Source organism: Kogia breviceps, chromosome 11 (assembly GCF_026419965.1).
Source record: "Kogia breviceps isolate mKogBre1 chromosome 11, mKogBre1 haplotype 1, whole genome shotgun sequence".
In the NCBI taxonomy this organism is placed as follows: Eukaryota; Metazoa; Chordata; class Mammalia; order Artiodactyla; family Physeteridae; genus Kogia; species Kogia breviceps.
In genome coordinates this window covers 10159289-10303467 of record NC_081320.1, presented here as the reverse complement: position 1 = coordinate 10303467, position 144179 = coordinate 10159289, and the positions used below count along the sequence as shown (strand labels likewise).

At 45.0% G+C, this 144179-nt stretch overlaps 3 protein-coding genes and 1 non-coding gene across 6 annotated transcripts in view; 1 reads left to right on the top strand and 3 right to left on the bottom strand.

The window, feature by feature from the left end:
- The window catches only part of LOC131765760 (acyl-coenzyme A oxidase-like protein), a 120647-nt gene extending 85155 nt beyond the window's left edge, over positions 1 to 35492 (bottom strand). Inside the window, exons 1-7 of the mRNA XM_067008285.1 lie at positions 35424 to 35492; positions 34498 to 34582; positions 33608 to 33695; positions 23358 to 23454; positions 10629 to 10712; positions 1285 to 1371; positions 854 to 952 (exon numbers count right to left, since the gene is read on the bottom strand). Of these exons, the coding sequence (XP_066864386.1) occupies positions 854 to 952; positions 1285 to 1371; positions 10629 to 10712; positions 23358 to 23454; positions 33608 to 33695; positions 34498 to 34582; positions 35424 to 35492 (609 nt within the window). The remainder of the gene's footprint in view (positions 1 to 853; positions 953 to 1284; positions 1372 to 10628; positions 10713 to 23357; positions 23455 to 33607; positions 33696 to 34497; positions 34583 to 35423) is intronic.
- Positions 35493 to 55422: 19930 nt separating this feature from the next.
- On the top strand, positions 55423 to 96950 carry BUB1 (BUB1 mitotic checkpoint serine/threonine kinase). Of its 2 annotated transcripts, none has more exons than XM_059079049.2 (25): positions 55423 to 55501; positions 58572 to 58631; positions 58717 to 58855; positions 59679 to 59875; positions 62304 to 62347; positions 63028 to 63128; positions 64617 to 64669; positions 64763 to 64947; positions 66172 to 66323; positions 68849 to 69105; positions 70848 to 70906; positions 72418 to 72546; positions 72646 to 72756; positions 73497 to 73596; positions 74508 to 74589; positions 75742 to 75916; positions 80278 to 80365; positions 83718 to 83953; positions 85335 to 85478; positions 93211 to 93326; positions 93648 to 93809; positions 93987 to 94144; positions 94244 to 94418; positions 94970 to 95076; positions 96629 to 96949. In XM_059079049.2, exons 1-25 carry the CDS (start codon positions 55476 to 55478, stop codon positions 96822 to 96824), a joined length of 3252 nt encoding a protein of 1083 aa, XP_058935032.1. In that variant the 5' UTR covers positions 55423 to 55475; the 3' UTR covers positions 96825 to 96949. The 2 variants fall into 2 exon arrangements, with proteins under 2 accessions (XP_058935032.1, XP_066862990.1); XM_067006889.1 differs by lacking the exon at positions 55423 to 55501 and adding an exon at positions 58106 to 58466 and having other exon boundaries at positions 96629 to 96950.
- A 4225-nt stretch (positions 96951 to 101175) lies between these two features.
- LOC131765953 (two pore channel protein 2-like) lies at positions 101176 to 143411 on the bottom strand. 2 transcript variants are annotated; one of them, XM_067007224.1, is made up of 19 exons: positions 143195 to 143411; positions 135725 to 135807; positions 134625 to 134739; positions 131956 to 132084; positions 127564 to 127680; positions 127111 to 127229; positions 126819 to 126920; positions 125224 to 125350; positions 121422 to 121623; positions 114469 to 114613; positions 112685 to 112870; positions 110876 to 110940; positions 110078 to 110165; positions 109030 to 109099; positions 106911 to 107130; positions 106719 to 106809; positions 104419 to 104532; positions 104060 to 104184; positions 101176 to 103099 (listed from the first exon to the last, which is right to left on the bottom strand). In XM_067007224.1, exons 1-19 carry the CDS (start codon positions 143267 to 143269, stop codon positions 102954 to 102956), a joined length of 2319 nt encoding a protein of 772 aa, XP_066863325.1. In that variant the 5' UTR covers positions 143270 to 143411; the 3' UTR covers positions 101176 to 102953. The 2 variants fall into 2 exon arrangements, with proteins under 2 accessions (XP_066863325.1, XP_066863324.1); XM_067007223.1 differs by having other exon boundaries at positions 135725 to 135813; positions 143195 to 143410.
- On the bottom strand, positions 104927 to 105029 carry LOC131766062 (U6 spliceosomal RNA). Its single transcript, XR_009338364.1, has one exon. It is a non-coding gene; the product is annotated as a U6 spliceosomal RNA (small nuclear RNA).
- Positions 143412 to 144179: the final 768 nt, after the last annotated feature.

The window sequence follows — 144179 nt, the reverse complement described above, 5'->3', positions numbered from 1 at the left end:
TTTATTAATTATTTGGGGCCGCATCAGGTGTTTGTTGCCACATGCGGGCTTTCTCTAGTTGTGGCGAGCGGGGGCTACTCTTCATTGTGGCGCACGGGCTTCTCACTGCAGTGGCTTCTCTTGTTGCGGAGCACAGGCTCTAGGCACGCGGGCTTCAGTAGCTGTGGCACGTGGGCTCGGTAGTTGTGGCTCGTGGGCTCTAGAGCGCAGGCTCAGTAGTCGTGGCGCACGGGCTGAGTTACTCCATGGCATGTGGGATCTTCCCTGACCAGGGCTCGGTCCCATGTCCCCTGCATTGGCAGGCGGGCTCTCAACCACTGCGCCACCAGGGACGTCCTGATGTTGTGAAATTTTATTTCGGTTGCCACGTGGATTTGTGTGCAGGTCACAGGTACAGACATGGCGTCATGCCAGCACCGAGGACCTGGCTCCCAGGAGGAGGGCCCAGCACACACAGTGCCCTCCTGCCACACACATCACACGCGGTGCGATGGAACACGCCAACAGAGACCGCTCCTCCACCCATTGACCTGCTACTGTTAGGAAGGACCACAAAATGGATTAGGTCCTGTTCTCACCGAGTTTGTCCAAAGCATTAAGTTAATGAGTGTACATCACGGGCTTGGAGCAGTGCTCGTCCCACAGTACGTGCTGTGTTAAGTGTTGCTTGGTGTTAGACTCAGGAAGGCTGAGCCTATGTCCATTAAAGCACTTAGACGTTTCTTCTGAATCTGAGCACCCTCCCGCCTGAGAGCACACACAGCAGGGGGGAAGGTGGACTCGGGAGAAAGGAGAGCCCGTCGTGTACAGGTCCGCTGCCCAGCATGGCCAGAACCCCGGGCAGAATCCTCACCTGCGCAGAGAGGTCAAAGGTGGCTCCCGTCGGGATTCCTCTCACGTTGCTCCTGTGGCCCTTCTCGGTCACTGCCAACATCCCCGTGTATTTCTGCTCCTGGAGTTTACCGGGTGTTAGAAGAGAATCAGCTAGTCAGACGGCTGCTCTAATTGCCTACCTCTCAGATCATTAAGAATGTTGGCGAGAAAGGGAGCGGTGAGTCGGAGATGATTATAAAAATTCAGTCTGGTGACAGCTAATGTGATAACCATATGACAGACTCGGTGCAACTTTAAAAAGTAGTCTTAAATTCTCATTTCAAACAAAGTTCTGGCTGACACTAATTCTCTGTTTGATTTTCTTTTTCTGCAAACACACACACACACACCTAACTACTGTGAATTTTTAAGGCTCTCCATAGACGATATCTATGGAGGTACGTGCCATACCTGGAGTGACTGAAGCCATTGAGTTACACGTGCTGGGCATCCGAGATTCCTGGTGGCACCACCAAATCGCCAATAAATTATTCCAAACTGGAAACAAGGAGATGACAGGCCATTGTTAGCAAGAGTCAACAATTTAATGACGACCAAACCCCCTGGGCAGACTCCATTCAAGGAACACCGATCAGCTCAGCAAGCTTTACACACGCCCCACTAAAGTGGCAAGGCATCCACGTCCTTCCCCTCGCTGCCTGTCCAGCCCCAGTGCCTCTGGGCAGACACAGCTCACGGTTTCCTCTCCTGGAGAGGTCACCCCTACAGCACGAAGCATCCGTCCTCCATCCTCGGGGCTGCCCGGGGTTCACCCCATCAAATGACTGCTCTGCCTTGTCTGCTCAGGGTCTAGCTTAGTGCCTGGTACACTGGAGATGTGCAACGGCGTTTGTGCACTGACCCCAGGCGCCCGCGGAGGTGAGCTGTACCAGGAGGAACCCTCCACACACAGGAGGGTCAACGGAAGAAGCCAGGCTGCAGAACGAGCGGGCACTTGGCTCGGGATGAGACTGGCTGGGCTCAAACCCCAGCTCAGCCGCTAGCTGGCTGTGGGGGCCTTGGACACAATGACATCGTTTTCCCATCGGACAAATGCAGTGAACGACGAGCCCCCGCTTCCCGAGCCCTCCCGCCCTCCAGACTCTGGGCTCCACACACTGACCCTCGTGGCCCCCCTGGGAAGAAAACACCGTCCCTCTCGTTTGACAGACGGGGACACTGAGGTTCAGGAGAGGAAAGTGACCCGCCCGTGGCTGCACCTGAGAAAGCGTGCAGGGCTGGGGTTCGCACCCAAGCCGCCTGACGCCTAACAGCCCTTCGTACGGTTGCCGCGAGGATTCAGAAGAGGAGGAAGGGTGGCTCGAGCTGGGCCGTTTGAAGGGAGCAGGGGACTGACTGCCGAGACAGAAAAGCTCAGGTGGACAGACAATTGCTGTGCCTGCCAGTCAGCATGCCCTCACTCCTAGAAACACAGCCCCAGTTTCCCTCTGGGGAGCCCTCTTCCCCCAGAATCAGTCCAAGTGCTTCATGGCTAATGTCAACCTCCAACCCAGCTTTAGGATGAGCCCGGGACCCAGGACCCAGGACCCGCCGATCTGCATGACATCATGGCCAAGGGGGATGCTTCGGGATGGACCCGTGATCTGGATGGGTCCGATCAGAGCTGCCACTGGGACACACGAGTCAGCTACTGGTGACGAGAAACTCCTTTTGGAAGCAACGGAACCTGGAAGAATGGAGGCCAGGGCTCCTCTTGCCACCACGAGAGCCGGTGAAGGAAGCCAACACGTGGGGCTGAAGGTGAGGTGAAACCGAGAGATGAGAGAGACCAGGTCCCACACACCCACCCCTGAAGCCAGCTACACCCTGGACTCTGCGAGTATAGCAGCCACTAGGTGCCTTTTTGCTGCGGTCACTGCAATGGCATGAGCCCCAGTGGACACAGTGACCCCCAAGAAAGACCTTGCGGGGAAGTGGCAGAAATAGCATCTTCACACGCTCCCGTCTGAGAACCGTCGTCAGCCTCTGGTGAGGACCCGTCCCTGCACCACACGTGTGGGATCTGCCTGACGCTAACTTCCAGAAAGGCCGCCCCATCAACTCAGACTGAGCCACTTGACCAAGGTGAAACGCTCTGACGTCACGACGGACACATTTCACTCATCACATCGCACACAGGAGGCGCTCTTCATTTGGAGAATCGTCAAGTATCCTCGGAAGATGCTTAACGCCCTGATTTCTCAGAGCCCTGCTCTTCGGAACCACTGCCGACCCTGCAAATTGCATTACTAATTCCAACCCAGGAAAATGGAATCCATCCAGATGGCAAATTTTTTTTTTCCCCTAAGCCCTCTTGGAAGTCAAGTTAAAGAAAAATATTTTTCTAAAACTAAAACAGGTTGAACTTTCCAGCCTTAAATCTCTTTGGCTGGTGGCTAAAACGTTCTTTACAGTATAGTTTTCCTAGGTTTTACATTTTTTCCTTCTCTTTGGAAAGGGGAAACCAACGAGTGTTCCAGCTACCTTTTGAAAGACTGCATTCACTAAATGCTATTAGTAGGAGCACCGGGCTGGGTGAGTGAAACCCACACGTTTGTGGAAAACTGCAGGAGTTAATTGAGGCAGTGCCTGCGGGTCCCTGATTGCCACAGTCTGTCGAAACGTGGGCCTCTTCCCCCACGTGCTGACCGGTGTCTCGCCAAAGCCACGTACTCCGAAGGGCAGGGAATCTGACCAAGTGGGGCAGCCCCTGGAGGGCTCTAAGCAGACGACTCCTTGGCCCAATGTACACTTCGAGCAGGTGCCTCCTGCAAGGGGGCATGGAGCCCAGCCTGGCAGGCAGACCCAAGGTGCCCAGCAAGTGGCCGCCACGGTGAGCCGGTGGGCGGCGGTCAGACTACAAGCCAGAAGGAGGGCCCTCACCAGGAACTGAATCAGCTGCCAGCTACATCTTGGACTTCCCAGCCTCCAGAACTGTGAGAAAACGCACTTCTGTTGTTTGCACCAGCAGATCTGTAGCACTTTATCATAGCAGCCCAAGCAAACTGAGACAGAGTGAGATGATTCATATAAGGCAAAAAGCTAGCCGTCGTGGGGAAGAAGGAAAGGAAGCAGGTCATGTTTCTTTGGGCTGTAGAATCCGTCCAGATTGCATCAGCCTGCTTGGCAGGAGACCTCGGGCTGGCTCCCAAGCTAGAGTGGGGATTCAAGGCCCTCAGGAGAGAAAGTCTCCCTGGCACCTCTGTCCTGTTCCCACCCCCTCACTGTGAGTCACTCTCCAAGCAGCCCCTGGCTCAGCCGGCACTTGGCTGTGTGAGTTCAAGAACTGTGTTTGTCCAGAGCGCTTAGGGATGCCAGGAGCCTCTGGATGACACGGACCCGGTGGGAAAGAGAAGGCGCTCAGGCCCGCGGGGTGAAGACGACACTGATGAACTGATGCTCGGGTTGACGGTCAGCTCAGGTGGCCAGGAAAGCCAGCAGGGGCCTTGGGCTGGCACCGAGATCTGGGGAAGTCGTGACCAACCCAGGGCTCCCCGACCTGCTCCCGATGCACTGCGTCCCCTCCCTGGAAGTCTCCCTCCAGCACCAACAGGAAAGGCAGCCACGGCCTCCTGGGCTGGACCAGAGGCACAACCTATACATTCGGGTGTCTAGGGTGTCCAAGCACAAGAAAAAAATTCCCCTGCAATGAATGATGTGCGGGAAAGCAAACAGGGTGAATCATCATTTTTGTTCAACACCCCAACAAACTGTGCCCATTAACCAATAACTGCCCCCACTCCCCTCTTCCTCCAGCCTCTGGGAACCTGTAATTCACTTTCTATCTCTATATATTTGCCTATTCTCAAAATTTCACATAGGTGGATTCATACAGTATTTGTCCTCATGGGTCTGGCTTATTTCACTTAGCATCATGTTTTCAAGACTCGGGTTGTAACATGTACCAGAACTTCATGCCTTTTTATGGCTGAATGATATTCCATGGTACCTCCAATATTTTGTTTATCCATTCATTTGTCGACGGACACTTATTTCTTTCCCCCTATCAGCTACTGTGAATAATGCTGCCGCGAACACTGGTGTACAGGTATCTATTTGAGTCCCTGTTTTAATTCTTTGGGGTATATACTTAGGAGTGGAACTCCTGGATCATATGGTAATTCTAAATTTAACCTTTTCAGTAACTGCCATACAGTTCTGATTCTATGCATTCATTTAACATTCATGTACTGACACTTCCTACATACCAAGACTGTAGACAGAGATAGTCTTCAAGGAGTTTGCCCTCTAGTGGTGCTAAGAGACAAAACAACAGACCTGTGAATAAATACATCAATCCAAAATGGGTACACTGTATATATGTACCATATCTTCTTCAGCCTTTCCTATGTTGATGGACATTTAGGTTGCTTCCATGACCTGGCTATTGTAAATAGTGCTGCTATGAACATTGGGGTGCATGTGTCTTTTTGAATTACGGCTTTCTCTGGGTATATGCCCAGTAGTGGGATTGCTGTATCATATGGTAGCTCTATTTTTAGTTTAAGGAACCTCCAAACTGTTTTCCATAGAGGCTGTATCAATTTACATTCCCACCTGCAGTGTAAGAAGGTTCCCTTTAACTCACACCCTCTCCAGCATTTATTGTTTGTAGATTTTTGATGATGGCCATTCTGACCCGTGTAAGGTGATACCTCATTGTAGTTTTAATTTGCATTTCTCTAATAATTAGTGATGTTGAGCATCTTTTCATGTGTTTGTTGGCCATCTGTATGTTTTCTCTGGAGAAATGTCTGTTTAGGTCTTCTGACCATTTTTTGATTTGGGTTTTTTTTTTTTTTTGATATTAAGCTGCTTGTATATTCTGGAGATTAATCTTTTGTCAGTTGCTTCATTTGCAAATATTTTCTCCCGTTCTGAGGGTGCTCTTTTCGTCTTGTTTATGATTTCCTTTCCTGTGCAAAAGCTTTTAAGTTTCATTAGGTCCCATTTGTTTATTTTTGTTTTTATTTTCATTAGGAGGTGGGTCAAAAAAGATCTTGCGGGCTTCTCTGGTGGTGCAGTGGTTAAGAATCCGCCTGCCAATGCAGGGGACATGGGTTCAAGCCCTGGTCCAGGAAGATCCCACATGCCACGGAGCAACTAAGCCTGTGCGCCACAACTACTGAGCCTGCGTTCCACAACTACTGAAGTCCACATGCCTAGAGCCCGTGCTCCACAACAAGAAAAGCCACTGCAATGAGAAGCCTGCACACAGGAACAAAGAGTAGCCCCTGCTCGCTGCAACTAAAGAAAGCTCACGCACAGCAACAAGGACCCAACACAGCCAAAAATAAATTAATTAACTTAAAAAAAAATGATCTTGCTACGATTAACATCAGAGTGTGTGCTGCCTATGTTCTCCTCTGAGAGTTTTACAGTGTCTGGCCTTACATTTAGGTATTCAATCCATTTTGAGTTTATTTTTGTGTATGGTGTTATGGAGTGTTCTAATTTCATTCTTTTACATGTACTTGTCCAGTTTTCCAGCACCACTTATTGAAGAGGGTGTCTTTGCTCCATTGTATATCCTGGGCTCCTCTGTCACAGATTAGGTGACCACAGGTGTGTGGGTTTATCTCTGGGCTTTCTATCCTGTTCCATTGATTTATATTTCTGGGTTTTGTGCCAGTACCATACTGTCTTGAACACTGTAGCTTTGTAGTATAGTCTGAAGTCAGGGAGGTTGATTGCTTTGGCTATTCGGGGTCTTTTGTGTTTCCATACAAATTGTAAAATTTTTTGTTCTAGTTCTGTGAAAAATGCCATTGGTAATTTGATAGGGATTGCACTGAATCTGTAGATTGCTTTGGGTAGTATAGTCGTTTTCACAATATTGATTCTTCCAATCCAAGAACATGGTATATCTCTCCATCTGTTTGTGTCGTCCTCGATTTCTTTCATCAGTGTCTTACAGTTTTCTGCATACAGGTCTTTTGCCTCCTTAGGTAGGTTTATTCCTATGTATTTCGTTCTTTTTGTTGCAATGGTAAATGGGATTGTTTCCTTAATTTCCCTTTCTGATCTTTCATTTTTAGTGTATAGGAGTGCAAGAGACTTGTTTATTAATTTTGTGCCCTGCAACTTTACTAAATTCATTGATTAGCTCTAACAGCTTTATGGTGGCATCTTTAAGATTATCTATATATAGTATCATGTCATCTGCAAACAGTGACAGTTTTACTTTTTCTTTTCCAATTCGGATTCCTTTTATTTTTATTTATTTTTTTGCGTTACACGGGCCTCTCTCTCACTGCTGTGGCCTCTCCCGTTGCAGAGCACAGGCTCCGGACACGCAGGCTCAGCGGCCATGGCTCATGGGCCCAGCCGCTCCACGGCATATGGGATCTTCCCAGACCGAGGCACGAACCCGTGTCCCCTGCATCAGCAGGCGGACTCTCAACCACTGCGCCACCAGGGAAGCCCTCCTTTTATTTCTTTTTCTTCTCTGACTGCCATGCCTATGACTTCCAAAACTATGTTAAATAATAGCAGCGAGAGTGGACACCCTTGTCTTGTTCCTGATCTTAAAGCAAATGCTTTCAGTTTTTCACCATTGAGAATAATGTTTGCTGTGGGTTTGTCATATATGTATGGCCTTTATTATGTTGAGGTAGGTTCCCTCTATGCCCACTTTCTGGAAAGTTTTTATCATAAATGGGTGTTGAATTTTGTTGAAAGCTTTTTCTGCCTCTATTGAAATGATCGTGTGGTTTTTATTCTTCAATTTGTTAATTGTGTATCACATGCATCACATTGATTGATTTGCATATATTGCAGAATCCCATTTTGCTGTGCAGTAGAAGCTAACACAACATTATAAAGCAACTATACGCCAATAAAAATTGATCTTAAACCTCCCCCCAAAAAACATGATCATAAAAAAAAAATGGGTACATGCCATGACAGAATACTATAAGGCACAAAGACAGATGACAACACGTAGGTGGGATTTCAACTGCAGGCTTGAGGGAGGTTTACCTGAAGGAAGGACACTTGAACTGGGACTTGAAGAATGAGCAGGTGTCAGGCAGGTGAAAGAGGGGAAAAGATCATTCTAGGATGATAGCATGAGTGGTCCAAATATGGAAACAAGGGACTGAAAGAAGGCCAAGACAGCAGACCTCCCGGGCAGGATTACGTGGCACAGAAGGTGTCTGGATATGTGAGTGTAGGGCCATACCACACGAGAACCTGTGAGACATGTCAAGGGTTGGAGGGTTTCTCTAAAGCATAACAGGAAGGGGTTTTCAGCTGAGACTGATGTGATCAGAGAAGCATTTTTAAAGATCCAGTCCTTTAAATCTATTCAAATTTCCTTCTAGGATACTCAGGAGTAAAACTTTCTTAAAAAGCTTTTTATTGTGGAAAATTTCAAACAAAATAGAAGAGTATCATGAACTCAGTGATGCCCAGCTCATGACACATTTTATTCATCTTTTCCCCCAATTCACTCTCCCATTCTATACCCCAGACGAGCTCCAAGTTTATCCCAGACATCCTGTCATTTCATCCGTAAGTAGTATTTCCTATGCATCTGTAAAAAATAAAGACTCTTTTTTAAAAAAATTATTTATTTAATTTATTTATTTTTGCCTGCTTTGGGTCTCTGTTGCTGTGCGCAGGCTTCCTCTGGTTGCGGAGAGCGGGGGCTACTCTTCATTGTGGTGCGTGGGCTTCTCATTGCAGTGGCTTCTCTTGTTGCAGAGCATGGGCTCTAGGCACGCAGGCTTCAGTAGTTGTGGCACCCAGGCTCATCAGTTGTGACTCACGGGCTTAGCTGCTCCGCGGCATGTGGGATCTTCCCGGACCAGGGCTTGAACCCGTGTCCCTTGCATTGGCAGGTGGATTCTTAATCACTGCACCACTAGAGAAGCCCTAAAGACTCTTTTAAAAGCATGACCCTACAACCATTATTCCACCTCAAATATAATAATAATTCTTTAATACTGCCAAATATCCAATTTCAAATTTCCCCAACTGACATCTAATTTTTCTTTACAGTCTGTCGTTTGAACCAGGATCTAAATAAGGTCCACATATTGCAATGGGTTGAAATGTTTCTTAATTCCTGCTTGAAACTACAAGCTGCCCCTCCCTCATTTGCTCAAACATTCGCTATGCAACTTTGTGCACCAGGCTCAGTGCAAGACCCTGGAGGTGCAGAGGAGAGGGCTCCCCACCCAGAGAGCTGCAACACCCTATGAAGACTTCCCCATGGTCACGGCCCACAGGAGGCTTGCTAAAGAGAAGGCAGGTGTGGGCATATGGTAAAAGCACCAACGGAGGATCATGGGTTTGAACCAGGACCCTCTAGGATTTCTGAGAGGAGGATCTATTTGCTGCATCTCAGCTGACTTTCTTCTCTCTGGAAGCCACAACCAACCCATCCCAGAGAGAAGAGACCCTGCCTGGATGAAATCATAGGGAAGCCAGTTTTCCCCAAAGGACCTAATGGTGGGTGCCCTCACCCCAGCTCGTGCTCACAGATTTCTTCGTTTTTAATTCCTTCCCATTTTTAAATGTCTACACTGCAGAACAGAAAGACTTTCCATCTTGGACTCATCAATGATTGACCTGGTTTCTTGTCTGATCATTCATTCATCATTTTCTAATTACAATTTCTCCCCTTTGGGGACATCAGGACTGGATATTTACATGTGGGGACTGATCTGGTGATGCAGTGGTGTCCAGGGAGGGAGAAGAGGGCACATGCAGGGCCGCATGCCTGCTAGGAGGCTCAGGGCACAGGGAGGGGCCATGGCAGTCACACCTTTCAAGCTATTCTGTTTACCATCCTTGGTGAGCTGGTACATGCAAAGCAAGCCCACAGTGCAATGCCATTTTATACCCATTTGATCAGCAAAAATGGAGAAGTCTAAGAATTCCAAGTGCTGTGGCACATTCACCCAAAGTAATATCTTTCTGTAGTCAAAAATTAATGAACTTCCATTTATACACCATTCTAGAAATGGCAAAACCATACAGAGGGAGAATAGATTAGTGGCTGCCGAAGGACAGGGATGGGGGAGGGGCTGGATGCAGTTGAAAATGGGCACGGCTGTAACTTCCTTTGTGAAACAGCTCTATATCTTGATTGTGGTAGTGGTTGCACGATATTATATATGGGACCAAACTGCATAGAGCTACACACGTGCACGCACACACAAACTCGCACACACAGCTGAGTGAGTGTAAAAACTAGTGAAATCTGAATAAGGTCTACAGTCAACAGTACTGTAGTAATGTTGATTTCCTGATTTATACTGCATTACAGCTACATAAGATATCACCACTGAAGGAAACTGGGTGAAGGGTTCACATGACTCTATGTACTACTTTTGTGACTTTCTGTGAGCATTATTATTTCAAAATAGGAAGATTTTTTTAAAAAATAAACAAAATGACTACAGTGGCATGCAACAATATAGATCAATCTTAGTGATAATGTTTAAGGGAAGAAAGTATGTCACAAATGACTACGATACTGTTTGTATAAAATGAGAAGAAAGGAAATAGACTGACATAAATGCAAAAAAGCCATACAAAAAGAAAAGCAATGAAAAACAAATACATATTGAGTATAATGGTTGAAGAGGAAGTCAGGGGGATGGGTTGAAAGGTGTACCATCTTATAAACATCTAGTGCAGGAATAGACTGATGCCTACGGAGTCTTTTTTTGTTGTTTTTTTTTTTACTCCTTGTCATTCAAAACCATCAGTTCATGAAGGGCAGGCTGCCCAGTGTCTCTCACCTTTACTCCTGTGGCCATGTCTGATATGGAGAGGACTTCTCCAATGACCAGGCGCCAACTGACAAAATTCTTTGTTTTCTCTGCCTGAAAACATGACAGACCCAATGTCAAGATTTCCTTACGGTTTTTTTCTGACCGTTTAAATTAACATTTTTAAAAATAATAAGCAGATGTTACTTTTACAATACAAAGATTCAACACAGCAAAAGAAATTTTTAAATTAAGAAATAATTCCATCACTCTACTGAACAGTAGCCAATGCTTTCATCCCTTTTTAAAAAACTTTTATTGAAGTATAGTTGATTTACAATATTGTGTTAGTTTCAGGTGTAGAGCAAAGTTATTCAGTTTTACATATATATATATATTTTTTCTTTTCAGATTCTTTTCCATTATAGTTTATTACAAGATATTGAATAAGTTCCCTGTGCCGTACAGTAGGACCTTGTTGTTTATCTCTTTTATATATGGTAGTGAGCATCTGTTCATCCTTTTTTAATGGGGTCGTCTGGGCTCTGACCACAGACGAAGTAGTTAAAGACTCTCACACGACAGGAAGCCGACTGCATATGCATGGAGGCCAGCCCCTGGCAGACTCCCCTTTGGCCTCACGCGGCCTTAACCAAGTTTGTCCCTGGGCCCCCTCCCCACTAACCACGGTTCTACATAGCAACTCAGACCTGCAGCATCTCTGCACCGACGCTCCCGCCAACAGCGAGCCGCTGCCACAAGTCCAGGTGACAATCTTGACGTCTTGGACGACCTTCCAAGACAGAGGATTTGGAAGATTGGGGAACATTCCGGACACAGGAAGAGCAGTTCTCTTCACTTTCCTTTCTAACCACAGAGCATCTCAGGGCTTTGATTACAAACCATGAGGTCCGGTCCCCCTTGGTTACCCTCTTCTCCCTTGCTGCGCACAGCAGCCTCGAATCCCAAAGCTACGCAAGCACGCTCTTCTCCACCAGCGAGAGGTGGGAGAGGGCAAGAACACTGGCGCTGTTTTATTTTAGAATTTCAAAGGCAGGTGGCATTTCTTCCAAAGGTAATGGGCCCCTGAGTGTGTAAATTCCACTTATTGGTTGTTGGGATGGACGCTAGCCTCTCTGATTCACTGTCTCTTCTGAGACACAGCCAACAAAGCTGGTGCTTGTTACCCATGTGCACAAGTGCGTATGTGTGTGGTGCGTGTAGGCCTGTGTGTACCTGTGCGCGTGCGCGTGTAAACCTCCCCACCAGCAGCAGGAGGAGCAAAGCTTCCTTGGAGGGCTCTCAGTTTCCACACTGGCTTAGACTCCCTTCCCAGACACACTCTGCTTTCCCTCCCTTAGGTTTTTACAATGTTTCTCTCAAGCATTATTAATTTTATCAAGCAGCAGACTGTCAAGATTTATGACTCTTATCGTGGCTCAAGCCCAGTGCATCTTGTATTGATTATTTCCTAAAATACTCCTCCAAGGCTGGAGCACGTACCACTGCCTGGCTCCAGTATCCGCTCACACGGGAGGGTTCGTTCCCAGCAAATAATAAAAAACAACTGTAGCAGATATTCGGGGGCTTTCATGGAGGGCCCCTGGGTCCTCTGTCCCGCAGATCCCCACAACAATCCTCCAGGAGGAGCTGAGCAGGGCAGGAAGTGCTGACCCCGTGTCACAGATGCAAAAGTCTGGGCTCAGGGAGGTCAAAAGACTTGTCCAACCAGGGTCACCTAGTAAAGTGGTAGAAAAAGGGCCAGAAACCAGATCTTTGTATTCTTCAAATGGACCTCTTGTCCCCAGCCCTCAATGCCCTTCATTGTTAAGCTGGAGGGAGCCCCGGGACCCTGGGTGGTCCAATCTTTATGGCCAGCCCACCCCTGTGGGTGGGCTGTGGTGGCCAGTACCACCAGCCTTGTCGCAAGAGAGCACCTGACACCAACACGCCCCAGTGTCCAGGTAACCTGGCCGACAGTCACCCCAGCCCACCTCATTCCAGCAACCCCCTCCTCCCCTCAAACCACCTGCTCTGCTGGAGCCAAACCTTAACCATCAGGACTAAGTAAATCCCTCAGAATCTCCAACCAGTTATGCTTTCTTTCATATTTCATTCTCTCCATTTACACTGTGGATGCAGGAGAATGACTCTGTCGTTGGTGGTATCCAACTGTGGTCATTTTTACTCACCAGTTTGAAATAAATTGCAGTCACATTTGCTAAAGAACCAAACCCAAATGTAGCCATCCTGGAGCATTATAAATTGTTCGTGACAGTTCTTTTCCTTCCCGAGTCTCTGCACAGGACCGCGATCTTTGCTATTAGATCCACTGGGCAAATGCCCATTAATGCTGTGATGTTGATTTAAGCATTCATTTGGGCTGGTCCATCTCAAGACGTCAAGCAAAAGTTCCAGAACTAAGATGAGGCTTGATTTGATGGATTTCCTTACTAGCATATATTTTTAAATATCTTTTCCACACGTAAATGCCCTCTTAAGTTCTTCTTTCTTTTCCGATTCACTAATTGTTCTTAAAGAATGTCTAGGGCTTCCCTGGTGGCGCAGTGGTTGAGAATCCGCCTGCCGATGCAGGGGTCACGGGTTCGTGCCCTGGTCCGGGAAGATCCCACATGCCGCGGAGCAACTAAGCCCGTGAGCCATGGCCACTGAGCCTGCGCGTCCGGAGCCTGTGCTCCGCAACGGGAGAGGCCACAGCAGTGAGAGGCCCGCATACAGCAAAAAAAAAAAAAAAAAAAAAAAGAATGTCTAATATTGACAAGGTTCCCCTCACATTCAACTGGCAGCATACTGAACTGCCCATACTGATAATGATCAACCAATAATTAATGCATTTTTCAGCCTACATTTTTGCAGTATTTCTACTGTATCAATAGCTGCCTTCATTTAGATTTAATATATTCAAGCCAAACTCAATTCCCATATCAGACTGTTAGTTTATAGTAATTTTTAATGATAATGATTCCATAAATACATGGAGAATATACTCAAACTTGTATTTTATCCTAAATTATACCCCATGCTATTTACATTTCTGCTTAATAAATTCAGTCTCAAACAGAAGGAAGGTGGTTTTCCCTACAATAAACCCCATTTCTTTGTGGAGCACTTGATGTGTCAGACCTTCATGATGTAATATGCTGTTACAAATCAAATTTTACAAGAATGTATATTTTTGGTTTTATAAGCCCAGAGAGTCTCTAAAAAACAAATCTTCTTCTTCAACTGAAAGCAACTGGATTCAACACTGCTTGGGTATCTATAATCTGAGCTGTCTTCCCTCTGGTATTAAAGACCCTTGCTGTCCCCTGTATAGCCCATCAGTGGGCCTCCATTAGGAGCCCTACCAAGAGGAACTGGGCAAAAACAGGTTCCCGATCTTCGTTTTCTAACGTCAGTCCCCAAACTGGCATATTTGCCTCTTCTGTCTTCTAGTTTCAATTTCCCTATTTTAGTTACATCATCTCAGTCTTACTGAATACATGTCCTTTTTTACAATGAGCCTTAAATTATTTTAGAAAGAGAAGGAAGCAGAGTAAAATATACAAATAGAATAAATAAATTTTCCAGGCTTCAAGGATTCAGTCCTCTGGGGCCTGCTCTAAACAAGACTGTTGCTTACCGGGCTGTCCAGTCCTGACCCTCCCTCCAAAAGAGACCCCAATTCTGGCCACTTCTAACACCTCCCACCATCATCTTGCACCTGGACTATAGTTAACCACCTCCCAGCTGGCCTCCTGTTCCACTCTGCCCCAAACATCAGGCATGGGGATCTAATATTTATTATTAAGGTAAAACTTATATACGGTGAAATACACAGAGCATAAATGCATGAGCTCTGGTCCATTATCTACCTATGTAACCATCACACCAATTAAGATCATGGAACGTTCCCATGCCCCCCAGAAAGTACCCTCTTGTTCCTTTTCAGAGTCCCTGCCCTCCACAGGCAACCACTCTTCTCTTTGCATCAACATTCACTAGCTTTGCCTGTTCCTGAACTTACACAAATGGAACCGTATGGTATGTACTCTTTCATGTCTGTCTTCTTCCAGGCAGATAAGGCATTCGTGTGGTTTTCTGTATCCATAGTTCATTCTTTTTTATGGCTGAGTGGTTTTCCATCTGTGAGCATTTCACAATTTGGCCATTCTCTGACGAGAGCCATTTGGGTTGTTTCCAGCTTGGGGTTATTATGAATCAAGTTGATACAAGCATTCATGCACAAGTCTTTTTGTGGATATGTGTTTCCATTTCTCTTCTGTAAACCCCCAGGAATGCAACCGCTGGTTGAAGGGTAGGTTTATGTTTAATACTGTAAGGAAGTGCCAAACACTTTTGCAAAATGACTGCACCATTTTCCATTCCGACCAACAATACATGAGAATTCTAGTTGCTCCACATCCTCATCAATATTGTCAGTCTTTCCCATCTTTAGCTATTCTCGAGGGATTGTAATATCACCTCATTACGGTTTAAATGTGCGTTTCTCCAATGACTAAAGATGCTGAGCACATGTTTACATGCTTATTGGCCATTTGGACTCTTTTACAAAGTGTCTTTCAAGGGTTTTGCCCTTTTTTTTTTTTTTTTTTTTTGCGGTACGCGGGCCTCTCACTGCCGTGGCCTCTCCCGTTGCGGAGCACAGGCTCCGGACGTGCAGACTCAGTGGCCATGGCTCACGGGCCCAGCCGCTCCGCGGCATGTGGGATCTTCCCGGACCGGGGCACGAACCCGCGTCCCCTGCATCGGCAGGCGGACTCTCAACCACTGCGCCACCAGGGAAGCCCGATTTTGCCCATTTTTTAACTTGGGTTGTGTGTCTTTTTTTTATCACTGAGCTCTAGGAATTCTTTATATGTTCCGAGTACAAATACTTCGTATCTGGACATAATTTTTTTTCAGATATATGCATTGCAGATATTCTTTCCTAGTTCGTAGATTGCCTTTTTTTTTTTTTTTTTGGCTGCATTGGGTCTTCGTTGCTGCGCGTAGGCTTTCTCTAGTTGCGGCAAGCAGGGGCTACTCTTTGTTGTGGTATGCGGGCTTCTTATTCCGGTGGCTTCTCTTGTTACAGAGCAGGGGCTCGAGGTGTGCCGGCTTCAGTAGTTGTGGCACATGGGCTCAGTAGTTGTGGCTCAAGGGCTCTAGAGCACAGGTTCATTAGTTGTCGCGTGTGGGCTTAGTTATCCTGCGGCATGTGGGATCTTCCCGGACCAGGGCTCAAACCCGTGTCCCCTGCATTGGCAGGCAGATTCTTAACCACTGCACCACCAGGCAAGTCCTGTAGAATTATCTTTTTATTCTCTTCATGATGTCTTTGGATGAACAATGGTTTTTAATTTTGATAAAGATTACCTTATCAGTTTTTTTTCTTTTACACTTTCAGCATTTTAAGGTCCTCTCTAAGAAACCTCTGCCTTCTCCTTTGTTCTTGTACAAACGTTGTAATTGTGGAATTTGTGTTCAGGTGTACAATACACCTCAAATTTTGTGTGTGTGTAGTGTGAGGTCAGGATCAAGGTTAAATTTTTTTCTATAGTTTTATCAGTAGTTCCAACGCCATTTATTGAAAAGACTTCCATTTTCCCACTGAATTGCCTTGGTAACACTGTCCAAAAATCAAGTGCACATATGGGTGTCGATTTACTTCAGGACTCTTCATTCTGTCCATTAATCTATGTGTCTGTCCTAATGCCAATACCACATACTCTGGAGTAGCTTTTTAATGTCTTGAAATCAAATTGGGAGAGTCCTCCAAATTTGTCCTTTTTTAGAATTGCTTTAATGATTCTAGGCCTTTTGCATTTCCATGTATGTTTTTTTAATCAACTTATAAATTTTGATCAAGGAACTATAACACTTTTAAAATAAGCATTACATTGTGCTTCCCTTCTTCCTCTTCCCCGTCCACCCTTGAGAAAACCCTCCAATGACTCCATTTACCTTGGCAAAAAATCCAAACTTCCCACTGTGGCCCCCACGTCTGACTCTTCTTGCTCTCTGCTGTTCCTTATCCTCTGCTGATTCTCTCCTGGGACCACAGGGTGGGATCCCTGAGCAGAGTGCTGGGAGGGTTCTGTGACAAAGGCTGTCTGTGGCCATTGTACTTCTGCCCTCCCCAGGGGCCTTGACTACTCCAGGAAAGCCCAAGAGAGGAAGGATGAAAGGTGACATTCCCACGGCTCTGCCCAAAGATATTTTTCATCTGTCACAACAGTACTGCAGTGTTTTGACAGTTTCGGATTTTCCAAATTCTTGCCTTAAATTTAATGCCTCTTGTCTGGCAGCATGTTTCATACCAAATTCCTAGCTGCCTTGAAAATTTTTCTGATTATTAGTGTAATCACATAATTTATCAATACTGACAACACATAATGATGAATGCATCGTATTGACATCACCAGCCTGATGCATGAGCTTACTTTGCTGTGGACGAAAAATGCATTATTTTACATTAATTTTAATTGAAGAGAGTGATGGATTATGTACCTTGCAACTTTACTGAATTTGTTTATCAGTTCTAACGGTTTTTTTGGTGGAGTCTTTATGGTTTTCTACATATAAGATCATGTCATCTTTGAACAGAGATGGGTTTACTTCTTCTTTCCCAATTTACCATGCTTGATTTTTATCCCCAGCATCGACAACCATCTGACATAAATGTACTTCATTAGTTTGTAGCCTGCCTCGTCCCTAAAATGTAAGCTCCATAATGCAGGTATTTTTTTACCTGCTTTGTTCACTGCCTCTTGAACTACCGCATAGTAGGTGTTCAATAAATAATTGTAAAATGAATGAATCGCCTAGCCTGGCACATAGAAAGGACTTAGCAAATGATAACAAGTAATCATTATTCTTATTTTTAACAGAATATTTCAACGCAAGAAAAATAATTATGCCTTAAAATGAGAAGTATCCATTATGCAGAATGGTTTCCAGTGCAGTAAATACATAGCACCAGGCTTCCAGCTGCACTGGAGTCCCCAGGCAGGTCCCAGCTCACTCCCTGGCACGCCCTTTCAAGTAATCCCTGTGGCTGTCATGGATGACAACTCAGTCCAGGTGCCAATCTACCCAGAGGAACTTCTATAAACAGGCCCTCCCCCTATCCTGTCATCTCCGCTCAGATCCTCCACAGCATCCCACAGGGCCAGGGCTGACCCGACCAGAGCTCTGGCCAAGTGGCCAAGGTCCAAGTCGTGGAGCCAGAGCTGGGACAGGGCCTCCTGCCAAAGGCAGCAGCACACAAGGCAGAGCCAGGGGCAGCCTGTCCAGCCCACTAGGAAAAGCCTGGGTCCCAGTACAAACAGAAGCCAGAGGACCAAGAGCAGAGCCAAGGCCAGGGTGTTGGAGCCAAGAGCTCAAAGTAGGTCAGGAACCAGTCCTGGGATGGGGCTTCAGTCTCTTGGTGAAACCCCTGCTCAGCTCCTTTTCTGCAACATGCCAATGGCTTCAGTGTAACTGCTTCCTGGGAAAGGCTGCTCCTTTTCTCAGGGGTTCATGAGGAAAGCAACAACGTTCCCCATTCCCTGATGCCTCCTAAGGGAAGCTGACTTTCAAATCTTTTTCCATTCCAGATCTGATCACCGTCCCCCACCCCAGTATTTCTCTAAATACAAAACCCCAAACCATCCCAAACTGACACTATCTTTTAAATTCTGATGGAAATTTAATAATTACAGTATAATAAATATAATATAAATATAAAGCTGCCAATCCCCCTCCAAGCTGATCTGAGATGGGTGGTTTGAGAAAACAGCAGATGATTTAGACCAGCAGTTCTCAAGCTTTAGACCCCTTTATACTCTTAAAAATTATCTCTGGTACTTCCCTGGTGGCGCAGTAGCTAAGAATCCACCTGCCAATGCAGGGGACATGGGTTTGATCCCTGGTCCAGGAAGATCCCACATGCCGCGGAGCAACTAAGCCCAAGCGCCACAACTACTGAGCCTGCGCTCTAGAGCCCGTGAGCCACATCTACTGAGCCCGTGTGCCACAACTACTGAAGTCCGCGTGCCTAGAGCCTGTGCTCCACAACAGGAGAAGCCACCGCAGTGAGAAGCCCACACACCACAACGAGGAGTAGCCCCCGCTCGCCACAACTAGAGAAAGCCAGTGCACAGCAACGAAGACCCAATGCAGACAAAAAGTAATTAATTAATTAATTACTTTAAAAAAATTTTTTTAATTATCTCGGATTCCAGACTTACCTGGTGGCACAGTGGTTAAGAATCCGCCTGCAAATGCAGGGGACACGGGTTAGAGCCCTGGTCCAGGAAGATCCCACGTGCCTCAGAGCAACTAAGCCCGTGCACCACAACTACTAAGCCTGCGCTCTAGAGCCCATGAGGCACAACTACTGAAGCCCACACACCTAGAGCCCGTGCTCCACAACGGAGAAGCCCACCGCAATGAGAAGCCCGTGCACCGCAAAGAAGAGTAGCCCCAGCTCGCTGCAACTAGAGAAAGCCCACACACAGTAACGAAAACCCAACGCAGACAAAAAATAAATAAATTGATTAATTATTTTTAAATGGCAAAAAAAATTATCTTTGATTCCAAAGAGCTTTAGTTTATGCAGGTTGTATCTATCAAGTTACTGTACTAGTAGTAATTAAAGCTGAGAATTTTTTAAATGTTTATTCATTTAAAAATAACACTAATAAACCTATTACATGTTAATGTAAATGACATAATTCTTATGAAAAATAGCCACAATTTTCAAGCCAAAAACTAAATCAATGAGAGGAACAGCATTGTTTTGCATTTTTACAAATTGTTTTAGCATCTGGCTTAATAAAAGACAGCTGGCCTCTCATGTCTGCTTCTGCACTCAGTCTGTAGCCATATGTTGTTTTGGTCGAAGCTGCTCATGAAAACCTGGCGTCGTGCACGCAGGGAGTTGGACATCTACTCTTCAGATAGTAACAGAAAGGATCGTGGGTGCCCCCACGGGTCCTCAGATCCTACTTTGAGAACCACTGGCTTCCGTAATGATGCTACCATGCCCACAGCCCATGTGGATCATGGGGGTGAGGACAAGAGGAGCTCAGGATGAGAGAGAAGATGGCTGGGGACAGGGTTGGGGCAGTAAGCAGTCATGGATGGAGTGGGGAACTTCATTATCCGTTGTCCATTGTCCCCACTGCTCACTACAGTTGGTCAGGAATAGCCTGAGTCCCACTGGCTCCCTCCTGAGAAAAGGAGATGTTGGGATGGAGCCTCCCTATGAGCCAGCCCTGCACCGTGATTGGGACAGACGAAGTGCTGAATGGGAACAATTCAGAAGAATGAGAAACAATTCGGGAGAAACAGTACAGGGTACCGGGAAAGAAGGACAGTGCATCAGTACTCAAGCCAGGATGCACACTGCATCACCTGCAAGGTTTAAATGCTGATCCGATGAGCCTGACCAAAAGCCTGGATGGCAAGAGTTTGGAAAGCTCTGCAGGCAGTTCTAATGTGCACCCTGGGGTGAGACCCACCAGATCTGAGTGGGCTCGGGAAGCAATCCACCTGGCTTTGAATCCGTGCTCCACTAGTTATACAGCTTACTAGTGGTATGACCTCTGACCAATTACTCAGCTTCAGTTTACTCATCTGTAAAAGAGGAATACCACTAGGGATGTCGGGGATATTAAATGAGATCATCCATTTAAAGTCCTCAGAGCTGTGACTGACACCAAATATGTATTTAGTTAAAGTGTAAGCTGTCACTGGTTATGGCGATTTTGGTACAGGCTGTCAGCCTCTGCTGGCTTCCAGGGTGTCTCTGAGGAGGGGACCAGGCACCCGAGGGAGGGGCTGGGGTCCAGTCCCAGCACTGCCACAGAGCAGATGTCTCCCGACTGGGCCCTCCATCTCCTCATCTGGAAATTCCAGGAGTCCGAGACCTCCCCCCATGCAGGACCCAGTCCCGAATCCTCAGGGAGAGAGGAGAGAGTGAGTTGGCTGAGGGGCACAAATGTGATGTCGCTGGAAACAGGTGCGGGAGGAGCTGAAAAGGTGCAATGAGATTGTTCACATGTGCATGTGTGTGTGTGTGTGTGTGTGAACACGCGCGCATCTGCGTGCACTCTGTAGGCAGGCTGAGATACTGTCTTCCTTTTAAGATTATTGAAACACCTCAAATCTACTGCACTTGACAGAGGGGAGAAGACAGAGTGGAAACATCTTAGTGGCTTTTTCTCAGCCTGTGGGCTGTCCACCGAGCCCGGGATGAATAAGGCTCGCTCCTCGTTTGTCCTCAAGGACGTCACCGTCACATGTTACACGCTGCACTCTGCCTGGGAGCTTATCCAATCATCCCCAAAAGTTAAGAGCGACACGAGGGCCAGGGAAAGATGGAAGGCCCTGGAATGCTCTCTGAACTGGCAGCCCATGACTCAATATTTTCATGAAGAGGTGGGGTGAATCATGCAACACTTCTAGAATTACTGGACGTGGACAGCTCCTCCAGCTGTTCACAGCGGGGAATTTGAGAGCCTTCACAAGCAGATGTTCGGCTGAGTCTTATGACACCCGCCCCATGAGATAAGCCTGCAGCCACAGTGACCGATGCCTGACTGGTTTAATCTCCTTCAAGTTTGTTGGCTTTTGCAAATTCACACAGAGAGAAGCGCCAAACAGGCTGAAATAACTAACAGAAATGAGCTGGAGGGATCGTCCAGGGCCAATCCTGTGCCTCCCAGAGGAATTACACCTCATCGTATGGGACAGAGCTGTCCAGGCTGCTGACGACCACGGAGGGAGCCGTGAAAACAGGGAGATAATTGGATCCAGGGCTTAACACACTTCATCAGTAGCGAGAGTATGCAGGCTAATCCTTCAGACGTGGGGGGCTCAGGCTGCAACTGGTAAACCTCATTAAAGGATCAACCCTCACATCCGGGTCTTGATTTTTGACACTAACTTAAGCCTTAGACATGTTGGGCTGATTAAGGGGGCAGGAGACTGGCCCCCATGTCAGAATCTCACCTTCCTGCCAGCCCCACGCCGGACACATTTGGAGGCCAGATTCTGATGGAGAAAGTGGCTGAAAGCAAAAAGGGATTGGAGGTTTTATGTTTGGTTGGTTGTTTGGTTGTTCATTTGTTTGTTTAGTTGGTTGTTTGGTTGTTTGGTTAGTTGGTTGGTTGGTTGGTTGGCTGTTTGGTTGGTGGGCTGTTTGGCTATTTGGTTGGTTGGTTGGTTGGTTGGTTGGCTGGTTGCTTGGTTGGTTGGATGGTTGGTTGTTTGGTTGGTTGGTTGGCTGGTTGGTTGGTTGGCTGTTTGGTTGGTTGGTCGGTTGGTTGGTTGGTTAGTTGGTTGGTTGGCTGGTTGGCTGTTTGGTTGGTTGGTTGGTTGTTTGTTTGGATGGATGCATTCACCTCTAAATGTATGTTTCACTGAGAGGCAATTTGCTAGCTTGAACATCTCCTTTGCCAGCATGTTCTACTCGGTATGAAATGATTATCCAGACTGTGCCAGCATGCTTCACCCTGTTCTGGGGGTATTTCCTTGCACATGCTCTCTGAGGTGACGCTGTGCCCTTGTCACCTTGGAGGGGCTGCTGGACCTCACCAGGAGGTGAGGTGCCAAAGCTCTGCCTGTAATTTCTTCCTCGGGAGAAGATGCTGAGTTCTGTCCCTGCCTCCTCAGGACAGACAGCCAACCGAAGGGGTAGGTAGGTGGGTGGTGATCTGGTCTCAAACACGGCCTCAGGCCCCCACCAGCTCTGATCCACACTCCCCAGAGAAACGAGCCCCCGTGGTCTCCTGAATGCAAAAGACCTCCACCCACTCACTCCTCAGCCTCTCCCTCCGCAGACCATGCCGGGCAGGAAGGGGGCCAGGCTCACGGCAGAATACATTCAGCTCCTCAGCATCTACTGAAGCTCACCCCCAGTTCAGGGCCCTCCCCCAGAGGTCTCACCAGGGGGCATTTTTTTCCTGTGTGAAGTGTTAGGTTTAAGGAAGCTATGAAGCTGCATGAATTGACTTAAATTTGCCTAAAATATAGAGCTTCTAATGCTAGCATCACAAAGGAATCCTCTCATCCCACATTCTTCCTTTCCTTCTTTCTTTTAATGAGGCTAAATTGACTAAAATAATTTAACTGCATTGAGAGTGGCAATTTTTAGGCAAACTTGTCCATTTTGGACAAGTCCAACATGCTTAAAAAGCCCATAAAATTAGTTCACTACGTTTCTCAGATATTTGAGTTTTACACCCCAAATTATATTTGTTTTGTGAACAAATATTTCATGACCTCTGCTCATTCCCCTACTCCCTGGCCTGTGGGCGCGGGAAAAGTCAATCAATGAGGTTATTAACACAGGGAGGGGACAGAAAGGGAGGGTGAAGGAGCCACTCCCCCATACCAACCACATTGTCTGTTTCCTCCAGGGCAAAAAATTTTTTTTTTTTTTTTTTTCCCGGTACGCTGGCCTCTCACTGTTGTGGCCTCTCCCGTTGCGGAGCACAGGCTCCGGACGTGCAGGCTCAGCGGCCACAGCTCACGGGCCCAGCCGCTCCGCGGCACGTGGGATCCTCCCGGACCGGGGCACGAACCCACGTCCCCTGCATCGGCAGGCGGACTCCCAACCACTGCGCCACCAGGGAAGCCCACCCAGGGCAAAATTAATTTGCTTCCTTCCACAAGTCACAACAGCAAACAAAACAAAATGAAATCTTTTTCCTTCTCTGTCTCTCTGTTCACTCACACACACGACACCAAGAGAACAATGAAACTTACCTGATCCTGAATTGTACGTTTTATCAGAGGTAGACCCACGGCAAACGCCACTCTCTGAAAGGTCAAAGCTCTCATTTCATCCAGACTCAAATCATACCTGTGACAAATGGATACAAAATGGATGTTAAGACGTTGGATTGATGGTGACCATGAGTGGAGCCTTTGGGCCCAAGGATCTGACAGAACAGACATCTTTGCTGGGTCTCTCTAGAGCTCTTGTTTGATGCTGTGCGTCAAAGGAGGCCACCATGTGTGTGACACAGACTGTGGGGGGCGGTCAAAATGGAAGGAAAGAAAGAAGGGTTCCCTGACAATGACCTTAAAACAAGACTCAAACATTTCCTCCTCTTCCCAAGTGTCCGGGATTGGAAGATGGGGGAGATAGGAGAGACGTGTGTGGTGGCCCCAGGACTGTCACCTAGAATTTCCTTCAAGAGAACCCACCGTGGAAGCAGCATCTCCCAGCAACCTGCAGCTGCCATTCCTTGGAATTAACCTTGGCGTTGGCCCCAGGCTGCTCTGCCCTCAGGCTGCTCCCGGCTGGTGATGAGCATGGCAAGGTTCTAGACTTGGGCCATTCCTGCCCAACAGGAGACTTTTGCCCAGGGACCCCCAGCAGCCCACTCAGACTGTCTCATGACGATGCCGGGCCCTTTCTTGGGTCCTCTAGTTTCATGACCAGATTGTGGAGGCAGTGTCCCCATGGATGCCCCCAAAGACATGCTTACTACACATACTGTCCTGATGTCAAGTTTATTTCATGCAGAATACAAACTGCATGAATTCAGAGTCCACATCTTAAACTCCTGCGTAGCCCCTACGGACCAGCAGAGCATCTCACATTTAAACATTTTCCCTAAATACCTGCTGGCCAATTGCCCCAGACCAAACAAGAACCATCTTGACTTTCTCTCTTCCATCCAGTCTGCAGGTAACTGAAAAATCCAAGAGGATCCGCTGTGCATTCTGGAATGTAAAAGATAACACCCCCACCAAAAAAAAAAAGCCAGATGGTCACAGAAACTCCCTAACAAAAAAATCTTGAGACAGGACAGGCCCATTCTTACTTTTTTCTTTTTCTGAGTCAGAACCACTGGTGGGGATTTCAGTAGAAACATTACTGCATGAAGTCAGTATTTTCCCTAAGGAGAACAGAAAATTAAAATGCCAATTTCAATAAAATGAGAGACTGGAAAAATCTCCAGATTTGAACATACAAGTAAGGCCTGCCCAAAGCATCTGAGTCATGCAGGCTTTGGGCAGGAGGAACTGAAAAGAACCACAGAAAAAGATCTCACAGCACAAGGGCCAAACGATGACTGATCTCAGGAAATGCTAGTGATAATTCACTTCCTAAGTGGAAGATGTGTACACCGAGACGTAAAACCTATAGCTCTTATCTGGAAAGCGGGATAGGAATGGCAGTGAGCTAGCAGATAGCAAGAGGCCTGCTGGTCTCTGAGCTATAGGTTTAGGGTCAGGGTGACATGAAGAACCACATGCACAGGTCACGTGTGAGAGAAGTGGTCTATCTCAGTGGCAGCGGGGAAGGAAAAAGTTTCTCTGTTATGAAAAGGACCCACCCTGGATCATTATCCAAGCTTTTCCCAGCTCCCCAACCCTGAAACCCCTTAGAAAATCCAGGCTAGAAATCACTCAGTTTCACTCACATCATTCAGTTATAAGTAATAAACAGAAATTAGCATAGAATTGAAACAATGACCCTACAAAGAGCAGCAAATCTATTTAAAAACTAAAAATGCTCATTAGGGGGAAAAAGTCATCCTGTAGCAAATAAAAATTGTGACCAAATATTATCTACATATTATATAAAACCAGTGGTGTGACTTCCCTGGTGGCACACTGGATAAGAATCCGCCTGCCAATGCAGGGAACACAGGTTCCAGCCCTGGTCCGGGAAGATCCCACATGCCGCAGAGCAATTAAGCCCGTGCGCCACAATTACTGAGCCTGCACTCTAGAGCCTGCATGCCACAACTACTGAAGCCCGCATGCCTAGAGCCCATGCTCCACAACAAGAGAAGCCACCACAGTGAGAAGCCCGCGCACCGCAAGGAAGAGTAGCCCCCACTCACCGCAACTATAGAAAGCCCGCGCGCAGCAACAAAGACCCAACACAGCCAAAACTAAATAAAATTAAACCTTTTTAAAAGATTAATTAATTAAATTAATAAATAAAACCAGTGGTGTGTTAGAGCCAGTTTAAATTAGCTCAAGAGATACAACTGTTAAATGTTAAAGAAGTTTTGTGAACTAGTTTGTTTTTGTTTTTGTTTTGCGGTACGTGGGCCTCTCACTGTTGTGGCCTCTCCCATTGCGGAGCACAGGCTCCGGACGCGCAGGCCCAGCGGCCATGGCTCACGGGCCCAGCCGCTCCACGGCATGTGGGATCCTCCCGGACCGGGGCACGAACCCGCGTCCCCTGCATCGGCAGGCGGGCTCTCAACCGCTGCGCCACCAGGGAAGCCCTACAAATATATTTTTAAATCTCTGCTCTCATATGCAGTAAGACAAGCACAAATTAAAACTACACTGAAATACTGATTTTTACCTATTACATGAACAAAATCCAGACAGTCTGATAACACCCTACATTGGCAACGTTATGAGGAGCTGATGCTCTCATACACTAGCCTGAGGGATGGAGGGTACAAATTGGTACAGTCCGCACGTGCAACAATTAAACAATATCTATCAAAATTACAAAGGAACCTACCTTTTGACCCAGCAATTCCACTTCTAGAAACTTAGCCTTTGGACATCCTCACACATGTGAGGAGCTAAGAATAATACGAGGTATGGGTCCTCTGTTTTAATATAAACTGTAGTATTTATCAATTTTGTAATCAAAAAAGAAAAATGTGGATCAAGAGAAACATCAAACTAAAAAGACCAGACAGCAAAGCCTATGGAAATGCCATTGGTGTGTTTCACAGACAAGATTCTAAAACCTAAGTAACTATTGATAGCTCTCTCTTTACACTTCCATTCCACTAACTTTTTGATAAAATGGTTGTTATTCATCTGTTTTAAAATCCCAAATTCAGAGCGAATTCCCTGGAGGTCCAGTGGTTAAGACTCTGAGCTTCCACCACAGAAGGCACCGATCCCTGGTCGGGGAACTAAGATCCTGCATGTCGCGCGGCGCGGCCCCAAAAATTTAAATTTAAATTTTTTTTAAAAAATTAATAAATAAATAGGGCTTCCCTGGTGGCGCAGTGGTTGAGAGTCCGCCTGCCGATGCAGGGGACGCGGGTTCGTGCCCCGGTCCGGGAGGATCCCACGTGCCGCGGAGCGGCTGGGCCCGTGAGCCATGGCCGCTGAGCCTGCGCGTCCGGAGCCTGTGCTCCGCAGCGGGAGAGGCCACGACAGTGAGAGGTCCACGTTCCGCAAAAATAAAATAAAATAAAATAATAAAAAAATAAAATAAAATCCCTAGTTCACATTAATTTCACATTATTTTCACATTAAACTAAGCTTCTTACTCATACGGATACCAAGCATCTCACTGGAGTCAAATTTTAGTAATGGTCTATGTCAGCCTACGTAGAAAAATAGGACACAGGACAAGATCAGATGAGGACTATTAATGCACAGATCATATATACACCGGCCAGAGGAACTGAGAAATTATTATAACCAATAAAATAAACATACCTCAAGAAAATTGGGTTACTACTAAACAGCTCTCAACTATTAATACCCAACTTCCTTACATTAAAGAAATTTCTCAACAGGGACAAGTTAGACATTTTAATTATAGGTCTTTCACGTTCCCCACCCCGACTCCCAAAATGCACTATTAGGGATAAGCATAATGTTCCATGAGCATATAGTGTTGTAACGGCGCAACACTGCAAACATCTAAAAGACCATCAGTAGAAAAGTGATTAAGATATGGTACAGCCATACAATGGGATATTACACAAAAAGAAAATTTTCTTTCTATGGCAATATGGAGAAATTGCCAAGATATGTTTTAAATGAAAAAAATCAAGGTGCAAACAAGTGAATATATTCCTTTTACTGCTGCTCTATATGTTTAAAAAAAAATGGGGTGGAGAAGACTATATATTTGCTTGGTAGATGTTGTTTTTTTAAAACCAGAAACTAATAACAGTATTTGGCTTTTATGTGAGTGGGGTGGAGGTGGGGGCAATTGGGCAGAGAGGGAACAGCACTGTACCTTTAAATGCTTTCTGACTTTTGAACCCTGTTAAAATAATACCTATTCCAAAAACAGATGTTTTAAAACATGTTAAATTGTACACTTAAACATAACCACTAGATGGCGCTTGTTCTTCATTCAACTGCCACCCCCAAGGAATTCATTCCTACTTAACAAAGAAATTAAAGCTGGATGAAGAAGTCTTAGAAACTGTCTCCCTGAAAGCTTGGACATCTGCTTATCATAATATGAATATTTAAATTCCTAACACTTTTCAAGCAAAATGGTAACCATCTCTGCGATGGAAAAGTCAGGGTTTCAGGAACATCTTCAAGCTCTCCCAACTCCTACGCAACATGCATATTTGTTTGTGCATTTTCTGTCTTTAAATATCAACCTCCACGTTTAGCAATCTTAATGGGACATCTTAAATACTATGTGTATAACGGTACGGTATAAATCATAAACAACGATGGTTTTGGGTATTTCATAATAACAGACATAATTTCTCTTTTCTGGTGTCTTGGGTCTGTAAGATATAAAGATTTGGCAAATATTATTATCTCTGTGCCTCAAATGGCAGAGAGAGGCCCTACAGAATTCAGAGACTTGGCAGGTCCTGGGTGGATGGTGTTAGTGTCTAGATTAAGAGACACATCTAAGGGGGTGTGTCCGTATGGGGTACAGAGAGGGCCCTGCTCTACCCTCAGCAGCTCCACCATCATTTGACTTATCGGTGGTCTGTGTAGGATTTAGCTTGAGAAAAAAATGGTTCCTTTACTAAGAACAAGGTTGAAAACCTCTGAACTAGGATATGCCACCGGCAAGAACTAAAGCAAAAGACACCCCCCTCAGAGAGGTGAAGGGTGTGGGCATCCAGCATGAGTAAGACGAAGCCTTACCGGGAAGTTTCACATGTGGAATTAGGACCAAACCACAAGATACTAAGTTTCAAAATCGAATCATAAATACCTAGTAGAGAGGCAAAAATAAAAAATACTGACAATATCAAGTGTTAAGAGTGTGCAGAGCAACTGGATCCCTCGTTCACTGCTGGTGGGAAATATTTTTAAAATGGTACCGGCACTCTGGAAGAGTTTGACAATGTCTTATGAAGCTAAATACACACTTACACGTTTATAACTCAGCAATTCCACTCCTGGGTATTTACCCAAGAGAAATGAAACCCTTTGTTTACACAAACACTTATACATGAATGTTTATAGCAACTTTATTTGCAATCACCAAAAACTAGAAACAACCCAAATGTCCCTTGAGTGGGGCATAGATTAAACTGTGGTACATCCATACAATAGGGTACTACTCAGCAATAAAAAGGAATGAATGAACCGCTGATACACATGACAACTGGGATGGATCTCCAAAGCATTGTGTTAAGTGGAAAAAAGCCAATCTCAAAAAGTTACATACAATAGGATTCCAATTTTATAACATTCTCAGCATGACTAACTTATAGTAATGAGGGGCTGCCAGCAGTTAGGGTTATGGGGGAGAATCTGACTCTAAAGAGGAAACACAGGAGGTTTCTCTGTGTTGATGGAATAGTTCTGTATTCTGATTGTGGCGGTTGGTTACACAAAACTATTCTTGTGAACTACACACACACACACACACACACACACACACACACACACGTAGATGTCCTCCAAAAGATTTGAAGAGACACTTCACAAAAGAATGACCAATATAAAAATGACCGATAAGCATGAGAGCAAACGCTCACCGTCATTAAGTCACCATGGAAATACAAATTAAAATCACAATGATATACCATTACACACCCACCTGAATGGCTAAAAAAAAGTTTCTAATGAGAAACCTAAATATTAACAAGGATGTGGAGCAACTAAAACTCTCAGGTTTTGTTGTGATCATGTCAAACAATACAGTCACCTTGGGGAAAGGTTCTGTCAATTTCTCATAACACTAAACATATACCTACTCTGTGACCTAACCATGACACTCCTAGTATTTACCCAAGAAAAGCAAACTGTTCATAAAAATTCTTGTAGGGCTTCCCTGGTGGCGCAGTGGTTGACAGTCTGCCTGCCAATGCAGGGGACACGGGTTCGAGCCCTGGTCTGGGAGGATCCCGCGTGCTGCGGAGCAACTAGGCCCGTGAGCCACAATTGCTGAGCCTGAGCGTCTGGAGCCTGTGCTCCGCAGCAAGAGAGGCCGCGATGGTGAGAGGCCCGCGCACCATGATGAAGAGTGGCCCCCGCTTGCTGCAACTGGAGAAAGCCCTCGCACAGAAACAAAGACCCAACACAGCCAAAAATAAATAAATAAATAAATAAATAAATAAATAAAAATTTATAAAAATTCTTGTAGAAGAATGTTCATACCAGCTTTATCAATAATAGCTCCAAACTGGAAACAGCCAAGGCATCCATCACTAACAGAACAGATAAATAAACTATGATCTGGTCGTAAAATGGAATACTACTTAGCAATAAAAAGGAATGTACTATTGATACACATAAATGGCATGTATTAATTTAGAAAACATTATACTGGGCTCTCTGGGAACACTTGCTCTGGAGGAAGCCAGCTGCCATGAAGTGAGGACACTCGAGCAGCTACATGGAGAGATCCGCATGGGAGAAACACTGAGGCTTCCTGCCAACAGCCGTGTGAGTACACCACCTTGGGGGTGGATCTGCCAGCCCCAGTCAAGCCTTTATATGACTTAAGCCCCAACCAACATCTTACATGCAACCTCATGAAAGACCCAGAGCCGCCCAGCTAAGATGCCGTGAAATTCATGACCCACAGAAACCGGTTGCTAAGTTTTGAGGTAATCTACTACACATCAATAGATAAGGAGTACACATGGCATTGTCATACACACAAACAACTGATGGGCATGAACTAGTATCTTAGTTTTCAACACTTTAATAATATGTAACACACTAAGAACAAAGCAAGAATCATAAAAGTATAAGCCTAATGAATTATCACGAAGATTACACACACCTGTATAATCTCTACCCAAGTGCAGGGAAATCACATTACATCACCAGACTCTCCCCTTGGTCTCCCTCTCAATCACTCCCTCCCTCCTGCCCATACTAGCTGCTGTCCTGACTTGTAACTCCATAAATTATTTTTGACTGCTTTTAAATATTAAAGAAATGGGATTAGACACTATGTATTCTTTTGAGCCTGGCTTCTCTCACTCACTGTGGCTAATAAGATTCATCTTAGTGTCTATTGTAGCTGTGTTTCATGCATTTTCATTGCTGTGTGGGATTGAATTGAATTAATATACCACTAAAAATATGCTGTGTGAACATATTGTGTAATTCTCCATTTGTGTTAAATTCTAAAACAGACAAAACTAAAACACAGTAGGAACAAAAACAGAACGGTGGTTACCTCTGGGAGGGGAAGGGAAGGGCCTGGGAAGGGCATGAGGGACCTTTCTGGGGTGATAGTAACGTTCTCTGTTTTGATAGGGGATTTGGGTTACATAGGTGAATGCATCTGCCAAAATTCTGAGAGTGTACACTTAATAGTTTTGTATTTCATTGTACTTTACAGCAAAAGAAAAAACTCTGAGCCATGCTGACAGGATGTACACCATGGAATGATATGACGTGATGTGACGTGACAGGACAGGATAGGATAGGATAGGATATATGATATGATATGATATGATGTGATGTGATAGGATAGGATAGGATAGATGGGATGGTATGATATGATATAATGTGATGTGATGTGATACGATGTGACAAGAAGGGCATCTCCCCTCATACGCTTCCCCAGAACCTAGAACCTCAGCCTAGACATGAGAAAAACATCAGACAGACCTGAATTGAGAGACATTCAACAAAACACCTGACCGATACTTTTCAAAAGTGTCAAGGTCATGCAAAACAGGGAAAGACTAAGGAATCGTCACAGCCCAGAGGAGGCCAAGGAGCTGTGACAATGAAACATGTGGTGTCCTGGATGGGGTCCTGGAAGAGAAAGAGGCCACCATGGGGAAAACTGAGGAAACCTAAGTGAAGTCTAGGGTTTAATTCATAGCAACGTACCGATGCCACTGTCTTCGTTTTGACAAATGTACCGTGGTTCTGTAAGATGTTAACAACAGGGGAAACTTGGTGAGAGGGAGATGAGAAAACTCTGTTATCTCTGCAACTTTTCTATAAATTGAAAATTATTCCAAAATAAAAAATCCATTTTAAAAAGAGACAACAAAGCAGAAACTAACACACCATTGTAAAGCAATTATACTCCAATAAAGATGTTAAAAATAAATAAAGTAAATAAAATTTAAAAGAGACAACAAGCAAGGTAACAACAAAATCAAAAAGGCCATTGCGTATTAAAACACACACACACACACACACACACACACCCCACTGGATAGGAATAAAGATGCAGATGTAGAGAATGGACTTGAGGACACGGGGAGTGGGAAGGGTGAGCTGGGACGAAGTTAAGAGAGTGGCATGGACATATATACGCTACCAAATGTGAAATAGACAGCTAGTGGGAAGCAGCCGCAGAGCACAGGGAGATCAGCTCCGTGCTTTGTGACCACCTAGAGGGGTGGGGATGGGGGGGGATAGGGAGGGAGGGAGGGAGACGCAAGAGGGAGGATATATGGGGATAGGTATATGTATAGCTGATTCACTTTGTTATAAAGCAGAAACTAATATACCATCGTAAAGCAATTATACTCCAATAAAGACGCTAAAAAATAAATAAATTAATTTTTTTTTTTTTTAAAAGCAGTTGTGTGTGGGACTTCCCTGGAGATCCAGTGGTTAAGACTTCGCCTTCCAGTGCTAGGGGTGCGGGTTCGATCCCTGGTCGGTAAGATCCCACATGCCTTGTGGCCAATAAACTAAAACGTAAGACAGAAGCAATACTGTAACAAATTCAATATAGACTTAAAAAAAAAAAAAGAAAAAGCGGTGTGTGTTTTTCTCTAAGTCAAAACGAGTTTTGGTCTAGGGGAAAACACATCTTCAGATACCAAATGCAAACGTCCTCATGACAAGCAACATTCTTGGCACCTAAGCTTTTGACCACCATGTGACTTCTGGCAGCACAGATGTTCTGGAATAAAATACCAACAAGAACTTGAAAACCAACCCTGGTTTCCCAGCAGGGCTCTGCTTCAATAACCCGCACCGTGGTCCTGGTCTCTTTGGTAACTTCCTTCTGGAGACACCTCCAGCTCAGCCCAAGATAAACTCCCTGTTCTCTTTGAAATCAGCAAGAATCAATAATGCTCCATCTCCATTAAAAACTGAGGTGCACCCCGCTACAAGCCCTCATGGCTCCCCAGAAGCAGTGAGCACAGGACCCATCTGCCTTCTAGCAAACACTGCGATCGCAACTCGACCTCCGAAGCCCCAGACCTTGACACCGACCGCCCTGAGAACACCACGCACAACCCAGAGAGTAGATGGTGAATGAAAGAGAAACTGCTGGATCATCTTGCGGTAACCGTCGAAGGCTGCAGGGCCCTGAGCCAGCAGGCGCCTGAGAAGATGCAAAGGGGGTCGATTCTAAGTGCTGAGGTTTAATTCTAGCTGTGACGTTCCCTCAGCTGGCAAGACGTACCTTGGCTGATGGGCAAAGTCTACAAAGTTCTCAGGAAGAAAGGCTCTGAAGACGGAGAGAAAAGGGAAGAAGGGGAAGGAAAGATCCCTCCCCAGAGACAAAAACCTCACAGGAATCCCGGAAGCAGGCAGTTCCAGACCCCACCCCTGAATCCTGGGCCTCCACTGAGTGACCATGCAGAAGGGAGTTGCCCTCTCCATCCTTTTTCTCCCCTTCCTTCCTTGAGCTTTCATTAAGCGCCTACACCAGCTAAACACTAGGAATTCAAAACAAGCCGGGCTGGCTCCTACCTTCAAAGGGCTTGGAGTCCAGCGTGGAAGACAGAGCAGGAGGAAGAGGGGTCCCGTACAAAGTGCACATGTCATCATTAGACCTCAAGTGGCTGGATGGGTGCCGCCTCCCAGAGATGGCCTGGCTGTTTTCTGGAATGGAGAGCCTTTGGTTTAGCAGTTACCTTTGCTTGGTTCCGTCAGGAGGAGCTGAGAGAAGGCAGGGCAGTGAGAACCTAGTTGCTCTGCAGGATCCGCTGAGGAGTGGGGTGTCTGTGGGCAGAGAGAGGAAGTCCCAGGAGGGAGGGAGGGAGGCAGTGGGGCGGAGAGGGCAGGAGGAAAGGGGTGGAAGGGTGAGCAGGAAGGAAGCGAAGGGGGAAATGGGGCCGAGTGAGCGGGGGACAGGAGCAGATACAATCTCCCAAGACAAAAACACGAACTGTCACCAGACTCAGGCATGTCTCCCACTAGGTAAAGGTACATGTGGCAGCTACTGCTGGGGCTCTTCCTCCCCTGCCCAGGATCCTGGGGAGGCTGCATCAGCTCAGCCCAAGGGGGCGGCTCCTGATTGGTCCAGGTCACCAAGGGGATCTCAACCTCCAGGATAGTGACTGGTTTAGAAAGGAGACTTGAAGCTTCAAACAAGGGGGATTACTTTTCAGGGTGCACGTGGGAGGTGCTGAGATAGGAGTGGCACCTGAGAGGTTAGCTAAGAAAGCAGCAATGGGTTTGCGGCTGACAGCTCAGGGTCTTGGAGGATGCCCAGCCCTGTAGTCTACAGGTACAACCAGGCCTTGACTGGATCCTAAGACCATGCTCTGACCATGGGATGGTGGAGTCTGCTGGCTTTGGGGGCTCCTTGTTTCCAATTGTAGTGGCACCTCTGGTAATCCAAAGGATGTCTTTGGTGGAACATTATGGTACACAAATTCTGCAGGAGAAGATCTGGAGGGGAAATCCATCATCTTCAACAACAAATCCTTTCACTGGGTGTGTAGGAGGCACCCTCGGTGAATCTAACATGCACAGGAGCCAGGGTTCCCTCCTAGACCTTGAGAGCTACCTGTCCACCTACCTGTCCATTTACAGGTAAATGGGAAGATGGCCATGGAGATTCCCTCAGGGGCCCATGATGACCTGGACTTCAAGGCCTGGGGTCCCTGAAGGGCAAAGAGGAGGTCAACACTCTCCCACGGCTGCCAGGAGGGCATGGGGAGAGACCCTGGGGGTCTGAGGGGTCTCCCGTGATGTCTGAGTTCCCACAATAAGTCCATAAATAATGTCAAAAGCAACAGAGGTTTGCACACGGGCCACAGAGCCATCGCTGTGAAGAGAAGGGCAAGTAATCAGGGGCCCTGCAGTCACTTTTTGTCACGGTCATAACCACTAAGAACCAATCTCAGCTCCTGGAATCAACCCACCTGCAAAGCCTTATTCACGAAGGGAGAACAGAGTATAAATGTTGTAGCCTGGATGTGATCGTAAGGTAGAGGGTGGACAGAAGGGAACTTAGAAAGAAGAAATGCTATCAAAGCTCAGTGCAACGAGGTAAATAAAAATAAAAACATATCCACACTAACAGGAGGTCACAGGAGAATCTCAGCTTCCTGGCAGGGAGAGAAGGGGGCAGGGGACTGCAGGACAGCACCCTGAAAACAGCACCGGTTCTGAGATCTCATGACACAGTCAGAATGGCTTCGGTTAGAAAACAGGCCTGATTTCCTCTGAAACTGCAGTCCTTCCTGAGGCGGAGAGGAGTGAGCGCCCATGACCCCTAGTCTCTCTACACAGACATTGGTGCCTCGCATGCATAATATTTCCTTTTGGAATCAATCAACAAGTCTCTGCCCAGAAAAGCCACGTTATTGCCCAGCTTCAGATCAAAGTCACGGCCAGAGGAAGGAGGAGGGAACTTAACAGGCAGTGTTTAAGTGCCCCCATTCAAGGCAGAAATGCCTGACCTGGCTTCCCAGGTGCTCTTCTGAGACATGCTTCACTCACTGCACTGACCCAGAGCCTCAGGAAGAAGCCAAGGATGGGTGCCCAGTGCTCTGTCAGTCTGGCACGCATTTCCCCTTTTCTGGGCCACATCACCTCCTTTTGTCTTCAGCAGCCTCCTACTCTCTCCCCCACCCACGCAGTTCTGGTTGGTGACCCACCCCAGGGGCCACTTCAAGGAAAGGCAATGGCAATGGCCAGCTGGGCCAATGAGGTTGACCTGGGCCAGGCTGGAAGCCAAGAAGAGTCTCTCTCTTCCAGCCTGGCCGCTGAGCTGTGAGACATGCACCCAAAGCTCCAAAGGCCACGAGGTGGCCAGGGTCTGTCTGGATGTGAGGAGAGCAGAGCTTGAGGACTCCTGGCTGTGTCACCCTAGCAACCTGAACTCCAGCCTCTGTGCCTGAAGCCAAGGTGAGCTGTGTTTCTGTCTCTGCAAGTGAAACAAAAGTGAAATAAAAGCAAACTAATTGGGGTGCTTCTGGTTGAAAACCAAAAGTTTGGTTGAAACCCAACTCACAGTGGCCTGAACAGTAAAGGGAACTTGCTACTTCACGGAACTGCAGAGACAGGACAAGGGGCAGGGTTCAGGGCACGTTTGACTCCCTGGCTCAATCATGCCCTGCCTCTGTGAGTCACTTCCTCCTAGGGCCGGCTTCCCTCTTGGTGACAAAATGGCTGCATATCTAGCCAGCCTCACATTCAGACTCCACCCAATCCAAAATGAGAGGGCATGCCCATCCGGCAGATCTCTCAGATAAGCAAGGAAGCATCTTTCCCAGGAGCCCTCAGAAACCTCCCTTCCTATTTCATTGGCCAAAATTGGATCACGGGACTATTCCTGTACCAACTGGAGTAGCACTGGCTTTCTCAGGGTTACGGGTCAATCCCTTTGTCAAGGTCGGGGGTCGATGAGGTGACTGGTCTACTTTCTCTGAATTATACAACCTACAGGAGAGGGTCACGTGCCCAAATGAAAACCTAGGAAGTGCTGGGAAGAGGTGTGATGTGAAGACAAACGCTTACTTCATTAACACTGTGGCAAACAAGGAAGAAAAGAAATTACTATTGGGTTGGCCAAAAACTTCGCTTGGGTTTTTCCGTAAGATGTTACAGAAAAACCCGAACAAACATTTTGGCCAGCCAATAAATGTTAGGTATTATTATTGTTGTTTTCATTGACCTGTAATTACCCAAACATTTTGCCTTAAGTAGTACTACTATATTAGGTTTGTATCTTCCTTATGGTTTCTTCCCCTTGCTCCAATTTTTTATTATTTATTTATTTCCCAATCATTTTTTAAAACTGACGTATAGTTGATTTACAATATTGTATTAGCTTCAGGTATACAACATAGTGAATCAAAAACTGTATAGATTATACTCCATTTAAAGTTATTATAAAATACTGGCTATATTCCCTGTGCTGTACATGGTAGTTCTATATTTAATTTTTGAGGAACTTCCATACTGCTCTCCACAGTGGCTACACCATTCTGTGCTCCCACCACAGCGTACAAGGGTTCCGGTTTGTCCACATCCTTCCCAACGCATGTTGTCTTTTTGTATTGGTCTCTTAAAGCAGGTAGTAAACAAAAAGTGGAGTTACAAACCAATGTTACAATAAAGCTAGCATTTATAATCACCCAGGTATTTATTGATACGATCTTCTCTAAGGGAATTTCTCACATTAAATTAGTAAAGAGAATTTATAATGATCAAATCCTGCAGATCCCACCTCTTCACTGTCTCTGTCCTCTCCTCTCTACGTTTTTCACCAAAACTATTCCCTTTTCACATTTCATCATTATCCCCCCTTTGAGAGTCAAATGAGAGATTAAATATAAAAAGTGTGCAACCAACTGCACAGGCAGCCCTGTGAAGCGGAAGTGGGACCACTGAGTCTCCTGGCCTTTTACCAGCAGGGGTTTTAGTTCCTTTCTCTAGATCTCTCTTTCTCTCAGTCTCTTCCTGTCTCTCTCTCTCTGCCAGTATCCTGTGCAGGGACCCTTGGTTAGTTTACTATTTTCTTTCCTTCCAACTGGTGGTCCAACCAGGAAACAATTCTGCCTTTTTACAACCGTAACTGGGAGGCAACACGGGCTAAGTCATCATTTCAAATCCATGATAAAGACCCTCACCCAGTTGGAGAACTAGCGCAAGGACGGTAACTTCTAACCACACCCACGTGACCCCCTCCCATCTCTGCCCGCCCCCTCCAATCCTCTAGAATCTTGGTTTAGCATTCCTTTACTTTCATTTTATACAGTTTCTCACATATCCAGGTATGTCTAAAGAGTAATATTGTTGGTTTAATTTATGCTAACTTTGTAAAAAAAAAAAGGAATCAGCACACCAATGTTCATAACAGCACTATTCACAATAGCTAGAGACATAGAAGCGACCTAAGCATCAATTGACAGAGGCATGGATAAAGACATGGTACATATATACAAAGGACTACTACTCAGCCATAAAAACAAATGAAATAATGCCATTTGCAGGAACATGGATGGACCTAGAGATTATCATGCCAAGTGAAGTAAATCAGACAGAGAAAGACAAATATTAGATATCACTTACATGTGGAATCTAAAAAAATAATACAAATGAACTGATTTATGAAACAGAAACAGGCTCACAGACATACAAAACAAACTTATGGTTACCAAAGTTTAAAAGGGGTGGGGGAGGGATAAATTAGGAGTTTGGGATTAGCAGATATAAAATACTATATATCAAATAGATATACAACAAGGACTTACTGTATAGCACAGGGAACTTAATGTCTTGTAATAAACCGTAACAGAAAAGAATATGAAAAAGAATATATATATTCATATATATATGTGTGTGTACGTATATATATATATACATGAATCACTGTTGTACATCAGCAACTAACACAACGTTGTAAATCGACAATACTTTAATTTTAAAAAAAGCTTTGTCTTTAGCAAGTTTGATGTTTATAATACAATATTATTTTCTATATTCACTATACTATGCCTTAGCTCTCCAGGCCTTTTTCGTCTACTGGTTGCAAGTTTGTACCTTTAAACAACATCTCTCTTATTCCTCCTACCACCCAGCCCCTGGTAACCGCGATTCCACTCTGTTTTTATGAGTTCACAGCTTTTTTAGACTTCACGCATAAGAGGAGCATCATTTTCTAATGAGCCTAATGTCACATATGGAGGATCCCTGCCCACCATCCTTTCAGGCACCTGGGCTTATGACCTGTCATTCATTCTCCACGCACCCATCCCTCAGGGACTAAAAGATTCATCTCTGGAGAAATTAACCCTGACCAAAACAAAACACTAATACTGGTCTGCCACTGAAAGGAAGGTTCCCTCTGATCAAGAAAGCCTGTGGCCAAGGACCCTGCCTGACTACAATCAGCATTTTGCTCATATTACTCACTTCACTCCTATTTCGAACAAACACCGAAGATCAACTAGACATTTAACAAAAGCCTCAGACACAAAAGCCAGAGGTCAAAAGTACAAACGGGAAAAGAAAAAGGAACTCAAAGGAAATAGAGACAAAGCAGCGAATAGAAAGAAACATCTCAAAAATTACCATCAACTATTCCCAAGAAATAAGAGACTCTGCAACCAGAAAACAAGAACAGATGCTATTAAAAAGGAATAAAGAACTTAAAGAACTTTTGAAAATTAAAAATACAATAGTAGATATTTTAAATGACTCAAGAACAGTTGGAAGATAAAGTTGAGAAAATCTCCCAGGAATTAGAATGAAATGGTAAAGAGATGAAAAGGATTAGGAAACTAGAAGACAAGCCCAGGAGATCCAACATGTGAACAAAAGGAGTCCAGATAAGAGAGCAGTGCAAATAGTTGAAGAACATAAGTTTCCAAATTAAAAGAGCCCATCACATGCCCCCCATAATGAAAGAAATGAAAGAAAAAGAGGCCCACATCAAACCACAACATAGTGAAATTCCATAAAACCAGTGCTAAAAAGAAAGTCCTAGAAACTTCCAGGAGGGAGGAAGAAAAACAAGTCATATATTTATATATTAAAATGCCAGGGTGCAGAAGCGATCAGATTCATTAATAACAATGTTGGGGGGAGTTCCCTGGTGGCGCAGTGGTTGAGAGTCCGCCTGCCAATGCAGGGGACACGGGTTCGTGCCCCGGTCCGGGAAGATCCCACATGCCGCGGAGCGGCTGGGCCCGTGAGCCATGGCCACTGAGCCTGCGCATCCGGAGCCTGTGCTCCTCAACGGAAGAGGCCACGACAGTGAGAGGCCCGCGTACCGCAAAAATAAAAATAATAATAACAATGTTAGATACTTGAAAGCAATGGCATAATATCTTTAAAATTCTGGGGGAAATTTTACTTCCAGCCTAGAATTCTACACCTGTACAAATATTCAGCCGATTTTGATAGTAAATATTTTCAGACATGAAGATCTCAAAAATCTCAAAAAGTTAACTCTCTGGTATCTTTTCTCAAGAAGCTATTAGATGAGAGACTGTCCTGGTTATCTATGGCTATGGTAACAATGTACCCCAAAACTTAGTGGCTTAAAACAACAATTCATTACCATTATATCTCACTACTCTTTCTAACAGGAATTTGGACACACAGGATCAAGTAGAGATGGTGTGTCTCTGCTTCTCAGTGTCTGGGGCCCCAGCTTAGATGACTTAGACGGCTGGAGGCTGGAGCAGTCGGGAATGGTCAGCATCTCTCTGTGGGGCATCTCGACATGGACCAGCTCGGGCTTCCTCACAGCATGGCAACCATAGGCTGGTAGAACTTTTCACATGGAAGCTTGGGGCCTCAAGAGACAGGAAGTGGAAAGTACCAGTCACTTTAGGCCTGAGCCTGGACACTGGCACACTGTCACTTCAGCCAAATCCTGTGGGTCAAAGCAGTCATAAGCCACCCAGATTCAAGGGGAAGGGTTCACAAACCACACCTCTCAACGGGAGCAGTGTTAAAGAACTTGTGGCCATCTCTAATCCTCCACAAAGGGTAACCAAAAAAGAGAAGGCCTGGGGAAACAGTGACTTGACTATACAGGAGATGCAAAGGAAATTCCCAAGTTAATGGTAAAGACCATGGTAAAGCCAGTCCAGACTAAAGCCCCAGAAGGAGGCCTCCTGGATGGATTTGTCCGTGGGGGGGCCAGGAGGAAGAGAACTGACAGGTTTGACCAAATTGAGAGGAGTGCAACTGTTCTATCCAAGTGTGGAGGCCAGTGAGTGATGAGTTTACACAAAACTAAGCAAATGAATAAAAGGGGCAACTGTTAGCCCCAGAGAACACCAAAAGTTGCGAAAGAAAGGAAATGAAATATGGTACACTAAGGGGCATGGCTGAGAATAATACTTATGTAGTCACAGCGATATGAACACTGGATACTGATTTAAGTACAAATGGGGATGCAAGGATTTGCGGGAATAAGGAAAGAAAGTGGGCATTGGTGGGAATCTTCATTTTCTATACAAGTAAGTCATTATATAATCAAGAAGTAGCAGCTTACGCATGCTTTTAAGGTAAATAGCGGTAAATAACATAAGAATCCAATGAAAGACTTGGAAGAGTTTGCCAGTGAGGAAAGGAGATGAGGGATGAAGGGGGGTGGAACAGGGGTGGATGCTTTTCACTCCAAAACTCATAGTATTTTGTGTATTAAGTAGGTTCATACATTATATCATGAAAATAAAAATTAAATGGTAAAAGAGCAAGCTGTAGGACAAAACACATAGTATGATCCTGTTTATATAAGAAAATGTTCGCATGGATACGTGAACTCACAGGAAAATAGAAAAAGTAGGAAAAAACCCTACAGCGCACTGAAGTATTCAAAGTGGTCGGAGGACCAAAAGTCCATCAACAAATGAATGGGTAAACAAAACGGGGTCTATCCATGCAGTGGACTGTTATCCAGCCTTAAAAAGGAAGGAGATTCTGTCACGTGTCACAACATGGACGAAACTTCAGGACGCTCTAAGTGCGTAAGCCAGATTCCAAAGGACAAATATTGTACGATTCCATTTATGTGAAGTAACTACAGTGGTCAAATTCATAGAGACAGAAAGCAGAATGGTGGTTGCCAGGGGCTGTGGGGTGGAAGCAAGCGGGAGTCAGTGTTTAATGAGTAGAGTGTCAAATTGTGAGGGTGCCCACGTTCTGGAGATGGACGGTGGTGACGGTCGCACAACACTGTGACTGTACTTAACGCCAATGCACACTTAAAAATGGTTAAAATGGTAAATTTTATTTTCTGTGTATTTCCCCACAGTCAAAAAAGAAAAAGTGGTTGGGGGAGGGGACAGTTTAAGAAACTTTCACGTTTTCCATATTATTTGACTCTCTGCAATGAGAAGTTTTTCACGAAATACTTGCATGTATATAGAAGACTGAGGGGAAAAACTAAACCTTTGCAAAAGTTAAGGAAGAGAAATGTGCGGTTGCTCCAGGGAAGGAAAGAAAAGGCAGTGAAGAGGAAGAAGGGGGAGGGGGAAACAGGCAGGCCCAGCACAGCCAGGTCAGGGAGGGGAGCCCTGAGGAAGGGTGATGAGGGGGTCTTGGGGGCCCAGAAACATCTAGTGGGGCCTGTAAGCCTCGCACTGTGCACGACTGGCCCAGAATCCTCTGGGGTCCCAGTCAAGGGCATGCTGTCCTTTGCACCACAGGGCAGGTGTTACCCTCAGCAGCCGGGGCATTCCCGGAGCCTGAGGGACCCTCCACCAGAGTAGGGACAGGGAGGACTCGGCCTGGCAAGCTGGTCTTGGGGAGAGATGGGGGACCTTGGCTGTGCCCACACCACACCTGGGGAGGCGGACTAGTGAATGAATCCCTGCACTGAGAGCAGCTATGATGTGCACAGAAAACTGCACAACCAGGTTTTTGTTTTTTTGGAAGCAAACTGTTTCCTGGGCTCTTGTGTCCTGGGAGTGCCGGACCCGGTACAAACTTCCCACTATACACACCGCACTCACACTAATGAACCCCATCCCCTCCCATACCTACTTGAACTTCAAAGGCCTGGGGAGGGGAGATGGGCCACAGAAGGCCTCACCTTGCCTCAGTGAATCTGTGGCTAGAGAAGCTTTATTTCTGGCCTCCCATGGAGCGTTTTACTGCAGCAGAATGTTTTAAAAAAAAAAAAAAAAAAAAAACACCGAGAAATCAGGATCACTGTCTTCTAACCCCCGGTAAGATCAAATCTGATACCATGTGAACTTTCAAGCAGATAGCACAATCTTTAATCACTGGGGAAAAACAATATGAAATTTAGGCTCTTATTTCAACTCTGAAATTATGAAGTCAATAAGCAAGAACTGGAGAGAATGGAAAAGGGTTTGTTAGGGTAATTTGTACCTTTTCCTTTTTCTCCTTTTTTTTTTTTTTTTTTTCTTTTTGGTGTCACACCACAGCCAGCAATACTAAATAGCTACTCAACAGTTTATAAGTGTCCCAACAATCCAGCAGCACAGATATTATCCCCATTCTTCTGAATCAGCAAATGTAAGCTCAGGAAAGTAAAATCACACTTAATGACAATCACACAGGCAATAAGCTGCCGGCTGGCTTTCCAGCCCCCTCCTGCCTTTCCCTCTGTCCCTAAGCAGACCCTGCAATACACAGCAAAGAACCTTCTACAAGGCCCAAATCAGTAGTTTGGATATTAGCATTCTTTCCCATCATTTAAACTGCAGTTATCTAAATTGAAAAGACAAAGAGATGACAGCCCATGAACTAAACTGAAAAGATGGAGGAAGATAGGAAAAGGGATGTGACAGAACTAAATATGACTTAAAGCAGTAGGACCTCCTTGCCCTCTGGAAAATTATTGAGGCCCCCACACAAAAACCTGCACATAGATGTTTTATGGCAGTTTTATTCGTAATTGTCAAAACTTGGAATCAACCGAGATGGCCTTCAGTAGATGAATGGATAAATAAACTGTGGTTCATCCAGACAATGGAATACTATTCAGCAAGAAAAAGAAATGAGCTATCAGGCCATGAAAAGACATGGATGAAGCTTGAATACATATCACTAAGTGAAATAAGCCAATCTGAAAAGGCTACATACTATATGATTCCAACTGTATGATCGTGGGAAAGGCAAAACTATGGAAACAGTGAAAAGATCAGTGGTTGCCAGGGGTGGGTGGTAGGGAGAGAAAAAGAGAGCACAGAGAATTTTTAAGGCAGTGAAAATACTCTGTATGATACCAAATGATGGGTACATGTCATTATACTTTTGTCCAAACCCGCAGAATGTACAACACCAAGAGTGAACTGTAATGTAAACTGTGGACTCAGTGATTATGATAAATCAATAGATTCATTTTTGGTTAAAAAAAATGCACACACACAAACAAAAAAAACAACAAAAAAAACAAGTACCATTCTGTGAGTGATGTTAATAATGGCGGGGGCTATGTCTGTGTGGGGACAGGGGGTATATGGGAAATCTCTGTACCTCCCTCTCAATTTTGTTGTAAACCTAAAACTGCTCTTTAAAATTGTCTTTAAAAAAATTACTGGGGGCCCCAAATATCTATTGGTATTTATCATCTTAGAAACTATAACAGAAAAATTGCTCAAGTATTTATTAAATCATTTGAAAATAACAATATTAAAATGTAATTAGAAAAGTGGCATTGTTCTGCATTTTTACAAATCCCTTTCATATCTGCCTTAAAACTGCTGGATTTTCATATCTGCTTCTGCAGACATGTTGGAAAATTACACATCATGTAGTCTCTGGGAACTACCACTGTACATTTGTGAGAAAATGAGAATGAAAAAGCCAATAACTGCTTCATATTATTACTAAAATAATTTCTAACTTGTGAAGCTCCTGGGACAGTCTTGGGGACCGCCCGTTGTCCCTGGACCATGCTTTGAGAATCGTGACATAAAGAACTAGATGTGAGAAAGAAGGAAAAAGAAGGTGGGGAGACACTCAAGGGCACACCCACCATCTCACACCTGTCAGCTTTCACCTTCCCTAAGCTCCCCTCTCCCCACTGGGTACCACCAGGGCAGAAACGGCAGCTTCCTGGCCAAGGACAGGCTGCTTTTACTCCAAGCATCTCCTTCCCTCTCAGCCCAGCTCAACCTTGAGACATAAACTAAACGTGGGCTAAGTAGTTAATCTTCCTTCGGAACATACTGGTGTTCTTAACTGGAGCTTTCTTAAACTAAAACTCCAAAGCCTGATTCTAAAAGTGGGCTTATCAGACGGCCTGAGATGGGGTCAGCCGCCCAGCAGAGCACAGGAGAAACCGTCCCCATTGAGACACAAGGGTTAAGTTCTGGTACTGACTGGCCGGTCCCTGGGTTATTTTCTCCTTCTGCAAACTTAGGCTGCACCAAGCCCTCTGCCCACTTCTCAGGGCTGTCCTGGCATCAAATGACTTCGTGGACCTGAGTCCACCTTACAACCCAAGTACCCCAGCTGCTGTTAGGCTGCCCCTCTGCACACCTGGACTCCGCGGGGCCCCTGGGAGCCTGCCCCACGCCGACGACCAGATACAGCCTGGGCAGAGCCAGTCCACCCCTGTGCCGGGAAAATGCCCTCACTTCCCGGCAGGCACGACCCGAGGTGACGCTGTTCTGCCCCCGTTTCCGCGCTCCTGGTCCGGACAGGGCTGCACGGTGGCCCTGGGCGCGCTCCACTCCCGCCTCATCCTGGGTCTTCTGCCCCTTCTTCTTTGCAGGGGTGGGACACGCGGAGGCGGGGAGTCAAGAAACAGGTTTACAAGCAAGGCCGATCCTTCCAACCACCACTCTCGGCCGAGCACCCCGCCCGCCGCTGCGGGGGCCCACCCGTGCACCCCGACTCCCGGTGGAGGAGGGAGCTCGGCGGGCAGAGGACACCTCCAGGGGCAGATGAAGTCGCCGGCTATGCTGCGCCCACAGGACTGGGGAGGGCAGTCCATCATCTGCCAGGTCGGGAGGGACCTGCTTCTCGGGCACAGAACCCACACCCGCAGCTCGCCCTCGCCCGGGGCGCACCAGGAGGGCGCTGCCCGCAGGGACGCGCGGGGACCGAGGGGACGCGGCCGGCTGCGGGACGCACGGGGAGGGGTGGCGAGGAGGCCGGTACCTGTGCCGGAAGAGCGGGCAGCCGCCCAGAAGCCACCACAGCTCGTTCTTGAGGCTCCAGAACTCGCAGTCCAGCTAGCGGTGCAAGGACGAGTCCCCGAGCCCCAGGTCCGGCGCTGGTTCCGTCGCGCGGCCCGTCCTCTGGCGCGTCGGCGGGGCCGCTTCGCTGCGCGCCTCCTCCAGCGGCGCACTCGGGTCCGACGAGCGCACGCCCTCTTATCCGCACGCCGCCGCCGCCAGCCAGTCTCCTCTCTCTTCAACTGCTCGTCCCCTCCCTCTCCGGCGCTGGCCCCGCCCCGACCGGCTCCCTGGGCACCAAGGGAAGAAAGAACGGTCCAGGGAGTCTGGGCTCTTACAATGGTCTCCCCTGGAACAAACTCTACTGCCTGGCCCTGGGGCTTTAGTTTCTGCCGCCCGTGCCCACGGCTCAATTGTCCCTCCAGTCGGTGGCCCACAAGAAGTATTAGAACCCTAGAGGGGGAGTTGGTGAGGTAGACACAGGGTACTCTGTGGGCACGGGGGTCCTGGTTGCTCAGAGCTGTAACATCTTACTCAGAGGACCTCCCGTGCCAGCCTCTCTGCCACCGAGATCCGAGATGCCCCAGGCCATGCTCTGGTCTCCTTACAGAGTCCAAGCTCGCTCTGCCCTCCGGGGTCAGGCCAATGAATGGAAGATGAGGTGCTGAGGCAAGGAATATGACTTTATTATGAAAGCCAGCAGGCCGAAAAGATGGCAAAGTCTCAAATCAACCATCTTATGGGGTTTGGATGCCAGTTTCTTTTATAGCACAGAGATGGGGAGGAGACAAGGAAGTAAAAAGGCATAAATTTTGCAAATATCACCTGGAATGGCCAGCCTCGGGGGAGGGGGTGTGTTATTTCTTGTAGCCATCCACAGGTGCACTGGGTCGGGATGTTTCCCAGAACAAAGGCACTTTGGTTTAACATTCAGGCAGAAGGGCAGGGTTCCCCGAGGCAGGCCATTATGTATAGACAGTATCCTTTTAGCGAACAAAAGCAGCAGAAAGCAAAGGTTAAAGTAAAAGAAACAGGTCCACCATGTCGTCGGATTTGGCTCTTCTCTGTTACAGTCCCAACGCAGCTGCAGCTCAGCTCAAATCCTTACCACCCCCAAACTGGGCATTCCCATGAACTTTAACATTCTGTAATCTGGGGGTGGCCTGGGCCTGCAGAGTAGCTGGGAGATGCAAACAGAACAAGGCAATGAACAAACACTAACTCATCTCCCAGCACCCTCCTTCTGTTGTTTTAACAAGTGACAAATGTTCATGCCTTTCCTCTAAGTCTCATATACTTTATTGATTCTCCTTTTAAGTATAAAGGAAATGTTAGCTTCCAAAGACCACCGTGCTGGGGAGATGACTCTTGGGGGTGTAGTGTAGCTGGCAGTTGGGTCGCTGTCTGCTGTCATTAGGTTACTGGACATCACTTGTATCAGTTTCCTATGGCTTGTGTAACAAACATTTATTGTTAAAGTCCTGGGGGTCAGAAGTCTAAAATGGATCTTATAGGACTAAAAATCAAGGTGTTGGCAGAGCTGGACCACTCCCGGAGGCTCCAGGAGAAAAACCCCTTTCCTCATCTTTTCCAGCTTCTAGAAGTTTCCTGCATTCGTAGGGTCCCAGCCCCTTCCTCCACCTTCAAAGTGCATCCCAACAACATCTGCTTCCTTGCTGGTCTCCTGACTCTGACCTTCTTGCTTCCCTCTTAGAAGGTCTCTGGTGATTACATTGGGCCCACCCAGATAATTCAGGATAATCTCCTTCTTTCCCTACCTGTAATTTAATCACACCAGCAACATCCCCTTCCCCAGGTGAGATAACATGCAGGTTCTGGGGATTAGGCTATGAACGTGTTTGGTGGGCCACCGTTCTGTCTACCACACCACCTGTGCAGCTGCAAGTAACAATACCTACCAGATGCCATGAATAAGGACTTTGTCTTCTCTTATAACAGGGAGGCTGGAGGTAGGAAAGCCCGAGGGCTAATTCCGTGGCTCTACCCCAGGGACCCAGGTTCCCTTTCCATCTTTCTTCTCCAGCATCCTCTCAGTGTGTTATCTTTATCTCTCAGTCATCAGAGGGAAGCTGCAGCTCCAAGCACCACCTGGTGCCAAGCAGAAGAGGGGCATTTCCTTCTATACCAGTCAGTAGTAAGAAACAACCTCAAAACAACACACACTGGTCACAAATACCCCAAACCTTAGGGTTTAAAAAGATAAGACTTTAATTCTCACCACGCCACCTGGCGGCTCTGCCCCATGTCCTCTTTCTCCAGGTCCCAGCTGAGAGAACAGCCACTGTGTGGCCACACAGGCTCTTCAAGCTTCCAGCTGGAAAGGACCTGTGTAACTTCCACACACAATCCATTGGCCAAAGCAGTTCACTCCTGACTCTATGGGGGAAGGGAAGTACCATCCAGCACACGCCCAGAAGGCCAACACCCCCAAATAATCTGGGAGCAGCACCTGTGGCTACTAAATCTCGCCAAACATTTGGCTCACTGTCTGTCCCATAGGCAATACGCACTCTCCACTCCCCAAAGGAGACAACCACACAAAGTCCCAGACTATCACAATATCAAGTCCAAGGCCCCTGGGGGAGGCACAGGAGTCTCTGCATCAAGTCACGATGTGGTACCTTTCGATTCAGAGACCTAAAAGCTAAAAAGATAAGTTACTCAGTAAGCTTCCAAGTCTACGTAACTTGAGCGAGAAAAAAAAAATCCTTTGTAGTTATAAGTCACTAAGATTTTGTTGGAGCTTTGTTTGCTACCCAACCATAACCTAACCTATCCTAGAAGATCCTGGAAGAATTCTGATGCTGAAATAAAAAGCCGAAGTATGAGCAACTGGCTTAGGGACGGTGAAGGGAGAGGGCAGTGAAGATGATATTAAACAAAGCTGGATGGAAGGAGGCTCATGTTATGAAGTGGCAAACATGTGACAGCACTGTCAGCAACAGATGACACAGCCTAATGAACTCATCACTTCAGAAGAAGATGCTAAAAACAATGTTAGCACTGCATGTCGGCTGCTACTGGTTGTGTTGGACAAGTTATTATAAGAGATGAACTCAGAAGAGAAGTGGTTTCTACATTGGCTGCATATTAGATTGAGGGTGGTTTGTTGGTTTGTTTTTTACTGCTCAGGGGCCCACTCAGCGGTCTCACGTGCCGACACAGAGCCTTAGCCCTTGGATAAGCCCCGTCCTTCGCATCTTGCCACCATTGCTAGGCGCCCTGAGAAGTTTCTCCCATGTGATCACGAGCAGCTCCGCTGCCTCTCCCACTGGACACAGTCTGACTCCATGTGCAGCCCTGGGCTGCGGCCAGAAGGTGCATGTGGGGAGGGGAGCCTGGAGACACAGTTCCCTTTATTATCGTGTCACTTTGTGAACGGGGCCCTCCAGCAGAGTTTGCAATGAGAAAGCTCAGCAGCCTTTGCTGACTGCCTCTCGTATCCCAGGAGCTAGACAGGTGTCCAGGGATAGGGAAGGGGAAGATTCCAGAAACAGCCACCACGCTGTCCTCAGGAATACCCACCCCTCCAAACAGCCACAGCCTCATTACAGGATCACCCCCGATATGCCTGCCTCCTTTCCTCCCCAGGATGGAGTCTCTGACAAATGGACTCCAGCGGGCACACTCCAGCCTCACCAGGCACAAGTGGCACATGCTGCGAATGCCCAGCGGGAACACGGACCAACGACACACTAAGGGTTATTTCTGTATGTTGCATGCAGGGATCTCCACGACGAACTGTTTACAAAGAAAGGGAAGAATGGTGTGTAAAATCTCCTACCTCTTGTGTAACAGGAGGAGTATGTGTATGTGCACGTTCACTTATATTTTCAAAAAGAAACAAGGATAAACCAAAAAAAAGCTAATGAACTGTATGAGCTGTTTGTATATTCTGGAGATTAATCCTTTGCCAGCTGCTTCATTTGCAAATATTTTCTCCCATTCTGAGGGTTATCTTTTCCTTCTGTCTATGGTTTCCTTTGCTGTGCAAAAGCTTTTAAGTTTAATTATGTCCCATTTGTTTATTTGTGTTTTTATCTTCATTACTCCAGACGGTGGAATTGAAAAAGATCTTGCTGCAATTTATGTCAAAGTGTTTTGCCTACGTTTTCCTCTGAGAGTTTTATAGTATCCGGCCTTACATTTAGGTCTTTAGTCCATTTGAGTTTATTTTCGTGTGTGGTGTTAGGGAGTGTTCCAATTTCATTCTTTTACGTGTAGCTGTCCATGCTGAACAGCAGAAACTAACGCAACAATGTAAAGCAACTATACTCCAATAAAAATTAATTTTTAAAAAAGCCAATGAAAATTATTACCTACAAGAGGAGAGAGGGGGGCTTCCCTGGTGGTGCAGTGGTTGAGAGTCCACCTGCCGACGCAGGGGACATGGGTTTGTGCCCCAGTCCGGGAAGATCCCACATGCTGCAGAGCGGATAGGTCCGTGAGCCATGGCCGCTGAGCCCGCGCGTCCGGAGCCTGTGCTCCGCAACGGGAGAGGCCACAACAGTGAGAGGCCCGCGTACCGCAAAAAAAAAAAAAAAAAAAAAAGAGGAGAGAGGGAATGAGGATGGAAGGTAAACTCTCTGACTATAACTTGTTTTATAATTTTTACTTTGGAGCTAGGTAAATGTTTTATGTAACTTTAAAAAATTAAACCTAATGGGAAAATAAAGTGGCCCCTAAAAAAGCAAACTGAAACAAATTTACTCAATTCTATTTCAACTAGGTGGCATGATCACAAGAGAAAAACTATTCAACTAACTTTAAATTCATTACTTTGAACAGCCCACTAGGAATATAGCCCAAGAAGGCTAAAAAGAAATATAGAGAAATTTTATACTACATTTAATAGTCCTAGTAGTAGTAGTAATATTGGTGTTATTTTGGAACTGTTTTGTGTATGCTGTAATATAAAACAAATAATTAACTAGATAAATGGCATTAGAATCCAAGATGATTAACATTAAAAAAGTGACAAAAACAAAATCAAAGAAATTAAGGCAAAATCCTTAAGTTAAATTCTTACCTTAAATTTGAATTGGAGGGACTTCCCTGGTGGCGCAGTGGTTAAGAATCCACCTGCCAATGCAGGGGACGTGGGTTCGAGCCCTGGTCTGGCAAGATCCCACATGCCGCAGAGCAACTAAGCCCATGTGCCACAACTACTAAGGCTGCACTCTAGAGCCCACAAGCCACAACTACTGAGCCCATGTGCCACAACTACTGAAGCCCGTGCACCTAGAGCCCATGCTCCGCAACAAGAGAAGCCACTGCAATGAGAAGTAAGCACACCGCAATGAAGAGTAGCCCCCCCCCGCCACAACTAGAGAAAAGCCCACACGCAGCAACGAAGACACAACGCAGACAAAAATTAATAAATTAATAAATTTTTAAAAAGAACGATCTCAACAACAAAAATTTGAACTAGAAATAGTATGACTTTACAATTTGTTTAACTTCTATTTCTGGGGTGTTTTGTCCTATATGGAGTGGAAGCCAGTCTGTATATGAATGCATGAAGGTTGAACCCCCAATCCCAACCTGGGGACACTGATACATGAAAGCTAAGAACTTAACCAAACAAAAAGTGGGCAAGAGAATGTTCCCAGCAGTGGGACAGCAGAATTAAAGACCAGAAGGAAAGAGGGCAAGGCTACCATATACAGTTGCTTAGGCTGTACACTGTACAAGGGCACCATATCCAGTAATTACACATACTGAAGCAATTTATGAGGAAGTACATAGGTGGATTATGAGACCTTATTCCTCCCACCTAACATCCCGCAAACATAAATCCAAACTGTCAAATATGGCATGCACACACTAGGAGAGCACACACATACACATACATGATCAATGAGACACACAGGCACTCAGCTGCAGCCTGTCCTGACTGGGCTTGGGCTTCCTGAGCTCACCTTTCTCCCTTACTTGCCACAGTTAGAGACCAATTTTCACACCTTGTTATACAAACCTGACACAGTACAGGGGCAAATAGCAAATGTCACTGTGTCACATAACAGGGTTTGGCACAGTGCCTAGTGCATGGCACTCACTCAACCAATGGCCATTGCCGTTCTAGCCAGAGCAATTAAACAATAAAAAGAAATAAAAGGCATCCAAATTGGAAAGAGAAAAATAAAACTATCACTTTTTGCAGTCTGCACTTTTCAAGACATTATCTTACGTATAGGAAATATAAAAGAATCCACCACAAAACCATTAGAACTAATAAAATAATTTAGCAAATTTGCAAGATACAAGATCAATATACAAAAAGCAGTGGTATTTCTACACAGTAGCAATAACCAATCAACAAATGAAATAAGGGCTTCCCTGGTGGTGCAGTGGTTAAGAATCCACTTGCCAATGCAGGGGACATGGATTTGAGCCCTGGTCCGGGAAGATCCCACATGCTGCAGAACACCTAAGCCTTTCTGCCACAACTACTAAACCTGTGCTCTAGAGCCTGCGAGCCACACTACTGAACCTACGTGCCACAAGTACTGAAGCCCACGCACCTAGAGCCCGTGCTCCGCAACAAGAGAAGCCACCTCAATGAGAAGCGCAGGCACCGCAACGAAGAGTAGCCCCCGCTCGCTGCAACTAGAGAAAAGCCTGTGCACAGCAATGAAGACCCAACACAGCCAAAAATAAATAAATAAAATAAATAAATTTTTTCAAAAAGAAATGAAATTAAGACACTATTTTTCATTTACAATAGCATCAAAAATAATAAAACACCGGAATAAATTTAATCAAGGTGGCGCAAGACTTCTATACTGAAAACTATAAAACATAGTTGAAAGAAATTAAAGACCTAAAGAAATGAAAAGAGAACCAACGTTGCTGAGTGGAAGGTTATCACCACTGTGCCTCTAGTTGCCTAGGGTTAGTTAGAAATTTTTGTCATTTCCCTGGGGAAAAGAAATCATCTACACATGAAGCATGCCCATGTAATATATATGATAATTAACTATTGTTGAAATCTTTATTTAACCTAACAATGACCTTTCCTCAGCAAACCAATTAATATTGATTCACGATCACATCAGCAAGCCAAAACCTAAAATTTAAAGTTTCATGTTCTTGTAAGGATTCCATCTGCCCAGAAGTTACACCATCCATGAGACTAATCCCTGATCACCAAGTAACTCGAATGTTTTCCTTGTCTTTTGTTCATTTTTTATTGTTCTCTACCCTGTTCATTTTCTACAAAAATTTGCCACTTTCTCCCCTGCTTCACAATTCTCTGGACTCTTGAGAACAGAGACCACCTGCTTCATGAAGTATTAAATAAAGTTTGTTTGTATCACCTCAATTGTCTTTTTTTTTTTTAACACCAGACATATGCCTAGACTAAGCATCTGGTAAACTAGGCTCCAGGTAACTCATGGTACCCTCACATCACTCCTTTGTTTCCTAAAAGACAAACAAAAGGACCTCATTCAGACTCTGATACACAGACAAGAATTATATTAGTGCTCAGCTATACAAACAACTATCAGGACTATCCCGGAAGTTGATGTTTTTAAATAAACAAGTTTGAAACTTGATTTTACACAATACTTTACCCTACTCTACAAACAAGCCTGGTGGGAAAGAAGGTCCTAGCAGTAGAAAGGAAGGAAGGCAGACCATCTCTGCAGCTTTTAGAAAACAGGGTAGAGGTAAATATAATTACCGTAAGGTCCTATAACCACAGTGCTATTTGTTCCCAAAAGGCCCAGTTTACTATCAAGATCAAGTACAAACTCCTTAACCTAACATTTAAGATTAGACAGCAAACTATTAAACCAGTCTTTCAAAAAGAATCTCCACTGCTCATTAACAGGAGTCCTCAAGGGTGAGTTTCTTCAGTAACCCTGATTTATATCAGGAATATCCTCCCCAGGCTCTCCCCAATCCAGATCCACCACCACCCCCTGCACCCCGTTAAGGCCCAAGTCAAAAGTTAAGCCCCCCTTGCCCCATGAAGCTTTCTCTGACAGACAGCAGACAGGCCCCATGTCCCCTCCCTCCTATGGACTCCCCTCCCTCCTATGGACTCCCCTAGCAGATAGGCTAAATCATATGTGTATTAATTTAGCACTTAATACACATTAATTTAGCAATTAATATTTTCTATGTCTGTATCTCCATCTCCCAGATAATACCGCTACTGTCTTAAGGACAGGATCTGTTTCAGTAAGGTAAGGTTGTAACTAGGTATAAATCCAATAGCAGTGGATGCCCAATCAATGTTTCCTGATTGTTGACTGAGGTGCTATCAGACACAAGTTGAAGACTTGAGTTAGTGAGACCTAAAAATGTGTTAATTCCTATAATGGTTAGCAGAACCTAACCTTGTCTAAAGACCCCAGAGTGAGCACCCTCTGAGTTAACAACCCCACAAATTGGATACTTGCGTAGATCCAAATTAATTAATCAATGCCCTGAAAGAAATTCTGGACTCTGAGAGCATCAGGATTTCCAAAAGCAGCTAATTTTTTTTTTAGAAGGTATTTAACTTAAGGGCCCTAAGAGAGCAAAATATCCTCACAGCTTCTCTAAAAGGAAGGTAATCACATGAATAGCTCTTTATATTTTACTTGCATTGTCAAGTGGCTCTTGAAAGATCCTTGAGAAGTAGACTGGGAAGTTACTAAAAGACCAAGGGGAAGAGAAGGTTAGGCTGTTTTCCAACTCACTCTCAGGTAGGAAGCATCAGCGTATTACATATGTCTTCTTAGACACCTGGACTCCGTGACAAAGAGGTCTCTTCATTTTTGGTTTTCGAATCCTTCATTTTTGGTTTTCGAATCCATAAATCCTCGGTCTCCAGAGCTTCTAGTTCCATGGAAGATGATGAAAACTTTCCGGCCGCCTTTCTACACTCTATCCAAACTTCTGTTCTTTAACTACCAGTTGGATGCAGGAACAACTCCCAGTCCCTTGAGCCCTCATTTACTCTCTCCGCGCAGCCTTTCGGATCAGTTAAATCAAGTCAAGGAGGTCTCCAAGGGTACCAACCCATCGCTTTCATCTGCCATGGATCAATATCATTTACGTAACTAACCCTGAAGTGCCTACCGACGTGCCCTCCCGTTATAGCCACTAAGCTAAAACCCACTTAGGTTCTTCCCTGGGCTTTTGATGACTCACTCCCTAGCTCTCTGCAACAGCATTTTAGGGTCTGACACCAAAATTTCACGGGTTTCAGCATCTAGGTTCTTTCCTTACAGCAAGGACGCGGAACAGAAAACTGCAGGAAACCGGGAAGTGTGCCACTGGCAGGGTTCCGTTTTCACCCCACCTGCCTACCTCTTAAGCCAGAGGCAGGCATCTCCCCCAGGACTCTGCCACCTCAAACAAGTCTCGACTCTACAAACGGGATTAATTTTCTTTTCTCCATAAACCAGATATAACGATTCTGGTTTATTTATTTAAGTAAAGGATGGAAGAGGCACGAATCTCCGGACCCAAGGGCCGAGGCACAATTTTTTCCACCTCAGGAACCTCAAGTTAGTTTTTTTCTCCTACGATACCTTCCCTGGGATGATGCTTTAACCGTGTAACCATGTAAGCCAGTTGCAGCTTGGACAGCTAAGGAAACAAAACCCATTCCCTACTCCTGAGCCAACCTAGGGCGCCCTCACCACGCCGCACCCCGAATCCCAAGACCCCGCGAGTTTTCAGTTCAACATGGCTGCGGGAAGTGAAAGGAGAGGCCCGCGCGCGGGATGGAGGCGGGGCTTGGTCTCCCGGCAACGGCCCCGGCGATTGGTCAGCCTATCTGCAGCCGAGGCCAATGGGCAGGCGCCTTGCAAACGCTCGGCGCGGCGACTGCGGCTGCGCGGGAGATTCGAATCGTTGGCTGCTCCTTGCTGGCAGCGCAGGTGGGGCTGCTGCTGGCTCGCGTCCTCTAGCCATGGATAGCCCGGAAAATGTTTTTCAGTAAGTGTGGGTCTGTGGGAGGGGACGGGCGGGGGCGTGATGCCCAGCTGCCGGCAGCCAGGGGGCTGGGGTACCTGGGTAGGGGCCTGGGGGTCTGCAGGTCCCCGGCCCGCCCCGCCCCAGACCTGCCTCCTTTTGCCCTTCCCAACCCCTTTCCTTGGCTCCGGAGTTTGTCCCCCCCACCACCGTCACGCCACCCACCCCCACCCCATACCAGCTGGGCTGTGGGCCACTAGGGAGCCGTGGAAAGGACCGCGCACCGTGTAGCCGGGACTCTCCGCTGAGACCCCGGCCCTGAGGCCGAGCTGCGGCCGGAGTGGCAGTTTGGGGGGATTTGGACGGTTCCTGAGGCCCTCAGCGCTCTTTGATTCTTTGTAAGGCATCTGCTCTGGGCAGATCGCCGCTGTGGAAGTAAAACGTCTAACCCAACAAAAAACTAAAACTTACATGTAGGTTTCATGAGAAACTTTCAAAGCCACTCATTTTAAAATTCTGCGAAAGAGAGAGAATTTAAAATTGCTTCAACCCCTAATCCCACAGTCCGTTTTTAAAAGTCTTTGAATAGGGGCTTCCCTGGTGGCGCAGTGGTTGAGAGTCCGCCTGCCGATGCAGGGGACGCCGGTTCGTGCCCCGGTCCGGGAAGATCCCACATGCCGCGGAGCGGCTGGGCCCGTGAGCCATGGCCGCTGGGCCTGCGCGACCGGAGCCTGTGCTCCGCAACGGGAGAGGCCACGACAGTGAGAGGCCCGCGTACCGCAAAAAAAAAAAAAAAAAAAAGTCTTTGAATAATGTGCACTTTAAGGGGAAAAATATTCCCTTATGTTTATCATCATTTATGTCGACCTGCTAACAATTTTTAAATTCCTACGCCTTTGCTTTTTATTTGTATGACTTAGGTGATTTATCCAGACTGTTTCAAAAGCATTTAAAACACTTAAACCATATGCGACAGGAAGTAAAACTGGTTAGTTTTATCAGCACCGAGGTAATCTTAACTCTCTGGGGATCCGAAGACTCAGGTGGTTAAGTGCTGTCAAAACAAAAGTTTGTTTGCCTTAAGACTTTTTCTTTAGCCCAGCCTGAAAAGGATTTCGATATTAGAGGCTCGTTTTCCCCCATTTTAAAAAGAAATCAGGTATTTCTGACCTTATTTTGACTTTTTAACTTTTAAAAATAAGTACTACATTTACATGGTTAAAAAAAGATTTAGAAAACTGTTCACTGTGCTCTATACTTGACTGCTCTCCCACTCCCTCATATGTAACCATTTTTCTAGTTTACTTTTATATTTATTTTGCAAATATAAATACTTATATTATAATAACATGAACACATCTAAATACATATATGTATGTGTGTGTACAATTCCTGCCTTTATTGCACATAATATATAGCAGGGTGTACACACTGCTTTTTTTGCTTAACACTATCCTTGGAGATTTCACTCTATCAATCCATAGATTCTTTTCTCATTCTTTTTTACAACTACGTGATATTTCATGTACCACAATTGATCTAAAAAGTCCCCCATTGATGGATACTTGGGTTGTGGACAATATTTTGCCATTACAAATAGTGCCGCAGTGAAAAATCTTGTACACGTGACATTTTGCATATATCTGTCCTCTAGATTCCCAGAAGTGGGTTTGCTAGATCAAAAGTAAATCCATCTAGAATTTTGGTAGATCTTATTACCAATTGCTGTGGCAGGGACTGTGTACACTCCCAGCTGCCAGCAAGTTGTGAGAGTGCCTGTTTCCTTTGCTTCTGCTGGACACTTGCCACATTGTTGCAATCTGGTGGGTGAGAAGTTGTATCTCAGTGAGGTGAATTTCTCTCATGAGAGAGGTTGAGTATTTTTTTGTGGAATACCTTTTGTTCATTTCTTAAATTGGGTTGTGTTTGGTCCCCACCCCCAACTTCTAGAAGCTCTGTTTGGTTATCCCAGTTTCTCAGTTTCTCATTTCTCTTTTGACTCTGCTTCGTGGTTTGTTTTATTTGACATACAGAAGCTTTTAATTTATATATAGTTGACTTCCACCATGGTCCACCCTGTCACTGGGGCTCTGCAGTAGCTTCCTAACTGGTTTCCGGCTTCTATTCTCACCCCCCACCCGCTTCTGCACTTGGAGAGACGGTGTGCACATTTTAAAATGCAATTAGATCTTGTCGTCCCCACCCTTCTCCTAGCTCAGCTACTTACTTAGCTGCTTGGATCCCTGGCACCGATCAAATGTCACCCCCTCAGAGAGGCAGGCTTTATTTCCCTGACCACTCTACCTAAAAATAGTAAGCCCTGTCACATTCTTACCCCTTCTCCCATCTTTTGAGGTTTATTTCCTATGTGCTTGATGTCACCTGACAATATTTTACAGTTTTCTTTTTGTTTACTGCACTAGCACCTGGGGGCCCCTGGAGAACTTGGCTTTGCTTGGTTGTTTTTTTTTTTAAGCTGTGGCTGGGTACACGGAGGCCGGGCCAAGCAGAGTTCTCAGGGAGCTATAGCCACTGACTTCTGAGCATTGCCGTTGTTGTGTGTTCTTCCTCAGGGACGTTGTGTTCCACTGAGGCCCAGAAAGCAGACTGTATCTGGAAGCCCTGACTGCTGGGACCCTGGGCTGTCGCGCACCCTTCACAAGCCCGCTTCAAGTCTTCCAGCCAAGCTCCTGAGCAGCAAGGGGAGGGCTCTGAGTCAGTGCCATGCCTGGGTCCCGGCGTTACGAGCAGGCGCAGCAGACTTCTGGGTGCTGCCCCGCATCATGGTGGTAGTGACATCGGGAATCAGTGAGAGGAGGAGGAGACCCTTGGGGATAGACCTGGGGCCCTTCCTTCAGCTGCTTCTTTATCGGGCTACTGCAGGGGTCTTGCGTCTTACTTTCTTCTGAAGAAACACTGACTGCTTCAGAGTTTTCTGACTTCTGAGGGAATGCTGTTTTCGTTTTTATTATAGCATTTGAATGGATATGTAAGATTTCTATTTTAAGGTGTATAAATGATAAATATAAAATATATGTTTTGCTTCTAGGAAGTATTCCTAATAATCCCATGTACATATTTTTCTCTGCTCTAGAATGTTTGAAGCCCATATGCAGAGCTACAAGGGCGATGACCCACTTGGTGAATGGGAAAGGTTAGCATTTCGTTTGTCTGTTTTTTCTGTAAACAAGCTATATGTGCTGCCCTGAAAAATTAATATTATCCGTATTTTTTTCTAGTTACTTGCGATGGGTAGAAGAGAATTTTCCTGAGAATAAAGAATATTTGACAACTTTATTAGAGCATCTAATGAAGGAATTTTTAGATAAGAAGAGATACCACAATGACCCAAGGTTCATCAATTATTGTTTAAAATTTGTAAGTATACTTTCAGATGTATAATCACATCTCTAGTCGTGTTGTCCTTTTGTTTTTTACCCCAGATTTGAAGATCATTTTAGACTGTCTTTTATTCTGATACCTTATGTTTCATAATTTTTTTTTAAGTTGTATGGCCAGAGACACATATTTTACAAACTTTTGGCTTCTGTACTGTGGAATCAGTGATTTAATTTTAAAATCCTTCTTCTCTGCGTATCAAGCCTGAAATGTGACAACACAAGATAGAAACCATTAGATTAAAAGAAGGTTCGTTGGATGAGAAGCATGCTTGGAGAAGGGGAGATAAGCAGGCACTCCCAGTGGGTTCCTGGGAGTAAATTAAACTCATTGTGAATAATTAAGAAAATATTAACTCTCAGAAATGAAATTTAGTACTAAAAGGAGAAGGCCACCTCAGGTTAGGCTGGGTCTCTTCAATCTTGAAATAAAGGCTTGGGGGCGTGATTTCTAGTAATAAAATCATGAATGGAATAGATAAAGTAAACAGGGATTTGTTCACTAAGTTTCAAAATATGAGGATTAGAGGAAGCCTGTGGAGCTTAAGCAAGTATAACTTTGTATACCACGTTACCGAACCTGCCGTCTTGGGAAATAATGTGGGTTATCTGGGGACATTGAATGTCAAGGAAAGGAACGAGCTTAACTTTGAGGCTTGCCATCAGAGGACCACACAGGCCTTCCCCTCCCCGGTACATCCTGAAGCCTCCAGGAGGATGGACGCTGAGGGCGGGCTGGACTCGGCCACACTGAGACTGGCAGTGCCTTCGTTCTCGTGACTGTCTGCTTTGGATTTCTGCAGGCTGAGTGCAACAGTGACCTTCATCAGTTTTTTGAGTTTCTGTACAACCATGGGATTGGGACCCTGTCAGCTCCTCTGTACGTAGCCTGGGCTGGGCATCTGGAAGGCCAAGGGGAGCGGCAGCACGCCAGTGCCATTTTTCGGAGAGGAATTCAGAATGAGGCCGAACCTAGAGAGCTGCTGCAGCAACAGTACAGGTAGTTTGAAAGTAAAACTCCACTCAGTGTCTCCTACCTTGAAATGCAATGTTTGCTCTTAAAAGATTTTTATTATTATCTGTTTGTACAGGGAAATTCTTCTCACTGGTGAAAATGTGGATATATAGAATAGTAGAAAAGTCTGCCCAGAAATATTACTGTTAACATTTTTGTGCACTTCCTTCCAATATCTTTTCTGATGCCTATTGTGTGTGCCTTAGTGTCTGTGTATTTTTATAGTAGACCATACTGTATGTCTGGTCGTATGTACTGAGCTTTATACTGTTCTCAAGAAATTAAGCACTTTTATACTACTTACAAAGTGGATGTGAAGTCTGTCACAGAGCTATGTCATAATTTAATTGTTCTTCAATGTAACATTAAAGTTGTTTCCAACATTTTGATTTTTATAAATAACAACATAATGAATGTTTTAATGAATAACTTTGTTTTTCACAATTTTTAACTTTTTCAGTGATTAAATACCTCATTTAGGGTGTTATTTATATATACCCTAATACAGAAAACTAAAGAAGCAGAAGAAACCCGTCAATTTTAGTTTGCATTTTTTTCTCCGCTTGTAATAGGATTGCAGGCGTGTTTTATGTACATATGCAGCCCTGTGTCAAGGTCTTTTTTCTTCATCATAAAAGTATTTCCTAATGTATTTCCTATTATTATCTAGTTCCTTCTGATAGATCCTCAGAATTGAAACTATGGAGTCAAAGGGTGTATGAAGAGTGTTCAGGCTTGTGGTACATGTAACCAAATTCCCTTCTCAAAAGGTGGTACAGGTTTCTGCTGTCTCTGTCTAGCAGCATAGAGACAGCTTGTCTCAGTGCACCCCTTGCCGGCTCTTAATACACACATTGTTTTCAACTTTGCTCCATTGTGCATGCTCTTTTTAAACTTTATTATGAGAATTTTGAAGTATGTGTTAAAAAAAGAAAAGTTAATATAATGAACCTGCATTTACATTTCACTTGCTTTTAATAATTATTAATATTTGATCACGCTGTGCTGAAGGATTTTTTTAAATTAATTAATTAATTTATTTATGTACTTTTGGCTGCGTTGGGTCTTTGTTGCTGCACGCCGGCTTTCTATTTGTTGCGGTGCACAGGCTTCTCATTGCGGTGGCTTCTCTTGTTGCGGAACACGGGCTCTAGGCACTCAGTCTCTAGAGTGCAGGCTCAGTAGTTGTGGCGCATGGGCTCAGTTGTTCCGCGGCATGTGGGATCTTCCCGGACCAGGGCTCGAACCTGCATCACCTGCTAACCACTGCGCCACCAGGGAAGTCCCTGTGCTGAAGGATTTAAAGCAGATTCAAAACAGCAAAATATTTTACCCTAAACACTTCCATAAACATCTCAAAAAGGTGATTTCTTACAGAACCTTACATCATTTTCACACCTAACAAAATGAATAGTAATTCTTTAATATCTAATTTTCAGCTTTTCTTCATTATGTAAAATGTTTTTGTTTTTTGCGCTTTTTTTAAACTGTTGGTTTATTTGAATTGAATCAAACAACATTGGCATTTGTCTGCATTCGGTTGTACATCTCTCAGTCTCTTCATACTATGCACCCCTCTCATATCACCCAAAAATGTCGGGCTTGGAGGTTACATATTACTTGATATGTTGATTTACATGCAAAGATGCATGAAATGACATGTTTAAGAAGTCCTCACAGCATGAACAGTAATATATCTGCTTTTTAAAATAGTTTTGTATTTTAACATCTTTCTTCAAACCATTATACTTTTCATATGTTCCAGATGTAGAGAATGCCTAAAATAGAGAGTTCAAACACCGCACATTGTAACATGTACATACTTGATACCCTCAGAAGGAGGGTATGTTTGTTACATGAATTTAAGAAATACTAACATAAACGAGGCAAAAGGAGGAATTTTTCGAATGAGTATATTGGGTATGAAGACAATCCCAGAATTTTTTTTTTTTAATTTTGAAGCAACTCTAAAATTCAGCTTTACATTCTCTCTTAACCTCAGTCTTTACTAGCTTATAGTAAGCTGTCTATCATGTTTAGTTTTCACCTTTTTAAAATAATTAATTATTTATTTTTGGGTGCTTTGGGCCTTCATTGCTGTGCACAGGCTTTCTCTAGTTGCGGCGAGCAGGGGCTACTCTTCGTTGTGGTGGCTTCTCTTGTCGTAGAGCACAGGCTCTAGGCGCACAAGCTTCAGTAGTTGTGGCACATGGGCTCAGTAGTTGTGGCACATGGGCTGAGTTGCTCCATGGCACATGGGATCTTCCCGGACCAGGGCTCGAACCCGTGTCCCCTGCATTGGTAGGCAGATTCTTAACCACTGTACCGCCAGGGAAGTCCCTAGTTTTCACTTATAATATATATTGAACTGTAAATTTTAATCTATATTGATGCCTTTATTGCTGTCTTTTAGGTTGTTTCAGACACGCCTCACCGAAACCCATTTGCCAACTCAAGGTAAGTAATGCTTTCTAAAATCTCTAAGACGTTGGTAATTTCGTCTGACTTTCACTACCATTTTTTTGTTTTCCTTAAAAAACCAATCCATCCACTATTTCTTGATTATATTGTCTTAAATAACAGGGGTGGTTCTATGATAATAATAATGCCTGATAAATAGCAGAGCAGGGGCTCTGTCATAGCACTTTAAAAGAAACCCCCCTCCAACACACACACACACACACACACAGAAACTTGGTGATTTCATTGTATTTTTAGGATTTTTAAAAAATAAAAATAAAAGTTGCCCCACATAGAGGACAATACCTACTGTGAAGTGAATCTGTTCTGAATTGAATCAGGTGTGTTTAATGCAGCTTTTAAAGAAATGTAGTTTTTTGTTTTTTAGAAATAATAGATTACATTCTAGCATTAAGCATTGACTATCCTGTTGTTTAAAATAACTAGAGTTTACATGGCTTTCAGGGACTTTCTTGGGCATTTTGAATTGATTAGAAAGCTCTCTCTACCATATTTCTCTTATTTATAAAGTATTTTAGTTGCATTTTCTGAGACACTGTAAATGAGTTTATTTTTTAATGCTACTTATTGAAAGATCAAGGGAATGTATTTGTAATAATTTTATTTAATATGGTTTTACCCTTATTTCTTTTTATTTCATCTTTTTCCCCTCATAGCAAGAACCTCAGAACCTCTGCATAATGCTCAGATTTTAAACCAACTGGTAACATCAAATTCCAATCTAGGAAATAACTCAGCCTGCATTTCTAAGAATCAGGTAATAATAATGATTGTAGTTTGTGTGGGACCTGGGAAGGGTATGGAACGGTCATCCAGCCGCCTTCCACAGCTACTTGGGCATCTCATTTCTTTAACCTTGTCTCCCAAGACTCTAACCTCCATGTCAGCCACCTCTGCCTGTGGCACCTTTCCGGGCCTGTCATCATCCACCACTGCTCACCTCAAATACTAAATTTAAAATAACTCACTGATCATAACTTCCTGCATTGTCTGACCTGGGGACCCCTGCTCCATGACCTCCTGTCTTCGCCTCCGCCCAACAGCCTCTCTCCTTTGTTCTGCGGGGCTCCCTTGCACAGGCCCAGGGTTCCCTACCGTGGGTCACACCCACGTGGAGGCACCTGAGCCCAGCTAAAACACTCCTGGCTTCGAACTGTAACCTCAGCCAGGGCTTTACTACTCCCCGGCAATTATGCTTCCGATTTCCCAGTTCACTTTTTATGTTTTACGTATCACTTATGTTTCCCATTTTGCTCTCTAATGCCAAATTGTAATGATTTTACACTTCTTTTTACTCTCCTCCAACTTGGGACCTCACTACCCCTAACCTCTTCCTCAGGAACTGGCAAAAATACTATTTCATAGAAACAGCAGAAGCCATCAGATGGTGTCTGTCCACATCTGCCGCCAACCAATAAATAACTTCACCTTTCCCTGCCATTGCAGTGGGGCAAGGTGGCTCTAATGCCCTGATGGCTTATTAGCATGTGAAAATGCTCTTTCCTTGCTTCCCGGCATCTTTCCTCTTCATCGTACTGTTGCTCTTTCAAAGTTTGCTAAGGACCTCGTTTAAGCTAAATCCTATGGAAATGCCTCTGCTTGTGGTACACAAGTGCAGGTTTTATTAATGTAGCGCATTCCTGATGTAGAATATGAATTTCCAACTTTGACAGATACTCAGATGATCCCAATTTACATCCAACTCATGTTTGCCAGTTTCATTGCTTCCTGTAGTCCCGACTGTAAGTTTCTAGCAGAGTTGGGTCTCGTTTACAGTCACTTCCCAGGACCTAGCTCAGGACATGACATGTATGAGATGTTCAGTAAACACTTGTCTAGTGAATGAATGCTAGCATTGGAGCCTCCTCAACATAGAATAGTACCAGAAGAAAATTTTAATGATTTTTTTTTTTAATGTAGCTATTTGGAATGTTAAACTCATTACACATAGGTGCTGTGGCTCAGCTCCTGGACTATGTATCAAAGGGAAGTAAGTGCCCTTCCCGACTACCAAGCAGATATTTTAAAATCGCTTTCTTATCGGACTCTAGTTGCAAAAGTTATCATAAAAGTAATAATGTAAACCTAGGCTTCAGATATTAATTGTAACTTGAAAGAATATATACAAATCTACTCGATGATTCAGAGACCCCCTCAAGTGTTTTCATGTTGTTTTGTGAAGTAATTTGGATGATAGATTCTTTCCAGATAAGTGAGTGCTTGTGTTTCTTTTCTGTCTTTCTAGGGTTCAGAACTTTCTGGAGTAACATCTTCAGCTTGTGATAAAGAGTCGAATATGCAAGTACAATCAGTGCATTCATCTATTACTTAGTTTCCTTCAAGAGCTGCCTTCAGTACACTGTTGTAAATAATGTATTTTCCCCATTTTAGGGAACAAAGGGTGATCATGATTTCTAAATCAGGATATTCTGCACACCCACCTGTGGCAGCCAAAGCTGATGTTCAGCAGGTTGTCATGTATTGCAAGGAGAAGCTTATTCGTGGAGAGTCAGAGTTTTCCTTTGAAGAGCTGAGAGCCCAGAAATACAATCAACGGAGAAAGCATGAACAATGGGGTACTTGCAGTCTTACAGTCTGAGCTATCCTAGGTCACTTAACATAATCCTCATCTCTGAGTAATTACATTTTTAGCAGATAATTGACTATACTGAAAGAATCTGCAAGAAAAATGTCTCTAGCTCATCCTGTCAGGAGCCTAAAAATCTTTAATACTAGTGTAGCAGCCACATTTGTCCAAAGACTAAATTGGTGTCTTTTGACAGCAAAACTCAGGGTTGAAACAGCACTAAAGGAGATAGATATCCACACCAGTGTTGCCTTAGCTTTTAGTGAAGTAGATATTTTTAACCTTTCAAATAGTATCTGTATGGATTTGAACTTCTTTATCTAGCAATACTAAACCTCTGGGTCCGTTATTTGGACTGTGAAAGGATTAGGTTAGGAACTGGAGTTGAGATTTTTCGAGATCTGCAACTACTGTAAATAAGACATTCAGGAGTCCTCTGATGAAAATGCCATGTTATTCATGGCTGTGCTGTACAGTGGATCAAGCTTTGTTCCCCAGGGAAAACGGAATGTTAACACCAGTGTTGGCACTTGCCTTTGCTGTAACAATGTGGACCTCAGAGGAAAATGAACCTCTGTCCTACTCAGGGCTTTTACACCATCTAAGTATATGTGCTGTGTCCACTCTGTAGGCCACTTTTTGTTCATTCATTATTTCTCTTTTGGTTGACAACTGAGAGGACAGTCGATTGACGCTCATGGAGGACCCTTTTGTGCCTTGCACAGATGCTAAAGTCTGGATGATTTGTTTTGTATGTGATGTGGTTATGTTAACCAGTTATTGGAAATGGGACCAAGAACAGTGTACTTGAAACACTGACCATTCGGTGCACTTTACTCTTAGTCCTTCTTAGAAAGCACCTAGAGATTTAAATCTTGTAAAAACTGTTCCATGTTCAAATGATTTGCACAGTCGTGATTGTTCTACAAGCGGTGCTTAGTATCATACCGTGCTATTACCAAATATTTTTGTTGCTCATCATGTAAATTTTTATAACTTACATGCCCTGAACTTAAAAGTAACTGTGCTAGGGGAAGGTAAAAATTATAATTGAAAAGTAATACATATTTCAGTTCTCATAACCTAATACACATGGAAAAGACTAGTAAAAACTTTGCCATCTTAAAAATAACCTTTTACTGATTTTGCATAGGTTCCTCTGATGACCTGAATTTAAATTTCACATACAAACCATATTTTCTCTTTCCTAAAGTTAATGAAGACAGGCATTATATGAAACGGAAAGAAGCAAATGCTTTTGAAGAACAACTATTAAAGCAGAAAATGGATGAGCTTCATAAGAAGTTGCACCAAGTGGTGGAGACATCACATGAGAACCTGCCCTCTTCCCAGGAGAGGTCTGAGGTGTGTGTGCTCCTTGCCGATGCTTCCCATGCCTGGTACAGGGACTTCTGTTTCTATTTGTCCTCTGTGTGCTCTATTTTTAGAGTTAATTCTGATGTTAATTTAGTTACTAGCTTTCTGAATTATTTTCCCCCCAGCAATGGGGGAAAAGACAATCCAACACAATTCCAGCGACAATAGAGGTCACACTTAAAGAGCCAAGAATCAGAATAACGCTGGTCTTCTCAACACCAACCCAGAAAGATGTTCAAAATGTAGAATGAGAAAGGAAGTTACAGAACAGAATGTGTAGTGTGTTTGTGTGTGTGCGTGTGTGTGTGTGTGTGTGTGTGTGTGTGTGTGTGTGTGTGTGTGTGTGTGTAGGCACATACTTATATGCTTAAGTATTAGCGTATATATTCCTTTTTCTGATTTGGGGGGGGTGTACAATGACTGTATTATTTAATGAAAATTCAAATATAATGATTTCTTTAGTTTGTGTTGAGAAGCCAGCACGCATCTGCAAGAATGGGTCTCAGGACCTGTTTTTTCTACAGACTTACTGTGGCCACGTTCCTGTTTTCAGCTCCACCTTCATGTCCATCCTGAGATGTGTTCAAATTTCTGAACTTCTCTGGAGATCAGCCTCCTCCAGCTGCTGTTTTAGGTGTTAGGATTCCTTTACTGTCATTTTGGTGAGGTTTCGGGAGGACGTGGATGATAAAGCCCGTGTTGAAGCCACTGTCTTTAACCAGAAGCCTCTGTTTATGAACTTATTTCTTTCTGTATATGAACGGTATAAGGATATATTTGCCAAATGGATCTCCATTTGTCCCTAAATCATTTATTTACCAGCTCAGCCTTTCCCTATTGGTTTAAAATATCTTATCACATAATAAATTTTTAAGGTATAAGATCCATTTCTAAAATAGCTGTCTCTTTGTTTTAGTCAATAGGTTTCTTCTTGATCATTCCATATTGTGTGTTTACTATAGCATTGTTGTATGTTTTGATATCTAGTGGAGAAAGTCTGATTATTATTTTTTAATGTATTTCTTCAGAAATGAATATTATGTTTATTTTTAATCTTTACTAATTTGGTATGTGAGAAAATGGTATAGGTCATTTTTAATTATCTTTTTTGATGACTAGTGAGAATAAACTTTTCATATTTTGTCCATTTGTCTGTGAAATAACTATTCTTGCCCTAGATATTTGGTGCTTTTCTTAACAATTTGTGAGAATACTTTTCTATGGTGAGAAATTAACTCTTTGTCTTCTTTTTTTTAAGATTTATTTATTATTTATTTGGGGCTGTGTTGGGTCTTAGTCGCGGCACGCGGGATCTTTCCTTGTGGTGCTTGGGCTTTTCCCTAGTTGTGGTGTGCTGGTTTTTCTCTTCTCTAGTTGTGGCTCGCAAGCTCCAGGGCGCGTGGGCTCTGTAGTTTGTGGCATGCGGGCTCTAGTTGAGGTGTGCAAGCTCAGTAGCTGTGGCGCACGGGCTTAGTTGCCCTGCAGCATGTGGGATCTTAGTTCCCTGCCCTGGGATCGAACCCACATCCCCTGCATTGCAAGGTAGATTCTTTACCACTGGACCACCAGGGAAATCCCACTCTTGGTCTTTTAACTTGGTAACATAGGAGTGTACATGTACAGTCTGAGTACATGTGAGTAGAAAAGCAAAGATTTCAAGTGAAGGGCCCGTGTCCTTCCCACTGTGAGCCATGCTTTTGTGGCTGTTAGTGCAGTTTATATTCATGTTTCCTACTCATTAAAGAGAAAATGGTTACTAAGGGTATTTTAATAGAAGGAACACCATTCTGAGCATTTGGTAACATTGACTGTTAATCTTTTCCCAAAATTAAGTAAAGAGAAATGTGCCAGTTCTTAAATACTAATGAATGGTCATGGCTGGTATTTTATTTTATTTTTTAAATTTTTTTAAAAATTTATTTTATTAATTATTTTTGGCTGCACTGGGTCTTCAGTGCTGCGCCCATGCTTTCTCTAGTTGCGGCGAGCGGGGGCTACTCTTTGCTGCAGTGCGCGGGCTTCACGGGCTTCTCATTGCAGTGGCTTCTCTTGTTGCAGAGCACAGGCTCCAGGTACACAGGCTTCAGTAGTTGTGGCTTGTGGGCTCTAGGTGCGCAGTCTTCAGTAGTTGTGGCAGACGGGCTTAGTTGCTCCGCGGCATGTGGGATCCTCCCGGACCACGGCTCGAACCCGCGTTCCCTGCACTGGCAGGCAGATTCTTAACCACTGCGCCACCAGGGAAGCCCCGGGGCTGGTATGTTAGTGGTTAGAAGTATGAGCTGCCGGTTGGGTGTGTGGTTAAGAAGCTACAGAAGCATCCACCGTGTAGAGTGGCCTTTGTTGTTGACTGTTCATTTCAGAATAACTGGAGGGGTAAGGAGCTGGCTCGGGAGGAAAGGAATCTACTGAAGAAGACAGGTGCCATTCTTTGAAAAGCTGTAATACCTAATTAGCAGCAGTCTGGACCTCATGGCTTTGTGTTTGTTTGTTTGTTTGTTTGCTTACCGTGAAAGGTCAATCCAGCATGTATGGGGCCACACACAGGCTCCCCGCAGGAAGTGAGAGCTCCGAGTCTTACAGCTGTCCACCAGCAGACCTCAAAGAATGCAGGAGAGGCACCCGGAGAGACATCTGTTGTCCCTCTTATGGCAAATGATGTCACCGCTGCTTCGGTGTCCCCAGCCGTTACCCAGAGTGCAGCTCCCCAGGTCCCTTTGGCAGCCCAGCCAGTGACAGATGCCATGTTTACGGTGGCCAGCAAAGATGCCAGGTAAGCCAAAGGTAGCCCGAGCGATGATAGTGATGTGAATGTTGCCTGACGGCTTCTTTACATCACCTGCAATATCAAGAGCAATGTGTAAATGATGGATGAGTCTTGTTTTTCAAAATAATTTTTAGATGGGCATGTAGTGGAAAAAACAAGTCACCAAAACATTAGCCCCAAATCTTTCAGCCTCACTTCTTGTTTCTTTTAGAGTATTTGTTTTCCTTCATTCGTCCCTCTTGAATTACAATCTTTCGATACACTGAAACTTAACAATCTTTTTGTAACTGAAGAATATACAGCTGTTAAACTGAAATTGCCTTTGCTTACTGGCTTTGACTGAACATATGTAGGGGTTCATTACGATCCAGATAGTTCCTTGACATATATTCTTCTCATATTCCTTCTGTCTTTCCACCGGGAGCAGTTTGGGATTAATATCTGTTACACAATATGCCAAAATATGTCTATACACTGCTGTGGAGGTTTTTTTCTCCAATTTTGAGGGATTTTCCTAGATTGCAGAAATTACAGTTATTGTCGCATCGCTTGTTTGTATCTTCCTCTTCAGTCACTTTGGTGCTCTCTCTTTTTTAAACATAAAAATTTTATTGCTCTATTAGAAAAAATAAAAGCTACAATGTAACTCACACCTTCCCCTTGGGCTAAACCTCTTGGCACAGATTATGGTTCTTAAGTGTTGGTTCTCCTCAACGTCCAGGGTTAACTTTTACCAATGATTTCTCCTGGAAATAAGATTTAAAATGATCATGCTTTTTCAGCCACATTAGGACAATAATTCAGACCTGTGTCCTGTATCAAACCATGTATGTAAAAAGAGGACTGTATGCGCGGTTGTGGCTTCAGTAGTTCTTTGTAGTTAATTTACTCAACAATAAAGTGTTCACAACAGCAGCAATGACAGGCCCCCGGAGACATCATGCGTGTCCGGCTGAACCTTATAAAATTATGAAACTCTTTAACCTAATGAACATTCAGAAACCTTTCAGACTGACCTGACCTTGGCCTAGGCAAGGGACTGAAAGTACCCCCCTCACGCGCTCAGTGGCCCAGATGGCTGACCACGACAGAGAAAGGGCACCTTTCTCTGGTATCTCATATACAACTCACATTTTTATGACAGTTTAATGGGGATTTGTAAGATTAAAAGTGCTTTGCACTTTTTACTTTATACCCTCACAGGGTCCAGTAAGGGAAGCAGTGGTAAATAGATGAGATCCACTATCACGACTGTGCTTAAAATAAACTGTGATGTAAGTGTCCCACGTACCATTCTTTCCCTTCTTGATAACTGCTGAAGTCTAGAGGACAATGCACTGTGGCGACCTGCCCATCACGGGAGAGGTGGCCCCTGCGGCGCAGGCGCCAGCGCCGGAGAGTGATGCTGGGCGGCAGGCCCGGGGCTGGGGGTGAGCCCTTTGGCCTGTCTCACAAATGGGATCGTTCGAACCAGGGAAGCCCTGATCCTGCCCTGCCTCATGTATGAATGATCATCGGGTGTTAAAGTACAGAATCACTGTGTCAAGCAAACGTGAATACCTGGCCTTTATCTGTAAGAATTATTGTCCTCGAAAGGAAATGAAAGAAAACATAAAACATCTTATTCACTTACACTGTAGACCTAGGCAGTGCCATCTGTGTTTTAACAACAGGCTCGTAACTGCTGACATTTTTTACGGTTCTTTCTTGAGAGTTAGTGTGTGTGTCTCAAGAGTTTTCTCTTCCAGGTGTATGAATAAAAGTACCCATGAATTCAAGCCACAGAGTGGAGCAGAGATAAAGGAAGGTAATGTTTAACTATTGATGTAATACATTGCTGTCTAAGCTGTTTGCCCAGACTCGTCCAGATCGCCCAGGGGTCTGTTTGGTGGCTGCAGTTCATGAAGGCTTCAGGCCTTAATGAACCTGGGTGTCAGCGTTCTTAGAAGGCAGGGGTTAGTTAAACCCCAGACTATTTCAAATAAGGGTAGAAATTCACTTGACAGTCACATTTTCTTAGTTGGAATCCTTCGGAAACTTGATTTGTGAAAACTTTCCTATTAAATTTCTCAGCAGATTTTAATCTAAAACCAGTCATCTTTATTTAATATATTGTGAAGACGGAAAGGTGATTAAAAGTTTAATTAGGAGTGTTATACTTCTGTTCGGTACTACTTTGTTAGAGGTATTTGCAAAAAAGTAAGTTTTATAAATAAGACACATGGGGGCTTCCCTGGTGGCGCAGCGGTGGAGAGTCCGCCTGCCGATGCAGGGGACACGGGTTCGTGCCCCGGTCCGGGAGGATCCCACATGCCGCGGAGCGGCTGGGCCCGTGGGCCGTGGCCGCTGAGCCTGCGCGTCTGCATCCTGTGCTCCGTTACGGGAGAGGCCACAGCGGTGAGAGGCCTGTGTCCCGCCAAAAAAAAAAAAAAGACACATGGATTGGGTCTTCATTCCCCCCACTCCTTCATGTACTGTGCCATCCTTTCCAATGACAGTTTAGTGGGAGCAGAGCTACTTGAAAAAGCAGTGACACCTACCTTTACCCAGGACCTAACAGCAGTAGGAGGAGCCAGGCACTGTTCTAGGTAGTGAGAGATGCAGTCACGGGCAGAAAGGACAGAAATTCCCACCCGCGAGGAGGGGGAGAGGAAGTGGGGCCGTTACGGGGGCAGGGGTTGAAATTTCAGGGGCAACTGGGAAGGACCCTCAGAAAGAAGGTGATACCTGGGTAGAGACGTGACGGGGGAAGCTGCCCTTGCAGCCTTTGGAGGCCTGGTTCAGGTGGAGGGAACAGCAAGGGCGGAGCCCTCGGGCAGGAATATCCCTGAACTGTTTGGAGCACAGCAGAGCGGCCGTGGCTGCAGGGAGCAGGGGAGGAGGAGGAAGGTGAGGTGGGAGCCGCCGAGAGGCTCAGGCTGTGCAGAGCCCTGTACGCCACGGTTTGGACCCGGCTGAGGGAGATGGAAAGCCAATCCTAAGATATACAACGTCACTATTAACTATTTCTTGGGTATAGTGGAGCAAAGAGGGCTATTTATGACCAGTCTGCTAATTTGATATGATCTTAGATCAAGCCACGTAATCTCTTTGAGCTTTTATTTCCTTTTCTGTAAACGGATACTTCTTGCCTTACCTACCTCGTGGGACTATTATAAAGAGAAAAATGAAAGATATGAAAGCATTATAGTAATGGAAGTCCTTAGGATTATCAAGAATAATAAAAATGTATAAGTATACTAAGTTTCTTAAATTGTGCCTTCTAAACTATTCTGATTTCTCTACTGATGCTGCATTTTGTCCCCATTTCTGTAATAGGGTGTGAAACACAGAAGGTTGCTAGCACAAGTTCTTTTCACACAACTCCTAACACATCACTGGGACTGGTTCAGGCAACGCCATCCAAAGTGCAGCCGTCACCCACCGTGCACACAAAAGAAGCATTAGGTATGTAAGGCCTCTTGTTTGAATGTGTAGCATCTGACAACAAATTAATGAAAGCTCTTTTGCAGCCATGTTTACCATTATTCTTTCTATTCTTCTAAGGTTTCATCATGAATATGTTTCAGGCTCCTACACTTCCTGATGTTTCTGATGACAAAGATGAATGGCCATCTCTAGGTCAAAATGAAGATGCATTTGAAGCCCAGTTTCAAAGTAATAACAGATTGTTTAATAGCTACTAAGTGGATAGCGTTGTGTGTGGTTGCCCACAGAAATAGCAAGGATTATACAAGAAGTGGTCCTACCCTTGGTTAGCTTGTCACATAAGGGCATGGAGTTTGTGAAATAAAAAAATACAATGTTGTTTGGCAAGGTACTCAATGTGTGCCGTAGACTTGGTTTGTTTCTTACAAAATAGTAAATAGTAAGTGCTAAAGAAGGACAAAATCCGCATGGGTAGGAGTGGCCAGGAAGGACTGAGTAGTTGAGGGATACTTGAGCCATGCCCAGCAGAGGAATGTTCGGGCTGGAATGTTGGGAGCCAGGACGAGCCCCCCTTTGTCTAGAGCCAGAGGATTTGTGCTGGACGCCAGAGAGAGATCACGATGAAGATAAATGTAGAGCTAAGAGCTTCGTTCCTCCTTGTAGGAAAGCAAAGACATGGAGAGCTTTATTCAGTGTCAGTGACCATAGCAGTGTGTTAGGAGAACGGCGAACGCTGCTTTATGTGTGGCAGGAACTCGAGACCGGAGGCTCGCATGCTAACCCTTGTGACCATAGTCCCTTCACGTCACTGCAGAGTGACTTACCTCATTGCCTAGTATTGCTAAAACTGACATCAGTTGTTTTCTGTAAGCTCTTATTCCATTTTCTTATTTGTAGTTGAAGTTACACCTAAAGGATAGTGTTTTTGTCCTACTGTAATAATTAACTGCAATTTTTTACCCTTGCAGAAAATGCAACGTCTTCTGGGGCTTGGGGAGTCAATAAGATTATCTCTTCTCTGTCCTCTGCTTTTCCTGTGTTCGAAGATGGAAACAAAGAAAATTATGGGTAAAGAAATACCTGGTTAAGATAACACTGGGGGAGATGCATGTTGCCATAGTGACAGGGACAGTGCGGAGATCCCTCCAGGAGTCCAGGTGGTGAGCTGGTGAGAGAACAGGACCTGCCGATCAAATGGCCTGGGCCCCCTCCCTGCCACAGATGAGCCTTTTGACCACATGACTGGGAGATTGTTGCTGAAGTTCTTTTCCAGATCTGCAGAGTTCTGGGGGGTTAAAAGAAAGTAGTCCTTCCATAACAAAAGTATTTGTAACAAAAGGAAACCATATGGTCATAAATCATCAGAGAACCAAGGGATCCTATAGATTTGAAATTGTATTAGCTGTAAATGAATTCACCAGTACAGGTATCCATACATGCTCTGTATATATTTGCAGGATTGATAAAGTAGAAAAGGAAGTGGCTTATATTGGGTCACACTGCAGAGAACATTTGTTTTAAGGCTGAGCCCCATCGGGGTAGAGTAGGGTAGCACCAGGAAGTTACACCATTAATAATTTAAACCGTGAAAGAGAGGTGTGAACTAAGGTGTCATGGTGTAGAAGAGATTCATGTTCTGTAGCTAGACCAAGCACTGGGAATAAGAAATAAAACGTATGGCATCCATGCCATTCTGTTGACCACGGCCCTAACTATTTTTTTGTCCTTAAAACTTAAAACTCAGTGCAATAGAGAGTTCTGTATTTTCCACCCTCGCTTAAATAACTGTAGATCTACTTTTATATACATAGTCAAGTTAATTCAACCTGCACTCAGTTTTGTTGTAAAAGTAAGAAATATGTGTATAAATACTAACTAAATAGGATAAGGGGAGAATGTTTTTAACACTCTAACTTAAGTGGTAGAATTTATTTCCTTAGCATATTTTGCTGTTTGTAATTTTGCAAATCTTTCCTTAGATTACCACAGCCTAAAAATAAGCCCACAGGAGCCAGGACCTTTGGAGAACGCTCGATGTGGAGGTTCCCTTCAAAGCCAAATGTAAGTAAATCTCAGCTTCATCCATGAAATGGGTCCCACAACCCTTTTCTTGTCATTTTACCAAATGCTTATGCCAGTCAAATGAGATGGTGTATTTAAAAAACTGTGCTGAAAAAATAAAATATTATTTGAAAATTAAGTTTTATAGAACATTATTCTATAATTATTTGCAAATCTATTATGCACCACACATTAAGATAGATATAGAAACTGAAGAATGAGTATGATATGATCCTTGCCCTCTAAGAGCCTTCCCTTTATTTGGCTGCACTGGGGCTCTTACTTGCAGTATGCAGGATCTAATTCCCTGACTAGGGATTCAAACACCTGGCTGCCTGCATTGGGAGCACAGAGTCTTAACCACTGGACCACCAGGGAAATCCTAAGAGCCTTCCCTTTAGACAGGAGGAACCACTGGGGGCATATATATTTTTCCTAGACCTAAGAAGTTTGTTACAGGCTATATGGGAACTCTGTATTATCTTTGTAATTTCTCTGTAAATCTAGACTTTTCAAATTTAAAAAAAAAAAAGAAAAAAAGTAGGGACTTGCCTGGTGGTCCAGTGGTCCAGAATCCACCTTACAATGCGGGGGACACAGGTTCGATCCCTGGTCAGGGAACTAAAATCCCACATGCCGCGCGGCAACTAAGCCCACATGCCACAACTGCTGAGCTCGCACGCCGCAACTAGACAGCCTGCATGCCGCAAACTACAGAGTGCACGCGCCCTGGAGCCTGCGCGCCACAACTAGAGAAGAGAAAACCTTCATACCACAACTAGAGAGAAGCCTACGTGCCGCAGTGAAGATCCCGTGTGCCGCAACTAAGACCTGATGCAACCAAAAATAAATAATAAAATAAATGAATGATAAATCTTTATAAAAAAAAGTAAAAATTGGTTTAAAAAAAAAAACATGACTCTTGCATGTGATATAACTCCACTGGAGTGTGTTAAAGATGAAGTGTCCCAGTTCTGGGGAAAAGAACAGACCCACGGTGTCCTTGGCTCTGCGTTAGCCAGGGGTTACATCCATTTCTTCGAAAAAATTAAAATTCCTCATTTTTTTGAATCTTAAAATGTATTAATGTGTTAAATTTCATCTATGAAACAAGGAGATTGCTGCTTTTTTACCGTTCATCTTTCGTTGTAGGAAGTACGTCACACTGACGAGTTTTTGGATGATTCAACCGTGTGGGGTGTCCGCTACGACAAAACCCTGGCTCCCAGTCCCAAGAGCCCGGGAGACTTTACGTCTGCTGCACAGCTGGCATCTACGCCCTTCCACAGACTTCCGGTGGATTCAGTGCACCTTCTAGAAGATAAAGGTGTGCCTTACACTATCTTAGTGTCTTCTGCCAACTTCAGTTCTTTTATAGATTTCTTCTGGAAGATTTGAAAATCATAAAGAGGAAACTTAAAATCCATTCACTGTATTATTACATATATGGTTTTTGGTTTTGGCATAATGTCTTTCTAAAGTCTATGTGCATTTTAAAAGTTTAATAACTTAGATTATAGGTAGAACGGGAGAAAAATCTATAGAAGCATTTAAAGGCAAAGATACAAAGTCCAACCCATTTGTATGGGATTATAGCTTTATTTCATGTTTTACAACAAACAAAATAGCCACTACAGATAGACTTGAATGTTAAAAATATGAAGTTTATTTTCTAATTTGATAAGAGTAACAAACAGCAAATTTTAATCCTTGATATGTATCTACACATTTTATTACTTTAGAGATGTAGCCAAGTACTATACTCAGAAAATCATATTTTTAAATTTTTTAGTGATCTGATAAAGCTCACAGATGGTCCTTATTTTCCCCAAACAACATTCTCATATCAAAGATCTTTATACATATGAACTGAAGCTTAATGAGTGACACAGTTATTGAATACAGATAATTATTACCTATTAAATACCATCCTGCAAAATAAATACAGGCATACCTTGTTTTATTGCACTTTATTGCACTTCACAGATACTGGATTTTTTTTTTTACAAATTGAAGGTGTGTGGCAGCCCTGTGTCAAGCAGCCTACTGGCGCCATTTTTCCGGCCACATTTACGCACTTTGTGTCTGAGTCACATTTTGGTAATTCTCGCGATATTTCAAACTTTTCCTTATTGTTATATTTGTTATGGTGATCTGTTGTCAGTGGACTTTGATGTTACTACTGTAACTGTTTTGGGGTGCCACGAACCTCACCCACAGAAGATGGTGAACTTGATCAATGGTTGTGTGTGTGTTCCTTGACTGCTCCACCCGCTGGTCGTTCCCTGTCTTCCTCACTCTCCTCGGGCCTCTCTCTTCCCTGAGACACAACAATAGTGAAATTTAGGCCAGTTAATAACCCTACAGTGGCCTCCAAGTGTTCAAGTGAAAGGAAGAGGTGCACGTCTCTCACTTCAAATCCAAAGCTAGAAATGATTAAGCTTAGTGAGGATGGTGTGTCGAAAATCCAGTTATCCCTAAAGGTAGGCCTCTTTCACCATGTGGATGCAAAGGAAAAGTTCTTGAAGGAAATTAAACGTGCTACTTCAGTGAACATATAAATGCTAAGAAAGCAAAACAGCCTTATTGCTGATATGGAGAAAGTTTGAGTGACCTGAATAGAAGATCAAACCAGCCACAACATCCCCTGAAGCCAGAGCCTAATCAGAGCAAGGCCCTAACTCTCTTCAATTCTATGAAGGCTGAGAGGTGAGGAAGCTGCAGAAGAAAAGTGTGAAGGTAGCACAGGTTGGTTTGTGAGGTTTAAGGAAAGAAGGCATCTCCTTATCAAAAGTGCAAGGTGAAGCAGCAAGTGCTGATGCAGAAACTGCAGCAAGTTATCCAGAAGATCTAGCTCAGATCATTAATGAAGGTGGTTATACTAAACAGCAGGTTTTCAATGCAGATGAAACAGCCTTATATTGGAAGAAGATGTCATCTAGGACTTCCATAGCCAGAGAGAAGTCAAGGTCTGACTTTAAAGCTTCAAAGGACAGGCTGACTCTTATTAGGGCTAATGCAGCTGATGGTTTTAAGTTGAAGCCAATGCTTGTTTACCATTCCCAAAATCCTAGGGCCTTCAAGAATTATGCTTAATCTATTCTGGCTATTCTCTATAAATGGAACAGCAAAACCAGATGACAGCAAATCTGTTTACAACATGGTTTACTGAATATTTTAAGTCCACTGTTAAGACATACTGCTTAGAAGATTCCTTCCAAAATAGTACTGCTCATTGACAATGGACCTGGTCATCCAAGAGCTCCGATGGTGATGTACAATGTTGCTAACACAACATCCATTCTGCAGCCCGTGGATCAAGGAGTAATTTAGACTTTCAAGTCTTATTATTTAAGAAATACATTTCAGGAACTTTCCTGGTGGTCCAGTGGTAAAGAATCCGCCTTCCAATGCAGGGGACGCGGGTTCGATCCCTGGTCAGGGAACTCAGATCCCACGTGCTGTGGGGCAACCAAGCCCGCGCGCCTCAACTAGAGAGATGTGCATACGCCACGACAAAGATCCTGCCTGCCACAACGAAGACCTGATGCAGCCTAAATAAATAACATTTTTTTTAAAAAGAAATACATTTCATAAGGCTATAGCTGCCATAGGCAGTAATTCCTCTGATGAATCTGGGCAGTCGATTGAAAACCTTCTGGAAAGGATTCAGCATTCTAGATGCCATTAAAAACATTTCTGATTCATAGGAAGAGGTCGAAATCTCAACATTATCAGGAATTTGGAAGAAGTTGATCCCAACACTCATGGATGACTTTGAGGGGCTCAAGACTTCAGTGGAGGAAGTAACTGCAGATGTGATGGAAGTAGCAAGAGAACTAGAATTAGAAATGGAGCCAGAAGGTGTGACTGAATTGCTGCGATTTCCTGATTAAAAAGTTAATGGACGAGGAGCTGCTTCTCATGGATGAGCAAAGAAAGTGTTTTCCTGAGATGGAATCTACTCCTGGTGCAGATGCTGTGAAGATTATTTTTTTGTTTTGTTTTAGTTTTTATTGGAGTATAGTTGCTTTATGTGAAGATTGTCGAAATGACAACAAAGGATGTAAAATACTACATACACTGAGTTGATAAAGCAGCAGCAGAGTTTGAGAGGATTGACTCCAATTTTGAAAGAAGTTCTCCCGTGGGTAAAATGCTGTCAAACAGCATTGCATGCTACAGGGAAATCGTTCATGAAAGGAAGAGTCAATCGTGGCAAACTTCACTGTTGTCTTATTTTAAGAAACTGCCGCGCGGCAACCCCAGCCTTCAGCAGCCACCAGCCTGATCAGTCAGCAGCCACCAGCATCGAGGCGGGACCCTCCACCAGTCGTAAAAGATTACGACTCCCTAAAGGCTCAGATGATGGTTCGCATTTTTTAGCAATTAACTGTTTTTTAATTGAGGTGTGCACACTTTTCTTAGACATAATGGTATTGCACTTCAGTACAGTGTAAACATAACTTCTGTATGCACTGGGAAACCACAAAATTTGCGTGACTCGCTTTATTGTGATATTGGCTTTATTGCAGTGGTCTGGATACAAACCCGCAATATCTCTGAAATGTGCCTGTGCTATGAGATCTGGGACCACTTTACCTTTTTCTGCTAATTTACTAGCCAAACACTATCACTGCTGGCATTTTTTTTTTTTTTTAATAGCCGTTGTTCACTGAAGGACTAGTGAAAGAACTGCCAAAGAATTTCATTCCCCTGGATGAAAGCTTATTGTAATGTGAAGTCTGAGCCTATAAGGCCTAAAAGTTTTTAACTTAAGGAGTAAACATTTTTTCTTACTGTACTAACCAAATATATTTCTTTCTTGAATTTTAAAGGAGGATTTAGTTGAAACTTGGACAATTGCCAAGCGCTATCACAGACTTGCTACTTTAATTCTGAAAATTTAAAGCTGTTTCAATTTGGAAAACCTAATCTGTTTAACAGTCAAGGGTCTTTCATAAAGTCAATATTGACCTTTCTTAGTGTATTTGCCACTTTGATTGCATAAATAGAAGCTAATCTTCTAGGACTAAAACGTGTTAGCACCTGTTCAGTGAAGCAGTATCTGATAAAATGTAATCTAGTGTAATAGTTGGCTCTATATTGTATTAGTATCACTTGGTAGATGCATGCTCTGTATTTCTGCCCTATCTAGTTTGTCTCGCCATAGATAGATTTCTTTTTTTAATTAAAGGGAGTGATAGTAAGTGTTGCCAGGTTGCTTTCTGGTGTAAACACTCTGAGTCAGTTCAGTCCACTGAACGCTGACTAAATAAGGCAAGTTACACTGAAAGACACTGAAATCTCCACCCTCCACAAGCGTTTCAGCCTTTTATCCTCCATGGCCTTGGCATCGGCTTCTCCTCGAACAGGGTGTGCGCACTGCCACCCGTAACTTCCCGTGGTCTGGTCATCCTCCCACGGTGGACCTGCTGCTCTCTGGACTCCTTCCTCTTGAAGGATTGTATGGATTAGATGTATACGGTTGAGATGCTCACATATAATGGTAGAATTTTTTTAAGTGATTTTTTTTCCCCATTTTTTTTAAACATAGTACATCTTACCACGGAATACTATTTTGAAATTATAATGAAAGTCAGTGTAAAAAGAAATCCTGGACTTTATAACCATATAAAATCATATGTGTATGTATAATGTCCATCTCTACTTTTCTGTATATTTCAGAAAATGTGGTAGCAGAACAGTACACCCACGTGACTTTGGATTCTTGTGAAAGAAACAAGATGGAACCCTTGAAAGAGAGAAAGTTCAGGTATTGTGTGGGTGCATGTGGTCCTGTCTCTCTCCCTTTTCATTCTCGCTTGCTTTTTAAGCTGTAATGGAATACCTCATTCCAGCCCTTCTTTAAGGGCTGCCAGAGTTTTTATCAACTCAGAGCTTTAGGTTAGAAGGTGCTCTCTGTACATGTAAATACAGTGACACTTGGTACATCAGGGCAGTGAGAGAAGCAGCTGGGGTAGCAGAGAATCCCTGGGGAAACTTCCTGTGACTGACTTCCACTGATTTGGGGAGCAGATGCTCTTGCCAGCCAAAGACCGTGACATATAAAGACTATTGCAGAACTGAGCAAACACCTAATTGCTTCTGTATACCCATTATAATTGAGAAAATTAATAACTTTCTTTTTTTTCTTTCTTCTTTTTGGCTGTGTTGGGTCTTCGTTGCTGCACGCGGGCTTTCTCTAGTTGTGATGAGCAGGGGCTACTCTTCGCTGTGGTGCGCGGGCTTCTCATCGCGGCGGCTTCTCTTGTCGCAGAGCACAGGCTCTAGGTGCGTGGGCTTCAGCAGTTGGAGCACGCGGGCTCCAGTAGTTGCAGCACGTGGGCTCAGTAGTTGTGATGCGCGGGCTCGAGGGCAAGGGGGCTTCAGTAGTTGTGGCGCACGGCCTTAGTTGCTCCGCAGCATGTGAGATCTTCCCAGACCAGGGATCAAACGTGTGTCCCCTGCATTGGCAGGCAGATTCTTAACCACTGCGCCACCAGGGAAGTCCTAATAACTTTCTTTTAAGAGGAGGAAGATAGGATGTTTAAGCCTCTTAGGTTCTGATGCAAAATGCAGACTTAACCATACATACACTAATGCTTTGCAGAAGTAAAATTCTGCCATATTTGAATAGTCTGGTGAATGTCATAGACACTAAAAGTAGCTACAGTCTTTTGAGTATTTATCATATTCCTGCACAGCACTTAACACTTTTCATGTACTGCACCCTTTAACTAACCCTTATAATAACTTTAGTTGTAGGAACTATTCTTTTCCAGCATTATAGATGAGGAAACCAGATCCAGAGGGCTAAATAAAGGACCTGAAGCCGTACGGCTTCTACTTTGCAGCCCTGGGATTTATCTGATTTCAGAATCCTCTCTCTCACCACTCTGCTGTACTGCTTCTTATTATCAAAAACCTCTTCTTGAACTAAGACCCCAGTAAATAAATGATTGGATTAAAGGACCCGAGCAGAACTTAGAAAAGAAAAATTAATGAGTAAACATGTAGAAAAGGGTTAACTCACTAGAAATAAAATTAATGCAAATTAAATAGGTCTTGCCTTTTAATTTAAAATTTTACTCAGTGGGCATAGTCTATTACTGCCCACCAGGAATCTTCCCTTGTGCAGCTAAACTTTTGACTCATAAGACTACCATAAACCACACTTGGCATAGGATTAATTTAGATGTATATAGGACACAAATCACTGTTGCCAGCAGGGTAATACTGTCCAAGAAACTATTGTCTTTGACTGCATGTGACAGTTAAGCTGCAAGGAAACAAGACTCATGTGGGGAGACACCCAGGGACAGAGGCTTCCTTAGCTTCAAAACCTTATTCCCAGGGAGTCAGTGGCTCTTGCAACACTCCATAGATTTAGTTTCCAGAGTCCCCCGCCAGGGACAGGCCCATTACGAGTATCATTACACCTGAAACTTGAATCTATAGATTCCCAGCACATGTTCATAATTCTCCCAGTCTAGATACAGCTATTTTTTATCATAAGCATTGATGACAGTGATACCTTACCTTTTCAGTTTTCAGTGGAGAAGGGGAAGAACTAGAAGGTTAACCAAAATTCACATTTTTGTGGAGAAGGGAAAAGGATTTTATTCATCGTTTATGCACCCACAGTAATTTGGGCACTCATGTTGCTAGTAGCAATGTACATGGGTTTGGAAACACATCTGTTTTGTTGTAATATAAAATATTGGAGATATGTTCAATATCTAAGAACAAGGGAATTGTTACAGTTCATCACACATCCACTGGATTAAATGGTGTACAGCATTAAAATCCACAGTAGAACTGTGGAGAAACCCAGCAGACACCACCTTTCCCAAATAATCAGGCTAACGTCAGCTGTGATGACACATGGTGATGTCATGGGAGGAGAAGGGCACGTCACCTCTGTGATAGTCTCCGCAAACCAATACTCACAGTCTAGCCAGGAGGAAAACAAGAGAAAGCCAAATTGAGGGACAGTCTACAAAATAGCTGGCCAGTATTCCTCAAAACCGACAAGGTCTTAGGAAACTAGGAAAGACTAAGAAAGTGTCACAAAGGAGAAGAGAGTAAGGAGGCTCACAACTAATGCAGCATGGTGTCCACGATTGGATCCTGGAGCAAACACCGGGCCTTGTGGAAAACCTGGCGAAATCCAAACGAGGTCTGGAGGTTAGTCAATAGTAATATGACAAAGGTTGGTTTATTGGTTTTGACAAGAGAGGCACTTTAATGTGAGGTGGTAACACTAGAGGAAATTGGTGAGGAGCATATGGGAATTCTCTTTTATCTCTGTGACATTTCTTTAAATCTAAATTCCAAAATTAGTTTATTTTTTTAAAAATTCATGGTAGGAAGAATGCCTGTGTCAAGAAATAGAAAATGCAACGTGAAGTTGCATGAATTCATTTGTATAAAAATATATACTCGTGCATCTGTTTGTAGATATGTGGATCTAAAGGTGCGGAGAGAATATGTGTGTGGAGACGTATGTACAGTCCAAACTTGTTATTTGCATTGGTTCTTTTCTATAAAATCACTGCAAACACTGAATTAGCAAATACTGACCCATTGCTTCTAGGGGAAGTATACAGTTAGGATCCTACAGGCCTCTGGTCACAGCACTTTGTTTAAAGACACTTATTTAGGGCTTCCCTGGTGGCTCAGTGGTTAAGAATCTGCCTGCCAATGCAGGGGACACAGGTTCGTGCCCCGGTCTGGGAAGATCCCACAAGCCGCGGAGCGGCTGGGCCCGTGAGCCATGGCCGCTGAGCCTGTGCGTCGGAGCCTGTGCTCTGCAGCGGGAGAGGCCACAACAGTGAGAGGCCCACGTACCACAAAAAAAAAAAAAAAAAAAGAATATCCAATGTGTCACCTCACCTATTTAACATATTACCACGTTTTTTATTTTATTTCTATTCATATTGTACAAGCTGTGTATCTGCATATTTTGTTTGTATGAAGAAAATGCTTTAATAAACTCTTTGTGAAGCAGTTTTGAAATCTCATTCCTAGAATGAAAAGGAAACTGTTTTGTGGGATTTTTATGTGTTCAAACCCAGTAAAGCTTGTAATCATGTGTGTGTATCTTGTCCCTTTAACGCATCCAGTCCGATTGAAGAGAAAAGCCCAGAACCAGCGTTCCCCACAGATGTCTCTTCGGCATCCTTGCTCTGTCTGAGCCAACCTGCTGCAGCCGTGCCGACCAGCAAGGCGGAGCGGGGCCTCAAGGCCTGTAAACTCACAGACCCTGACTTTGCCCCTGCAGAGGATCCAGCAGATGCCAATGCCAGGTTCCAGGCAGAACCAATGCAGACCAGCTTGCTTGGGAATATCGACGCTCCAGGTGTGAAAAGATGCTCATTCTTAATGGTTCCCTGAATAAGGACAATAACCTGTTAAAAGCTGTTCCATGAGAGAAGCTCAAAGAGCAGAGCCTTGAATGCCGTTGAGTAGAACGCAAGTTCAGACACACTTGCATGCTGTTACCACTGTGCGTACACAGTAACATACTTGAAGGACTAATGAACTTGTTTTAATTTTAAAAGGTATCAAAATAACTCCTGTTGGAAAAGAGAACTGGAATTGGAGGGCCCATGATGCCAGGCGTTTAATCTAATACTGTTATCCCCATTTTACAGAAAAGTAAACAGGCTCGGGGTGAAAGGACTCCACCCCCACCCCAAGGTTACACAGAAACAGTCTTAACAGTGGACAAGAGCACAGACTCTGGAGATAGACCGGCTAGACTCTAATCCTAGCTTCCCCTCTTAGGCTGTCTTGTGATCTTGGCCAAGATTATTTCAATTCTCTGTGGCCCTGTTTTCTATAAAGTGGGGGGGTTGGCAGTACCTACTTTAGGGTCTTACCCTTAGGACCAAGTGAGTTACTAAACATCGAGGGCTCAGAAAAGTGTCCTGCATCTGCTTAGCACTAGTAAATATCAGTCATGTTGGATTAGTCTTTGATAACTGCCATTAATAGAATTTTTTATAGCATTCTAAATTGGGCAGAAACTTTTTTCTTCCCTTTAGAAACGGTTTCTCTTTGTGTCTTTGTGGACCCAAAGTATATCTCATGCAGACAAATTGCACGTAGGTAGTATGTGTTAAAAGGCAGCGTGTTTTATAAATAGAAGTGGAAAGCAATTTAAAAAATACATATATGATCGTGTTAGAAGTAACTAATCTCCAAGTTTACCTTTAAGACATGCACCCATGGGCTTCCCTGGTGGCACAGTGGTTGAGAGTCCTCCTGCCGATGCAGGGGACGCGGGTTCGAGCCCCGGTCCAGGAAGATCCCACATGCCGCGGAGCGGCTGGGCCCGTGAGCCATGGCCGCTGGGCCTGCGCGTCCGGAGCCTGTGCTCCTCAATGGGAGAGGCCACAACAGTGAGAGGTTCGCGTACCGGGGGAAAAAAAAAAAAAAAGACATGTACCCATAATTTTGTTAAAGGCAAAATCTAGAATAGATGCCCTTGTTGTTAATTTCCTTTGTCCCAACTGAATATTGATTTAAATTTGTAGATCTAAAATGACAGATCATGAACTGCAGAAGTACCCATTTTGACTTTTGAAAATGGTGCTTTATTATTTTAATCAATGCTCTTTAAAGATAAGGTTTTTAAAGCTTATTTAATGAATGTCTCCACTTGCCTTGCCTATGATTTATTTGGTAAAAGTCTTGGATACTGAATTCCTTTTCTTTTTTGTTCCTGTTCCTTTAAGACTTCACTGTTGAGAATCCCTGGGATGATGAGTTGATTGTCAAACTTTTATCCGGGCTTTCTAAACCCGTGAGTTCCTATCCAAATACTTATGAATGGCAATGTAAACTTCCAGCCATCAAGCCCAAGACTGAATTTCAACTGGGTAAGAACCATATGGGTAATAAAACTTTAAACTCTTTTTTTCTCTGTGGGAAGTTGATGTTTATTCCTCCTGGCACCACCCTCACCCCTACCCCTCCATCCCCTCTCCCACTTCCAGTAAGAAGTTTTATCTGTAGTATTAAGATGAGAACGTTTTGTTAAGCCATGACTGTAGGATTTTGATTGCTGTTGGGACTGTGACTTATAAAGGGCAATTTGGCAATATCTATCAAAATTTAAAATGCATATACTTTTAGACCCAGGCATCCACTTTTAAGAATTTCCTGCAGGTACACCTGGATATAGTCAAAGTGAGGTGTGTGTAAAAGCAACAGATTGGAAACAACATAGTCATCTAAGGGGACTGCTTAAATAAATTATGGGGCATCTCTACAGTAAACTACAGCTCACTCTGTGCAGCTAGGGAATGATCTCCAAAACACGCTGCTAAGTGAAAGGGCAGACTAGTGTTATATGCTGCTTTTTATTTCTTAAAAAGGGGCAAGATAATATATATTCATATTGGATAGTATTTCCAGAGAACACTTGAAGGGTACTCAAAACTAATAAAAATGGTTAATTGTTAGTGGGAGGGGAAACAGGGTAGATGTGGATAACAATGGGAGCAAGACTTCTCATAATGTACTTTCCGCACGCACGTGCACGCACACACACACACACGCACACACACAGATTCCCCTATTATTAACATCTTGCATCGGTGTGGCACATTTGTTAAAGTTCACAGTTTACATTAGGACTCATTCTTTGTGTTGTACATTCTGTGGGGTTTGACAGATGTGTAATGACATGCATCTGTCATTACAGTATCATACAGAACAGTTTCAGTGCCCTAAACCCCTGTGCTTCATCTATGCATCCCTTCCTCCCTCTACCTGAAACCCTAGCAACCACTGATCTCTTACTGCCCTCTCCACCTAGTTGTAATCATTACAGTATATAGACTTTTCAGATTGGCTTCTTTGGCTTAGCAATATGCATTTAAGTTTCCTCCATGTCTTTTCATGACTTGATAGCTCTTTCTCTTTCATCTCTGAGGAGTATTCCATTGTGGGAAGGTACTATAGTTTATTTATCCATTCACCTACTGAAGGATATCTTGGTTGCTTCCAAGTTTGGGCAATGATGAGTAAAGCTGCTGTAAACATTCCTGTACAGTTTTTGTGTGGACGTAAGTTTTCAGTTCATTTGGGTGAGTGCTAAGGAGTGCGATTGCTGGACCACATAGTTAAGGCTGTGTTTACTTTTGTAAGGAACTGCCGAACTGTCTTCCAGCGGGGGTCGTACTGTTTTGAATTCCCACAGCAGTGAATGAGAATTCTGTGGCTCCACATTCTGGTCAGCATGTGGTATTGTCAGTGTTTGGGGTTTTAGCCATTCTAGTAGATGATCAGTGGTATTTCACTATTGTCTTTAATTTGCAATTCTTTAATTATGTATGATGTTGAACATTTTTTCATACGTTTATTTGCCATCCGAACATCTTCTTTCCTGAGATATATGTTCGTTCGTTTGCCCATTTTTCAATCAGGTTGTTAGTTTTCTAATTAAGAGTTCATTGTATATTTTGGCTATTCGGTGGTCCTTTATCAGTTGTTTTACAAAGATTTTCCCCCAGCCTCTGGCTTGTCTTTTCATTCTGTTAGCTGTGTTTTTTGTGGAGTAGAAGTTTTCAATTTTAATGAAGTCCAGTTTATCACTCTTTTTCTTTCACGGATCATGCTTTTGGTGTTGTATCCAAGAGGTCATCAGCAAACCCAAGGTCACCTAGATATTCTTCTATGTTATCTGCTAGGAATTTTGTAGTTTCGTGTTATATATTCAGATCTGTGAAACTTTTTGTTTTTTTTTTACGGTACGTGGGCCTCTCCTGTTGTGGCCTCTCCCGTTGCGGAGCACAGGCTCCAGATGCGCAGGCTCAGCGGCCATGGCTCACAGGCCCAGCCGCTCTGCGGCATGTGGGATCTTCCCGGACCGGGGCACGAACCCGTGTCCCCTGCATCAGCAGGCTGACTGTCAACCACTGCGCCACCAGGGAAGCCCCTATGAACCATTTTGAATTAACTTCTGTCAAACGTATAAGATCTGTGTCTAGATTCATTTTGCATGTTGATGTTCGGTTGTTCCATCACCATTTATTGAAAAGACTATCTTTCCTGCATTGAATAGCCTTTACTCTTTTGTCAGTGATCAATTGACTATATTTGTTAGGGTCTATTGCTGGGCTCTCTGCTCTGTTTCATTAATCTATTTGCTTATTCACCAATACCACACTGTCCTCATTTTGGTAGCTTTTATAGTAAGTCTTGATGTTGGGTAGTGTCGGTCCTCCAATTTGTTCTCCTTCAATACTGTGTTGGCTATCTGATTCTTTTGCCTTTCCATATAAACTTTAGAATTAGTTTGTCATTATCCACAAAATGACTTGGTGGGATTTTGCTAGGTATTGCATTGAATCTGTAGATCAAGTTTGGAAGAACTTCACAATGCTGTGTCTTCCTATCTGTGTATATAGAATATCTCTCCATATATTTAGATTTTTTAATTTGTTTCATCAGAGTTTTGTAGTTTTCCTCATGTAGACCTTGTACATATTTTGTTACATTTATACTTAAATATTTCATTGGGGAGGGGGGTTGCTAATGTAAATTGTATTGTGTTTTTAATTTCAAATTCCATTTATTCATTTTTGGTACATGTGGCATAGAACTGTTCATAGTATTCCTTTATTATCCTTTTAATGTCCATAGGATCTGTAGTGATGCCCCCTCTTTCATTTCTGATATTAGTAATATGTGTCCTCCCTAATTTTTCTTAGTTAGCCTGTCAGAAGGCTATCAATTTCATTGATATTTTCAAAGAAACAACTTTTTTTTCCCACAGAACCAACTTTTGTTTTCATTGATTTCCTCTATTGATTTTCAGTTTTAAATTTTGTTGATTTCTACTCTGATTCTTATTTTTTATTTTCTTCTGCTTACTTTGGATTTAATTTGCTCTTCTTTTTCCAGTTTTCTAAGGTGGAAACTAAGATTATTGATTTTAGATCTTCTTTTCTAACATATGCATTCAATGCTATAAATTTCTAATACTGCATTTTCCACATCTCACAATTTCAATAAATTATGTTTTCAAAGTGTGTTATTTAATCTCCAAGTTTTGGGGGACTTTCCACCTATCCTTCTGTTATTGATTACCAGCTTAATTCCATGGTGATCTGAGTGCATACTTTGTATGATTTCTTACCTTTTTTTTTTTTAATTTGGTGAAGTTGTGTTTTATGGCCTAGAATGTGGTCTCTCTTGGTGACTGTTCCACGTAAGCTTGAAAAGAATGTATATTCCACTGTTGTTAAATTAAGTATTTCATGAATGTCTATTAGATCCAGTTGATTGGTGGTGGTGCTGTTCGGTTCAACCATGCACTTAAGGATTTTCTGCCTGTTGGATCTGTCAGTTGTTGATAGAGGGATGTAGAAATCTCCAACTGTAATAGTGAATTGATTTATTCTCCTTGCAAGTCTGTCAATTTTTGCATATTTTGATGCTCTGTTCTTAGGCTCACACACATTAAGGATTGTTATGTCTTGGAGAACTGAGCCCTATATCATTATGTAATGCCTTTCTTTATCCTTGATAACTTTCCTTACTTTTAAGTCTGTTCTGTGTAAAATTACTATAGCTACACCAGCTTTCTGTTGATTAATGTTAGCATGACATATCTTTCTCCATGCCTTTACTTTTATTTTTTCCATGTCTTTATATTTAGGGTGTATTTCTTGTAGACAACATAGAGTTGGGTCTTGTATTTTTATCTATTGTGATATAGTTTGATTAATATCTACTATATTTGTTACTGTTTTCTATTTATTGCCCTTGTTCTTCATTTCCTTTTTTGTCTTTCACTCTCTTTCTGCCTTCTCTGGTTTTAATTATTTATGTGATTCTATTTTCTCTCTTCTCTTAGCATATCAATTATACTTCTTTCTTTACTTTTTTTAGTGGTTGCCCTAGAGTTTGCAGTGTACATTTACAAGTAATCCATGTCCACCTTCCAATTACACTATACTGCTTCACAAATAACACAAGTCCCTTATAACAGAATGTCACCAATTCTTCCCTCCTCCCCCTCATGGCATTACTCTCATTCATTTCACTTACCCACAGGCTGTGCTTACTGAACACATTGTTGCTATTGTTATTTTGAACAACTATCTGTTAGATCAATTAGGAATAAAAAATAAATAAATAAAAGATTTTATTTTGGGCTTCCCTGGTGGCGCAGTGGTTGAGAATCCGCCTGCTGATGCAGGAGACACGGGTTCGTGCCCCGGTCCGGGAAGGTCCCACATGCCGCGGAGCAACTAAGCCCGTGAGCCATGGCCGCTAGGCCTGCGCGCCCGGAGCCTGTGCTCCGCAACGGGAGAGGCCACAACAGTGAGAGGCCCGCAAAAAAAAAAAAAAAGATTTTATTTTATCTTCATTTATTCCTTTTCCTATACTTTTCTGATCTGAGTTTCTGACCTGCATCATCTTCCTTCCCTCTGAAGAACTTCTTTTTTTCTCTTTTAACTTTTTTTAACTTTTATTATTAATTAATTTTTATTAAAGTATATTAATTTTTATTGAAGTATAATTGCTTTACAATGTTGTGTTAGTTTCTGCTGTACAGCAAAGTGAATCAACTATACGTATACATATTGGGCTGGCCAAAAAGTTCATTTGGGTTTTTCTGTACGATGTTACGGAATGAATGAACTTTTGGGCCAACCCAATATATCCCCTCTCTTTTGGATTTCCTTCCCATTTAGGTCACCACAGAGCATTGAGTAGAATTCCCTGTGCTATATGTTAGGTTCTCATTAGTTATCTATTTTATGCAGAGTATCAATAGTGTATATATGTCAATCCCAATCTCCCAATTCATCCCACCCCCCAGAACTTCTTTTAACATTTCTTGCAAGGCAGGTTTACTGGTGACAGATTGCCTTAATTTTTGTTTTTCTAATGAAGTCTTTATTTCTTCTTCACTTTTGAAAGGGAAGGATTCTTGGTTTGTGGTTTTTTGGCTTTTTTTCTTCTTTCTTTCAACACTTACTCCACTCTCTTCTTGCTTGTATGGTTTCTGAAGAGAAGTCAGTGTGATTCTTATGCTTGCTCCTCTATAGGTAAGGTGGTTTTATTCTTCTGGTTTCTTTTAATATTTTCTCCTTGTCTGATTTTCTGCAGTTTGAACATGACATGCCTAGCTGTAGCTTTTTGGTATTCTTCCTGCTTGGCATTCTCTGAAATTCCTGGATCTGTGATTTAGTTTCTGTCATTGATTTTGGAAATTTCTCAGCCATTATTACCCCAGCTGTGTCTTCTGTTCTCTTTTTCTTCTTCACCCTAGTGTCCCATTACACATTTGTTACCCCTCTTGGAGTTGTCCCATAGTTCTTAAACATTCTATCTTTTTCATTTTATTTTTCTCTTTGCATTTCAGTGTTGGAAGTTTCTGTTGGCGTATTTGTCAAGCTCACAGTTTCTTTTTCCAGACACATACAGCCTATTGATGAGCCCCTCAAAGATATTCTTCATTTTGTCACAGTCCTTTTTTATTTCTAGTATTTCCTTTTGATTCTTTCTCGGAGTTTGTATTTCTCTTCTTACATTACTCATGTATTCTTGCATGTCGTTTACCTTTTTCACTACAGCTCTTAGCATATTAATCATAATTTTTTTTATTCCTGGTCTTATCATTCCAAAAGCTTTTCTATATCTGTATCTGGTTCTGAAACTTGCTCTGTCTTTTCAAGCTGTGTTTTTTGTCTTTTATTATGCCTTGTAATTTTTGTTAGAAGCCAGTCCTGATATCCTGCTGAAAGCAACTGAGATAAATAGCCCTTTAGTGTAAGGTTTATGCTTATCTGGCTTGGGCTTAGGCTGTGTTTACTATTTTCTGTGGCTGTAGGTATCAAAGGCTGAAATTCCCCTTGTGTGTCCTTATTTGTCTCCCCTGTTGTCTTTGGGCTTCCCTAGAGACTTGTTCTTAAATAAGGTCTAAGACATCAGTTCTTTCTGTGGTGACTCCTCTCCCCACCCCGCCTTCGGTACTGGCTTCAGTGGTAGTTTCTGATTCTGTGCTCTGCTATTCTCTGTATTCACCTGTCTGTCTCCTCAGTTTGGGGGGTAGCAGTTTTCCCTGTGAGCTCAGTTCTCTAACAGATCTAAGAGTCGTTGATTTTCAGTTTGTTCAGCTTTTTCTTACTGTGAGGGTAGACTGACAACTTCCAAACTCCTTACATGCCAGCGAGAAACCAGAAAGCTACTCTTTTATATTTGATTTTAAACACATGAATTCTTTTTTTAAAAAATTAAAAATCTCTGGGCTTCCCTGGTGGCGCAGTGGTTGAGAGTCCGCCTGCCGATGCAGGGGACACGGGTTCGTGCCCCGGTCCGGGAGGATCCCACGTGCCGCGGAGCGGCTGGGCCCGTGAGCCATGGCCGCTGAGCCTGTGCGTCCGGAGCCTATGCTCCGCAACGGGAGAGGCCACGACAGTGAGAGGCCCGCGTAACGCAAAAAAAAAAAAAAAAAAAAAAATTAAAAATCTGTTACAACTTTACCTCTGTCATCTTTCTACCAAAACCAATAACCCCAGTGTAACTGAAAAATATCAAGACAAATCCAGCTGAGGGGCATTCTACAACTTACCAGAACAGTGCTTCTTGGAACTGTAATGGTCATCAGAACAAAAAGTTAGAAACTGTCGCAGCCTAGCAGAGTCTGAGGAGACTTGATGAATGTGTCCTAGAACATTAGGGGAAAACTAGTGAAATCTGAATAATAAAGTGTGGAGTTTAGTTAACAGTAACATACCAGTTTTGGTTCTTGTTTGTTACCAGTGTAACTTGGTTATGTAAAAGTTAGCAGTAGGGGAAACAGGATGCAGGACATACAGAAACTACTGTCTTCTCAACTTTTCTATAAATCAAAAACTGTTCTAAGACAGAAAGTTTACTGCAATAAAAATTTTTTAATTATCTGTTAGGAATATCGGTACAACTATACTCTGCCCGTTTTATTCTGATGTAAAACACTTGCATTTTTCAAAGGCATGTTAGAGCTTTGTTTAGCACTTTGTAGAGGATGTCCACTTGTTCTCTCTGTCATCACAGAAGTCTTGCCAAGTAGGCAGCACACGTACTCCCACTTTAAATATGACAGCACTGGTAAAGAGAGGATGGCTGCCCGAGGCCCTGCTGCTCAGTGGCAGGCCTGGGTCCTCCATCACTTCGTCATAAAGGGGGTATTTTGTGGCAGGTATTTGTTTAACTTTCATGTAAGACTGGAAAAACACTTCCTAAGGGAGCTATATCCATTTTTATTTATTAAAGCAATTCAAGCACCAAGAAGAATTTACAAATACTTCTTTTTTTTTTTTTTTTTTTTTTTTTTTTTTTTTTTTTTTTCTGTACACGGGCCTCTCACCGCTGCGGCCTCTCCCATTGCGGAGCACAGGCTCGGGACGCGCAGGCTCAGCGGCCATGGCTCACGGGCCCAGCCGCTCCGTGGCATGTGGGATCCTCCCAGACCGGGGCACGAACTCGTGTCCCCTGCATCAGCAGGCGGACTCCCAACCACTGCGCCACCAGGGAAGCCCCAAATACTTCATTTTGATAGCCTTTAATGTTTTGAGCCTTTTTTTCATTTTGACTTATCTATCTCCTCAGGTTCTTTGCTGGTCTATGTTGATCATCTTCTTGGAGAAGGGGCTTTTGCCCACGTCTATGAAGTTACCCACGGACATGTGAACGATAGCAAAAATAAGCAGAAATTTGTTTTGAAGGTAAATGATCTGTACAATATAGGAAATGAATTTTAGGGCTAGAGTTTGCCAGTCTCCTTTTTAAAAAAAAAAAAAAAAAAAAAAAAGATAGTGGTGGTTTCACTTAGGTCTGTTGTCAGCACTTAAGAAACAAAACTATCCCACAAGGATTCAGAATTGCCTCGCCACTAAAATTACCTTGCAGCAGTTCCCATGCTGCAGCAACAATTCATAGCTTGTCATCACTTTCTACCCCACGTCCTATATTTGGATAAAGTGGCTTTCTTGCTATCATTTTCCAGAATGTGAGCTGGATATGAATGTCACATACCTGATTTGCAGGTCCAGAAGCCCGCCAACCCCTGGGAATTCTACATCGGGACCCAGCTGATGGAGAGACTAAAGCCAAGCATGCGACACATGTTTATCAAATTCTATTCTGCCCACCTGTTCCAGAATGGCAGTGTGTTAGTAGGAGACCTCTACAGCTATGGGACATTACTAGTAAGTGTATTGCTTTTATGACAAACAGGAACTGAAGTACATTTTTGGCTTATGCCTTGCACATACCTTTTGCACTTGGAGCTTTTATTGGAGCGATGGGTGGGGGCAAAGCTCTTGACTTGAAATTTCATTAATCCTGTGCAACCAACTCAGGACTCCACTTTCCATTGTTTCTAGAATGCCATTAACCTCTACAAAAATACCCCTGAAAAAGTGATGCCTCAAGCTCTAGTCCTCGCTTTTGCTATCAGAGTGCTGTGCATGATTGAACAAGTCCATGGCTGCGAAATCATCCATGGAGACATCAAGCCAGACAATTTCATACTCGGAAACAGGCAAGTTGCCCTTTTAACAGGTCCTTCTCTTACCGTTTCCCCAGCAGGCTTTTATTATCTGTGCTCACGCAGCCTGGCCCTTGTTTGTGTTTAATATAGATTTTTGGAACAGGACAGTGAAGATGATGATTCATCTGCTGGCTTGGCACTCATCGACCTGGGTCAGAGTATAGACATGAAACTTTTTCCAAAAGGAACCGCATTTACGGCAAAGTGTGAAACATCTGGTTTCCAGTGTATTGAGATGCTCAGTAACAAGCCCTGGAACTACCAGGTAGAGAACTAGCATGAGAGATTTGAAAACATTTCCCTGTATGACACTCACTATAATTTCAAAATGAATTTGGGCATCTAGATAGTTTGAGCTGATCTAGTCTTCTCCTAGCCCTGGATTCAGACGACGCTCCAGGGTTGTTTCCAGTTGTGGACACGTCACACCTCGGGAGGTTTGGAGCACGGTTCGAAGACCACAGCCAATCCTGGGGGGAGGAGCTGGGAGGACTTGCAAGCAGCTTAGCGTTGTGTTTCCCTCTGTGTGACAAAACGAAGGACGCGGTAGCTCAGGAAGAGCAGAGCTTCCCAAGACGCTGCCTAGGGAGGTGGCGGGTGATCTGCCATCCGTGGAAGCCTCCAGCAAAGGCTAGACGGGCATTCATAGGACGTGTCAGCGTGGGGTTAACGCACACTTCCAGAATTCTTTCAAAGTGAAATCCTGTGACTATTTATTTCCTGGGATTTATCATATTTGCTGTATAACTTAGACATGGGAATATACTCAAGTGTAAAATACTGTATTAGTCATATATACCCATATTTTCTTTATAGGTTGATTACTTTGGAGTTGCTGCAACAGTGTACTGCATGCTTTTTGGCACTTACATGAAAGTGAAAAATGAAGGGGGAGTCTGGAAGCCTGAAGGTCTTTTTAGAAGGTGGGTATTAGCATTGGTGCTACAGTGAAAAGAATAAATTCAGTAGAATGTTGGGTTCCATCTGGTGGAACATGGACCTTTGTCACAGAAGACCATGCCTTGGGAAGTAGGGTGAAATAGCATAACCCTGGGCCCTGGGTGCAGTGAGCAAATTATTTAAGTGCTTCTGTTTCTCCATTTGTCGTTTTTGTGGAACAAGTTGCGTGTAGGCATTTCATTGGATCTTCAGTTTCTCCTATGTATAATAGATTCAACATAGACATTCTTTTTTTTTTGAATTTTTTAAAATATTATTATTTTTTTAAATAGATCTTCACTGGAGTATAATTGCTTCACAATACCATGTTAGCTTCTGTCGTACAGCAAAGTGAATCGGCCATATGCATACATATACCCCCATATCCCCTCCCTCTTGAGCCTCCCTCCCACCCTCCCTATCCTACCTCTCTAGGTCATCGCAAAGCATGGAGCTGATCTCCCTGTGCTATGCGGCTGCTTCCCACTAGCTAGCTGTTTTACATCCGGTAGTATATATATGTTGATGCTACTGTCACTTTGCCCCAGCTTCCCCCTCCCACCTCATGTCCTCAAGTCCATTCTCTATGTCTATATCTTTATTCCTGCCCTGCAACTAGGTTCATCAGTAACTTTTTTTTTTTTTTTTTTTTTTTAGATTCCATATATAGGTGTTAGCATACAGTATTTGTTTTTCAAACTCTAGGTCCATCCACCTCACTACAAATAACTCAATTTCGTTTCTTTTTATGGCTGAGTAATATTCCATTGTATATATGTGCCACATCTTCTTTACCCTTTCATCTGTCGATGGACACTTAGGTTGGTTCCATGTCCTGGCTATTGTAAATAGAGCTGCAGTGAACACTGTGGTTCATGACTCTTTTTGAATTATGGTTTTCTTAGGGTATATGCCTAGTAGTGGGATTGCTGGGTCGTATGGTAGTTCTATTTTTAGTTTTTTAAGGAACCTCCATACTGTTTTCCATAGTGGTTGTATCAGTTTACATTCCCACCAACATATCCATTCTTGATGCATTAGGTTGGGTTGAGGTTAGAGTTAAGTCAGATGCAACAGTGGGAGTGCCCTGCACACTGAAGGCTACTTTTTTTTTTTTTTAATAAATTTATTTATTTATTTACTTATTTATAATTTTATTTATTTATTTATTGGCTGCATCGGGTCTTTGTTGCCACGCACGGGCTTTCTCTAGCTTCGGCAAGCAGGGGCTACTCTTCATTGCGGTGCGCGGGCTTCTTATTGAGATGGCTTCTCTTTTTGCGGGGCACGGGCTCTAGGCCCACAGGCTTCAGTAGTTGTGGCACGCGGGCTCAGTAGTTGTGGCTCGCGGGCTCTAGAGCGCAGGCTCAGTAGTTGTGGCGTACGGGCTGAGTTGCTCTGCGGCATGTGGGATCTACCCGGACCGGGGCTCGAACCCGTGTCCCCTGCATTGGCAGGCGGATTCTTCACCACTGAGCCACCAGGGAAGCCCTGAAGGCTCCATTTGTATCCTTCATCTCTGCTTTGTCTCTCCAGGCTGCCTCATCTCGATGTGTGGAATGAATTTTTTCACATAATGTTGAATATACCAGATTGTCATCATCTTCCATCTTTGGATTTGTTAAGGCAGAAGCTGAAGAAAGTATTTCAAGAACACTATACAAACAAGATTAAGACCCTTCGTAATAGGCTAATTGTACTGCTCTTAGAATATAAGCGTTCTCGAAAATAAAATACGGACACTCCCTAAAAATCGCTTTGTAATTGCTGGCCTGCTCACTTTGAACCTTGACGTTTCCACATGTATTGTTTGTGTAAATGTTTCTTAAAAATAAAGCCCACAAAGTATATCCCTGGGACATAGTTGTTACAAATACTTCAACAAAATACACAACACGGTAACATCGGTAACATCCCCGCGTAGCAGGCTGACTGGGCAGCTCTTGGGACGTGAGCATTCATGAGAGTAACCGGCAAGTGAACATTCTCTAAAAGCACTTTTTAAGCACTGACTGACCTGTTCACTTTAAGCCAAAAAAGAGCCAAGTCAGGTTTGTTTGTTTTTTTCTAAATTTGGGGGTTTGTATTTGTGTAAAATAAACAAAAAATCCCCAAATATATCTAGCAGACTTAATGTTTTTATGAACTGAATGTGCCTGTCCTTTATCGTACTTGTTCTTCATTGCTATCCATGGGAAATACTGCAGGTATAAATGTTAAGCTTTGTTTTTTAAAAGCATGATTCAAAAGAATATCTCAGATCTTGACAATAGTCATGTAAGCTCCATGCATCATTAATTAGCTCTGAAATTATAGCATCCAACTTAGCATTTATTGACTTAAAGCTGGAAGGGTCCTATAACCTGAATTGACCTTCCCTCCTCTGTCCCTCCCTCTTCCCTTAGCACACGATGAAGACAATGTGAGGGGACACCCAGTTCAAGAAGACACAGTGACTGGCTTCCGCCTCCACCCTCTCTCCCGGCCGCCAGGTTCCCCATTCCAGAGACAACCTCAGCCCACGTTTTCTGACCTTTCCAAAAATTATTCCATGCATATATATATATATATATATATATATATATATATATATATATATATAATGTTTTTTGACAAAGCTAGCATAATTCTGCTTTTTTTCACCTAATGTATGGTGGAGAATGTAAGTACATATAGAATGGTCTCATTCTTGTGATGGCTGTGTAATATTTGGTTGTATGATAGAGAGCCATAATTTGTAGTGTAAAATCCTAGAAGCGAAATTGCTGGATCAAAGGTAAGGGCATTTAAAATTTTGTCTCAATATTGCAAATAATCCCCCTGTAGGGCTGTGCCAACAGGGATCAAAGTCTGTTCCCCACACCTCCACTAACAGGACACGTCAGGCTCTCTGACCCTTGCCACTCTGACAGGTGACAAAATAGTATTTTCTTGTGGTCTTCATTTGCATTCTCTTCTGAATTAGGCCAAATATATTCATATATTCAAGAGCTATGTGTTTTTTTCTTTTTCTGTGAACTCTATCCTTTGTCAATTTTTCACTTGGGATTGCTTTTTTTCAGTTTAAGTTGTAGGACCCCTTTGCATTTCTCCCAATTTGTCATCTGTCTCTTGACTTAACATTTCTGTTGCCATGAAGATTTTTAATTTTGTTTCATACTCTGATTTATAAAGTTTTTTAAAGGTTTTGGCTTTTGCATCTTAAAATGCCATCTTCGATTGAGAGAATAAGAAGAGAGTCAGTCTTCTAGTGTTTTTATATTAGTACTAATTTAAATACTTAAGACTAAACTTTTAGTTGTTTTAAATCAGATGTCACTTTTTCTTGTTTTTTCTAGCTGGTACTTTGACTATATGAAGACTATTGATTTCTATAAAAAACTTTTCAGTTGATTCTTTTGAAGTTTCCAAGTAAATAAACATCACCATGAAAATGCCGCTTATTTTACACCTTTGCCAGTTTTTCGCTGGTGATTTTTCTCTTGCCCTCGCCATTGCCCAGGACCATGAGAAGAGGGCTAAACAGGGATGGTGCTGGACTTCTCTGTCTCCTGCTTTAGAAGGAGCTCCTCCCATGTTTATCCAGTAAGCTCATGAGGCTGGCCTGAGGTAGCCTTTTTTAATCACGTTGAAGAAGTATCCATCCATTTCTTTTTACAAGTGTGAATCATAACATCATTTCACAGTTTTCTTGCCCCTCTTTTCATCTGTATTGGACCAGCTATATGCCATTCCCCTATATGAATGTACCATATTTTAGTTAAACAATTCTCTATTTAGAGACAATCAGTTTCACAGTTTTATTGCTACAAAAAAGTGAGTGCAGGTGCAAATGTGGCTGCAGGATAAACTAATAGAATGGGATTCCAAATATGTTTTATTTTGAAAATAAAGAATGTAACCTACGCGATTGATTACACATACACTGAAATTGGAAGGAAGTTGATCCAGGGACAAGACCTCATCAGACAAACCAACGTTAAATTTACTCTTAAGGTGTCAAAAGTGAGCATTGATAAAGCCAGACTTGTGGGATTTTTAAATTTTTCCTCTTGAAAATGTCTGTTTTCAAAGGAAACAGGACTAAAGTAGATAAGGGTGCTCTTTTACTAAACTAAGAACTAAATGTGTCCATCCATGAAAGGCAGCTGTGGGTGCCTTCAGTCTTGGGCAGAGAGGACACTTGGCCTCGGCTTCCAGCCCCTGTCAACATATCCTGCATCCCCGCCAGCCTGTTTGCTGTTACTGGATCTTCAGCTCCTGTCACACCCAAGATACCTTCCATGCCAGTCACCCCAACAACCTCAACCTGACCAGCGTCATCTCAGCACTGCTGCTGCCCATCTGGTGTCCAGTCTATGCCAAGGGCTCCGCTTACATAAACTTCACAGTCAGGTTTCCTAAGCAACAGCCTTGTCCCCAGGGAGGAAGGCTCCATCCAAATGAAAGAAGTTGCTTGAAGCACTTCAGGAAAGTAGGTGGGTTTTTTGGTCCATTTCCTGGTACAAACTACATCGATCATTTCATTATAAATTTTACACACAAACACACAGAGTTCATCTGCACAAGGAAATAAGCTCTGCATCTAAAGGGCCACTGAGACGGATGCCACAGACATCAAAGTTGGAAGGCAAAGAAACCTCCAGCTCACCCACTAAGGAGACTGGAGTTTCCTCAGGGACAGAGCTGAGCAAAGGCCCAGCTCATCCTAAGTGCCCAAATACCAGCTAGATTCAGCCTAGGTTCTGATTTAATACCTACTCAGGCCAAGGCCTTTCCCGTTCATTCTCGGCAGCCCCGCTCCACGTTCTAAGGCCCAGCTGAGAACAAGGCTGGTTACTCCGGAGACTCAGAGACTCCTGTTACCAGTGCCTTTTCACCCTGGATTATATCTGCGTCTAAGGCAATGCTTCTAAAATGTATTTTTGCATAAGACGCACCTGAGACACCAAAAGTGTGGTCCGAGCCTATCAGAAATAATGCTCCAAGATGCGAGGGCATCAGCACGATATGCAAATACACCTGCAAAGCTGCTTCTCTGCCACTGGTCCCAGGAGCCAGTGTCCTTGGTCCTCCTTTTACCTCATCCCTCCACTGAGTCCGTCTGTCCCGTTGGTTCCATTCCGAATGGCTCAGATGAACCCATTGCTGGATTGGTCCTCCGGTAACAGAACTCACACAGGGCTTAGAGAAGACACAAGTGATTTCGATCTCGCGTTACAGTCTGGGATGGACGATCCTTTACTGGCCCCGACCCTGCCGTCCTCAACAGAAGGCTTCCAGGATGTTTTGATTGCCGTCACATCGCAGCAGAGGTGGACATCGTTCCCACGGGCACGACCTGCGAGGTGTGGACCCCAGTTGGGCTCACAGCCCACGGGGCAGACACAGTCATGTTGCCCCATCCCCCTGCCAGGGAGACTGAGGAATGAAGTGTCCAGCTGGGAGCCCATGGGCCACAATGTCGGGGTGACTAGTCCCCTAAAAGGCAGAAGAAAGACCTGGAGAAAAGTGGCAATGCTGCCACAACTCCTGCCCCTTGTCCCCCACCTTGGACTGTGTGCAGCGGCTGAGGTGGTGGCGCCCCCTGGTGGCCACGGGGGCTGCTGCAGGACAGTGGTAACCGAATCCCAAGAGTCTGACCCCGAGACTTTCCTACTGAAGGGCTCACACTTGAGAAAAAATTACACAACAGAGTTTCCTCCACTATCGTTTTAACACTGAACACGTGGAACAACATACAGGTCCATGAATATGTGAAGTCTTCCATATCAAGAAACATCAATGGTATGGAACACTTGACAGCAGTGTGTGTGTGTGTCTATATCTACCTCTATATCTATATCTCAACATGAAACAATTACTAGTAAGTGAAAGAAGCAAATTCTTGAGCTATATATGATAAATGTCATGACATCCCACTTATGATAAAAAAAAAGATTATATATTAATACGCATGATATCCATTTAGTTCCAGAAGGAAAAACAACAAACTCAGCAGTTCCCACCAGAAAGGGGGTGTCAGATTGTGAGTGAAAGAATGAGAGGGGAAGGGGTGAGGAGAAGGAAGAACAAAGAGCAACTTTTGACTTTTGACTATATTTCTGTATTGAATGTTTTACAGTGACCGCATGGTTTCTAATTTTAAAATATATGCCCATCATATTTTCAAATTAAAAACATTAAGCTGTCACTCCGCATATTTAGCCTAATCCTTTATATAATGATAAATGTTAAATACACAAAGAAATAAGAGAGGTCTGGATGGATGGCAGGACTCCACAAATCCCATCAGATGGGTCAGCAAGGCTCCCACCTCCTGGGAATCGTGGTGGTAAAGGAATCCCAAACCCTGACGCCAAACACCAGCCTTCCAGGTTTCAAACCAGGAAGCGCCATCTGGAACAGCGTGCTCAGCATCTCACCCACCCCCTCCTCCTCCCCAGTCCACACGATCTTGGGAGGGAGGTGCCATCTGCCCCGAGTTTACAGGTGAGGAAGTAGGGCCCAGAGAGGTTAGGTGGCAGGGTCAGTGGGGGGTCAGGCATGAAACCAGAGTCCCAGCCCTGAAGCTTTCGCTTTGCTCCGACACCAGAGGTCACCCTCAGACCAAGGAAAGGGCCCTCCCAGGCCAGGTTCGGTTGCCACGTTGACATGTGACACATGACAGGACACGTGACTCAGACTCACTGCACTCAGAGCCCTCAGGTCAGGAAGACTTGGCTCCCACCCCTGATTCCCCTGCTCAGGATAGGACCTGCGACCAGGTGTAGAAGGAGGGGTCCTACCTACCCTGACAACGCTGGAAAAGGATTCACTTGCTCACGATGCAGTTGTGATCAGGGGGAGCCTTATTCATAGAGACAGAAGGTAGAATGGAGGCTGCCAGGAGCTGGAAGGAGGAGGGGTGAGGGAATTACTGTTTAATGGTACAGAGCTTCATTTGGGGTGATGAAAAGCCCTGGAGGTCTGTTGAGTGTACCTAAAATGTGACTATACATAAAACTACTGTACACTTAGAAATCGTTACAATGGTAAATTTTATGTTGTATATTTTACCACAATTAAACGTTTTAAATAAAATAGAATAAAATAAAATGAAATAAATCCCTTTAATTTCCCAGGAATAGGGGAGAGAGATTTCCAGCTGGGGAAAGTGACCTCCGGGAGCAACTTACTCAAAATCTTGCTATACTTGTAATTTAATTAAAGAAACTTTGAGGGACTTCCCAGGTGGTCCAGTGGTTAAGACTTCGCCTTCCAATGCGGGGGGTGTGGGTTCGATCCCTGGTCGGGGAGCTAAGATCCCACATGCCTCACGGCCAAAAAAGCAAAACATAAAACAGAAGAAACTTTGAGACCCTCCCCCAAAAGAGAAGCAATTGTGACAGAATTTGATCTTCACATTCATAGTTTTCTTCATTTTGAATAAACACTGCGTCAAAAGCTACTGTACTAGAACGTGTTCCTTTAGCATATCAAGATACGTTAAATTCATTTATGTAACACTGTAGCACAGTATTCATCTAATAAAGTAGCAAAATATCATATAAAAATCAATGAAAGCTCTTATATACCTACTGAGAGGATTTACACACATCCAAGCACTTGTATGACAAGTGCTCTCCACAGTCTCGTTGTAGATTTTCCTTTCCTCACTTCTATGATCAGCCCTGAGCACGACCTCAGGAGAGCACACAAAGCCGACCACTCAGGACCGGGGAAGCTGACTCACAGTCTTATCAGAACACAGGAGAGAACCTGGGCTGGGAAAGCAACCGCTAGGTAGCCTCTGCAAACAGTGACGACAGCTTATCTTGGTTTCCAGTTGTGGATGCCTGTGGCCCTTACAGGCCCAGGGTCAGGCACTGTTTTCAAAACTGGGATTCTTGGGATGTATGTCACTGGGTGAGAAGTTCAGAATCTCCTCCAAGGAAGGGCCTTCATCCTCTGGAGCTATTTCAGACTCAAACATCTGCTGCAGCAAAGCATCCACGGTCTTGTACTCTGGGAGGAAGGAGAGGGGCACGTGGGACCTGCCCGTGTGGGTCGGAGGGGAGTGCCCAGCCCCGCAGAGCTCGGCTTTCCTGAAGGAGGGTCTCTGAGCCCACGCCACTGAGCTCCCCAGACCCCGCAGGCTCTGGAGACCAAGGAGGAAGTCCTCCTTGAAGGATGGGGGAGGATGGCCAGCTCTGGGGTGGCATGCCCCCCCGCCCCCCCACACACACCTGCCATCTATGCTGTGCTGTGTCTAAGTGTACCATACGGTGTCCCCACCAAAGGCACAGCTGAGATTCAGACAGGTTTGGGTTTACTCAGTCAATCGTTAATTCATTGAGAATTAATAAAGTACTTAAACAGTTATTAAGGCCCGCATGTCCCGGGCACGTGGTGAGGCCCTAGGGATACAATGAAGAACAAAAAAGACATGGCCCTGCACATGTGGAGCTTCGAGTCTGCAGGTAAGACAGATGGTGACCAGACAGTTACTCAGTGATCAATGTACAGCTGACAGGTGCTGAAAGGCAGGGAAGGAGAGCTGGGGGGTAGGGGCAGGGGGGGTAGGGGGGGGCACAGGAGCACCTGACTTCTCGGGGAGCCCAGAGGGCTTCCCTGAGGAAGTGCTGCCTGAGCAGAGACCTGCAGGAGAAAGAGCCTTGATTTTACAAGGTGAGGTAAGAGCAAGGGGAGAAAGCAGCATGTGCAAAGGCCCTGTGGCAGGATGCAGCAGGGGAGCCGAAGAAATAAAGGGACAGCAGGGCTAAAGGGCAGAGGCATGGGGGGTCCTGGGGGAAGGAAGACGGGCTGAGGTATTGAGGGAACCACGCATGTGGCCCCTAGAAGCCATGGCAGGCGCCCTTGAGACACAGGAAGCCCCTGAAGGTCGGATTTGCATCCTGGAAACATCTCACTGACTGCTGTGAGGAGGATGGATTGGAGGAAGTTTCGAGTTGGGTTACAACTTACTTTTTGATGCAATTCTAAAGTACAGTCCTTTCAAGGCCTTCCTTTTGTTGTCTCCATCGTCCCCACTGAAGCCACTGTCCTTGGCGTCCACATTGTCAATGAGCTTCCCATCCTGAACTTCTTCCCTTCGGGGAGGAAGAGATGGTGTGAACACAGCCGGGTCCCTCAGCTGAGTTCCCCTCTGTCCTCCCAGCCATGGCCCCATGTCACCCATGTAGCCAGCGAGGGTCCCTGAGAACTGGCACCCAGGACCAGGCTGGCTGCCATGGGGTCTCAGGGATGAAATGTGATCAGGAGCCACCCCGCCATGAACATTCTGCTTCCAAAGTCCATGAGCCACGTCAGGAAATGCTACTCACTCTTGGACCCCAACTCCAAGCTCTTGAATCTTCTTCTCAATGGCAGTTTCCACTTCACTTTTTTCTAATGAATATGCCACAAAAAACGCTTCCAAGATGAACGCTATGAAAATACTGAGAAAAAGTAAAAGGCAGAGAGGGTTTTACATCGAGTCAGCCATGGTCTAGGTGCTGGGAAATCATGGCTCCAAAGAGTGTTCAAGCCCAAATAAAAAGGCCGCCCATCTTTGCAAAGAAAACACAACACGGGGAAGAAACGACAAAATGTCTCTCAAGCATCAGGCACAACTTTCTTTCATTCAGAAAATCATTCTTCCTTTACATCGTATTTAAACAGTGACTATTAAGAAGAAAACGGGGGGGGGGGTTGATTCACAATTTTTAAAGGTTTACTCCATTTATAGTTATTGTAAAATATTGGTTATATTCCCGGTGCTGTACAATATATCCTTGCAGCTTATTTTATACCTAACAGTTTGTACCTCTTAATCCCCTCCCCCTATATTGCAAAAATATGGAATGCCTCACCAATTTGCATGTCATATCCTTGTACAGGGGCCACATTAATCTTCTCCGTACGGTTTTAGTGTACGTGCTGCCAAAGTGAGCTCGAAAACACAATTTATTTTAAGGGGAAGCTTAGGCCACATAACTGTTGGTAGACAATTCTCCATGACTATCTCGTGTTATTGCACAGTCTAGGTCCTCTGAGCAAAGGCACTGAGAGCCAATTTAGGGATATATTGGGCTGGCCAAAAAGTTCGTTCGGGTGGTCTGTGACATGGAAAAACCCAAACGAACTTTTCGGTCCACACAATATGTGTGTCTCCAGATATGCTCCACAATAGTAAAGCTTACTGTTACTTACTGTCTCGTCCCCAGCGACCACTAGGGTAGCAAAGACTTCATTTTGCCCTCCCCGGAGACTTGCTTACATTCGAGAGTAAAAATAAGGTCTTTCTCTTCCTCTCTCTCTTTCCAGAGGGGAGGATGGGCTGGTCTCCCCAAGCTACACAGACTGGGGTTTCCTCATTGTGGAGCTCCCCCTCCTGCAACGCAGCCCATCCAATTGGCCCTCACCTCATTGTGCAGCGGGGATTAGGGCTCAGGGAGCTGCCCCCAAGTTTTGCTCTGGCTGCAGCTTCTGCCATGAGGAATAAACTGTCTTGGTCTCGGACCCAAGGCATCACACTTTGTCAGTATATACACATGACGTACACGCACACTGACCTGCAACTTGTGAGTAGGGAATCCCAATTCCTTCACCACTTCGGACTTAACGTGATGCTGATGGAGCCCAGCCAGGGCTGTCACCACACTCGCATGCTTTTGGGGGAATAGCTGAAAAAACCCCTACAGCTTTTCACATTGCCTCGGCCTATCCCGGCATTCTGGAAACCTCTCTAAGAATCACTCAGAAGCATTCCTCTCTCGTTCCCACTACATATTCCATTCACTCGGTGCAGGACAAGCAGCCCTAAGCAGTTCTTCCCCTCCCCCTCCCTCTGCTGGGACGTTCTTGAGCCAAAATCAGCAGGATGGTGGCCAAAGCAGCCCTGATGTGACAAGGAAGGCCCAGGGCTGGGCTGTCACCCCAAGAATTGTGGGCCCCAGGCTCTAAGAGGGATACAACAACCAGAAAACATCTCTGGGGGGAAAAAAAAAACAGGGATCAAGGGGACTCAAATTCAGGTCCCACAAGGAACAGGGGAGCTAGAATCCGAGAATGATAAGCAGGAAGGAAAGCCCTCTGGAGTGGTGAGATGTCATAGCAGCTTTCAAACGGTGACTGAGTTCTCCCCGGAGGAGAAGTCAGGACAGAACTGGAACCAATGAAGAAAATTAGCCAGTAAGCACATTTCCATTCTACCTGCGCAAGGACAGGTGAGGACCAGAGCCGGACGACAAGGAAATCGACTCGTATAGGTTCTAATGAGTCCCAGGAGTTGCGCAGATTTCAGCAAAGGGTGGACACAATTCACAAGGATGTTCTAAAGGTGATTTATCCAACCCGGGAAGGGTAGGGAGACCGGCCAGGACCCCAGAGCCCTTCTGACCCAAACAATTGGCGAGGCTATGAGATGTATACTACATACCGCCGTGCACGGCTGGTTGACGCTGAAGAACACAGATGTGAACCAAAGTAAGATGCCTCCCTTCTGGTGCCTTAGCGTCTAGCGGGGGAGATGGGACCCGCCCACAATGTACTCAAGGGTGGAGCCAGGGAGGAGGGAGGTGTGAGCAGCTGCAGATCTGAGAGGGGGGATCTGGAACGGCCCGCCCAGCAGGAGCAAACTCACTTAACGATGAGGATGACGACCACGACGTGAAAGCCCACGAAATACAGCTTTGCCGCCTGGTGCGTCACGAGGGCAAAGCCGTCTGCGAGGAGTGCAAAGCTAAGGAACCAAGCCTTCGAGGAGCCAAGACCTAATCCGCCCGGGAGGTGCTCTCAGCATCCCCTGCCACACCCGCCTCCTGGGAAAGGATATTGTGCCACTGATTAACCACAGTGAGCTCCGTCAGCAGGACGAGAGAGGCTGCCAAGTCATTGAAGTTGTTCCTGCAGTATCTGCCTCGGGCAAACGCTGAGTCTTTTAAGGCTGGGTTCCCACACACCAGGGCATCAGGACTGGTGGAACTGGGGTCAAAGAAGCGGACTTTGCCATGGAACACTTCCATCCCGATGATGGCAAACACGTAGTAGACCACCTAGGGTGGGCGGCACCGGTCAGGAGTGGGCAGGTGGGATGAGGGGAGGCAGGAGGACGTGGACACGGGTCGGCCTGCGACAGTGGCCAGCAGAAAGGGCTGCTGCCCTCATTCTGGGGATGGCTTCCCCCACGGCCACAAGTTCCAGCGGCATCGGGCACAGGGTGGGATGGGTCAGCCCGCCGGCCACTGGGCTGTTCAGGGACAGGGGGCACAGCCAGCTGGACCACACCTTGACCTCTGCTGTGGTCTCCGTTTACAAAGACAAAATGATGCTGTTAGCAAGTCAGTGGGTTAAATACTCAATAAACAATATCAATAGTTAGGCCTCTAGGGAAAAAAATAATAAATTTGGATCTTTACCTCATTTGTTTTGTTGTTTTTTGGGTTTTTTTGGATTTTTTTGGCTGTGCCACGCAGCATATAGGATCTCAGTGCCCCGACCAGGGATCAAACCCGTGCCCCTCACAGTGGAACCGTGGAGCCTTAACCACTGGACTGCCAGGGAAGTCTCGTTTACCTGGTTTCTTATATCAAAATAAATTCCAAAGGTATCAAAGAGTTAAATGTAGAAACCAAACTATAAAGGAGCTAGGAAAAAAATCAAATAGATGGGCTTCCCTGGTGGCACAGTGGTTGAGAGTCCTCCTGCCGATGCAGGGGACACGGGTTCGTGCCCCGGTCCGGGAAGATCCCACATGCCGCGGAGCGGCTGGGACCTTGAGCCATGGCCGCTGAGCCTGCGCGTCCGGAGCCTGTGCTCCGCAACGGGAGAGGCCACAGCAGTGAGAGGCCCGCGTACCAAAAAAAAAAAAAAAAAAATCAAGTAGAGAAAAGCCTTATAAGCATGATATAAAACTAGAAACTGTAAAATAAAACATCAACAAGTATGACTACGTAATTAATTTAAACTTTCAGACAGCCGAAAAAATACAACAGAAAGCCTTTATTTAGCAAAAACAAAAACAAACAAGTGATGGATGAGGAAAAATAACTACTCTGTATACAACATACCAAGGGCTTATTTCCTTGATCGGCAAAATGCTCTTTCAAATCATATAAAAAATACAACTAATAGAAAAATGGACCAAGGATATGAATTAAGCTGCTTATAAAAAAATAATAAGCATAAGTGGCCCAAAGAACATGGAAAACACACTCAGCCTCTGGAATAACTAAAGAAATGCATGTCAAAAGGACACAGTGCCATTTTCTCAGCCGTCAGATTGGAGAGTATGGAAATGTTTAATAAACCCAGCTGTGAGGGGTGCAGAGAAACAGATGCCACACACAGTGGCATTTGGAATACACAGGGAACACATCTTCTGGAAGGCAATTCGCCACCACTGATCCAAACTGTGAACACATTTACCTCGTAACCTAGCAGTTCCACTGCCAGGAATGTACCCAACAGAAACACTCATGAAAGCAAAGACACACACAAGATGGGCTTCACCCCATCATCTGTGATGGCAAAGAAGTGAAATCTCTAGTGGCCGGCCAGTGGAGGGGCTGATCAGCCATGTTCTGGAATCTTCCCTCAGTGGGACACTTTTCATCAGAGCAGAACTCACGTGGGTGCATGTGTCCTCCAGGACGTGTGACAAAGACATTGGAAAGACATTGGACAGAAAAAAGTTGTGCAATGTTTGGTACAGATGATCCCATTGCACACAACAATAAACTGGATACACACACATCTGTGTGTGTGTACCTGGACGGCTATACGCCCCATGTTTCTACACACTCGATATTTCTAAAAATAGCTCCCAGAAACCCCTTGAATCTCATTGCCTTCATCTCCCTTTCTTTCCCTCACTTAAAATAAGGCTCACAGAGACCTGCTAAGAATGAACATCTTCTCGCTTGCTTCACGTAGAATAGGAACAGAACACTCACCAAGACGAGGCCGCCAAACGTCAGCATCGTGGGGCCGACGTTAATTAAGGTGGTCACGATCACCCGGAATCTGGGATAAAACAAAGTTTCGGACACAAGGCAAAGGGAAGGTGTAAGTAAAACTGACACCACGCTAGCATGTTTGGTTTAATGCCCCTCCCCCCAGTCCCGGATCTGTGCTGTAAACGCTGTCAGGAATCTGCCTTTACAATTTTGTCAGCTTCAGTCCATCTACTGAACTGAGGGGGGGAGTTAACTTGAGTTTCCCCTGAAGCAAAACAAAGCAAGGCCGTTTTTAAAAACATAAGAAGGTAATCACAGAGGGATTCACTAGTAGGACACAGGTGGGTATTGAGGCTGAAAAACCATCCACCCTCATCTGCTTTCTTCCCCCAGCCTTTTTCTTCATCAAAACTTCAGCCTGTATTAAAGCTGACCTGGAGACTTAGCTGACCCGGCCTGCTCCCCTACTTATTTGGCGGGGGAGCGTGCCAGGCCTCAGATGGAGGCACTCCTTGAAAGGAACCTGGCCTATGCAAAACAGGGTGGGTTTTTCCAGGTTTAGGGATCAGTCTCCTAGACTTGCGTCCTAGTTCTGCCTCTTTCTAGCTGTGCACCACTGGGGGAACTACTTAACCTCTCTGAGCTCCATTGTCATCACCCAGGAACTAAAGATCATTAAAGCCCCTGCATCCAGGGTTGTTGGAGGGATTTAACAAGACAATGGTTAGCACACTCCGTTAGCATCAGCCGCCATCATGACCACTGCCCAGTCACCAGGCTGCAGGGACAGCTGAGGGACCATGTCACAGGGTTGAAAGTGACGGACAGAATACCTGCCCTCAGAGAGCTGCACTTGGGGGCTCTTCACCACCCTCTCGGGCTCCCTTCCCTCCCCACCGCCCCCAGAGAAGCCAGGTCCTCTATACAAGTTATATCCTGGCTTCACAGCTGGGTGTGTTTATAGTTCCCAGGCAGGGTGGTTTCTGTCAAGCCCCAATACGGGGAACTGCCCAGCTGCAGCCGTTTCCCATGGCTTCATCTTTACCTCTGAATGCTGACGATGACCCGTAAGAGCCGGAGTATTCTCAAAATCAAGACAATATCCAGTATCTGCTGACTGTTGTATTTTCTCGCTGGAAAAAGAACACAACCATCTAACATTCCGGTTTCGGAGCGCCTCTGGCTTGTCCCTTTTATGCAGTGAGGTCTGAGACTCTGTGGGTCCTGGGGAACTATGCACTTCACTTCAGGAACAGGGTGATGACTCTGACCAATGAGGGAGTGAGGACTGCCTTCAATTAGTAACTCCCCCAGCAAATCAGCGCCAAGCTGAGCATCTCCGCCAGCCCTAAAACTAAGAAGCACGAGTGTAGGAACAGGCTTCAGACCGTAATCAAGAACTGACTGTGGATCCCGTTCTACAGAACACAATTCAGCAAGCCGTTCCTCCCCGCCGCGTTCATTTCAGAGTCATGTGTAGAAGCTGCTCTATCTCTAATAATCCCCTCTGCCATCTACAGGAAGGGGTGTGCAGGGCAGTGGCGGCACATGTAGAGGAGCCAGAGGAGGCTAGAAAGGAGAGGGTGGTGGAGAGAGGCTGATGAAGAGTTCCTGCTACAGCTGGACCCTGGGTTGGGGGCCAACAGGGGCAGAGGGTCAAGGATGAGCCCTGAGACCAAAGCTACCATCCCTCTCCAGAAAGTGGAACAGTTTTACTAATTCCCCTGTGTCTCCACCGCCTCGCCCCAAACACCCTTATGGTACACCATGGATGTTCTACAAAGTTTACTGATCGAACACACGCTCCCGGGAGGCGGGGAAGCTGAGAGCCGGTGACACTGACCTGACTGGATGGTGGTATTGGCCACAGTGGCCACCAGGGCTGCAACGATGATCAGCGTATCAAACCTAAGGTTTGGTGGAGAAGCAACATCAGTGAGGAATCAAGGGAAAGGCCTGTCAAGCTCAGGATACAATGAATCCTGAGAAAACTGTGAATCCAATCTCTTACGCAAAGCAATGATCCAGCCATCAAATTGATTTCCCTAATTTTTAGGACAGCAGGTACGAAGCAAGAAACACTTGTGTTTGATCATTTACCGGCTGCTCCAATGAACCATCCAAGGAAATTTGTAGGAATCAGCTAATTCGTATCACTCTGTCTTCCAACATAACAATATACTTGCAAGAATATTTTGACACATTTTCAGAATACATAATGTAATCTTTCTCGGTGTTCATCTTACAAAATGCATTGCAACTTTATTTATTTATTTATTTTTAATTTATCTGGCCATGCCATGCGGCTTGGGGGATCTTAGTTCCCCTACCAGGGATTGAACCCACACACTTGACAGTGAAAGCACAGAGTCCTAACTGCTGAACTGCCAGGGAATTACCTGCAACTTTTTTTTTTGTGGTACGTGGGCCTCTCACCATTGTGGCCTCTCCCGTTGCGGAGCACAGGCTCCAGACGCACAGGCCCAGCGGCCATGGCTCATGGGCCCAGCCGCTCCGCGGCATGTGGGATCTTCCCGGACCGGGGCACGAACCCGCGTCCCCTGCATCGGCAGGCGGACTCGCAACCAGTGCGCCACCAGGGAAGCCCTCCCTGCAACTTTTTAATGAAAGGGGAAACGCATCATGCCGTGACTTTTCTTTCTCACAACGGTGCCACTGCCTTGGACAACACTGGCCACCTGGCCACACGCACACCTGAGTGAGTTTCTTGGCACCGGGAGGAGCGACCACAGAGATCCAACCCTGCTGAGCTGTGCACTACTGAAGCTGGTATCCCGTGATGGCTGACATTCAGTGGTACTCAAGATGATTTGCAGCATGTGGGTGATGGTTTAAGACCAGGAGGTACAGAGCCTGGAGCAGAGAAGGTCACAGGAGAAACATCCAGCCCGGGAGAGAGCTTGCTAAGGGTCCTCATCGTCCAGCCACGCAGGCCAAGTTTTCCGATAACAAGAGTAGGAAGTGGGCCGGGCAACCATGGAAGGAATTGTCTCACTGGGTGCGACATTCTAAGATCCTTTCCAAACCCAAGATGCCGTGATCTGTGATTCTAATTTTAGCCAATCATTCAAACTGACATCCTAAATAACAACTTTGACAATCAGATGTTCCCCTGCCCTCAAGACTGCATTATAAGAAGCCTCGGGCTTCCCTGGTGGCACAGTGGTTAAGAATCCGCCTGCCAACGCAGGGGACACGGGTTCGAGCCCCGGTCCGGGAAGATCCCACATGCCGCGGAGCAACTGGGCCCGTGCGCCACAACTACTGAGCCTGCGCTCTACAGCCCGTGAGCCACAAGTACTGAGCCCACGTGCCACAGCTACTGAAGCCTGTGTGCCTAGAGCCCGTGCTCCGCAACAAGGGAAGCCGCTGCAATGAGAAGCCCGCGCACCGCAACAAAGTAGCCCCCGCTTGCCGCAGCTAGAGAAATCCCGCACGCAGCAACGAAGACCCAACACAGCCAAAAATAAATAAATAAATAAATAAATTTATATTTAAAAAAAAAAAAAAAAAAAGAAGCCTCAAAACTAGGCAGATGGAGCTTGAAACACTCCACAACTTTGTTCCCCAAAGTGTGACAGAAAGCCCCTCTCTTCACCCACAGCCCCCTCCCCAAAACACACAGACTCACCAGTTCCAGAACTTCTTCCTTCCAAAATAGGCTCTGGGTTCGTACGTGTACAATTTCAGGAGAATTTCAATAATGTATAGAGAAAGGAAAAGCCATTCTGCATAGGAAATTAAGGGGTTTTTCTCATCCAAAGCAATGAATATGGCATTTATTAGAATGATGACATCATAAACCCAGACAAAAATCCTGCCAGGAGGGAAAAAAGAAAAGATTCTGTTATACATTTCAGCAAAAAGAAAAAAAAAAAAAAAAAAAAAAAAGCAGGTTCAGAGCCCTACAGGAACTACCGTGTTTCCTGTCAGTGTGATGAACGTGAGATACTCACCACCCCCCATCCCGCCAACACACACACATACTCACTCATCATGGAAGGAAAGGTTCCACCACGGTCAGGGCTCTGAAGTTCCCCTGCCTCTCACTGACACTGGTACACTGGTATAGCCTTTCCCACCAAGGAGAAAATGAAGACAGAGTGAGGGGGAAGTACAGAGGCCTAGTTTTCCCAGGTTCGCCTTTTGGGCACAGTACCTGGATCAGATGAAAGGCTGGGTAGAATCAGGGGGCAAGGAGAAGGTTTAGGGCTTAGCCCAGGACCATTACACCTTGACCACTTGACCCTGGAAAATTAACATCCTTAACTCAGAAAGCTTCTGAAAAACTCTTCACTCCTATTGCACACAAGTCTTCCAGGGGACTGACGTGCCCCATTTTCTCACCAAGTCTGGGGTGAAAAAGGGTGAAAAAAATATGACAGCCGGGCTCTGACTCAACTTTTCAATTACAGAGCAGGCTGCCTCTCACAGGCATCTGCGCCCTGTGCTCCAGAGAATCCTGGGTGAACCCTGGGCATGGCCATGGGAAGCGGGGGAGCGGGGGCTCCTACCCTATTGTCCCGGGGAAGCTGCAGACTCGGTGTCCCAGCCCTGGATACCACTTGTGGACACACAAACATCCACCGTGTGAAACACATCAGTAGTTCAATATTGAGACGAATGGAAAGGAGCCTCTACATAAAGGGCCTTCGCAAACATAAAATACGGGAGCTAAAAGGGATATTTACCTACATCATAGGCTGGGCTACTTTCAAGGACTTCTGTACCATTCACTTTTTTTGTCTGTTTTGAATTTTTGAATTTTATTTTATTTATTTTTTTATTCAGCAGGTTCTTATTAGTCATCCATTTCATACACATCAGTGTATACATGTCAATCCCAATCTCCCAAGTGAACCATTCACTTTTATGAAACATTAAATTCAAAGAAGGCAAGAGGGGAGCCTCTGCTGATAGGGGTGTCCCAGGCCACACAGAGTAAAAATAAACTCTCCAACCGGGATAAAGGACTCTTCTGGAGTCCATCTACTTGGGAATAAAAGAATTAATTGGCATTCTTAATGGTCATTCCAGTAACTCTAACTCATGTCTTCTTACCAGATACTTTACAGAGTCAAAAAACTTCCTAATGACTCTGATGGGGCAGGAACTTCCTGAAATCAGAGAGTGGTCAGCTTTCCTGGCTCAGAAAGCACAGCCAGTCTGTGGCCCTTGAGCATTAAACAAAAAAAAAAAAAAAAAAAAAACACCCAAGAAGGAAGCATAATCTAGAAACCTGTCCTCTGGCTAAGGTCAAACATAGCAGAACCGTTTCCATGCCTTCCCAAGAAACCAGAAGCAGTGGCGAATGATTTATAGCTTCAGTGATGAAACACATTCAGTCCAGACAGCATCAACAGATTCCACTATTTTCAAAGCAATTTGGGAGAAAACCGGCCCCGTCTCACTTGCCTGTGCCGAACCATCTTCTGAACCAAGAGGCTTGGGGACGACTGGTATACCCGAGGCATCCAGGCTTCCAGCGGGTGTCTCTTGATGTTGATGGTGACCACCTGGATGTTGAGGAGGTCAGCCAAGCGTAGAAAGTTCTTTTTGTCTGCAATGAAAAAAGGACCCCCAAATACATGGCTGCTGTGACACTAAGTTTCAACGGGTGAAACAAAGCCAGCACGGACTCTTGGATCTGCGTTTCACAGGTGAAGATATGAAGCCTCAAAGGATGAAGGCCCAAGGCCAAGAGGCCAGTGAGTGGCACAGCCTCCTGCCTGTCCTTACTCAGACCCTGAGCCAGCCCAAGGCAGCCAACCCAAGCATGTGACTTTGCTAGTTCACAGACACCACTGCCTCACTCCCTGCCTTCCACCTCACTTCCCTCCTCACTCAGCCATCACTGCTTTCAATGTCTGCCTGACCTACCTTTCCAGGCTCAACCCAACCTCCCCTTCCTTCTCCCGAAGCCTCCAAGGTATAGGCATAATCCATACCCTTCCCCTTGAACCCCTATGTTCTTCTCTGCCTACCCTCCCTCTCTGCCCCTTCTCAGGGACTCACTCAAAACAACAGCCTCCATAACAAGTTGGCCCATCACCCCGGGCCAAAGTACAGTGGGCACTTTCTTGACCAGCCTGGACCCACCCAACTGCAGAGGTGATGTTCTTGACCTGCTGAATGCCCGGAGCCAGCAGGCTATTCTCCATCACCCCGTGCGCCTCTCCCTCACCAGGATGCTGACCACGAGTCCACTGGGCTGGTTCTCAAATCTGTTTCTGCGTGAACCTCCTGTTACATACAACTTAAAGAAACATCAATCACATGAACGGATGAAATCAGATTGTACACAGAGTGTTGCTGCTCCTTTGAAAACCAAGTTGAATGCTTTGCAAACTTTAAAGAAATTTGTGTAATAAATTGCAGGTACAGATCAGGTAGAGCTGAGACAGCTGTTAAAGACTGCGGTGGAGTTTTCTGGGGCATTTTTTTTTTTTTGAAGGCAGAGTTTATTTATTTATTTATTTATGGCTGCCTTGGGTCTTCGTTGCTGCACAGGCTTTCTCTAGTTGCAGAGAGCTGGGGCTACGCTTCGTTGCGGTGCACGGGCTTATCGCGGTGGCTTCTCTTGTCACGGAGCACAGGCTCTGGGCATGCGGGCTTCAGTAGTTATGGCTCGTGGGCTCAGTAGTTGTGGCTCGTGGGCTCTAGATAGCAGGCTCAGTAGTTGCGGTGCATGGGCTTAATTGCTCCACGGCATGTGAGATCTTCCCGGACCAGGGATCGAATCCGTGTCCCCTGCATCGGCAGGCAGATTCTTAACCACTGCGCCACCAGGGAAGTCCTGGGGTGGAGTTTTTAAATCCTAGAATGCTTCTCATTTAGAGGCCTGGAAAATGAGTAGGTCTCCATTTCGGGTTTTCAAAAGTAAACAACGAATCATGGTTCTACAGGTGCCACCATACTGGTTTATGAAAGAAAGATGATGGGGAACTGCCATCAACAGACACCCAGGCAAAGAGAAAGCCTCAGCCTAGTCAGAAGTGTGCCCTCATCTGAGGGTGGAGCCTGAATCAGACAAAACCCTGAGTGATAGTAAACATTCACGTTGCTATTTTCCTGAAGAGTCAGATGGTCCTAAGAACATGAAAGAACATGAGTCCATCAAGTTGGATGAAAAACACTCTTATATGTCTTAGGATATCCTAGTTCCTGGGTCTTTAGAGTTAGAAGCAAAATGCACAGACATGTCTTCGTAGCCGAGACGTGTAGCACCTGCTGAGGGGGAAGGGCAGCCTTAGAGAATTAGATGATGTGATAACTTGGATCCAGGACCTGGGCTACGTGAGCTCCACCATCAGAAAGTAGGGAGACACTGACGTGACAGCCACAAATAGGGTTTGGGGGCACCTACTGACAAGAATCCAGCCAAAACATCAGCCATCAAGTAACCTCAACCAACGGAGAATCCATCACTATCACAGGGCTCACATCTTTTAATCCAGAAGATTCTATAGAACAAGAAAGGACAAAGAGAATCAAAAGCATGGTAATTTTGTGTCAAGAAGGAATTTGTACCCATCTGGTACTTTATGTTAGAGATCAGGGGTCAGCAAACTTTTAATGCAAAGGGCCAGAGAGTTAGGTTTTGTGGACAATATGGTCTCCATTTCAACTATTCAATTCCGCCATTATAGCATGAAAGCAGCCATAGACAATACACAGATGAATAAGCATGGCTGTGTTCCAGTAAAACTTCAGAAAAACAGGCAGTGGCCATATTTAGCCTGTGGACCTTTGTGTACCAACCCTTGTAGACATATTATTCTCCATATTCCTTGTTAATAATTCTATGCAGTCCTTTTCCTTCCACATCTGTAAGTCTCATGTTTCTCAGTTTAACACTAGATTTAAGTCTAACACTTTTGGCTTTAATAGAACCCCAGTGCTTAGCCTTGGAAACCACACCTGCCCATAACTGCCAATCAAGGGGGAAAGCGAGCATGTTCACAGAACTAGCGATCTCCCTGCCCGTACTGAGGGGAGACCGTCGTGAAGCATGAAATTCTGTTATTAAAACTGTCTTTGAAAGTGTTGGTTAAACCAAGGAGTCTTTGGACACCCAGACATCAGACATGACCGCTATCTCCTACAGTGACTCGTATGGATTCCTTGTTTCAAACGAGATGAGTCCTGCGCTCATTTAATTAACAAATAGGATCACGACCCAGGCGGCAAAACTGAGCAGGGCTGGCGGGGGGGTGGGGGTGGGGGACCCAGACCTGTGGACTCCAGTCACGAGCCAGCCAATGGCAGCCAAGGTCATGGGTGTGTGTCAAGGGCATCTGCTGACCTCCTTCGCCCCCTCTCACCTGCTCAGAAGGTCAAGAGCTACTTTGGCTGAATGCCCCCAGGGCATTAGAAAGTAAGAGTACTGCTCGGGTGAGGTCTGTCACTGTTACCCTGCTGTGGCTTTGCAGCCTCAGAGCAGCTGGAATCGCATCGTGTGAAGGGGAAAGGGCAGCAGCTGAACCAGAACCATGGCGGTTCTGTGCATTCGGCGTAAATGTTCAAGTTTGAGATTTTGATAAACTAATAATATAAATATGACTTTCGAAGATGAGTAGTATTGGGGCGTGGGGGACAGTAAACCATAGAAGAAAGCTCTAGAGAAGGCAACAGTCTAAGGACAGAACCCCTAAAACAGGAGTTATGGGCTGGCCTGGGTTCCCTGAAATTTCATATGCTGAAGGCTTAACTCCCAGCACCTCTAAGTGTGCCTGTATTTTAGAGATGGAGCCTCTGAAGAGGTAATTAGACTAAAAGGAGGTCATTAGGTGGGCCCTAATCCTGTATGACTGGTGCCCTCATAAGAAGAGATTTGCACACAGACATGCAAGGAAGGAAGATGGTGTGAAGACACAGAAGACAACCATTTAGGAGCCAAGGACACAGGCCTGCCAGACAACACCTTGATCCTGCACTTCCTGCCTCCAGAATTGTGAGAAAATAGATTTCTGTTGTCTAAGCCCCCCAGCGTGTGAGACTTTGTTATAGCAGCCCTAGCAAACTGATACAAGCAACGATTTCTCAATGAATTGTTAAATGAATTGTTTTAAAGTGAACACTATGCATTCCTTAAATTCTGAATGGAGACTTAAAGGTCCTCCCAGAGTTAAGAAATCAAGGAAAAATTCTTTATGCTTTAAATGTGCTATCCCCTAAAAAAAAAAAAAAAGATAAACCAAACAAACATAACAAACAAAAAGACTCACTAGGGTGGAGGAAAAAAGGAATTTCAAGCTTAATGATCACCTTTTTTCTTTTAACAAAGTCTCTGACAAACTCTCGTCTTGCACAAACGTATTAAAATGCTAAAGAAACTAGGTCTTAAAATGATTTTCTCCTTGACACAGGTGCCTTCCAGATAAAAACTTGAACTAACGAATCAGTTTATAAAGTCTGGCCCCCACAAGTATAATATATGTAAAACAACAAAATATTCATTTAAACAGTATTTCTATACTCTAATTTCTTAAGAAAATCAGATGGGAACCAGGGAATTCTAACTTCATTTAATGTTCTTAGTGTCTCTATCTAATTTTTAAAAAATTTTTTAAGATATGCAAATTAACAATAGACCATCAAATAGTAGTTGTAAAAAGGCCATTGGGGGAAAAAACAAGCTTTCTTTTTTTTTTTTTTTTGGTAAAAAGGACACATTTTAAAGATTTGGTTACACACTTAAAATCTAAGAACTTTTGACCAAAAATTAAAATGTTCTAAAATTACTTTATAAATCAAATTAAAATAATTTAAAATTTGAATTCAAATGTATTTAATGCTCCCAGGAAAGGAAAGCTAATAAATTGTTTTGTGATTTAGGGTTTAAAATGTGGCTTTGCATCTTTTTCCTGATTTTATCCAATGTAAATACAAAGTGCAAATATGGAGTTTTAGTTCATGCAAACTTTGTTTTCTAAAGAGGCTAAAATGGTTGGAACTTCTAACATTCCTCTCCCTTATCTTATGGGTCAATTGGTATCATGATCTCAGCTAACATTTAGGTGTCTTTAAACCTAAACATAGGCCAGAACCAAGCGGCATGATTCAAACTGTGCTGTGATTTAAAAACTCGAATCTTTATCAACTGGCTTGTGTAAATCACATGATATTGTAAACCACAAGGCCCTATAGGGTAACTCGCTTAAATTACATGGATACAGTGTCCAGAGTTTCACGCTTCTCTGACAAATCCTTGGTGTCAACAGGGAATCAACTACCCATGATTTCTTAAACATATTTGCTAAAATTACTAATTGAGTTCAGGGCATTAGCCTAATGCATACTGAGATAAATAGTCAATAACTTGCATTTACCTAAAGACGTAAGGAAATTACCAAAGAAGTTTCCAAAGAAATTATGATGCTATGTCCCCATGTGTTAATATGTTTGTTCTTCATGACACCCAAGTGTCAATAGTTAGACTGACCTTATAAACAAAGAAACACTGTCCATCTGAGTGTGTCCTGGGGACCATGTGTATCTTTTCTGGATGAGCAGGAGATACCCAAGTGTGAAGGCCTCACCAAGCCCGACAAAGACTCCTAAAAGCCCCCGCTCCGGGGTTTGCAACAGCTCATCTTGAAAGAGCAACCCAGGAATTCACGCTACAGGAGGAATTGCAGAGACAGTTTATAAAGCCCTAAAGCTTCATCAACACCTTCAGAGTCTCAATTCTCTAGAAGCAGCAGACGCATTAAATGATCAAAAGAGAATTCTCAAAAACAGAAGGGCTGAGGTCTAGGAATCCTGGACTGACGTGGGCCACCGTCCCACCCCAGTTTTTGGAGTGGGAGATCCAATGGGGCCCAGGTCCCGACCTCTCCTCCAAGTCCTAGAGCAGCGCTCCCCCCTGGAAGAGGAGTGTGGCCCCTGGGCCACGGCCGGTCCCGTCCTCATGTTCCCCCACTCACCCCCATGAGATCAGCTCTGAAAATTTAGAAACTTATAGAACAACTGACAGGATCATTTCATGTCTGTTGACTCTAATAATGAAAACTTGGGACTTGCGTTTTACATGTTTTTTTAAATTTCTTTTTTGTAGTTATTCATTTTTGTTGTATTTTACCCAAGTATACAGCTGCATGACAGGCTGGCAATTTAAAAGCTTCACCGCATTTCCCAAAGAGATTGGGAAGCACGGTGCTCAAGGGTTGCCCAGCCGCCCTTCCCCCACCATTACCAGAACCCTAACCCTGACATGAGGGTCTCACAGTGCATCACCACCAATCCCTAACGGGGGCACCAAAGCTACCTCTTCAGGGTCTGAGAAGCCTGGCTCCTGAGCCACTGAGCTGGGTGGCTGAAGGGATGTGCCCAGGGCTCAATGGAAGGCGCCTGTCGAACCCTGCTGACGTTCCATCCTGGATCCAAAACCCTCACTGGAAGAGGTTGGCATCACCCATTTAACAGTGTCTTGCTACGCAGCTCTCTTTTCCCTGGACACTCATGTAAGTTCCAGAGAATCACTCTCATCTCCTTCTTCCCACACAGGCACCGAGCCCTAAACAGCCCATGGCTCTGCTGGACTAGTTTGAGAGTCCTTGTCTCACGTAAATTTACATCCTATCAGACCTTCCATCTAGACTTTTCTTGAAACTCGAGAAATGTGTGTGTCCTACAGTTTGGGGTGTATCTTCGTCATCTCACATCTTTCCCCACTGTTACCTCATCTTCACAGTCATTTTTTAAGGTCACCGAAATTTCCCATTAAGTGGCCCTCAGAATTTGGGGCAGCTTAGAGTAATGAGAAAAAGCAGGGGCCTTGGAGTCAGATGGCCTGTACCATGCTGCAGCTGTGTGGCTCTGGGCAACCGAACAAATCTCTTGGAGTCTCAGTTTCCATATTGACAAATGAGGATAACAAGACCTCCACCTCCGTGAGTCTGGAGAAGATCACATACACACAACAATCATGACAGTGTCTCATGCGTGGCGAGCATGCTACCGATATTCAACATTATTGATAATAACTGTCAACCGCTAATACATGAATATTTAGGTGACTTTCAACTTTTCAAACGCTAAGCGCAATTTAGACGTTTATTTATACAGCCCTTTTCCATATTTTAGATGAGCTCCCTAAAGCAGAATCCTGGGAGGGAATGACCGTGTTACAAGGTGAAGGGCTTCTGGAAGGCTCATCACATGCTGACGCCACACGCCACGACACCCCTGTCAGAACACAGCGTCAGGAACCTAATTCCACTGTGACACTGCGGGCGGGGAATGCCAATATACATTCTCAGCTGCAAACTTAAGAAAATGAACAGACGTCCCATCACTTTTAGGAGCCCCCCACCCCACTTTCTGACGCACGGGGAAGAGGAACTTCAGTGGCCAAGGCTTCTTACCCACATAACCCTTCTGTCCCTCGTCGGAGATCCTCAAAAGGAGCTCCAGGTGGGAACTGCTGATGTCTGGTGCCACGATCTTGGCCAGCTGCCTCCACGGGGCCTCCTTCACCACAAACTCCGTGCCCACCTTGACTTTCAGGATGTTGAAAGCCTCTATCATTTTGCGACGCTTCAAGTATGCCAGTGTGCGAATCTCATTCTTGAAAAAACAGAAGTGTGTTTTTTTAAGAGGAAGATTCAAGAAAGTCTTGATTTTCCACCTTAAACATTTCAAGGCAATGGAAGGGTTCATCTGAGTGTGTCCTAGGGACCATGTGCGTTTTTCTGGATGAGCAGGAGATACCCAAGTGTAAAGGCCTCACCATGCCTGACAAAGACTCCTAAAAGCCCCCGCTCCTGGGTTTACAAACAGCCTATCTTGTAAGAGCAACTCAGGAATTCACGCTACAGGAGGAACTGCAAAGTGAAGTCACCAATGGTTCTGCTAATCTGCAAGGTACCAAATCCCTCCCCGGCTCCGGGGATGGGTAGCTAACCCCCACCTGCAGAAACAGAACTCAGCTTACCGAGTGCAAGTGAGGGGACCCAGGAAGGATAGCCTGTGTGGTGAGAAAAAGAGTAGCGGGAGGAAGACAGGTCCAAACTCTGCTCTGCCCGGGAGGAAGGGAGATGCCAGAAAGGAAGGAAATCAGGTTAGCTGCTGAGAGAGAGGGAGACGCAGGAGAGGGAGAAGACAGATCTACCATGAAGTCAATCAAGAAAGAGAAGCGGACGGGGAAGAAAGGCAGGGAAGTGAAACTAGGCTAGAAGTGGTCAGAAGGTCCAGGGCAGGAGGGTCAGCGAGGGTTTGCCAGGAGCTGCCATCTGGCTCGACTGCGCACACGGAATCTTCCAGACAAGGAGAACCCCCACTCATGTTACAATCGGCCACGTCGATGCCCACCCCTGCTGCTCCCTGTAAGCTGATTATATGGCTAGACCTTAAATTCTTTTTTTTTTTCATTGAAGTACAGTTGACTTACGATGTTGTGCTCGTCTCAGGTGTACAGCAAAGTGATTCAGTTTTACATATATGTGTATATATATATATATATATATTCTTTTCCATTATAGTTTATTACAAGGTATTTAATAAAGTCCTCTGCGCCATACAGTAGGACCTTGTCATTTATCTGTTTTACATATAGTAGTTTGCATCTGCTAATCCCAAACTCCTAATTTATCCCTATCCCCCTTTCCCCTTCAGTAATCATAAGTTTGTTTTCTATGTCTGAGAGTTTGTTTCTGTTTTGTCAATAAGTTCATTTGTATCACATTTTAGATTCCACATATAAGTGATACCATATGATATTTGTCTTTCTCTGTCTGGCTTACTTCACTTAGTATGATCATCTCTAGGTCCATCCGTGTTGCTGAAATGGCATAATTTCATTCTCTTTTATGGCTGAGAGGTTTTCCATTGTACATATGTACCACATCGTCTTTACCCATTCATATGTTGATGGACATTTAGGTGGCTTCCATGTCTTGGCTATTGTGAATAGTGCTGCTATGATCACGTGTCCTTTGGAATTAGAGTTTTCTCTGGCTATCTGCCCAGGAGAGGGATTGCCGGGTCATATGGTAACACTATTTTTAGTTTTTTGAGGAACCTCCATACTGTTCTCCATAGTGGCTGCACCAGTTTACATTCCCAGCAGCAGTGTAGGAGGGCTCCCTTTTCTCCACACCCTCCAGCATTTGTTGTTTGTACACCTTACATTCTTTTTTTTGTGTGTGTGTGGTACACGGGCCTCTCACTGTTGTGGCCTCTCCCGTTGCGGAGCACAGGCTCCGGACGCACAGGCTCAGCGGCCATGGCTCACGGGCCCAGCCGCTCTGCGGCACGTGGGATCCTCCCGGACCGGGGCACGAACCCGCGTCCGCCGCATCGGCAGGCGGACTCTCCACCACTGTGCCTCCAGAGAAGCCCAAACCTTACATTCTTAATGGTACAGCTGTGTCTTCATCGCCTTTGGCTCCTCAGAACTTTGGTGCTGGGCACAAAAAACACATTTAAGATACGCTTGCTGACTGATCCATGTGGCAGAAGATTAATTTTCGAGAAGTTTTAACTAAAAGAAACACTTCTTGGGGGAGGGGGAGCCACGGTTGTGTCCAGCGCACCAGACCCTCTGGGAGGGTCACTGGGAGGCCTGGCCTTGGGGTCGGGAGCAGCGGAGGTGCCCACAATGCACAGACTTCTCAGAGCCTGGACAGGCCAGACACCTTCAAAGGGAGGTTGGCCGAACCTCAGACTCAGCCCACAACCTGCTTCTCCTTAGCTGCGAACATTTAAGCTCTCCCCGACTTTCTACTTGCCCCCTGGTGGGAACATCCCTAAGCAAAGAAAAATTCATAACGGAACCAAAAGGATCTAATAAAAAAGGCTATGTCTTCCCTTAAAGAAAATGACCCTTGGATGAAATGTTGCTCTGTGCAATTAGTTCTACAGTCCTAGAAAACAGCCAATGAGACACGTGCTCAGGTGGGTGACAGTGGGGCCCACAGGTGAGATGACCCAGGTCTCCTTGCAGATTCCAGAAATAAAACACTCTGTGCCCCAAGCGCTCAGAAGCCTCTGCCCATGCAACACCTCCAGGAATTCTCCAGACATCAATCAGACAAGAAGGCACCAGGGCAGGAACTATTGGCTTTAAGGTATTTTGGCTTCTGTTACAGGTGGGGAAAGGAGCTTGGAGAATATCCCCAACCTCAATGATACATAAAATATTTCCAGGGGCTTCCCTGGTGGCGCAGTGGTTGAGAGTCTGCCTGCCGATGCAGGGGATGCGGGTTCGTGCCCCGGTCCGGGAGGATCCCACATGCCGCGGAGCGGCTGGGCCCGTGAGCCATGGCCGCTGAGCCTGCGTGTCCGGAGCCTGTGCTCCGCAACGGGAGAGGCCACAGCAGTGAGAGGCCCGCGTACTGCAAAAAAAAAAAATAAATAAAATAAAATAAAATATTTCCAGGAGCCATGAACTATTTGATGCATTAAAAGTGAGGAGGAATGGATAAAGAAGATGTGGTCCATATATACAATGGAATGTTACTCGGCCATAAAAAAGAACTAAATAATGCCATTTGCAGCAACATGGATGGACCTAGAGATTGTCCTACTGAGTGAAGTTAAGTCAGACAGAGCAGGACAAATATTGTATGATATCACTTATACGTGGAATGTTAAAAAATGGTACAAATGAACTTATTTATAAAACAGAAATAAAGTTACAGATGTAGAAAATAATCTTATGGTTAGTGGGGGGAAGGGGGAAAGGGATAAACTGGGAGATTGGGATGGACATATACACACTACTATATATAAAATAGATAACTAATAAGGACCTACTGTAGAGCACAGGGAACTCTACTCAATACTCTATAATAACCTACAAGGGAAAAGAATCTAAAAAAGAGCGGATATATGTATATGTATAACTGATTCAGTTTGCTGTACAGCAGAAAGTAACACAATGTTGTAAATCAACTATACTCCAGTAAAAATTGAAAGAAAAAAAAAAAGTGAGGAGCAAAGCCAGGACCTCCTCCTGCACGTGAGGCTGGGACACACCGTCAGACCCACTGCAGACTGGCAAAGAACCTCCTGGCCCAGCAGAGGACAGCAAGGCACCAAACGAGCCTTCAGATTCACCAAAGCAAAAGGTAAATGGACACATTCAAATATTTAGCAAATGCATTTGCCAGCCTCCCTGCTACTGTCCCCAGCCAGGCACCCTGACCCCCGGATCATGCATGTTACCTTTAAGTGCTTCCTATAATTGTTGTAGACAACGGCCAGAAAGACGGACATGAAGATGTAGGTGTTGATGATGATATAGGTTATAAAGTACAGAGAATACCACCAATTGAACTCATAGGCAGGCATCCTAGAAGGAAATAATTATCTTTCATGGTTTCCCGCGCCCTGGGTCCACAGTGCATAGAAGGCTGACCTTAGGTGACATCCCACGTGGACAATCCGCATGCTCGAGGCACAGGAAAACGTTCTGTCACTCTAACTCTCCCCCAGGCTGTGCTATGGGGCCTCAAAGCCATAACCATCATCAGCGCTAAAGAGCTCACTCCAGACTGCCTTCTGAAATCCTTACTGCCTTAGAGAGGTGCCAACTTTCAAAGCAGGCAGGACCCTGGAGATCCCTCCATCCCTTCCTTCACAATGAGAAAATCAAAGCCCAGAAGGAGAGCCACTTGCCCAGAATTACAAAAAAGAATCTGAACTATGGCTTGGAGTTATACTCAAGGCTCTTCAGGGACCCCAGACTGCCTTTCTGGGGAGCAGAAAATTTTCTGTCCACATTGGGACAATGAGAATGAAAGGCGTACCATTAATAATGGTGCCGGGACAAAAGGCATAAATCGGGATGTGTGCTCACGCCACCTTTAATGGAAACTGGATTTTTTTGTGCAGGAGGGGATGTTGAGGGGGGCAGCCTAAGGTTTGAGGGAAAGATCCAAGAAAACACAAGGAGGGCCAGGAACTTCACCTTGCTCACTTTTTGCCAGAGCCGGGCCCAAGAAAGAGCAGGAACCCAAATCAAGTTGATGTGATGATCCCACACACAACTAGACAACAGAAAGCCCACCCCTCTCCCGCACTGCAGTATGGGAGGAGATGGGGTTGACGTTTGCAGTTAGAACTCTATCTACACCCTAAAACCCCAAGAGCTATCTACTCAGGGTAGCACTGGTAAATAATCTTACCTCCATGAACAAGGCAAATCCATAATATACAGGACATTAGGGGGAAAAAAAAAAAAAGTAATGTTTTTCTCCTAAATAATGTCCACATGCGTGGAGAATTTTCTTTCCTGTTTCATTTAGCCAGAAAACCACCTCAATGCTTAGGAGAACAAGCCATGATTCCTTTACAAAAATGGCTTAGGCGTTTCAACTCAAGACTCAAAGAAGATTCCAGAATAGAAAGTGGGCTCAAATATTTAAATTGTATCTCCAGAGATGTCTCCTGTTGCTTTCATTTTTTAAAACATTCATCCAAATTTAGTTTTCAATAGAGTGGGTAGGCTATCGTTAGTGCCAACACTTTGCACTCTTCAAAAACTTTACAAGGGACTTCCCTGGCGGTCCAGTGGTTAAGACTCCGTGCTTCCACTGCAGGGGGCGCAGGTTCGATCCCTGGTCAGGGAACTAAGATCCTGCATGCTGCACCGTGTGGCCAAAAAAAAAAAAGAAAAGAAAAAAAATAGTATACAAACATTTTACAATGAATATGAATAAACAGAAAATCACTTTTTTTTTTTCTTACAGCTGCTTTTAAGAAAGTGAATTCTGTTACGGCAACAGATGTCTGTGAACATGAATTGGGGACTCACGTACATGACATCGGGGCTGTTGGCGGTGGTGACCAGCACGTAGAGCTCAAACGATATGTCCAGGATGTTGGTGAAGTAGGGTGATCCATCCACTGTTTTGAGACCCCTAAAAAGGAACCAGCAACACGGAGTGACAAACACCCACAGACATAAATGAAGCTGCGGTTTCCGACACACTTTTCCCCTTTCGAGAACCCTCCTGGAGTGCCTGAACGAGTGACCGATTCTGCCACGAACGGGCTGGACTCAAACGTGGGAGCATTCTCTGGCAGAAACTTCCAGAGCAGCCCGCTCACCTATCCCCGAAAAGCTTCAAGGCCATGAGGGAGAACATCAACACGCTGAAGATGAACAAGAGGAAGACGTAGAGGATATCAGGCAGAGTGTTCCGGATGCTTCGAAAAGCCCTTCGGATCTGTGAAGACAACATTTCATTTCGTTTACAGGCAACCAGCTAATTTTCTGCAAAAAACAAAAACCACACCCCCGCCCTTAGCAAACTGGTATATCGAGAATGGATAAACCACAAGGTCCTACTGTATAGCACAGGGAACTATATTCAATACCCTGGGATAAACCATAATGGAAAAGAATATGAAAAAGAATATATATATATATACATATATATGTATAACTGAGTCGCTTTGCTGTACAGCAGTAATTAACACAACATTGCGATTCCACCATACTTCAGTAAAAAATAAGTTTAAAAAAAACACGCCCTTTTGTATCCTAAATCATATCCTTACCTGACGACTTTCAGGGAAATTAATGAGGAAGACTGGCCTCAAGGCCCTTGACCATCGAACTCCGTGGATGTTCACAGCCTCCAGGGACCCATAGGTAATCAGATCAATCAAGGTCAGCTGTGAGAGACACGGGACAGAGGTGTTGGCACTGCCGGAGGACAGAGGACGTGACCATGTGGATGCATGTTCACTGACCCAGAAGGAGGGTCACAATAGGTCATGGAAAAAGGCGCGTTTCATAAACAGCAGAATCTGGTTTCATAATAGAACATTAATTAATAGCAGCTGTCGTTTGAGACTTTACTATGTGCCATGTCCGCTAATAAGCTTTCCATAGATTATTCCGTTTATCTCACCACACCCCTAAAGTGGGCACCGTTCCTGGATGGAAATGCTTGAGGCACAGTGAGGGAGAGCACGTGGCCCCGGTCACACAGCCAATACAGGGGGCAGACCTGGGACCGGAACCCAGGTAGTCTGGCGTCAGAGCCCCAGCAGTTACCCACGCATGGTTCCCTACATGCACCCACACTATATCGTACTTGACTTTAACGTCTCCTCAATTCTGCATATGAGATGGGTTTTCTAGCCTAGCAATGGGGTGGAAAGATCTAGACTACAGACAATTGTTATCATTCCTTATTAAGGTCGGTTTGTGATCCTGAGGACAGGCAAAAGAAGAGGACCCAGTGCAGTTTAGAAAAATATAAGTTAAAAAAGAATAATCTACGGTCATCCAAAGTGTTAGCTCAGTCCCTTTGGTGGCAAGGCATAGAGGATAGAGAGAGAGCCAACGCAGGGGAGAGAAAGGACAGAGATGCAGAAAGACCCTGGCGCTGGCTGCTGCACTGCGTACCCACTGGAGGGAACCAGGGTGACAGTCCCAGGGCAGCACAGATGGACAGATCACCAAGGGTTATGGTACCTGAGGAGGCTTCCCGGAGAAGGCAGTCCCTGATGTAATCAGGGACTTTCTTTGCTGTAAAGCAAAGAAAAAACTTTAAAAGGGTAAGACTCACAGAAGTCAAGAGCCGTGGCAGGCAGACAGTAAAGGGACCCTCGGGAAGCAGAGGGCCCTGGGGATGGGGGCAGAGGAGAGCAGGAAGTGACCAGACCCCAGACCGAGGGCAGGTGGCTTTGAGGGCCAGGCTAAAAAGCTAAGTCTTATTCCCAGGGCCTGGGGAATCCAGAAAGTCTTTCAAATAAGGGTGATGGAGGCAAAGGAGTGAGACACACACACACCCCCGCCCCGGTAACAGATGCAGGACAGATCTGGACAGGGCAACCGTGTCTCCTCATCCAGTTCACTCCATACACCTTTACGGAGCGCCTCTTACGTGCAGGGTATTGTTCTAGCTCCAGAGAGAGAGCCAAGGGCTAGCTAGAGAGTGCCTGCCCTCGAGGGGTGCGTCCTCCAGCAGGAAAGAGTAGCGCTGATATTAAGTGTGCTCTTTGGCAAGTGGCGGGACCTGCTCTGGAGAACACCAAGGTGAGGCAAGGGGCTGAGGGCGTACGGGGAGGCTCAACCAAGCAGCACTGGGAGGAGGGAGACATGGGGGTGGGGAGGGATGCAGAGCTTTAGCCACGACGAGGACTTGGGCTTCTTTCTGATGGGATATGGGAAGCCGCTGAACGATCTGAAGCAGGGAGCATGCTGACCGGACTCAGGACTCGGGCTTGAAAAGCACGTGTGAGCCCATCATATTCTAGGCTGCACGCTGGGCCTCTTAGGAGATGAGGAGGGACCTCCGACCCTGTCCTAGGAGGGGGCCATGTAGCAAAAAGGGCCACAAAAGAGGTACCCGCTCTCCCGGAAGAAGAGCAGGGGTGCCTTTTTCTATTTTATATACTCTGTATTGTTTGGATTTCTCTTTCTTCCAAAAATAAACTCTCCCCGCACTTTTTTTTTTTTTTTTTTTTTACAGTTTTCCCACCCATCTCATCCTCCACCTTCCTGTGTCAGGTAACACTGTTTTCTGGACTGAACCCAAAGCTGTGGTCACAGGCCTCATCCCAGATTGAGTGTTCTTGCATCCGTTTTTTAATAATAGTAAGTGAAGATATTTCTAAAAAAAATAAGACCAGACAGAGACTCTGTGTATTCTGGGCGTCCAGCAGACGTGTGAAGGGAAGTCGAAAAAAATAGAGAAAGGGCGAGAAAAGACAGCGGGCATTCTAGGCCCAAGAGACACTGCCCACGGAGGAAAAGCATGTGGGGTGGCAGGCGGCTCCGGAGGCTGGAGCGGAGGGGATCGCGTGAGGCACGTTTGCAGGATGGGTGGGTCGGAGGGCTCAACAGTCTGTGGGACTCACAGAGTTTTTCTGAGCAAGGGAGGGTCGTGATCTGAGGTGTGCTTCTGAGAATTAACCCAGCAGCGGCGTCTCGAATGCATGTATCAGGGATCTGAGGTTGAGGTGAGTATGGCAGTTCCTGAAAGGGGAGACGGGGCTCCGGACCACACAGTGGGAACAGAATGGCGTGTAGCAGAGAGAGAAGGCGCAGCCGCACCAGACCGCGGCAATGGTCCCAGCGGGGAGGCGGGGAAACGGTGCAAGAGGCATCCCGAGGGGGTTTGGGGAGGACGGGGATGAGAGAATCTTGACAAGGAGGACTTGGAGTGAGCGGTGGGAGATAAAGCACCACAGACCAAAGAAAAACAGCTGTGGGAGTCGTGGGATGAAAAGGGTGGGTTTGGTCCCTTTGAGTTGAAACACTGATGGGGAAACAATAAGTAGGTGGCCACAGAGTGAAGAAACTCAGAGGGGAAACCAGTATCAGCTACAGCCTGGGGAACCCCTACCCACCAACTGTTCGTGGAAGCTCTGGGAAGGGATGGCCCTCCAGGGAAAGAACATCAAGTAGAAAGAGCAGAGACAAGGGCTCTGAGGGGGCTTAACTGGGAAGAACTGTGGTTCGGGCAGGCTGCCTGCTGTGCTGAGATGCTAATTATAAAGTACCCTCAGCTAATCACTGCCCGGGCCTCTCTCTCATCACAGCAGCATTTCAGAGCACATTACCCTGCCTCACTTGGCATAACGTCTTCGCATATGTCCTTCCAGATTTTTCTATGGATCTCTAACACTCCTTCCTCTTTTCTTTTAACAAAGATGTGCTCCAACTGTATTGTAACCTGCTCTTTTGGCTTAATGGACCATAAGCATCTCTCCTTGAGAACAGACATGTAAGTGCATTTAAGGTCATTTTAACAGATGTGGATGTACCATGTTTTATTTATTTCCTATTGTCAGGAAATCCAGTTGTTGCCAATTTTTCAATACTATGAGCAACTCAGCCATGACCAATCTTGTGGCTAAAGCTTTGAACACATCCTTTTCTCCTAAAGACCAAGTCCCAGGATTGGAAATCTGGGAGCAAGCACATGCACACCTAAGGCTTTTCGAAAAGAACTGCCAACCAGCCTTCCAGAAAGACAGCTTATTCCTCCCTCGAGTAGAGTGTGACGGGTTCTGTTTTCAATCTTGCTAACATTGTTTTCTAGGTAAACACATGGTATTTTATTGCTGCCTTCATATGTAGTTCTTAAAGTTAAACATTTTTTCATATCTGCTATTATTTATTTCTTCTTTTATGAGGTGCTTTCACCGATTTTGAGCACAGTTTTTAGTGCAGTTTCTGTCTCTTTTTTCCTTAATTTGGAAGTGCTCTTGATGTGTTAAATAGTCACACTGTCATATTTTGCCCAATTTGTGCTTCAGTCATTGTGATCTGCTGGCAGTTGTGCTGATGGTGTTTGCTGTACAAACATTGTCTTTATTTCTTTTTTTTAAAGATTTATTTATTTAATTTATTTATTTTGGGCCGTGTTGGGTCTTTGTTGCTGTGCACGAGCTTTCTCTAGTTGCGGTGAGCAGGGGCTACTCTTTGTTGCGACTGCGGTGGCTTCTCTTGTTGCAGAACACAGGCTCTAGGCACACGGGCTTCAGTAGTTGTGGCTCGCGGGCTTAGTTGCTCCACGGCATGTGGGATCTTCCCAGACCAAACCTGTGTCCCCTGCATTGGCAGGTGGATTCTTAACCACTGCACCTCCAGGGAAGCCCTGTCATTATTTTTAAACCAACCCAAACCTACTGAGTTTTTCTTCATAGTTTTCTCTTCATAGTTTCTACCTTTTTTTTGTTTTTTTTTTTTTTGGCAGGCCTCTCACCGCTGTGGCCTCTCCCGTTGTGGAGCACAGGCTCCGGACGTGCAGGCTCAGCGGCCATGGCTCACGGGCCCAGCCGCTCCGCGGCACGTGGGATCCTCCCGGACCGGGGCACGAACCCGTGTCCCCTGCATCGGCAGGCGGACTCTCAACCACTGCACCGCCAGGGAAGCCCCATAGTTTCTACCTTTGACCACAAACTCTCAAAGGCACTGTCATGAACACTCACCACTATGGTTACCATGATGCAGATGTTTTTCATATCCTTCCAGAAAACCATCTGAGGAGTGACTTTCGCAAAGTGTACAAGTCTCCCAAAGAATGCAGTCAGACAGAGTACTTCTGCTATCGAGGTAGCCTGTGACAGAAGAGAGAGAGGGAGCCAGTGCCCTGCCACTCAGAGGCATGGCTTAATTCTCTCTTACCACGCCGACCCCCGACCCCCAACCCCCCTGACACCACCCGGTGAGAATTAGCAATGTCCCTTAATTTTACTGAAAGTTGCAGCAAAATTCCTTGCTGGTTGGCATGGTTCCGTTTTCTTAAGAGGAAACCTGCCCATGAACCACAAATCCCATGACCCAGCTGGCAGGGCTTCCTTGGGGCGGGGGGCTGAATCAGCAGGCTGAGGACACCTGGAAGGCATTTCCTCAGATTATGGTGGTGGGGGGGGGTCAGGGATGCCAGAAGCAGGGGCATCCACTAGGTTCTCAAATTCCCCACATTCATACTCAGAATATACACCTAGAAGTTCAGTTTCTCTAATGATGACGCTCCGAAGATGTGTTTCGAAATGTCAGGTCATTCCTTAGACATCGCCGCCACTGCTGTGCCACTGCCTGTATCTGGTTGGTTAGAGGAGAGAACGGAGGTCCCTGGGCCCACTGCGAAGTCCTGACCATCTCCTCCGTGGGCTCCAGGGCATCAATTCCAAACTCCCCGCAGGAAGCTATATCGGCAGGCTGTGCGTGCGGCCCATGCTTTGCCTGCAATTGCCCGGAGACAGTATATCCTCCCGAACAAGGGCACTTTCCTCCATTCATGGTGACAGGAGGATGGCAAAGTAGGACAAGATGGGAAAAGGGACGGTTTGGCTCAGGCTAGGAAGATGGAAAGGTCTGGGGTCAGGGTGGAGGGAATGAACTCTCTAAGGGACAGGAGGAAGGGGCTGGGGCTGGGCGCCGAAAGCAGCAGGTGGCACAATTACCCCACCCCCACCCCAGCCCTCATGAGGCCTGGGCTCCGATATGGGCTGCAGCCCCTTCAAACTTTCTACCTCTCAGCCTGTTCACCTTTCAGGGGCTATAAAGACTCACAGTCGAGGCCAGGCTTGCAAAAGGGCCTGGGGCAATCCCAGGACACCCTTGCTCAAGATAAGATTTTCTTGGTAACGCTGAATCTGGCCAAAGCTCCCCCCCATAACACACTGGATTTTAGAGGCTTGACGTACAAACACTGGCTGAAGGAACACTCTGGAACTCAGGCGGCCAAGCCCACGCTGCATGTGACCAATAACAAACAGAAAGGTGGGGACTCAAGAGGGAGGCAATGGGCTGAGAAGAGACCCTGTGGACCTCTCACCTCGGCCGGTGCCACGGGGAGGGCAGGGGAGGGGGGGGACGACCCTGTCCAGGTTCGTGAATGCACAGCTCTGCTTCTTCAGACTTGGTGTTTGTTTCGAAAGTCACTGGGCTAAAAGTTTTCTACCCAGAGATTTCATTAATCGGGACATCCTCATCCAACGGAAGACCGTTGTGGAAGACAGCCAACTTTGAGCCCCCTAAGAGCCACGCTTCTGGTTTTCGCCCCCCTTATGCAGCATCCTCCCCTGTTGACTCAGGGCTTGGGCATGTGATGGGCTTTGGCTTTGGCTTTGGGACATCAGCGAGTGTGGTGTGTGAGGAGGTGGACGGTGCTCGCTCCCCGGGACGCTCCTTCTTGGACCCCACGCACCCCTTGGGAGAAGCCCAGGCCGTGTGGAGGGGAACAGGGGTACTCTGGTCCACAGCTCCAGCCAGGTGAGCTCCCAGCTGCCAGCCAGAGATCTACCACCCTAGCCAACAGGAAACTCTGCCCGGCTGAGCCCAGTCACCCGCAGAATCATGGGAGATAATAAAAGGCTGTTCTTTAAGGCAAGAGGTCGAGGAACTCTATCTGTCAAAGGACCAGACAGTAATATTTTAGGCTCTGCAAGTCATACAGTCTCTGACACAACTACTCTGAGAGGCAAGAGCCGTGTCGAGTCAAGAATTAACGTGAGCAGGTCATCAATTTATTACTTAGCCTCATCTGGAGTAGCTGGGTAATTTGATGTATTACTTAAAAGCACCTATAAATAATGACTTATGACTATGAAAAGAGCTGGAAATGTAGCAAGTACAAGTCATATATTACACTATATTATGATATTGCCTACTCGGCATTAAATAAATACGCTTTTAAAACACCATTGGGCTTCCCTGGTGGCGCAGCGGTTGAGATTCCGCCTGCCGACGCAGGGGACACGGGTTCGAGTCCCGGTCCGGGAAGATCCCACGTGCCACGGAGCGGCTGGGCCCGTGAGCCGTGGCCGCTGCGCCTGCGCATCCGGAGCCTGTGCTCCGCAACGGGAGAGGCCACAACAGTGAGAGGCCCGCGTACCACTAAAAAAAAAAATCATTTGTCTGTCCAGTTTGTCCCTGTAGGCACAGAAGACCAAAAACCGCCACCCCCTTTCCAATGCCTCCTGATGAAAGCATCAGCTCAGCGAGTAGGCAGAATTCTTCCACCCCCTCCTTGCAAGAAACATAAAACCAAATCCATACTTATTGAAATTTGAGGGGAAAAAACAGGAAGAGGCATGGGCCCCCAACTCATCTCTGACAAAGTCTGGTTAGCCATTCTGTGCTGAATGCTTACCAAGAAAGGGAGCGGGAACAAGGCCGGTTCCTCAAAGAGGGCAAGAGCGAGGTCCACCCAAATGAAGAAGTAGGTGGCGGCCTGCACTGTCCAGTGGTTATAGAAATGGTAAAGTCTGGAGCAGAGAAAAATAAAGACGGTTATAAACAATGAGCAGGAATTAAACAGCACCCCCAAATCCCATCAGAAGAAGAGTAGTGGGAGGTAAAATACCAAGTCCCCTCTCTGGCCACCTTTCCTTTCAATTCTAGAGAGTGAGGGGTACCATTTAATCGAGCGCACACTATAATACGCTATCAGAAAAAAATCAGGGATATTATCATATCTCAAAGCACATTCTCTTAACAGTCTCGAGCTAGGATTAGCACCCTCCCCGTGGGGTGGTGGTGACCCTAGGATGTACTTTTAGAGGACTGATGCAGAACAAACCCCCCTTAGAATGACCTCTTATTACGTGGCACAAGAGCCTAAACGATGTCTCGTGTGCATCAGCCTATCAGGGCATGGGGGACTCAGAGATCTCGCAGTCACACGGGTCTTTTCCCATCAGGGGGACAGTCTCCCAGCATCCAGGCATGAGGTATTCATTGCTGCCTTTCAGACACTGACACTCAGTCCTGATGATAAGAATTTTTTTTTTTTTCTTATCCTGAGCCATATCTTTGGTTTTAGTTCAATCCCTAGGGGGTTAGGGAGGAAAAAGCTGAATTCCCATGAAAAGAACAAACGTGTAAGTCGTGTCAAAAGGCAACAGAAAGGAAAAGGACAAGTCTTTTCGTTTAGGCACCTCTAAGAGGACAACTATATCTAGGAGGGAAAGATGATGACGTGGTTTTAATTTGGATGCTTTATCTCCTGTCCTGGGTGTTATTTACTCATTTATCTGTTCTTAGTATATCTGTTGAATGCTTCTCTACCTGCGAGGTACCATGCCATTAGAACTAAAAAAAAAGGATAGGATTTACCCAACTCTGTGTGCCATACCCTATATACTTCTCAAACTATTTGTGGAAACAATGCCTTCAGTTTGGGTTCAACTTCAAGAATAGGAAGCGCTAAAGGAGAGGTGATTCTAGGTGATAGTTTAACACTTTAATTACCTGACAGCCTGAGGGGATGTATCAAATGGAACGTTTCTGTTGTACTGAGCGTCGGAAACATAGGCAGCTGCCAGGAGAAGGTCCTGGTCCTCATTGGGAGAAAATAAGGGGAGAACAACAGTCAGAGTCGGAAAGGATACTTTGCTTTTTCGTTCATAAGTATTAATTGAGTATAAAAGGAAACTCCTCTTCACCTCTCCCCTGACCCCCACTCTCGCCAGACAGAACCAGCATTAATGGTACTGTATGTTCACCTCCAGATGTTTTCCTGAGCAATGAGAGTCCTGCAGTGGGGCTTAGGCATAGGCATGCTTAACTTTCCTGAATTTAAATGTAGGTTCTCAGAGGAGGAAACGAAAACAAGAAAGCACTGAACAGTATATATAGATGTACTTAAATGGTATATATATACATACATATATAGTGTTATGTACACAAATATATACACACACACACATATATATAAACATAAAATTATATTTAGGCTACTTGATAGTTGGTTAGAGGGATTTTCAAATTTAATTTTGACAAGTAAATTATTGCCTTTCTTGACAAGCTTTGAACTTAACTCCTCAAGGTATGACCTCATTCTATACATACACATAATTTTAAAAGAATAAAATTGTTTTCATATGACACAAAGCTTATTTTTTCACTCAATATATTCTGGACTTTTTTTTCTTGAAAATACTTAGAGATCTAACCCATTCCTTTTAACAAATGCCTCTTCCTTTTGGTAGTTTCCCTTTTTCAATATATTTTGAACACAATTATATTGAATATTTTAATATATATTTATTACACACACATACTTTTGTACCATAGGAGTGTTTCTGTAGGATAGAGTATAACTTGTGGATGGAAGGTATGTCATTTTCTATTTTGATAGGTAGGACCAAATTGTCTACCCCAAAGTCACGCATTTTATATGCCTCAAAATAGCACATGAATATACATGTTTTCCTGCTTCTCACCAACATTAATATGATTTTAAATGGTTGATAACATCCAATCAACCAAAGGGGCATCTTGAGATTTAGTTTAATTTGTCCATGATCTGTACAGCTGAGCCCCAGTGGTGATGGCTCACACTTCTGCTTCTGTATAAATTAGATAAAGAATACATACAAACAGACTAGCTATTTAGACCTCCTTATGTACTTCAGAAGTAAACGCAACCTGATTATCCAACTGATTACCGGAGTTACCTCCTCAAAATAGAGGACATCTTCCTGCCTGGACTGGTATGGAAATCTCTTACTGGTCAAGAAAGTTAATTTTGAAAATGCACGAAGTATTCGGAGAGGTCAAGAGATTCCAAATTTTATATTTAATTTTCATATCAAACACACATAGAAGATATTTGTACACATAGTAGAACTGTGTTTCCTAAATTTATTTCATATTGCAACACTTAAAAAAATAAGTTCTATTGTATTAAAAACACAAGCATTAGTTATTATGTCTTTTAACAGACATTTCACCAAAGAAGATATAAGGATAGTAAATAAGCACATGAAAAGATGCGCAACATCTTTAGTCATAGGAAAAAGCAAATTTAAGCCACAATGAGATACTACTACATATCCACTGGAAAGGCTAAAAATAGAGACTGACCACACCAAGTGTTGACAAGGTTGTGGAGCAACTAAAACTCTTGTTGGTAGGGATGGAAAACAGTGCATTTACTTTGGAAAACAGTTTGGTGCTTTCTTAGCCATTCCACTCCTAAGTATTTACCAAAGAGAAAGAAAGCATACGTCCACACAAAGACTTGTACATCCAGCCCAAGAATGCGGCTTATGTTAGACACGCCATTCCAAAGTTGCACTGGTATATAAATGTTCACAGCAGCTTAATAGTCAAATACTGGAAATGACCATAATGCTCTACAAACAGGTGAATGGATAGACAAAATGTGATATACCTGTACCAGGGAACATTTCTCAGGAATTAAGAGGAATGAATTACTGATAAACATAACAAAATGGATGAATCTCAAAATAATTGTGCTGAGTGAAAGAGGCCAACCCCTCCCCCTCAAAAAGAGTACCTACTATATGAGCCTATCTATATAAAATTCTAGAAAATGCAAACCAATCTATAGTTCCAGAAACCAGATCAGTTGCCTGGGGATAGGGCACTTGGGAGGAGGAGGAAGGGGACAGAGAGATGAGGCATGAAGAAACTTTTGGGGGTGATGGATACATTCATCACCTTGAATGTTGTGTTAATATCACAAGTGTACTCATATAGCAAGGCTCATCAAATGATAGACTTTAAATGTGTGGTTTAGTACATATCAATTATAGCTTAATAAAGCTTTAAAAATTGCCCTCCCAAAAAGATAACAGTTTGGATTAAAAACTGATGTGGAACAATAATCCCATAGGTGAATTAACTGCTGTAAGAACCCATCACCTACTGATTCGTGTGCATTCTCAGGGCTGGTATGGCAATTCTTAAGGGCAGTTTATTAAAACCGAAGAAGCATCATGTAAATGTGTTAAAAACTTATCACGCATTTTCTTGTACATATTTACAAAAATATTTTAGAAATATAGTAGAAAATCTAATATCAATTCTTTCTCCATGGAACATCTTGAACATTGAGGAACACCAGAGTTCCCCGGGATATGCTTAGAAATCTATTTTAGGTATAAAATGCCTAGCATCAGCAAGAGTTGATTTTTTTTAATTTTTTTAATGAACACATGTTAATTTTAAGAAAGTTTCATGAAGCCTCAAAAAGATCATACTGGGACAGCAAAGAATTCTGATATCAAGGTTTTTAAAAAAGAATATTTAAAGCAAAATGTCTCAAAGGCACTACCGTTCCCAATTTTAAAAGATGACGAGGGAATTCCCTGGCGGTCCAGTGGTTAGGACTCCTGCTTTCACTGCCGAGGGCACACGGGTTCGATCACTGGTCGGGGAATTAAGATCCCATAATCCACATGGTGCGGCCAGAAAACAAAACAAACAAACAAAAAAAAACAAGCCAAAAAATATGATGGTACTAACATCTACCCCCAAAGATGAGTATAACAGCCCCAGCAAAACAGTTTGTCCACAAACACGAACAGGAAAAACATACTCACCAGCAATTCCTCAGCCAGCCGGGCCCTGGGGGTTACCTCCCTCAGACCTCACCCAGACTCCCGGCATTGAAATCTACAAGCACCATGGCACCCCATCCAATTGCCCCCTTGCCAGCTGAACTTATGCCTGTCACGTTTAAATACGCTGACACTTTCCTAATAGCTAATTTACCTTTACAGTAACGTTTCAAAGTGTTCCCATTCTTAACAGCTATTACGTTTCTGACAGTCTGTCTCCTTTATGACCTCATCTGCTCTATCTTCTGGTTCTTCTTGTCCTCCCTCCCTCCATCCCATTTGTGCACAACTTCTAAGTCTCCTACCCATTTTTGCTTGGGAAGAAGTACTCTCAACAGGCAAAACTTATGGTAAATGAGCATTCTCACTTGTATTAAGGCCATTTGTATCTTCCCATAAAATGAATTTTTTTCATCCACCCCAAGAATGTGGCTTATGTTAGACATGCCGTTCCAAAACTGCACACACTTTTCAAGTTTACATGAGAACCACCGCCCATGTCCACCATGAAAATGGTCAAGACCGGATATCAGGCGTCTCCCCAGATACAGCTGATAAGTGGCTTCGTACATCAGAACAGCAGCCCCACCCTAGGGGAGGCCCTGCTGACCCCTTGGACAGTAGATCTCACCTCCAAGGCAGAATACAATCCCCTTCAGAGGTTTTGCTTGTAAAGATTCTGTTGCCCAGACCAGCTGCATCAGAATCTCTGGGAGGTGGGACCCAGGATTGAATTGTTAAAGTTTCCAGGTGATTCCAACGTGCCGTCAAGATTGAAACATCACTGGTCTAAATATGGCCATTTTACTACTGCTTCTCATAGGTTTTGTATTTTCTTGGCACCCTGACAATAATTGACTTCTCCTGATTTTCTTTCTCTCCTTTTCTCGGAGCCGTGACATTTCCTTTCTGCTCCCCAAGATTTAAAAACGTATTTAAGATGTTTGTGTTTTCTCCTCCCACCCTCCCCACTTTGTATGCCTTCAGTCTGAGGAAGGTGAATAACTTAGATCCCTCCGGGTGAGAGGGAGGAGACTGTACAAGAGGGAGGGAAAAATGGATTCCAGAAGCCCTGGCGGACAGCAAGGAAGTGTAGGAATGAATAGCTGTAAGCTCCAGATACCTTTAAATCAGGCAACAGGAACCTTGACAAAACTGAAGTTGTGGATAGAAGTGCTTTGAAAAAAGCCAATATGACTTGCTTAGATACAGAAGGAAATTAACATAACTTAAGGTAAAGAGAAGTTACCATAAATTTCAAGTAAAAAATTCTTCCCTGTCTCGGTTTTTCCCTGTGTCATTACAAGCACTATACCTTCTGCCTGTCTGTCTGTCTCTGCCTCCCTTCTTTCCTCCCACAGGTTACAGGCACTCTGATGTCCAGAATACAGTAGGTCACTGCTTTCCCATGCATCCCCATTCAAAAGTTTCAGGCGACTTCTCTTTACCCGGAGTGCCCACGGAATCAGATATCAACCCCCTGGCTTAGCACTTAGGGGCCTCACAATCTCCCCTCTGTCTTGGATCCCTCACTTTCCCTGCAGGAACCCCCTTCTCTGGCCCAAATTGGTGGACTGACTGTCCCACTCCCACGCCTGATCCCTTGCTCGCTTAAAACCAAGAACATCCTTTCCATTTCCCTTCACGGGGACCCATCTCAAATTTCACTCTCTCCACGAGGGCTGCCCATACCAGCAGCTTCCATTTCCATATGGGAAGACGGCCAAGGGAAGCTTGTGAAGTATACGGTGAGCATTCCATAACAAAGAAATGGCTGTAAGCTGGGCAGGGCAGCCAAGGCAGGAAGGGTGAGAAAATAGCGCACCGCTCGGTGTGGGTGTAAACACCTCATGTCCCTCTGTGCAGCAAGCGACAACCTCCGGGCCAAGGGCAGCCTGAACGTGTGTTTTCTTTGGCCCAGAGAGCGCTTTCTGGATGCTGGCTACTGAGTCAAATTTTTAAAAACACTGGAGCAGACACAAAAATGTGAACTTCTGGTTTCTCTTCAAAAGATCGTAACATCTGGCCATGTTGGGTTGTATTGCAGTGAGTTTTTGCAACGCACCCTGATTCTCAGTCTCCTGAGCAAACGCTTATTATTTTCCCCAATTCTGCGGGTCAGCCGGGAAGTCATTCTGGCCCGGGCCAACTTAGCTGGTCTCTATGGTCATCTAGGGCTAGATGGTCTGGAACAGCTGCACTCACACACCCTGGCCATGTGCATCACACAGTCCCAAGAGCCCCAAAACAGGGTGATCTAAGAGTTGGATGAACAGGCTTAAGAATAAGAACATTCAGAAAGAAGCACAGGAAGTATCAAGAGGTGATCACTTACAGTCACAAAGAAACAGCACAGGACACTGGCTCTCAGCCTTGGCTGCACTTTCAATCGTTGGTAGCTTTAAAATTGCCGTTGCCTGGTCCACACCCAGACCAATTAAATCAGAATCTCAGGGTAGCTACACTTCTAAAAGCAGGTACTTCTGACCAACAGTGAGGCTGAGAATCACTAGCATTGGATTATTTCTTTTTCAAAGCTGGAAGTGGTGGTCAAAGTACCAGAATGGGTGGCCATCTTAGTAACAGCCAAAGAAACTCCAGGCAGGAAAGGTTCTAAAAAAACTGCTTGAAAGGAGAGGGTGGAAATGCATTTCAGGTGACTAGGCAGTTTCTTATGAAGTGACCCCAAACTAACTTTTAAAAATGTTAAAAAAAAAAAAAAATGTTAACCAGGTCATACTGGCTACCCAGTGTCCGAGGTCAGAGCTTCAGTTTAACGACTCAATTATCACTGTTCTGCTGAGAACTGCTGTTGGTACCAGGCTCCTCACCTGTTATGCCTGCTCCCCTGGGGGAGGTCTTTGAAAGATACTGAGACATAAACAGCTGGCCCTTGCAGGCATGCGTTAAGCCAACGCCTCACACGGGACTCAGCCAGGACTCTGGGCTGTTTTCAGACCTTGCATTTCTTGAGGTCTCAAATTATTCGTTTTTTACATTCTTCTCTTATTTTGAGAAAGAAACATTAAGTACACACAGAGAGAGAGATGGACAGTCTCAAGCTAAAAAGATTTTCTTGCCATAGAAGATGGGGGATCACCGTCAGCTCCATCATTTTTGCAGAATGAGGAGGGTTGGGTCAGAGCTGGGGACCAAGAATCCTTTCCCTCCTCTCCTTGAACTGCTCTGCCCTGCTCGTTCCCTTAAGGGGCAGGGACATGGCAGAATCCACCTGTTGGAAGTGGCCAAGTCCCTTTGGGATGCCAGCAGGCCAGGGAGCAATGAGCGGGGCAGGGCTTTTACACACACCCCACCTGCCCTGTGGACCGTCTTGAGCAGGCTGCAGGGGCCATACTGGCACAGCAGCCCAGAGCTGAAGGAGCCACGCAAGGAGAGGAAGACAGAGCTAAAACACCCTTCAGCTCCCACACACTGGCACAACCAAAGGAAATGCAGCACACATGAAAGGCCTACGTGTGCCAGGCACCGTGTCCTGGGCCTGAGGGACACGGTCTTCGAGACTCCTCCGAGACGGGAGTGATTTATCATCGCCACTTTACAGAGGGGGAAACCAGAGGCTTTCAGCGTCTTGCAATTCACAGCTAAAATTTCCTGAATCAGAGCCGAGGCTCTTTCCATTGGAGCCTTGCCTCCCTCTCCACTCCGTGAGTTCTTATCCAACGAAAGGGAACAACCCAAGAAGGACTCTTGAAAGCCCCAAGTCTTCCAAAGCTCAGGCTGTTGGAGGGAAAGGAGAGCTGAGCGACTTGTGCAGCGCGTCTGCCTGGCCGCAGGGATCGGAAGAGCCAGGGCTGCATCAGCACTCCCAGCGCCACATCCTGCAGCCTTCTTCCCGGGCGTTTCCCTGCAGCGGGACCCTCGCTTGTTTTCCTGCCGCCATGGAGCGCCGTGCGGCGGGCACGGGCCACCCAGACCCGGGGGCGCGCCACACGGAGACAGGACCCCCAACACGCAGCCCGGGCCCCGATTCCAGCTTGGCCCCCGTCCGGGGGAGGCGGCTCCGGGCGGGCCTCTGGGTGCAGGCTAGACAGCTCCCTTAACGACCCTAACGTGCGGGGTTGCGGCCTGGGTCGGGGCGCCTCGGCGCTCCAGCGGCGGTGCGCTTCCCGCACCCGGAGCGCCCAGAGGACCCGGGGGACCCAGAGGACCGAGGAAGCCCGGAGGAGGAGCGGCTCCGCACCCGCATCCCCGCCCCGGGGCCCTCGTTCCCCCCAGCCGGCGCTGGCTGGGCCCGGGGTCGCTCTCCACCCGGGAGTCCCGGGGACGGCGGGCGCGGAGCCGGAGGACTCTGCCGTCGGCGCGCGGCCACCAGCCCTCGAGGCGCCCTTACCTCCGGGGCGGGCGGCTCCTCCGGGGACGACGGGTGTGGGCGATGCACCCCAGCGGCTCGGTGGGCCCCGGGCATCGCGGCGGCGGCGCGGGGATGGGGGAGCGTCGGGGCCGCGGGCAGCGGACTCTGCCCTCGGGCGGCAGCAGGCCCGGGCTCGGCGCGCTCCGCTCGGCCCTTCACGTGACCGCGGCGGGGCCCCGCGGGCGGAGGACTGGGGGCGGGCGCGGCGGGTCCCCGGCTCTGGGCCCTTCCCGCCCGGCCTCCGGGCTCTTGCTGGAGCCGGGGGCGGGGACTTGGTCCAGCCGGGGGCGGGGGCGGGACGCGGATCCCGGGGGCCCGAGGCGCAGGGGTTTAGAGGCCAAGCTGGCAAAGGGTCCCAGCCTTGTGCCCCGGGCGTGTCACTGAGCCCGGGTTTCTGTATCAATAAAATAGGAACAAGACCTTCCTCCCAGGGTTGTTTCGAGAATTAAATGAGTTAATATATTTAGTGGCTGCCACTGGCAGGTGCCCAGTAAATGATGGTTTCCTCCCCGTCCTAGGAGAACCCCCTGGAGAGCTGGGTGTGGACCCAGAGAGAAGGCCCCTGGGGCAGATGCCTCCGGGGAGGGGCTTGCGAACCCGCCTCCCTTCTCCCAGTCCCAGCCTGGACAGGAACTTGGGGTTACAGAGTTGCTGAAATTTTGAAAGAAAGCAGAAATCTAGATTTTCATGAGGACGTTCCTGATTTTTATTAAAGTTGGTCATAAATTTTAAATAATGATAATAAATACTTGCAAGCCAATTCTTAGATGGGCTTTGGCCTGTAGGGCAGGTGGTCCTCAGCTCCTGTACCAACGAACTTCACTGACACCTCCCAGAGGACGAAGAGGCCAGGCAGGGCGGGGAATGGCCCTGGTCACCGAACAGGAGGCATGGTGTCCCTCTGGGTTCATTAGAACCCTGTGCTTTGTACTGTTGGATGCCAAGGTCCAGGTCCAGTACTGTG

Excerpts from the sequence above, each read along its gene's own strand:
- LOC131765953 (XM_067007223.1), bottom strand. The coding sequence starts at position 143,269 with ATGCCCGGGGCCCACCGAGCCGCTGGGGTGCATCGCCCACACCCGTCG. Across the intron at positions 134,740-135,724 it reads ACATCCCCTCAGGCTGTCAG|ACTTTACCATTTCTATAACC; the intron begins GTAATTAAAGTG and ends TCTCTGCTCCAG. Across the intron at positions 121,624-125,223 it reads ATTATAGGAAGCACTTAAAG|AATGAGATTCGCACACTGGC; the intron begins GTAACATGCATG and ends TGTTTTTTCAAG.
- BUB1 (XM_059079049.2), top strand. The coding sequence starts at position 55,476 with ATGGATAGCCCGGAAAATGTTTTTCA. Across the intron at positions 72,757-73,496 it reads ATTTGAAGCCCAGTTTCAAA|AAAATGCAACGTCTTCTGGG; the intron begins GTAATAACAGAT and ends TTACCCTTGCAG. Across the intron at positions 95,077-96,628 it reads CCTGAAGGTCTTTTTAGAAG|GCTGCCTCATCTCGATGTGT; the intron begins GTGGGTATTAGC and ends TTGTCTCTCCAG.